The sequence below is a fragment of the Symphalangus syndactylus genome, chromosome 12 (assembly GCF_028878055.3).
Source record: "Symphalangus syndactylus isolate Jambi chromosome 12, NHGRI_mSymSyn1-v2.1_pri, whole genome shotgun sequence".
NCBI lineage: Eukaryota > Metazoa > Chordata > Mammalia > Primates > Hylobatidae > Symphalangus > Symphalangus syndactylus.
In genome coordinates this window covers 85,666,391-85,810,569 of record NC_072441.2, presented here as the reverse complement: position 1 = coordinate 85,810,569, position 144,179 = coordinate 85,666,391, and the positions used below count along the sequence as shown (strand labels likewise).

General features: G+C 42.7%; 1 protein-coding gene and 1 long non-coding RNA gene across 2 annotated transcripts; one reads left to right on the top strand and one right to left on the bottom strand.

The window, feature by feature from the left end:
• Positions 1–32,066: 32,066 nt before the first annotated feature.
• LOC134734872 (uncharacterized) lies at positions 32,067–92,744 on the top strand. The gene is made up of 10 exons (XM_063628230.1): positions 32,067–32,156; positions 32,496–32,506; positions 42,821–42,953; positions 44,523–44,656; positions 68,025–68,367; positions 69,927–69,981; positions 70,326–70,424; positions 88,599–88,991; positions 90,555–90,851; positions 92,462–92,744. Exons 1-10 carry the CDS (start codon positions 32,067–32,069, stop codon positions 92,647–92,649), a joined length of 1,743 nt encoding a protein of 580 aa, XP_063484300.1. The 3' UTR covers positions 92,650–92,744.
• Positions 92,745–96,583: 3,839 nt separating this feature from the next.
• LOC134734741 (uncharacterized) lies at positions 96,584–105,444 on the bottom strand. Its single transcript, XR_010117776.1, has 3 exons — positions 103,996–105,444; positions 99,695–99,831; positions 96,584–97,974 (listed from the first exon to the last, which is right to left on the bottom strand). It is a non-coding gene; the product is annotated as an uncharacterized lncRNA (long non-coding RNA).
• Between the last annotated feature and the right edge of the window lie 38,735 nt (positions 105,445–144,179).

The window sequence follows — 144,179 nt, the reverse complement described above, 5'->3', positions numbered from 1 at the left end:
TTACAGATCGCAACTCATATTCACTCCAAGGCTTTAGGTATTTGAACAAAGTCGATTCTATTGTGGTAGAATTGCTGTACGATTTCAACTGTTATTTTCTCTCTCATTTTTCTTTCCTGAGGGTAAAAAAACTGCATTTGAGAAGTTCAACCTGCACCTGAGGTGCCTTCCCTGGCAAGCAAGATGGCTGACGCTGGAGTATGTCTTGGGGCCCAGCCCTGAGCTGGAGCCCTGGTGGCTCCTAAGGAGGTGGGCACCACACAGCCAGGGTGGGCTGCTGTGTCAGCGATGGAACAACAGCTCACACCTGACTGCTCAGGGCCGCCTGATAACATTTAAGGGAGAGGAGCTCTCCTTCATTTTTCCACAGAACTCATAGCTTGGGCCCCTTGTGGGCTGAGGTGTCTGTCAGAAGGGGAAGTGCTGGGTGAGGCTGTGCTCTCTGTGAAGCCACCTAGCGGCTCAGTGACAGCAGCAGGTGGTGACTGGACAGGAAGGGAAGTCTCCTCCAGTGCCAGGCTCAGGTGTGCTCAGTAAATATGTGCTGCATGACAAGCAGTCCAGGCTGCCGCCTGTAGCTTAGGTGGAAGCTGCTTGTCTTGTTCCTGTGTGTTCCTGACAACCTCAGGATGTTCACAGGCAGGGTTGGAACTGGGGTGGGGCAGCACAACCCCCACTCTCAGGTGCCCATCCTGCACCAGGGTGAACCTCAGTATTGTGGACTGAATTGTTCCCCACAGAATGCAGCTGGGGATGGAAGTCCTAAGCACCAGGACCTTCGGATGTGACTGTATTTGGCATGGGGCCTTTAAAGACATGAGGAAGGTAAACTGAGGTCAGATGGGTGAGCTCTAATCCACTACACCTGGTATCCTTATACGAACAGGAGATTGGGAGTTTAGGCAGGCGCACAGGAAGACCCAGTTAAGACACGGACGGAAGACAGAGGCCTCCAAGAAACCCAATCTGCCGGCACCTTAGCCTTATTCTTCTAGCCTCCAGAACTGTGAGAAAATCAGCATATGTTGTTGAAGCTTCCCGGGCTGTGGTCTTTGCTGTGGCAGCCTGAGCTGAGCTGACTAATATACTGAGAGTGAGGGCCTCCCCACCTCACCTCTTCATGGGGCCTGGTCCTGCATCAGCAGGGGGCAGGCAGAGCCAGGGCACCTGGTTACATCACAGATGATTGACAACTTGCTATGAGTACTGGGGGAGCCCAGAGCCCCTAATTAATCTGGGTCAGGTCAGAGCCAGCTCCCCAGGGCCATGTGAGCTGCATGTGGAGGGGGCAGCAGACATTTGACAGGGGATGGCAGGGAAGGGTCTTACTCAGGGACTGGGTGCAGGTGGGCAGACTGGAAGCTGACGGGGCAGCCTTCTGTGGTTCATAAGGGATGGGGCTGACCCCCATAAATTGGGAGTTGTTTTCCCAATGAACAGTTCCTGCTGGGCTCCCCCTCCTCTCTGTGCCACATTGGGAAGGGTGTAAAGGTCTGTGGGCACATTGTGGGGGCTGCAGGTAGAATCTCCCAAGAACACATGCATCCCTAGGTGGGTGGAGCACCTAAGTCCTGAGTCTCTGGTGGGTTGAAGGTTGTTTTGGATGATGTGGTCTGTCCTCTCCTGCTGTACAAGACAGATGCTGGGAAATGAGGAATCAGGAACTGAGAGTTAACTCTCATGATAAAGGAAGGCTTCTATCTGGTGATAAAGAAAGGAGCCTGTCTGCTGTGGTTGGGTGTGAATGTCACCAACACACTGAGGCAGGGCAGGAGCCCTGGGTGGGAGCTGGGCCCCAGCACAGGCCTGAGCCTTGTCTCCCAGGCTGTGAAAACAGCTGAAGTTGTTCAGGCCAGCACCTGTGCAGGGCTGGGCGGGGCATGAGGCAGTGCAGGCCTGTCTGTGACTCACAGAATGCAAAGGGCGGTGGCTGCAGTGGGTCCAGGGCCGCCTTGGGGCCCAGAGGCTCCGGAGTTGCAGCCCCAGGCCTTGATTCCTCTTCCTGGGGGTGGTGTGAGGGAGGTGAGATGCTGCCTGGGACAGGCCCGGCATACCTCTCCCTTGGTGTGGCTCCTCAAGGTCTGAAGCCATCCTAGTGTGGGAGACTCCCTTCGCTGAGAGGGGACTTGAATTAGGAAAGACCATTGGTTTGGGAGGCCAGGGACCTGGTACTAGACCTGGCTCTGCCAGTTACTAACGTTCTGCACCTTGGGTTTACCAGTTCATCTCTTTGGAACCTGTTTCCTCATCTGTAAAATGAGAAGGTGATCATAATGATACCCATGTGCCCCTCACAGGTGACGTGCCCCAATGTGTCCATGGGTCAGACTCTCCCCATTCTTACCCCGTGGAAGTTAGTTCAGGGCAGTAACCCCTCTCATTGCCGTGGGCACAGGGGCCCCGTTCAGTGACCTGAGCACAGGACCTTCCATCACCCACGTTTGAGATCCTTTCCCCACAAGAATAGTCTCAGGCTGCCCAGCCTCACAAAGTGGAGAAAGTCTCCAATTATCTTATACAAAAAAAACAGTGAGGCTTTCTCTTTTGATATTATATCAAATAAATACAATATACTAGCAGATAATATTACAAATATTTTTTAAACCTTACAAGAAAAAGATATAAAAAGTATAATGAAGGGTGATTCATCCATGGGCTCCTCTGTGAGTCTCCTGAGATCATGCCCATATGGAACATTTTATCTCCGCTCAGTCAGTTTTGTTGAGTTGAGATGAAGGTCACCTGATGGAGTGTTCTCATCACCCCTGCTGTCAGCCTCATCCTGATCCCTTGTGGTGGTTGGTGTATGTAAGGTGCAGCTCTGAGCCCCAGCCACAGAGGACAGTCACCACCTCCTTGAGAATGAGGTCTGTTCCAAGGTCCTGGAGACCTTCTCTGCAGGGGTCAGAGCTGTCCCGGCTCTTCTGGTCAACCTCAGGCTGTGGGCTTGGAAATGTCGTGTTTTAGGATTGGAGATTGGAGACAGAGAGCATGGGGTGGGGGAGGAAAGAGGCTCCCCAAGTGGACTCAGTGTAACCCCATGACTGGAGCCCATGATAGACGCAGGCCCTGGGTGTGCTCCTAACAGCGGACATTCTTCAGTCTTTGTTAATGATGAATAGTTCCTGTCTTTGGGTCACTTCCCCACTAATTTCCACCTCTTCTCACCTCTCATGCTGTGTTACCAACTGTTGGTGGTCTCGAAGGCACCTCACACTCAGCCCCCTTAAATTAAGCCTCCCCTTTCTCCCTAGATTCTCTAAAGGCCCAACACCCTCCCATCTTGATAGAGTCTCTAAAGGCCCAGTACCCTCTCATCTTGATACCTGGATGTCCTTCTTGCCTTTACCCTCGTAACCAATCCTCTGCCAGGTGATTCTGCTGCAGCAACGTCTCTTTCTCTATCCCCTCACCTCTGCCTCCGTCATTGCCCTTACTTAGTTCCTCATCTCTTGCCTGAATTGTTACAGCGTCTTCTTTCTGGCCCTATGGCTCAAGTACCTCCCAAAAAGCCAGGCTGCACTGATCAAGCCACCTAAAGCATCCTCTGATCCTGCCTCACCCCTGTTCAAACAACGTCAGCGATTTCCACTTATCGACAGCCTTGCTACTCAAAGTGTGGTCCTTAGATCAGTGGCATCGGGGTGATCCAGGACCTTGTAATAAATGCAGAATCTCAGCCCCACTCCAGACTGAGGAAATCAGAATGTGCTTTTATAGAAAATTACCAAGTGAATTATATACATGTTCAAGTTTGACAAGTGCTGCCTTACAGTTTGATTTCTTCTTTTTAAATGTATACATATGTAATCAGAGATATTAAATATATTACACATATATTACACATTATATATATCATAGATGATATATGTGTATATATCATTATATATAATACATATATAATATATAATACATTATATATACTATATATACACGTATATACATATATACATATAAATATATACATATATACATATAAATATATATACATATATACATATATTTATATACACATAAATATATGTATATATGTGTATATATACATATAAATACATATATACACATTATATATCATATATGATATATGTATATATCATATATGTATATATATCATATATGATATATGTATATATGATATATATGTACATATATATCAAAGTCATACATGTATGTGGTTTGTAATGTATGTGGTTATAATGTATGTGGTTTATGTGGTTTACAAAAACATACTGAAAATTCCCGGTCCCTTGTTGGTCCCAGTTTCTCTCCCCAGAGGCAACCGCTTCTGTTATTATTTCTGCCTTTAGTTTTTCTATGGGTATTTCTCTGTTTCTAGGTAATACTTTTAAGGCTGTTTCAGGAGTTTTCAATTTGAAATATCATCCAGTGCCCTCCTGCTATTCCAGGAGGCACTGGGCTCAATCTCATTACCCCCACACCCCTTCTACTCAGCTCTGGAAGTGGAATTGTTCCTGACCGCCAGTTTTTCTCACCTGTCTGGTGATCTTTGGTCGTCCTCTTATGTCTAAATAGAGCCAGGTTGTTCTGTCAGGCTCCACTTTAGGGGGTGGGGCAGGGAGCTGGCGATTATGCTGGGGATCCCCTAAATGTCAGAATGAAGAGTTGATTCTAAATCCTAGCTATTGTGAATAGCGCTGCCGTAAACATGGGCATGGCAGATATCTCTCAACATACTGATTTCATTTCGTCTGGATATGTACCCAGAAGTGGGATTGTTGGATCATATGGTAGTTCTGCTTTTCATTTTTCTGAGGAATCTCCACACTGTTCTCCATAGTGGCTGTACTAATTTACATTTCCACCAACAGTGTAGAAGAGATGGATGCCCCAATTACACGAATGTAATGATTACACATTGTATGCCTGTATCAAAACATCCCATGTATCTCATAAATACATACACCTATTATGTACCCATAATAATTAAGAAGAAGAAAATTTAAACAATGAAGGAGGCTTTCCTGAGTCTCCATTACCCACACCAGTTGCCTGAGTTCTCTCCAGACTGTGTCTTCAGGGATTTTTCCTTTTTGTGTTTGAAGAGCCCTCCGTTGTTGGTGTCTGAGGAGGAAACGCCTGGCTTCTGGAAGGTCGGTGTCTGGAGCTGGTGGTGGGTGGGGGTTGACTACATCATACATGGACCTCCCACAAATCTCCCTGTCTCAGCCCCACTTCTCACCCAACCCTGCATCCCACCTGGCCTCTCTGAGCTCAGAATCCCTGCGGGTTCCTCTGGGCAGACAGCTCCAATCCCTGCTGCGCCCCTATTTGTGTATTCTAGGTCAGTGATTCTCAAACTTAGCTGTGCATTGGGCACACTGGGCTCCCCTGGGTCCTTAAAGGGAAACTGTCCCCTGGAAGCCAACCCAGAGATTCTGATGTGGTTGGTCCAGAGTCTGGCACTGTCTTTCCAAGCCACCTCTTCCATGTCTCTCTGAGGTTCCAGGACTCTCTGGTCTGCTCATTAGCTGCCAACCAGTCTCGCCTTCATGTTGTTATTTAAAAACTAAAACAACATAAATGTACTATATTATTTTTAATTAAAAACTAAAACAACATAAATGTACTATATTATTTTTAAGAGGCTTAGGGAAGGATGGGAGGCACATGCATGTACCTGGTTCATGAACATCTTGAACAAGAAGTCCAAAGCCTAATTTCCATTGTGATTTACGTGCCCAACTTCACTTTACATGTCCATTTACATGTCCAAGGTAATCTCCAACTACTCTTTCTCTGCACACTATAATTTAAAAATAACAAACAAACCTGCAAACAAACTCCAAGACCACTCCCTTCTACCCACCTGCACAATTTTTCCTACAATCTTGAAGTTACTCATGCTGCTCCTGTGGTAATGTCTAAGCACAGAGATGAGCTACGGCTGAATTTGGATCAGCGCTCAGGGATTCCAGGGCCCCGGTCAGCCTCTGCCTCCTCTTAACCTCTGCTCTGAGATGGCTCTCACAGGTCTTTTTTTAAATTTTAGTTTAAGTTACTGGATCTATGTGCAGAACGTGCAGGTTTGTTACACAGGTATCGTGTGCCATGGTGGTTTGTTGCACCTATGAACCCATCCTCTAAGTTTTAAGCCCAGCATCCATTAGCTATTTGTCCTGATGCTATCCCGCCCCTCATCCCTGACCCCACGATGGGCCCTGGTATGTGTTGTTCCCCTCCCTGTGTCCATGTGTTTTCATTGTTCATCTCCCCACTCATGAGTGAGAACAGGCATTCTTTGGTTTTCTGTTCCTGGGCTCTCACAGTTCTGAGCACCACATTCTCACTCAGACACATTCAGAAGCAGAAGCCAGTGGGCAGTGTGGGGCCAGATTTTCTCCCTACCCTCATCTATGGTTTGAATTGTCCCACAAATTTCATGTGTTGAAACATAATCCCCAGTGTGGCAGTATTGAAAGGTAGAACCTTTAATAGGTGATTGGCAGAGACCTCATGAATGGATTAATCCATTCTTGGATCAATGGATTAATAAGTGTTAAATTAAGTTTAGCCTAAAGCTGCCTCCTTACTATTTTAGGTTCAGCCTAAAGGTTTCTCCATACATAGTGAAATGTGACCTAGCTGGAAGTGTAAACAAACTATAACCTACTCTCGTACCAATAGCAGAGTTTCACCCAATCACAGACGGTCAATTGCTCAAACTATGTTTAAACAAGCAGGCTGCTTGTTTGAACAGGATAGGTTACAGCTTAAACAATCCAGCTGTTTCTGTACTTCACTTCCATTCCCTGTCTATCACTTTCCTTTTTTGGTCCATAAATCTTATGTGACCATCTGGTAGCCCCAGAGTAGCTCTGAACTTATTCTGGTTCCGGGGGGCTACCTAATTCTCAATGGTTCTTTCCTCAGTTAAATTCTGTTAAATGTAATTTTTAAAAGTTTTCATTTATGATAGGTTAAAGGATTAGTGAATGATCACGGGAGTGGATCTGATGGCTTTATAAGAGGAAGAGAGGCCTCAGCAAGTAGGCTAGCACGCTCCCACTCAGGCCTCTTAGACTAAGGCTCCCCTTCCTTCCTAGGGTATCTAAAGCCCCAGCACCCTCCCAGCTTCATAGCTGAAAGCCCTTGCTGTCTTTACCCTCATAGCAAATCCTTCGCCAAGTGATGCTGCTGCAGCAAGAATCACCATGTGATAGCCTGCGCCACCTAAGGACACGATACACGATCCCCACCAGCAAGAAGGCTCTCACTCGATGTGCCCTTTCAACCTTGGACTTCCAAGCCTCCATAACTGTAAGAAAATAAATTTCTCTATAAATTACCTAGTTTCAGGTATTCTGTTAAGAGCAATATCCTGAAAAGAAGGAGGGTGTCTTAGTCCATTTTCTGTTGCTTTTAACACTATAGACTGATGAGCGAGATCAAATATATAGGTAACTGGTGTCCCCAAGGAAGAGATCAAAGGTATGGAGAGGAGAAAATACAGTAATCAATACCATCAATTTCTTCCCCCAATGCCATTCCCCTTCTTACTGATAGAACCCTTACTGATTCAGGTGTCAAGAAGAGATACCTGGTATCAGGGATGAGGTGGGCATGTGACACTAGTCTGGCTAATGATATGTAAGAAAAGGTTTACTCGGGGCTGCTTTGAGCACTTGCAAATGCCAGCACCACTCTAGTGCTGTCAGTGTATTAACTTATTGTCTTGTTCAACAACTCTATGTGGGAAGGCATTCTAGTTACTCCCATGTTCATAGATAAAGACACTGAGGCACTGGGAGGCTAAGTTCCTGTTCAAGAGCCTGCACGGCCAGGAGGTCGAGTTAGGATTGTAACACAGACAGCTTGGCCCCAAAGCCAAATTTCTTACCATTAAGCTGTAAGGTTCACATCAATTTGCCCAAAGGTCAATTCATCTAAAACCAATTTGTTGAAAAAGACAGTTTACCAGAGAATCCATTTTGTGAAAGAGCAAATCACTGAATGACCAATTTGCTGAATTTGCTAAATTTATACAGTATTTATTTCTATCAATTATTCATAAAGTTTAGAATAATTTAAGTCAGATACATTATAAGACCTTTGAGAAGAAAAGATTCTGGCTTCAGACTTCTTCCCTGGAAGTCATTTGCCCCACCTTCTCACTGTCAGTCTCCCCTCTGCCCCTCAATTCCCCACTTTCAGGAATCAGCAACTCTAGCTTCTTATGAACTGACTTGTCTTTCTTTCTCTTAGCAGGGAGCTGGGTAGAGAATAATCAAACATTGCTTAAGGTGCTCTTAGGAAAAAACAATGAAAACTTGTCAACTAAAATGACACAGAAATCCTTAAAAGCTGTGTAAACCATTCTATATAATATGAGTTAGTTTAAGCTTTATTCATAATTAAATGAAAGAAGTTTCTGATAAATGGATGGCTTTGATCATTTTGATGACTTGATCATTCACTGAATTGGCACCTGGTGAATTGGCTCACTTCTGTCCCACAGTGCATCTAAAACAGGCATGTCAAACCCAAAAGTCCCTGCTCCATAGCTGTCCAAGACATATCTGACTTTCAAGCAGACATAAGGGACTCTATTGTTTTGGTAACAACTTGCAATAGTTCATTATCAGTAACTCAGTAAATACTCACTATAGTAGCAAACACCCAGTGAAAAATTTTTGTTCTATGATTCTAATAATAAGTAGATAGTATGCATTGGGTGGAGATTTCAATAATGCTGAAAGGTTAATTCTTTCCAGGTAAAGAAAACAATATTACAGATCTATCAGTTGTCATCTGGCCACCTTTTGGTTAAGAATAAGGTTAACTATCTTGAACTAGTAAACAAAGACTTCAAATTAGTCAAGTGTTATACAACAAATATATGTGAATTACCATTCTCTGTATTAAAGGTTTTTTTTTAAGGTTATAGAACCTGATATGAAGCCTGTTTTTTCTCTTAATCCCAATATCAATTATTTAGTTTTAGCAAAATGAAAACACCCATCACATTACACTAAGATTGTAGAATTGAATGTTAGTTTAGATAACCATTGCTTCCTCGGTTTACTGTTTTGTTTTTATTTATATTATATGCTTTTTTTTGGTTCATAATATAAAAGCTATAAGCACAGGACATTTATGTATACTTTTATGTTTGTATATCTTTAAGTGACATTGGAATAAAAATAAATCAACACAGTAATAAAAATTCTTTTCTTTAAAAGAATATTTTTAACTATATAATTTTTATTGAATTATCATAAGGATAAAATAAATTCTTATTAAGCATAGCACAAATGCCAAATTGACAAAGTAAAGCATAAAAATTACAGAATTTTATTTAAAAATAATGATGTGAAAATCACAAATAAAATATTATCCAGCAATAGCCCATTATAAGAATAATACATTAACTGAGGCTTATCCCAATAATGCAAGAAAGGTTTGGTAATAGGAAATCTATTAATGTGTTATAAATATATACAAAAGAGAAAAACCATATGATATATTCACAAATGCAGAAAGGGAAATAACATTTGACATTTCATTTTTGATAAAAAGTTTGATAAAATAAGAATAGGTACATACTTTTTTAACATGATAAAATATATATGCCTTAACCCAAAAACAATATCATGGTTTGTGGGGAGGCACTGGAAATATTTATATTAAAGTTAGGAACAAAACAAAGGTATATTTTATCATCATTATTATTTAGCATGGTTTTGGAGATACTAGCCAATGCAATTAGAGAAGAGAAAGAAATGAGGAATAAAAACCAGAAAGAAAGAAGCAAAAGTTATAATTATTTTTTATAATATGGTTATTTACTCAGAAATTCAAGCAGATAAAATGAAAAATGTTTACAAATGGTAGATGTTACTGTGTTTTTTAATATAAATTATTTGTATATTACTTTAATCAATCAGTTAGAAGATATATTGGGAACAAGAACATATGCACAACAGCAATAAATGATACAAAATTATAATTTCAATAGGTCATGCCTTTTGACTTGTGTACTGTATCCATATGTTATGTAATAAAAGTAAGAGCATCTGTGAATTACTTGAATTTTGAGAAATCTTGAGATGGTACATTTCCTGTGCTTAGAATTAAGCCTGGTAGGTGGTGGAGCTTGAGAAAGGTTTTCTTCCCTTTCCACTACTCACCTCCACACTGCAGCTGACCCTTAATCTTGTATCTGCAGGCCTCGTGCTTCCCCACAGTCAAGGGCCACATCTCTCTATTCTTGGGTAGTGTGTTGGGCTGGGCTGTGACATCCTAAAGGTCCTCTACCTACCATGGGTGTTCCCTAACAGGGATTAAGTGGGTCACAGGTCAGACATCAGAAGTCTGGCTGGTCGCTAAAGAGTTCACCTTTCATATGTTAATGTTTGAGTAAGAGTCACTGTTCATACCTGTGAGGGAACCCACGGGAGCAGGTCATGCTGCCTTGCTGTCTCTGTGGGATGAGATAGCAAGAGCTGGGGCTCTGGTCTCAGCTCCACGTTAAGGAAGGATATCTGAGGACCCTGGGGTAAAGGGTGGCATGGGGAAGATCTTACCAAGTTCCCCCATTGTCCCTGTGTCTTCATGGTCTAGGCTTACCCCAGAGCTCTGGACTTTTCCAGATCTTGTCATACACAATGTGGACTGCTGGAGCCAGCATGGGGCTCTGTGCATGGGAGCTTCTCTTCTCCATGTCGTTCTACAATTCAAGTGGGGTTGAGGAGTGGGCTTGGTCAGCTTCTAAGAATTACGTAGAGGAGGTCAGGCTACCTCTCTTCCTGTGCTTTTTGCCCTCAACCAGCTAGTTCTGGCTATCAAGCCTGATATCTCCTCAGAGTATAGCTTCAGCCAAGACCCCTCTCAAGCTCTGTACACTCTGTAGAGTCTTTGCACTTGTTCTGTCCCCTGCCCAGGATGCTATTCTTCTCCTCCCACCACCCAAACCTCACATTATTCATGCCCTCATCTTGTCCAAGCTTTCTTTTCTCAGTGAGGCTTTCTCTGACAGACAGCCTTAGTTAAGTTCACATCCCCCATCGTGTTCCTTATTTCCCTTCTCTGCTTTATTTTTTATTGAGCACTTGTCATCCTCTAACACTTCGTACTGTATTTATTTGTCATTTTCTCCACCCCATCTCCACCTCCACTAGAATGTACATTCTATAGGGAAAGAATTTTTATTGTTTTTACTTGTTTTGGACTTCTGGAACCTAGATGAGAATAATTCTAGGAACACAGTAGGCATTCCATAAATATTTCTTGGACAAATTTGTAAATCACTGTGACTGCTCTCATTGCAAAGGTGCTTTGGAAAACTGCAAAGCAGGAATTATTATTGTAATTCACATTTTAAAAAAGAGAAAACTGAGGCCCAGGGAGGTAAAGGAAACTTTCTAAGGTTGAACAAGAAGTGAGGATCAGAGCTGGGTCACACATGCATCTCTCCTGACACCACATCTTCATGCACTCTCACCTCTGTGCTCCTCTCCCTGTATCCCAGGAAGTACTCATTTTCTCCAGCAGCCTGGGAGCTCCTCCAAGACAGGGACTGAGGTGGCAGGGGGCTTCAGAACAGGCGGCTGAGTATCTGGGTCAGATGTCACTTGATTTTTCTTTCTTTTTTTTTTTTTTGAGAAGGAGTTTCGATCTTGTTGCCTAGGCTGCAGTGCAATGGTGCAATCTCTGCTCACTGAAACCTCTGCCTCCCAGGTTCAAGTGATTCTCCTGCCTCAGCCTCCCAAGAGCTGGGATTACAGGTACGCACCACCACCACATCTGGCTAATTTTGTATTTGTAGTAGAGATGGGGTTTCACTATGTTGACCAGGCTAGTCTTGAACTCCTGACCTCAGATGATCTGTCCACCTTGACCTCCCAAAGTGCTGGGATTACAGGCTTGAGCCACTGTGAATGGTCTTGAACTCCTGACCTCAGGTGATCTGTCCGCCTTGACCTTCCAAAGTGCTGGGATTACAGGCTTGAGCCACTGTGAATGGCCACATATCACTCCCTTGTGTTAAAATCACACCCCCCCCCGCCCCCGCCCACCGCCTGTGATTCCCTAGGCGGGGTAGTTGGGCTTTGGTCCCAAAGAGTTATGTTCTGAGTCCCCTGCGGCCCAAGACAGATGAGGACATAAATCAGAAGGGCCGATTTGGGGAGGCACAATGTGACAGGCACTGAGACAGGTGTGAACAGTGGACAGACAACTGGATTGGGAGTGAGGAGGCCCCGTCCCGCCTCGTGCTTGCCATGGTTCCCTGGGTAAGCCCAAGGGTTCCTTCTGGACCCCACTTTCCCCCACCGTAAATGACTGCAACCAATTAGGGGATTTCTAAGGTTCTGATGCTCTGTACCTCAACGATCTAGTTACACTCTCTTTACAGAAGTCAAAGAATGAAAGAGGAGAGGATCCAGCCACTGGCTTCTCCTGAGAGTCCAGGCTGAACAAGACATCAGGTTTGCCTAAGCTTTGCTTGGCTCCCCTGCTTACTTTTTAGCTTGGAGTTTCTCAAATTATGAGACCAGGAGGGTCAGCATCACTGGGGATTTTGTAGAAATGTGAATTTTCAGGTCTACCCTAAACCCACTGAGTCAAAAACACTGTGAATGGATCCAGCAGTTTTTGTCTTACCAAGCCCTCCAGGTGATTCTGATCATACTTGTCTGGGAGCCACTGCTTCTGGGGAAGCCCTTTCAGTGCCCTCTGCTCCTCCAGCTCTTCCAGGCCTCCCCGTTGGCAGAATCACTCCATGGGGGACCATAGCACCAATTTCCAATGAAGGGTCAGTGGCCATATGAGATGCTCTCCCAGGGGTATTTTATTGGTGGGGACAAAGCCTTTATACATGTGAGGGCATTCATGGTAGGCTCTGGAGTAGGGAAGATGGGAGGGACTGGAAAGGGGAGGGAGAAAGTTGGGCTTTCCTGATGCCCTCGGATTCTTGTGTCTGCCCTGCCTCCAGGCCCTGCCAGGCCCTGCACAGACAGTTCAGTCCTACCAGACACCTGATCATTTACATTCACCTCTCCTGTGGCCTGAGTTTCTTTCTGTGGATGGTGAGCCCCTCCAGTGTTCTTGGCCACATTCCCCCACTGCCAAGTGGTGTGCTCTTGGGCGAGTCTCCCACCTGAGGGAGCCTCAGTACCCCGTCCCCTCCTCTGCTATTGCTCCTCACTGTGTGGGAGAGAGGCGCTGATGAGATTAAAAATGTAATGTACATGCAACTCCACCTATCTTTGCACCATAGCTCTCAGCATGCTGTGGATACCCAGGCATACAGACATATTGTCCATGGCAAAGACTGAACCCAGAGCCCGACTGTGGGATGGAGTATTCTGGACCTCCCAGGACTCCTGGCCTCTGAGTATGTGCCAGTTGCCTTGATTTGATTCTGTTAGGCTCACCCTAGGGAGCTTCAGGAGGCTGATCTCCGCATAGGGTGTTGGCTGTCAATCCCACCAGTCTGCAGGTCAGCAATGTCCTGTGTGGGAAGGGCCTAGGGAGCAGCTGCTGAGCCTGACACCACTGGCAGGAGAGTGGATCCACCTGTACACAGCAGATTCTCAACGAGGGCATGTGGAATTGAAGTGACCCCTTATCAGGTCACTCTGAGGACACCATCGCTCCCTGGGCTATAAGGTCAGGTCCTGGACCCCTGCTCAGTATCTGCCATTTGCCACCCTTTCCTTCTGGTCATTCACACACTCCCACTCTCAGCATTGCTCCCCAGACTTCTACCAGGGGTGATTCACAGGACAGGTCAGTAAGCCTCTATCTATCCACTGTCATCCCCAGTCTGATCACTTTTTCTGGGGTCTCTACCCTCCACTGCTTCTCCCCCAGGACTCCCAGCTGAGCACTCCCTTCAGGGTCTCCCCTAGTACCCACCTCTCTCAGTCTTCAACTTCTTCCTCTTCCAGATCCACGCTCCAGGCCCCAGGCTCATCATCAGAACCAGGGCGAGGATGCCAACGCCTTTCACACTGAGCAGAACCTGGGGTTAAAGGCTGGTGTCAGATCTGCCTTCATCAGCCTAGTGGGCAGGTGAGGGTGGGGCCACCCTGGCTCAGGACATGTCTCCCAAGTGTGCATCCTTTCTGCAGCCCAGTCGGATTTCCTCCTTTCTAGTCTCTCAGCACACTGGCCACCCCCACTTTAATGTTTCTTCTGCCTAGCTTTCAGTCCCAGCTCTGCCCAGGAATCTTGGGGTTCCCACCAGCTGCTGCATCATTGTTCATCCCCTCAGCCTGCTTCTCCTTTCTCCTCTAAGATCCCCAGAAGGGATCCACATTTAGGAGAAAGAGGGAATGGAAGGGTCTGAGGTCACCAGGCCTCAGAGCAAGTGGTGCATTATGTCTGGGACGTCTTTCTTATACTGCCACAAGAAAGTTCCTATTCATCCTTCAAGGTCCAGTTCAGGCGTTCCCTTCTCTGTGATGCCCTTCTCATCTTTTGTAGCAGTTACTCATTTCTTTTTTCTCTTGAACTACATTTAGTATTTGCCTCAGCTTTAGCATTTAACATCTGGTTTTGTATTTAGAAACATACCCTTCTTCTTCTATTTTGGATCTTATCATTATTGATGCATTTTGTGTCATAGCCTGTGCTGATAGCTTTACATCAGTTACCTCTTTTAATTCTCATAATAACCTTATGCAGTAGGTACAATTATTACCCATCTTGTACATAGAAAGGCTCAGAAAATTAAGTAACTTGCCCAAGGTCACACAACCAGTATTTGATGCTGCCACACTGTACTGTAACTTCCTTGAGGACAGGGGCTTGTTTTATTTTTCACTCCCCCACTGCCACCCCCAGCACACGGTAGGCACTCAGTGCAAGTGTGTGGGTTGAGTGCTGAGTGAGGGAGTGACTAAAGAAATGACAGAGAAAAGACTGTTCAGAAGACAGCCCCCAAGTGAGCAGGAGGAGCTTAGGAGAGGATGGGTGGAATATTCGTGTGAGGATTGGTGATTACAACTCCTTTTTCACACCAGGTGTTCCTGCTGTGTAGTCCTGGGAAGAGAAAAGGTTGATATTTTATGAAACCAGGGACTGAGGGTACAGCTCCTTTGTAAGAGCCCCCTCTCCCTAACCCTCCCTGTATAATCCCTTCTATGGCCTAGGTGAGCCCTTAGGCTGACAGAGAAGTATGATAAATGGCAGTAGTGACACAGGTGTTCATCCTTCTCAAAGAAAGCTGACCATGGATTATGTACTCAGAGGTGGTAATCATCCGCAGAAAGGGGATGTCTGGCATGAAGCAAAAGAACAACAACAACAACAGGCATCCATCAGCCTGCATGGGCCATTCATGCCCAGCCCATCCAGGGAGGGAATCTGCATCTGGGGAGATAAGCACTCCAGGACTAGGGGGGTGCCCTGAGGTTTTATCAGGGCTCACTTCTCAAGTCCTCCTCCCCTGCTTGGATTCTGATGAGCAATCCACCCTCCCAGGCTCCTTGATACTGGAAACAGGGTGCCCATGTGCCAGTCCCACATTTAGGTCTCAGACAATGTGGCCATCTCCAAATACTGGCCCGACTTCTGAACTTGCAGGTTTGAAGACTGTAACAAGAATGTGGCTGTTCACTGAAGTGGGGACCTTCTGATTCTACCACATTAACAGCCTTAGTGTTCCTCAGTTCCATCACTTTCCTGAGTCCTCCCAATCTTGCCCCTACCCCATTATTTGCCATCCCACTTCCATCACTCTTCCTAGGAGATCACATCCCTCCAAGGACAAATGCTCTCCAGGTAGAAGGCTGCATTCTTCTGGTCTGCAAGTTGCTGACCATATAGGTGAGGTGTCCATTCAGGTGGCTCAGAGGCAGGCTCAGACTTAGATTCCTGGAGCTGGGGGCTGGCACAAGCATCCCTCTCTGCTCCCGCTCCTGTTCAAGGCCCTTGCTCGGCCAGGTAACAGTCAGGTTCTCTGTGGCCCTTGAGGTCCCACACTCCCTGCTGAAATTGCACCAACTTGATGTATTGGATAAGGAATGAATCAGAATTTGGGGATTAGGTTTGGGTTCTGGGGCAAGAAAGGAATAAGAGAAATCGAGCTTCAGGATTGGAGGCTCACCTGATTATAGCACCCAGTCTCGCCTATATGATGCAGCAGTTGTGAGGCTGCCTGTTCTCTAAATATAGGCCTGGGGAAGGAACCAATCGTCCTGGCCCAGGAGTTCTGACTCCCAGCCCAGGGGCAGATGGTTGAGGCTCTTCCCACTCAGAGAGTGGACCTGAAGCACCTCACCACCCATCTACTCTAACGAGCCAGGTGAGTGTCACTTCCTGAACTTTCTCCAGGCTGCCCTGGCCCCTCACCACTCTCCCATGCCTTCTTGGCTTTTCAAGTTGCCCTGCTTAGAGGTTTCCATGACCTCTGTGGGAGATTTGAACCCAAAATTTATACTCTTCTCACCTAAAAGGGCAAAACACAAGACACTTTAAGACATGTAAATGGTTACGAAGTTAATCACCTCTCTAAAAGAAACTCAAGGATGTGCGGGGAAAAAATTTTTAATGAATTTAAGAACAAGGAAGAAACAAGATATAGCAATGATCAAGTAAATCAGTGAAACTTATGGTTCAATCTAGATAAGTATTATATATGATTATCTATATGTCTACCTATATCTGTATCTATATATGCAATGACCACAACATGGTGTTGAGAACACATCTAAAAACATGTTAAAGTTCTTATTTTGTTCAATGAAAGAAAGAAAATACTCATTATCTTTAAATGCTAAAGTAAATATTTAAGTTTAGTAATAAATACAATAAAAGTAGGAGGTTGTGTGATTTTCAAACTACTAGAGAAGTTTAGATAGAAGAAAACTCTATTAATCCAACCAAAGGCAAGGAAAAAATAAGTATAGTAAGTATAAGCCATTAAATAAGATGTCGGGAGTAGGTCCATACATGAAAGAAATCGAAATACATTTAAATGTGTTATATTCCCCTATTAAAGGGCCATGACTCTCAGATTAGGTAAATCCAGTGTGCACCATATACATTGTCTAATGACAAAGAAAGACTAAAAAGAAAGAGATAGGAAAAGATAGTCTAGAAACATTTCAACAAAGATTGTAAGCGTAGCAATAATTACTACGGACCAAACAAAATCTGGGATTAAAAAAAAATTAAGTGGGCCAAAGATAAATACCTTAGTTTAATATGCACCTAACAACATGGTTTGGAAATATATTTAATATAAATGTTACACAGCAACACAAAACAAAAACAAAAAAACTACTGGAAATTCAATGATAAATGACCAAATCCACTACTACTATGGTTAATTATTTTACTATGCTGGATAGGCCTAAATAGACTATAGGGGAGGCTGTAATACAAGTAAGAATAGACGTTAATGGCCAGGTGGCCCATCTGCTAGGTAGCTCACTCCACACTCATGTCCAGTCCCTGCTCTGTCCTTGCATTTATCTATGGTGGAGTCTGGAAGGTTAAATCCTCAGTTTCTCAGTCTTTGTTGAAGTTGGAGTTCTGATCAATGAAGTAAGGGGAACGGCCATCTTGGGACTCTGAGGCCACAAGCATGAGGATAAGCGTCTGTGTGCCCAGGACAGCAGAGCAGCAAGACGGAGCGAGCTTGCGTCCCTGACCACAGGGCTGAGCAGCTCAGCCAATGCCAGCAGATGCTCTCTCTCGACTTCTTGTGGGAGAAAAATAAACCTCTACTTGCTTAAGCCTTTTAAAATCATGTTTTATGTTACTTGCAGCCAAACATATTCCTCACATATACACATAGGTAATAAAAAAGAGGCATTCAATCAGCAAAATGAAAAGTTGATTTCTTAAAAAAGACTAATAAAAAGAAAAAATATTGATACATCTGACTAAAAAATCAAAGTCATAAGTAAATGACATTAGGAATGAGAACTGGGATATAAGTACAGATGTAGAAAATATATTAAAAATAAGAAAACAGGTGGGGCATAGTGGCTCCTGCCTGTAATCCCAGCACTTTAGGAGGCCAAGGCAGGAGAATTACCTGAGCTCAGGAGTTTGAGACCAGCTTGGGCAACATAGTGAGACCTCCTCTCTAAAAAAAGAGAAAACAAAAAATTAAAAATTAGCCATGTGTGGTGACCCACACCTGTAGTCTTAACTACTGGGGAGGCTAAGGCAGAATCACTTGAGCCCAGGAGTTCGCATCTGCAGTGAGCAGTGATTGCACCACTATACTCCAGCCTGGGTAACAGAACAGGACCCCATCTTATAAAAAGAAAAAAAAAAAAAAAGAAATAAAACACTATGCACAAATACCTATCAAAAAATTTGAAAATATAAATGAAATAATATTTTTCTAGGAAAGTATAAATGATCAAAATTTAATTAAAAAGAGGCAGCAAATGCATACACCCATAACGCTAGAAGAAATTAAAATGGTAGCCAAAGATTTGTCCTTATAAAAGGCATGGAGCACATACGGTTTTAGGAGTGAGGACTCCTAAATGGCCAAGAAAAATAAAATTCTTATGTTATATACAGTGTTCCAGAGCTGAGAAAAAGGAAAGAATAGGGGTTTTTGTTTATTTGTTTAGTGATTGGGTATCACTCTGTCACCCAGGCTGGAGTGCAGTGGCACAATCATAGCTCACTGCAGCCTCAAATCCCTGGGCTCAAGCAATCCTCCCACCTAGGCTTCCCAAGTAGCTAGGACTATTGGTGCATGCCAGCATGCCCGGTTAGTAGGTCATTCTGAAAGGATAGTTTAATACTCACATCAGACAAAGAGAATACCGAAAACAAAACAAAACAAGAGAAAACACTTGCAAAGCCATGGTTAACATCAGTTATAGAGAACTTAGGATCCCTAAATTAAATATTAGCAAATATACTCTCACAATACATCATGATCAAGTTTGGTTTATCATGGGAGTGCAAGGATGGTATAATTAGGAAATGTATTAGTGTCATTTATTCTATTAGCAGATGAAAAGAGAACAATAGCTTGCATTATTTGGCAGGTGCATGCTTCCAGGCACAGCTCTGAGGGCTTTACATTCACTCATTTAATCCTTATCCTAACCCTATGAAGTTACATGGACCAGCTGTGTCAGCAGAATTGTCTAAGAGAGTGGTAGGCAAACTTTTCTGTAAAGGGTCAGATAGTAAATATTTTAAGTTTTTCAGGCTATGAAGTCTTTGTCACAGCTACACAACTTTGTTTTTATAGTGCAAAAGCAGGAAAATAAAATATGTAAACAAATTTAAAAAAATACATTGGGCTGGATTTGACCTGTGGCCATAGTTTGCCAACAACTTATCTAGGGCAGTTATTAAAAATCTAAATCACCAGACCATTCCAAGACTCACTGAACATGTGTCTGGTGAAAAATCATATTTTTAAGTAGCTTCTTTAAAAGACCTGGTCTAATGAATAGATAATAATTTAAATATAAAGCCAAAAAAGAATGTCTATTACTTTGTAACTGAAACACCCATAGGTGTTCAGAAAGCTTATGCTCTTTAGCGTTTAAAGTATTCATACACCAATTGTTTTATATGAAATTTTATTATATGCTCTTTTCAATAGGTGAAGGAATATTAGTCAGGCTTGGATAAGAAAAAGCATAGAAAAAGTAGGTATGTTTCTGTAGGAATCCTTTAAATATTGCTTAAATCTATTTGTTTGAAAGGATACTCCCGAATGCCTGCTGGGAGCTGTATGAGACACTTGGCAGACACCAGAGTAGGATGCCAATTCTGCTGTCAAGTGGAAAGTAGACCACACAGAAATACTCTAGCACAAGACAGAGAGAAACAAGATCCATTAAAAATTAGAAAAAAAAGAATGTGGAGACTTCCAAATGGAAAGACTCATTTGACAGGATCAGAAAAATCTTTTATTTCGGATATGGCAGTTCTGAACGCCAAGAGGGAAGAGAGAAAGAGCTTATACATGAGGAACAATGCATTTTGCTAGAAACAAGGGGAAAAGACAGCGTCACTTACTGGAGGCGCCCAGGGCTGAGAGCAGTGCTTAGTTCTACAGTCAGTGGGGACTGACAAGTGTTGTTGGAAGGTTTCATTTGGGCACTGATGGATTGTTGGGAAATGGAAAGCAAGATGAAGAGAAACCAGTTAGTAGTACTTCTACTTTTTCTAGCAACTCTTCTTCTGCTCCAATCTTGTGGTTTTTTGTTGTTGTTGTTGTTGTTGTTGTTTTTGAGACGGAGTCTTGCTCTGTTGCCCAGGCTGGAGTGCAGTGGCGCGATCTCGGCTCACTGCAAGCTCTGCCTCCCGGGTTCATGCCATTCTCCTGCCTCAGCCTCTCCGAGTAGCTGGGACTACAGGCGCCCACCACCACGCCCAGCTAATTTTTTTGTATTTTTAGTAGAGACGAGGTTTCACCGTGGTCTCGATCTCCTGACCTCGTGATCCGCCCGCCTCGGCCTCCCAAAGTGCTGGGATTACAAGCGTGAGCCACCGCGCCAGGCCTCCAACCTTGTGTTTTTATGTGATCAGCACCCTGACCCTGGTTACAGGAGAGAGCACGAGTCCAGGCCTTGCCAATCAGAGGATGCTGTTCCCTGGCCAGTGACTCATCTAGGGGTGGGCATGTGAGCCACGCCTAGCCAATAAGAGTACTTCTCTGGGATTGTCCGTGTGGAGTGGACCAGGAAAGCCCCTTTGCTCTCTAATTGGATGGGCCCATAGCTGCTGAAGGCCATGTACCCTACGGTGTGGAGAATCTCAAGGGAATAAAGCTGACAGGAGAGAGAGAGACAGATGCGAACATACAGAGTGGGAAGATGACAGCCTATGTGGCCCCTAACGGAGAGAGGAAGTGCCCATCATCTTTCTAGTTCCTGCGAGTATGAAGGCCAGAGGAATTCCTTCACTGATCTTTGTGCCTATGAGGTCTATGTATCTTTAAGATGAAAATCCTCTTTATTGATATAATTTGAACAGTCTTCCATTTCTTGCACCAAAACAGATAGGACAAGGCTGTAGTGTTATGTTGTTACTCCGAAAGCTATGCAATTGATTTATCAGGCAAGGGAGGGGAGAGAGAAGATAGGAACAAGGAGCTGGAGGCCAAGGAGGCAGCTTGTGTATTCCCCACCTTTCACCGACTGGAAACCTCGTTTTGGACACTCAATTCAGTCAACTCTGTCTCTTCTCATAAGCTTTTCCGTCTCCCATGTTGGAGTCCCTCACCCACAACCCACTCCCACTAGGTGAGGAATTGCCAGTTGTGCAGGGGAGGTGTGGGAGATGGGTAGTCCCTAGAGAGACGCCAGGATATGTCAAGGAGGACAGAAAGGACCAGGTGGGTGAGGTGAAGGGTAGCAAATGTGGAGCAAGGCACATGGAAAAAAAAGTATCAGGAAATGAGGCTGGAGAGGCAGCCAGTGATCAGTTCCTGTGGGAGACTGGACTTCTTTTCCTGAGTGTGATTTATTCTGTGGGGATGGGTGTGGGGATCATTGTTTGGTTTTAAGCAGGGTGATAACAGGAAGAGAACTGCATTTGAAAAGCTCAAAACAGCAGCTTTGTGGAAGGTGATTTGAGGGGGGGGAAGACAGCAGAGACAGGGAGGCCAGTTAGGAGGCTGCCATGGCAACCCATGCAGAGATGTCAGAGGACTGGTGGAGGTAGAGAGGACCAACAGGAGAGAGCTCTGGCACGCTGGTTACCCTCAGACTCTGCTCCTTCTCTTCCCACTTCTCCAGCTTTCTCCACTGCACTCTCTGCCCGGGGCTCCTTGTTTCCCGGGGAGAATGTTGGCTTGCTCATTGCCCTGAGAGATCCAGGAGACAGGGTCTGGGTCACCTTCTGCATCTTCAGCTTGGGCCTCAGACAGGCTTTGTCCTGAGAACTCTCCAACTGGCCTTCAGGTCAATTTATCTAAGACCATTTTACCTAAAGACCCGTTCTAACAGCCCATCTCCTTCTAAGTGTTTTAAAGTCCAGTTTTATTGTTTTGTTTTGGCCAACTTTTTTAGGTCATTTAAGAATTTTAAATCAGTTTTTGAACCAACCAATTAAAGACATTTCTGATATAAATTATTAATTTTAATAATCAATTTTACAGTATTTTTTGATTGAAGAATTTTTTATATACTTTTGGTTGGTTTCTCTTTCCTCCCCATTTAATGTGTGTTTTATTCCTTTTAAAAATTTTATTTTTTCCTAAGATATAATCTTTAAATTTTAGTTTTTATTTTTAGAATATCAGAGGAAATAAAAAAATCTCCTTATAATGAGTGTTTTTTTTTTTTTAACCTGATGTTAGCTAACTTACTTTGGATAAGTGGTTATTGGAATGCCTGATTGGGGCATGGCCCCACACCTTACCATATGCGCAGAATCTAAAGCCTTCTTCCTGGGATTCTCTTGAGTAGAACTTGATTGTTGCTGCATGTACCCCACTCATTTCCACGGTGAGATTCCTGATGCTCAAGAAAACCATCTCCAACAGGTGGAACCTGTGCTTGTATTTGTCTTTAAGGTCATACCAATGAGGATTAGGGATATTAGGCTTCCAGGACATCAGAAACTGTTTTATTTCTTTTTTCTCATTCTCAGAATTTCAATTCCACTCAATCTCTCGGATATTAGGATCCAAAGAGGAGTTTAGTTGCAGCTGGACAGATCCCCCCAAAGTACAGTTCAATGTGCAGGAAGAGCCAGGCTCTGTGACAGTTTGAAGACCTGGTAAAGAAAGAGCTGTAAGAGAAGGAAAGGAGTGGAGTGAACATCATGTTTTATCTACTATGTGCTTTCACAACACATTGATTTGATATTTACAAAAAGAGAATCACTGTTTTATGTATTTGCCTTTTAAATTATACAAGAAACAAAAAGAGGCGTTACATCCTCAAAATACAATAATACTAGCTTTTCTATTTGCCAGTACAGTTACCTTTACTAGTGATCTTTATTTCTTCATGTGGCTCAGGTTACCATCTAGTACCCTTTTGTTTCAGCCTGAAAGATGCCCTTTAGCATTTCTTGAAGGGGAGGTCTACTAGAAATAAAAACCCTTTGCTTTACCTAGGAATATCTTAATTTTTTTCTTTATTTTTGAAGGATAGTTTTGCAAAATATAGAATTCTTGGTTGGCTGTCTTTTTTCTTTCAGAATTTTAAATATATCATCCCACTATCTTTTAGCCCCCATCTTTTCTGATGGAGAAAATGTCTGTTAATATTATTGAGGCCCCCTTGCATGGGATAAGTAAATTCTCTTGTTGCTTTCAAAATTCTCTTTTTGTCTCTGGTTTATGATGGTTTGATTCTAGTTTTTGTAATTGTGGATCTCTCTGAGTTTATACTATCTAGGAATCCATTAAGTTTCATGGATGTGTACCTCCATGTCTTCCATCAAATTTGGACAGTTTTTGACCATTATTTCTTCAAATATTCTTTCTTCCCCTTTCTCTCTCTCTTCTCATTCTGGGAGTTCAATGGTGTATATATTGGTATGTTTGATAGTGTTCTATAAGTCCCTTAGGCTCTGATTATTTTTCTTCATTTTTTTTTCTTTCTGCTTCTCATTGCGTAATTTAAATGGCCCTGTCATCAAGTTTGCTAATTATTTCTTTGGCCACCTGAAATCTGCTGTTGAGCCATTCTAGAGAATGTTTTATTTTATCGATTGTACTTTTTAGGTCCAGAATTTCTATTTGTTTCTTTTTTATAATTTATCTTTTTTGATATTCCCTACTTTTTATATATTATTCTCCTGGTTTCCTTTAGTTTTGTTCATGGTTTCCTTCAGCTTTTTCATAATGTTTAAGACAATTAATTTAAAGTTTTCATCTATAAGTGCAGTGTCTGGGCCTCCTCAGAGATGGTTGTCGCCTTCTTTTACTTTTCCCATGAATGAGAAAAGTAAAAGTATGAAAAGTGTCATACTTTCCCATGTCTTTGTATGCATTATAAATTTTTGTTGAAAATTGGAAATGTTAAAGATTGTAATGTGGTAACTCTAGAAAACAGATTCTACCCCTTCTCCAGGGATTGCTGTTATTGCTTGAAGAAGGCTGCAGTTGTCCATTTCTTCAGTGACTTTCCAAATATTTTTACAAAGAATAAATTCCTTGTCATGTATGGTCATCGAAGTCTCTATTCTATTACCTTCATAGTCAGTGACTGGTCAAAGATTTTGTTAATGTTTGAAACCAGTAAGAAAGGAGAGAAAAGGGGGTTGCTTCCTTAAATCCCCTCAATAGATGCCACTGAGAAAAGCTGCTTCAGCTGCTTCAGTAAAGGAGGCAGAGCTTCCTATATTCTGCCATCTTCTGTGATGCCATTCCAAATGCCTGTTTTCTTAATTTAAAAAATTATATCTAGAAATTGATGAGTGCTTTTAATCTTCTCACTGGCTTCTTTCTTTTGGTCATGGAAGTTTGTTTTTGTTACTTCTGTAATACTTCTCCCTCTTTATGCCACGTTATCCTTTCAGAATTTCCTTCATTCGCATTAAAGATATCCTGGTTCTTTCTTCTCTACCTCATATTTTCTCTCAATTTTTTCATCTCTTTGTGTTTTAGGTCTGTGTTTTGAGATATTTTTTTCTCTTGATCTTCTAGGCCAGCCCTAGTGGCCCCATGCTTCAGACTACACTCAGCACAAGGCTAGTCCCTGCAGCCTGAGGCTTCAGTCCTGCCTTAGTGCCAGGCCACCCCCACAGTCCTAAACATCAGACAGCCACCAACAAACTCCATTTTCAGCCCATCATATTGCAGCCTCAGAACCCAGGCCTACTCCTGTTAAGCAAGCCTCTAGGTCCACTTAGTGCCAGGACAGCCCCTGCAGTCTGAGACTCCAGCCTGGGACTCACAGACTCAATTTCCAAACCCACCCCAGAACTAAACTGGCTCCACAGACTCAAGCATCAGGCCCACTCCAGAGCCCCATTGGCCCCAGGCCCTAGGTTGGCGTCCCACAGAGTCAGAGTCCTGGCCTGCCCCACCTCCAGACCAACCACAGTGACTTCAGGTTCCAGACCACCCCCAGAACTAGGTTAGTTCCTGTGGCCCAAGGCTTCAACTGTACCCAAATCCCAGGCCATTTCTGTGGCCCTAAGTACCAGGTCAGTATCCATGGACCTAGCCTCCAGGCATGCCTCAGCTCCAACTCAGGCCCTGCAGCCTCATACTCCAGGCCAGCATCCATACAAACAGCCTCCACACTGGCCCTCACAAACCCAAGACCCAGGTTTTCCCCTGCAGAATCAGGTTCTAGGGCCACCTCAGTGCCAGACGAGCCCCTGTAGACTCAGGTGTCAGGTCCATCTCCATGGGCCCAGGCACCAGGCCCTTCCAACATCAGGCCAGTCCCTGAAAATTCTGGCTCAAGGCCTTCTCCAATGCCAGGTCATCCACTGTGAACCCAGGCTTCAGGCTAGCCCCTACACACATGGGCTTGAGGCCCACCCTCATGAGCCAGCATTTGGGCCCACTCTGGTAGACCCAGTAAACAGATCTTCTCCAGTGGACTCCAGTACCAGGACAGTCCCTGTAAACCCAGAATCCAGGCCTGTCTGAGAAGACTCTAGCCCCAGGCCTATCCTATTTGAACCAGGCCCTAGATGCAACCTCATCAATCCAGGCACCAGGCATACCCAACTGCTGACCCAGGCACCAAGCCAGCAACACACCCATCCAAGGATCATGCCAGATGGCCAGAAAGAACCAAACAGAAATTCTGGAGCTAAAGAACACAACGACTAAAATAAAAAATTTCATAGAGAGGTTCAGCAACAGACTCAATCAAGCAAAAGAAAGAATCACTGAACTTGAATACAGGTCACTTGAAATTACCCAGTCAGGAGAACCAAAAGATAAAAGAAAGAATGAAAATAGAGTGAAGAAAGCCTCCAGGAATTATGGGACAACATCTAGTGAACCAATATACTAATTATGGATGTCCCAGATGAGTAGAGAAAGATGTAAAAAGACTATTTAAAGAAATAATGACAGAGATGTCTCTTTAATGTGCTTGTGTTTTGTCAGGAGGTAAATACATGGGTGTAGAGAGCAAAAGAGAAAAATCCCTAAGGTATGCAATATTGCCATTAAATGCTATAAAATTGGCAAAAATAGAGGGAAATGATGGATAGGAGGCAGGACTAACTTGCAGCTTCCTCTCAGATGGACAGAGCAGAATGCAGAGACCTACGTTGTGAACTTTTGCTCCAAGAACTACCACAGGAACATACCAGGAAAGCCAAGAAAATCCACAGACACTCTGAAGGAGGTGACAGCCAAGGAACTGTGAGTCTGCTTGCTTTCTCAGCTGGGAGGCTTATAGCCTGGGGCAAGTTCTCATCCCTGCTCACTGGTGGTACTGTTGTGGGGGACTTGGTGGGAGTGAGGCTAGCCTTTTGGGCGGTTGTCTGCATGAGAGCTGGGTGAGACCTGTGGCTGCCAACTTTCTTCCACTTCCTTGATGGCCTCTGTGACACAGCAGAGGCAGCCAGAATTACCCTGGAAACATAACTCCATTGGCCTAGGAACCACACTCTCCAGCCCCTGCAGCAGCCACAGCAAGCCCCACCCAAAGAGAGTCTGAGCTCAGACATGCCTAATTCTGCTCCCACCTGATGGTCTTTCTCTACCTGCCCTGGTTCCTGAAGACAAGGGACATAATCTCTTGGGAGCTCTAAGGCCCTTCCCACCACCTGATACTCCCTATACTACCACAGTTGATGTGCTCTTGAAAACACCACCTCCTGGCTGTAGGTCAACCCGACACATAACCAGCACACTTAACAAAAATATAACCAAAAATCCTCCCAGAGTTCACTTCACTACCCTGCTATCTCCACCAGAGCAGGTGCTGATATCATGGAGAGACCTGAAGACAGATCACACCATGGGACTCTTTGCAGACACTCCCCAGTGCCAGCCAGGAGCCCAGTAGCACCACTGGTTGGCTAGATCCAGAAGAGAAATCACAATCACTGCTGTTCAGCTCTCAGGAAGCCCCATCCCTAGAGGAAAGAGGAGAGCACCACATCAAGGGAGCACCCTGTGGGACACAAGAGTGGGAACAGTAGCCCTTGAGTTCCAGATCTTTCCTCTGACAGTCTACCCAAATGAGGGGAAACCAGAAAAACAATTCAACAATGTTCTTTACCTCCCCCAAAAGGTCACAGTAGGTCACCAGCTATGGATCCAAACCCAGACAAGATCTTTGAATTGCCAGAAAAAAAATTCAGAAGGTTGACTACTAAGCCAATCAAGCAGCTTTACTCTAGGGACTGTGCTTGAGGTGTTCTGTTGAGTTTCCTTTTCTTCCAGTTTCTGAAGACCCTTAGCTGCATTTTTTTTTCAATTGCTTACCCATCATTCCATTTGCCCTCAGTAGTCAAGTCAACCTGTGAGGGTCTCTTAAGCATCAGCAAGCCAGCTGTGATAAGAGTTATGGCAGCCTCCACTCCTGGAACACACATGGTACCAACTGCATGCACTGGAAGAATATACTCCCCTGTCACCCCAGCCATGAGCCTCCCAACTTCATGGGTTCAACTCAGCCTGGCCCACTTGTGTAGTCCCCACAGTTCCTCTGAGCCATGAGGACCAGCAGCCTCTCCCAGGTCTACTCTCAAGCTTGAACCCATGAAAATTAATTGGTCTCTGAAAGCCAAGCTCTCTTCATAGTACTGCAGTTCCCCCATGCCCTATCCCCAGCTCCTACCACATGGTCACTGGTCTCCCAGCTCTTATGTCACCCAGACGATAGTCATCTGACTGTTCTCTCTGATAGAGATTCATGAAGAGCTCACCTTGTATCTGCTGTTGTTTTGTTCTAGATAAGTAGTTTAATGAGATATTGGAAGCTTTTGCTAGAGCTGCTGTAGGGGATTATAGAGGCTAAGGGAAAGTTTAAATGTTAAAAAATGTAATAAAGTACATAACCATGAATTTTAACAGGATTAAAATTCAAAAGGTCCATAACAATAGACCATGAAAAGACTCTCCCTTTATTATTTTTTTGCTGCACCCTTTCAGAGTTATTCTATCCATATGCCAAGAAAATGTATACATAATTTCCCTCCATTTTTACACAAATCTTAACATACTATAAACTCTGCCCTGCTTTTTTTGCCTTAATGATGAATCTGAGCAATTATTTTATAGTAGTACGTAAAGAGCTGCCTTAATTTTTGCATGGTTGCATAGGATTCCCCTGTGTTGTTACTGATTCTCTATTGCCTCCAACTAATGAACATTTTAAGTACTTTCTGTCTTACCTTGTTATTATTTGAGTAGCAATATTGTTCTTAATTTGTGATATTTTTTCTGACTATATAGTCATTTTTGCAGTGAAGAAAATTTTTATTTTTTTGTTGTCAAATCTATGAACTTTTTGTAATTTTAAGAGTTTGCTATTGTTTGTGTGTTTGATTTGTCATATGGGCTTTCTCACCCTTGGTTATTAAAAAATTGTTTTTTTAGACAGGCACGGTGGTACATACCTGTAATCCCAGCACTTTGGGAGGTTAAGACAGGTGGATCGGCCGGGCGCGGTGGCTCACGCTTGTAATCCCAGCACTTTGGGAGGCCGAGGCGGGCGGATCACGAGGTCAGGAGATCGAGACCACGGTGAAACCCCGTCTCTACTAAAAAATACAAAAAATTAGCCGGGCGCAGTGGCGGGCGCCTGTAGTCCCAGCTACTCGGAGGCTGAGGCAGGAGAATGGTGTGAACCCGGGAGGCGGAGCTTGCAGTGAGCCAAGATTGTGCCACTGCACTCCAGCCCGGGCGACAGAGCAAGACTCTGTCTCAAAAAAAAAAAAAAAAAAAAAAAAAAAAAAAAAAAAAAAAAAAAAGACAGGTGGATCACTTGAGGCCAGGGGTTCAAGACCAGCCTGGGCAACATGGAGAAATCGTGTCTCTAATAAAAATACAAAAATTAGCCATGCATGGCTGCACATGCTTGTGGTTCCAGCTATTTGAGAGGCTGAGGCATGAGATTTGCTTGAACCTGGAAGGCAGAGGTTGCAATGAGCCACGATGATGCCACTGCACTCCAGCCTCAGTGACAGAGCAAGACTCTGTCTCAAAAAAACAAAAAAAATCATTTTTTCCACTTTTTATTATTTAAAGGTTTTTTGTACATGGTATATTTTTCACTGTGGTAAAATACGCATAAAATAAAATTTACCATTTGTAAGTGTAGAGTTCAGTGGCATTAAGTACATTCACAATGTTTTGCCACCATCATCACTATCCATTTCCAGCAGGAAATTTCTAGATGCATTTAAACCTTTGGTCTTTGTGGAATTTATCTTGGTATGAAGTATGTATTATGAATCCAACTTTTTTTTTCCTGATGGCCGGCCAGTTGTTTCAAAACCATTCATTGTTTTCTTTTCTGGACTTTCTATGTCTATTCATTTATTGATACCATACTGCTTTAATAACTGGAATTTCATGATATGTTTTAATATCTGGTAGCTTGTCCCCTTGATTATGCTTGCTTTTCAGAATTGTTTTGGATGTTCTTGACCCATTCTTCCATAGAAAGGATCTGCTTGTCTGGATTTTTTTTAAAATCCTGTTATTTTTAAATTAGAATCACATTTAATTTACAGATTAATTTCATGAGAATTGACTTCTGTATAATTTAATTTTCCTACTGGGGAATGTGCTATATGTTTTTATTTGTTTAGACATTATTTTTGTATTCTTCAGTAGCATTTTATATTTTTCATCATACATCTTTTGTACATTTCCCATTAGGTTTTAAATAAGCATTTTATTTTGCTGATGCCAAAATATCTTTCTGGTTATTAGTATCATGTAATGAGTCTATTTATTTCTCTACATTAAGCTTGTATCCAACTCTCTTCCTGAGTTCTCTTATCATTTGTAATAATTTTCCTATATTTTGAGGTTTCCAGTAACAAATTAAATCATCTGTAAATAATGATAAATAATAACTTTCAATAACTTTGAAAGTTTTTGTTTTTTTTTTTTGAGACAAAGTATCCCTCTTGTCCCCCAGGCTGGAGTACAATGGTGCGATCTCGGCTCACTGCAACCTCCGCCTCTCAGGTTCAAGCAATTCTCCTGCCTCAGCCTCCTGAGTAGCTGGGATTACAGGTGCCTGCCACCATGCCCGGCTAATTTTTGTATTTTTAGTAGAGATGGGGTTTCACCATGTTGACCAGGCTGGTCTTGAACTCCTGACCTCAGGTGATCCACCCACCTCAGCCTCCCAAAGTGCTGGGATTACAGGCGTGAGCCACCACGCCCAGTCAACTTTGAAAGTTTTATACTTCACTTCTTTCTCTGGTCTAACTATGTGAACTAATATGTCTAATGCTGTTACATTAAAATGGTGAAAGTATAATTACTTATTCTCTAAACATTGGTTAAAATTAATTTGTGAAACTGGGCCAGTTACTTTCTGAGGAATACTCTTTGACAAAATAATCTGTTTATTTTTAATAAAGTAATTTATCTGTTTATATATTTTTTCTCTTCCAGAGTCAATATTATTAAATTATATTTTTCTGGAAAATCATTTATTTTAGCTAGGTTTTCAATATATTCACATAAAGTTAAGAAAAATGACCTTCTAACTTCCTTTGTATATGTGGTTACTTTCTGCTATTTAATTTCTGCATTTGGGTATTTAATCTTTTAAGGAGGATTGTTGAAAGATTATGTAGACACTAGATCATGCTGATGTGCTGGTAGGAATGATTCAGTGTTTTGTTTCTGATGAAACACTTCTGAGAAAGAGACAGTTTTCAACAATAGACTGGATTAAGAAAATGTGGCACATATACACCATGGAATATTATGCAGCCATAAAAAATGATGAGTTCGTGTCCTTTGTAGGGACATGGATGAAACTGGAAAACATCATTCTCAGTAAACTATCGCAAGGACAAAAAACCAAACACCACATATTGTCACTCATAGGTGGGAATTGAACAATGAGAACTCATGGACACAGGAAGGGGAACATCACACTCCGGGGACTGTTGTGGGGTGGGGGGAGGGGGGAGGGACAGCATTAGGAGATACACCTAATGCTAAATGACGAGTTAATGGGTGCAGGAAATCAACATGGCACATGGATACATATGTAACAAACCTGCACATTGTGCACATGCGCCCTAAAACCCTAAAGTATAATAAAAAAAATTAAAAAAAAAAAAACTGATAGAGGCAACAAAGAGAAAACCTAAAAAAAAAAAAAAAGAGACAGTTTTTTCCCACCAAAGCAATGTTCGGTCTTTGAACAGGGAAAAAAATAATTAAAAGAAGGCAAATGGTTAGGGTTCAGGAAAACATAGGAATGAGGGAATTTCCAGAGACCAAAAACAGTATCAGGGAGCTTCAGGAGCTATGCACAGAAGTGAAATTAGGATCTGTGTTTTCTGTATGGTCTGGAATACTTGAGAGCTGCCTGACTCTTCTCTCTCTCTCTCTCTCTCTCTCTGTGTATGTGTATGTCTTCTTATCTGTTCCTCTCCCTCTCTCCCTCTTTTCCTCCCTCCCTTTTAGATGTAAATAAATTTATTAAGCTATTTCTCAGAAAGGATTGTTTACTGTGAACAGGGAGATGGAGTTCCAATTTACAACAAAATTGAGAAAAATCATAAGAGGGAACTTGGTGCCACAATCTCTGTAGAGTCCAGAGTCCTTGGTTTCCAATTCTCTTCTAACTATACTTCTGGAACCCATAACATGTATAGGAAAAGGACCAAGTCCAGTAATTACGGAAAGGCAGTTAAGAGCAGGTAGATACAGATGACTTTTATTCTGTTTCAAGTACAATACATGTGCATGTGCCCCACCTTGAAGACACATGCAAATATGTGTCCATAAAAGTTTTACTTGCAAACTTAAAAAAATCAAGATTAAATATGACGATATGATGCCATGTGCTTTAAATGTTACTTTTTTTGAGATCAAAGACAATAACTCACTAGTTTTGTGTACTTAAATTCTTAATAGAATCATAAACCCAGCACTGCCTGAATCTACTTTAATCCAAGATAGGTAGACAGGAAAAAGATTTTGTTTTGTCAGTGTTTAAGGATGAGAGTACTCTGTGAGTAGGGGCATGGGGAGCCAGCCACCTCCCTTTCCTCCTCCATCATGTGGGATTCCATGCAGCCTGGGTTTGGCTGTTCTGCACCTGCTTAGAATTCAGGTAAGGCTTGGCAAAGTAAGAACAGCTGCACCTCCTTTTCTTGGGGCTTCTGGCCCTCTGTAGTTGTTGGGCAAACAACAGCACACAAACAAAAGGGCTGATGGAGGCAGAGGTGGTTTCCTGGGCACCCTTTGCCCTGCCACCTACATACCTGTCAGAATGGTGACAAACATTATAATGACATGGTGGCAGTGCTCTGGTTGCATAGAGGAGCCAGCCTAGATGTAACTAACAACTCAAGAAAAAAACGAACTGGACACCCTGAACCAATCACTGAGCACACAGGCTTCCTGATGCAAACCAGGAAATGGCAGCATTTTTTTTGTTTGTTTTTAACAGGAAAAGGTAAGGTAAGACTGACAGCAGAAGGTACGAAGGGAGCAGCTCATTCTCTATTGAAAAATGTAACTGAAGTAATTTCCCTGGAGGGTGGAGCAAAAAGGGAAGAACAGAGTCGTGAGAGTAATTTATTTTAAATAGCAGAGGGCCCATTTGGCAAGGTTCTCTTTCCGACTAAATTAAGAAGAGAGTCAGAGCTGTGTGTCTGGGAGTGACGTGGAGAGGATAAGGATGGTGAGGACGAGATTTAGTTTCGAAAGGTCTGGTTTCATTGCCTTCATCTCTGCCTCTTTGCAGTCCCAAGCAGAACATGGAGCTGGAGCAACTAGATTCCCAGTGTGATGCTTATTAGTTCTATGATCTCAGGCAAGTTACTTAATTGTCCCTCTCTGAGCTTTGGTTTCCTTTAAATGCAAAAGGAGGTATTGTCATTTTAAGAAACCTATATATAAGGCCAGATTCCCAACCCATTTCCTAGGACCTGGTGCTGAGTAAGGGCTTCCATTGTCTTGGCCCTTCCTGCCTCACTGTCCTTCCCAGCCTCACAGGTATCATATGATGTATAAGGATGAACTGGGATCATGCATGCCACATACCCAATATAGATCTTGCATACAACAGATGCTCAACACATGTTTATTTTCGTCTTTCCTTCTAACCAAGTCCTTTTCATCTTCTTAGCTCAAGAAAACTTCTCAGTCAGCCAGCAAACATTCTTGCCTAGAGCGGTCATTGTCGCCACCTTATATAGTTGTAATTTTACCAAATGTAATTCAGCCTCTTACTGAGTTCCAATTTTTAATTATTACAACTAGACCAAAGTGAATTTCTTTGTGCATAAGTCCCTTCTGCATAATTGGTTAGTTCCTTGGGATTAAATCCCAGAAATGGAATTACCATGGAAAAGAGTATGAACATTTTAAATGTTTAAATGCTTCTGACACATCAAATGGACTACAAAGATGCATTTCACTCATTAAAACCCTGCCTACAATATGAGAATTCCTGTTGCACTGCTCCATCACCATACCAAGTAGTCTCACTAAAAAAGAGCAACTGTCAATTTGATAGGCAAAATATGATATCGTTTGCTTAATCTGCAATGTTTGACTGACTGTGAAGATGACCATATTTCATCCTAATTTATCTATCTGTTTTTTATGCATCTTCTGTTTATATCTTTTGTTCATTTATCAACCATGGTGGTCATATTTCTTTTATTGACTTATAACAGGTAATTAACTTTTTTAAGTGCCTACAGTGATCACCATTGCACAGGAGGTCAAGGAGGAGTGGAAAGCATAGGAAAGTTCACAATCTTTGTGGACAACCACCACCCCACTTGGTTCCCAGAAGAAAATCTTTTCTGCTTTTAAACTATTGTTTCATGACAAAACTGTCAAACAAAACAAGGAAATGATGCCATTTTTAAATTGTATCTAGTATTTGCAATTATTTCATCAAGATAGAAAAGTATAATGCCACATACATAAGTAATCTATGTCCCTGTGCCAGATATTGACCCGAAGGCACACTATTTCATTTAATCTGCCAAATTCCATCTTAAGTTAGGTATTCATCTACCCATTTTGTAGGTAAGGAAACCGATGGTCAGAAAGGTAAAGCAACTTTCCTCAATAAATATATTATTTGCCCAAGATTTTATGGCCAATAAGGGGCAGAACCAGAGGTGAGACCCGTGGGCCTGACTGTAGAACTTAGCCCCTTTTTGGATTGTAATAGGGTTTTTTGTACAAGGGCCGGGGGCCAGGACACCAAGTCAGGGCCTGGTTCACAGAAGGCAGCATCTGCAGTATTCACCCACCATCACCACCACTGCTGCCACCATGGACTTGGAGCAGCTTGTAACCACACGTAAACGTCACCAGCAGATGAGGAGCGAGGGTCCTGCCTCCCCTGCCTCTGCAGATGGTGCAGAGTTCACCTGCCGCTGAATGACAGGGAAACGGGGAGGCTGTCCTGGCCCCTCATTCACCACACATGCCCTCCTCTGCCAGGGAGTAGAGAAGGGAGGCAGGCTGTGGGGGTTGGTGATGGATAAAGAGAAGAATCTGAGATTGTGGAAGTTGTTTCTGCAAATGCTACAGGAAACTGGAGGCCCAAACGCTGCTCTCAGGGTCACAGCTGGAGCAGCAGAACAGAACAGGGTGAATAATTGTCTTTCAAAGTCAGAGTTTAATGGGAATTTTTCTGTGCTGGGGGCTGGTAACTTAGAGGAATCCTGGAAAGCCCTGGCTCCCTTTTCCTCTCTCTCGATTCTCAAAGACACTTGAAAAATCAGGAGGTTGATACCATGGAAACCTCAGCTGCCAGCCTGCCCTCCTCACACAAGACTCCTCAGCCTCCCATCAGACCCACATGGAGTGGCTTGACTTGTTCTGCTACTCACCAAGAAGGAGGCTGATTTGGAGCATCCAGATCTGAGTGAGGAAGCAGCTGCTGGTTTACAAAATTTGGAAGACAGAACATTTTACAGAAGAATAAAATCACGTGTGATAATGCCTTACAAAACTAACCACCATAAACTTTCCTGTGTGTTTTCTCTGGGTATGTTCTGTGCATTTTCAAGTAAATTTTTTAAAAAGTTATCTATGTAAGGTACTAGTCTCCAAAGTGTGTTATGTGAGATGACTGTGTTATAAGAAGAAAATAGAAAATAAGCCTATTTGTATTTTTATTTAATAAGAAAAAAAGAAGCCCTTCCTAATATGTAAAAGATTTTCCCTGCACCCTGGTTTGGTCTGTTTGTCAGACAGTCACATATGTGAACTACCCCAAGAGAAGAGCGTAAGGCCCCATGGCCGGGGATGAGTGTGTGACACTCACTCCTGGGTCAATCTCAGATGACTGACATCTAGTGAACATGAATATCACTGAAGCCACACAGAGTGGTTGAGTTATTTGAAAAGAATTCCCCTGATATTCACAGGCTGAAGATACATAATGCAAACTAACAAGAAAAAGGCAGAGCCACCCCTGCTCCCACATGTGGTATAAACTCTTCATCAGCATATCATCAGGTAAAACAGATGATACAATTGAATTAGACAAGAAGCCACTGAAATTCAAAATGTTTAAGAAGACCATACAAAATATGGAGTTGCCTCTACTACAGTTAATAGTAATCCCAACTCTAATTGCATATCAAGCCTTGAGGTATTATCTAATGTTATGTGAAGCCATCATGAACTGTAAGATATTAAAATATTGCTTATTTCATGGATACAAATATATTTGTAACAAGTTTATTTTTTGGTATATACTTTAAAATATACAATTCACAAATCAATTGATGTACATATGGTGGAACTGCCTGCTTAAAATCTATTTTTCACAGCCCTGGCATAAAAAGTTTGTAGACCACTGATATAGGCTCTATTTTTTTGCCTTCCTTGCCTTCTAATAATTTTGAAGGTAAACATCCTATTTTCATTTTCCTAGTGGTTTCCTGTAAATTAGCAAAATATATAACTTGAACTCATTTTTTCTCTAATGATTGCTATGAAAATAATGTCATCTATTTACTTTCCCTGTTAGATGAGAACTGAGCAAGTCTCTCTATTGTTTCCTAGTTGTCATTGATATAATTTGAAGTTTTATATACAGTTTATAATTATTGATGCTTGTTTACTCTGTGTTTTTTTAGACATTTAGAAATATTTGCATTACAAATTTGGTTCTCCAGCAGCTTTAGAGGAATGTATGAAAGTGTTACCAATCTCATTTATTTAAGAAAAAGGAAGTTCAGGCTGGGTACAGAGGCTCACTCCTGTAATCTCAACACTTTGGGAAGCTGAGGCAGGCAGCTTGAGACCAGGAGTTCAAGACCAGCCTGGGCAACATGGAGAAACCCTGTCTTCACAATGAAATATTTTTAAAAAATTAGCCAAGCATAGTAGCCTGTGCCTGTATCCCAGCTACTCAGAAGGCTGAGGTGGGAATATTGCTTGAGCCCAAGAGTTTGAGGCTGTAGTGAGCAGAGATTATGCCACTGCTCCCCAGCCTGGGCAACAGAGCTAGACCCTTAAAAAAAAAAAAAAAAGTTAAATGTAAGGATTCTTATGTGCTGAGAGTGAAACTATATCTGGAAAACCTTAGGAAGGATATTTGAATTGATTACATTATTCTTCTATTTTAAAGCAACATTACAACAAACATCTGTGTCCTTTAGAAATACAATTGGTTGCTAGTAAGAACTGTGAGCTTGTGGCAGAAATGGTAACTCTATGAAGCATCAGGGTTCCAGGCATTATATTCTTTTCTCTTCTTTCATGTGTGACTACTGTTCTCAAAGTCACAACATGGCTGCTGGAACTCTTGCCACCATGTACAAGTTTCAGACACTAGGGAGGAAAAAAGACTGAAAGTGGAAGAGAGCTTTTCCCCAAGTTCCATTAAGTGACTTCTGCTTACATTTCCTTGGTCCTCTCTTTCTTCCAAGGGAGTCTGGGAAAAGGAAATCTTTACTTAGGCACATTACTACAACCAGATACATAGTTAGGAAAGAAAGGGATGGATAGTGGGTAGGTGGCCAGCAGTTTCAAACATAATACCCTTCAATATCTTTCTTTGAACATGCATATAGTGTTGCTTCTGTTTAGATGTATCCCTAGAAATAGAATTTCAAGATAAAAGTATATTTACATTGGCATTAATGTACTGTCCAATTGCACTTTGAAATGACTGTGCATGTTTATATTCCCATGGACAGTCTATGAGGGTTCCCATTTTATCACAGCCCTGCCAGTACTGGGTATTGTGACCTCTGGAACAATGGCTGGATATCATCTATATATGCCTATGTCTTAGCAGATTCAAGCCCCCATCATAATCCTAACCTTGTGGCCTCTCATTAGTTTTACAAAAGCAGCTTAGTTTTGGGAAGGGCTATTATCATCCTTGCTTTAAGGTTAAACTATAAACTAAATTCTTCCCAAATTAGCTTGGCGTATGCCAAGGAATGACCAAGGACAGCTTGAAAGTTAGAAGCAAGATGGAGCCAACTATATCAGATTTCTTTTACTGACATAATTTTGAAAACATGATTTTACCTTTCTTTCCTTAAACAGCTTGTTCTTGCCTGAATCAGGCATATGGAAATTTCTGACTCCCAGGATTGAGACAGTGCACTGTTTTTTTGTTTGTTTGTTTGTTTGTTTGTTTTGTTGAGATGGAGTCTCACTCTGTCCCCCAGGCTAGAGTGCAGTGGCGCGATCTCTGCTCACTGCAAGCTCCGCCTCCTGGGTTCATGCCATTCTCCTGCCCCAGCCTCCGGAGTAGCTGGGATTACAGGCGCCCGCCACCACGCCCGGCTAATTTTTTGTATTTTTAGTAGAGACAGGGTTTCATTGTGTTAGCCAGGAGGGTCTCGATCTCCTGACCTTGTGATCCACCCGCCTCGGCCTCCCAAAGTGCTGGGATTGCAGGTGTGAGCCACCGCGCCCAGCTGAGACAGTGCATTGTTTTATCTGAATCCATTCCATATATACTAGGCCTGCTAGGTAATAAAACCTGCGTGGTCATACCTGTAATAACTCCTTGACCCCACTCCACATGCATGAAGATTAGTGGACAATGTGTAGGACAATACCATTTACACATGTGGTCTGGGCTTCTTCTCTGGCTAGAAGTGGGAGGTCTTTATTTCCCCACCTGAAGAACATTGCTTTGCAAAAATCTAACTTTTGGGGCTTAACATATCTACATTGCCTTCAGATCCCTAAATCAGAACTGATGAGTCCCATTCCAACCCAATCACTTGGTCTATTTGAAAAATATTGCACCATTTCTTCATGTTTCTCAAAAAGCTTCACCAAGGCCAATAATTTAGAGGCCCCTGTGGTGAAATCCAGGCCTTTTTATAAGACTTCATTATCAATTCTTCTGCAATGCTGTGGTTTAGGTAACGATCCCCTCATCTCCTCTGGTGTCTCACTGAATAAATCACTCTAATCCCAACACCTGTGTAGAGGCCTTTCCTTCCTTTTGGTTGATGTGTGGTCAGAAACCCAGCACATGAGTCTCTCTGACTATGGACATTACCAAACACCTGTGAGACCCCCCACCGCCAGGCATTGACTTCACAGAAGAGGAGGGATTTGTGGCTGTAAACCCAGATATATTTTCTAACTATGGTCATTGTAGACACTTTTTTAGTTTATGTCACTTCATCATCAGCACTGTGCTTCCTGCAAGTGTCTCCCGTTTGTGGTAACAAGTCTCTTTCAATGTAGTCCCATGACTTTCCTCCTAGTTGTTTCCCTAGCAGAAACAGTCTAGTGTTCAGAAAACTCTGTTCCATCAAGTTAAGCAGGTTGGAGGCCCAAGTTAACCCACTGTTGACCACCGACCTCCGTTCCCTTCCAGGAAAGTTTACAGTTTCTCAGGAATTTGTGGTTCTGCTGGGTAACACCAATTTCCAGCTTGCAGCTTCATGAATACTTTCCTAGAATTTACTCATTCTGCTATGCTCACATGACAGTATTCCAAAGTCAGATACCTGAACATATTTTATTTAACAAGTATTAGCTTGATTTATAATTTTATGTAGACATATGATGGTGATTGCATCTCCATGTGTACCCTTTCCCCGGGTTCCACAAATGTTAGAGATGGTCTTGGCACAGGAGTAGGTGCACTGCTATTGTAAGCCCCCTGCTTATGCAACTCATTTGTGTTTTCAAGTCCTGCTTGAGCCTGTTCTTATATATATGTAACTTCCACTTGATGATGAAATGCTGTTGGACATACCTGATTATAGGAGTGCATGAATTAAAAAATACCCAGTTGAGGGTGGTTCAGGTTGCACAGTCATTTGGTGTGTCTCATGGTCAGTGTATTAGTCCTTGCACTGCTATAAAGATATATCTGAGACCGGGTAATTTATAAGGAAAAGAGGTTTACTTGGCTCAGGATTCTGCAGGCAGTACAGGAAACATAGCGGCTTTTGCTTCTGGGGAGGCCTCAGGAAACTTACAATCATGGCAGGAGGTGAAGGAGAAGCAGGGATATCTTACATGGCAGGAGCGGGACCAAGGGGCAGGGGGAGGTGCTACACACTTTGAAACAACCAGATCTCACAAGCACTCAATCACCATCATGAGAACAGCACCAAGGGGATAGTGTTAAACGATTTATGAGAAACTTCCCCTGTGACTGAATCACCTCCCTCCGGGCCCCACCTCCAACACTGGTAGTTACAATTTGACATGAGATTTGGGCGGGAACACAGATCCAAACCATATTAGTCAGGTATAGCAAACCTAAAGCTATACGAGAAGAGAGTTATTTTCTGAAGATTATGTGGTTCTGCTTAACATTGAATGAACCTCTGTTAGTTTTTTATTGTTATTGTTGCTATTGTTGTTATCTTAGTCTGCCATTCCTCCAACGAGCAATCAGTTGGCTCCAGGTCACATCAAACACATTTGGGTCTGCAGGGCCCTAAGGGCCAATGGCAGAGATGATTACACTGTAGCCTGAATAAGCAGGAAAATCTTCTCTTGCTTGGGGCCCCTTTCAAAGTTGATCATCTTATAGCTAGTGAACGTGCTAACATTGTATACCCAATTGTGTCATATATTATCTCCAAGAAGACCTACGAAGCATGATATCTCTTTCTTAATGACAGTGCATTCAAGGTGAAACAAGATTGCATTTATCTTTGAGGGAATGTGCTGATATTCTCCAAATGACTGGACTCCTAGAAACATTACTAAGGTGTCAGGCCCCCTAAGTTTCATGAGATTTATCTTGGTATTTTAGTGCCTCTAGGATATCTGCTGTTAGCTTCTAACTACATCAGATCATCATTATGTAATTCCTATGGTAGGTCAGCATGATGAAAAAGAAGATGGGATATGATAAAGCTCTCTGTTACATCTCTTGCTCTCTGGTCTAATACCTTCATGATCTATTCCCACTCATATTTTCCAGATCTTTGCTAACATAAATTAACAAAAGCTTGCAAGCCTTTTGGTGTGAAAGCCTACTCCTCTGAAGTTTGACTATCTTACTGACCCAGGGGACATGCAGTGACCTAGTTATAGACCTGGAGGAATAAGGAGTAAGAGGGGTGAGGCATGAAGAAAATTGGTATCTTCTTTCAAGAAAGGAAGACCCTATGTGAGTGAGGTTATTACATACTGGTAAGGCAGAACTAGTTTTCCAGATGAGAGTAGGGGCCATGTTTGTAGGTAAGGGAAGCCCTGATCCTCAGGGTCTTATTCTTTCCTAACCAATGTGCTGCCTTTTAACAGAAGAAAATTCAGAAGCCTGAGGATTCAATTTACTTTGAAATCCAGCAACCCACAGGACCAGAATCTGTATCTAATTTTTGACTAGCCAGGCTTTCAGTTCCTGCAGCATCCCCCTGTGAAGTGTGGTGAGTGGAATTTTTCTACCTCAGTAAGTACAGGAGAGCCAGACATGGAGGGGAACACAAACTGAAAAAAGTGAAAACAAAAAATGTACATTTCAGTAATTTTTTTAAGCTCAAGTAAACCAGTTGAAACTACTCCAAACTTTCCCATAAAATAAAGCACACATTTGTTACCAGATAGTATACATCATAATTGCTTCTGCTTTTATTTTCCATGGGAGAAGAAGAATCTATCTTTTTTTGTGCCACATCCATAGGATGCAAAATGAGAACCTGGCACATTGCTTATATAGTGTGAGGAAAGGGAGTGGGGAACATAAAAGAAGCATTTCTCATGAACTGGGGACAAGCAGAGGGATGAGGATAGGGGAAACTGCTCCAGATGGCACAAAATGGGAGGAAAGCTGAGGCTTAGAGAGCTCTGCTTAAATTTCCTCACCAATAAGTGCTATAGCCAGAATCAGCTATAGTTTCACTCTTTCTTTCTTCCCCCTTAAGATTGTGACACTAAAATAAAATCATTGCATATGAGGTGCTTAGCAATGGATCTGACACATTGCAGGTGTGATAACTGCCCCAGGGGGTTGGTAGAGGAAAGAGCCAAGGAAAAGACCCCGGTTCCTGGATGGGGCCTGTGATGGTTAATACAGAGTGTCAACTTGATTGGATTGAAGGATGCAAAGTATTGATCCTGGGTGTGTCTGTGAGAGTATTGCCAAAGGAGATTAGCATTTGAGTCAGTGGGCTGGGAAAGGGAGACCCACCCTTAATATAGGTGGGCACAATCTATTCAGCTGCCAGCACTGCCAGAATAAAAGCAGGCAGAAGAATGTGAAAAGACTAGACCTTCTTAGCCTCCCAGACTACATCTTTCCTCCATGCTGGGTGCTTCCTGCCCTCAAACATCAGACACCAAGTTCTTCAGCTTTGGGACTTGGACTGGCTTAATTGCTCCTCAGCTTGCAGATGGCCTATTGTGGGATCTTTTGATCCTGTGAGTTAATACACCTTAATAAACTCATATATATCTTCCATTAGTTCTGTCCCTCTAGAGTACCCTAATACATATTTTGGTACCAGGAGTGGTTCTAGAGGAACAGAATATTAAGGATAGGGTCCTTTCATTGGTTTGGGGGTTTCTGGAATTGGTTGCTTACTATAATTAGACTCCAAAATGCTAAGGACTCTATTTTCAACAGTATGAAGAACACTGATAGCTCTTGGCATGAACTGTTTGGAGAGTTATGCAAAATAAATGCATTTGACACTCCTGATTCATGCTTCTGAGAGGCAAGGAGTTTAGTGACTCTATACACGATACCTTTGACTATATGTGGAGAACCAAGGAACAAAATTAAGTTGGATAGTTGCTCCTAAGTTCACTGGACAAAGTGACGAAAGAAAATGATGAACTCAGGGATTCTGACTCCCAGCTTAAAAAGCAGATACTGAGCCTCAAATCTGCTAAGATTGCCCTGTGTGAGAGTCTTATCTCCTGTAGAGAAAGAGCTGAAATTGTAGAAAAACAGACACAAGCTCTTATCATACGAGTGGCTGGCCTGAAATGAAAGGTGCGTGCACAGCCTCACCAGTTGTCTACTGTTAAAATGAAGGCACTGTTTGGAAAAGAATGGGACCCTGCAACTTGGAATGGGGATGTGTGGGAGTTCCCTGATGAAGCTGGGGACACTGAGCTTTTAAACTGTGATGAACCTTTTTTTGCCAGAAGAAACAGCTTCCCATCCCCATTAGTGGCAACATTTCCTCCCAAATCCATGCTGCCATCAGTCTTTCCACCTTTGTCTGAGGAGATAAACCCTGAACTTCCTGAGGCAACAGTGATGGTCTCCCCTGAGGCAGTTTCCAGGCAAGATAATGTTGATTCTCTTCAGAAGCCACCCCCAACACCCCTGTTTGCTTCTAGACCTATAACTACATTAAAGTCCTGGCAGGCCCCTAGAGGTGAGGTTCAGAGTGTGACCCATGAGGAGTTGCGCTACATTCGAAAAGAACTGCTTGAGTTCTCTAATTTATATAAGCGGAAATCTGAAGAACAGGTATGGGAATGGATATTAAGGGTATGGAATAATGCTGGAAGGAATATAGAGTTGGGTCAGGTTGAATTATTGATTTGGGCCCACTAAGTAGGGATTCTGCATTTATGTTGTAGCTCAGGGAGTTAAAAAAGGTTCTAATAGTTTATTTGCTTGGTTTTCTGAAATACGGATTAAAATATGGCCCACTGTGAGGGAGCTGGAAATGTCTGATCTCCCTTGATTTAATGTAGAGGAAGGGATCCAAAGGCTTAGGGAGATTGGGATGCTGAAGTAGATTAGTCACTTTAGACCTACTCATCCCAGCTGGGAGGATCCAGAAGATATACCCTTGACCAGTGCTTTGCAAAATAGATTTTTGAGGGCAGTACCTGCATCTTTGAAGAGTCCTGTAATTGCTCTTCTCTGTATGCCAGATCTAACAGTGGGAACCACAGTCACTAAACTACAAAATTTAAATACAATAGGAATAATTGGACCCTGAGGTGGCAGGGGCCAAGTGGTGGCAATCAAGCATCAAAGACAAAGGGGTGGGAGGCATAGCTACTGTAATGGAGACCAGAGGAAAAACAGCAATAAGAATAGTCTGACTTGCAGAGCTCTGGCATTGGCTAATTCATTATGGTGTTCCTAGAAGTAAAATTGATAGGAAGCCTACTGCATTCCTACCTAATTTATATAAGCAGAAAACTTCAAGGTCAAGTGGACAAAAGACTAATTTGAATTATAAAAACAGAGAATCACAGCACCCTCAATCAATTTTCAGACTTGAGCTACTTTACAGACACAGAACCCCTGGAATAAAGGGGAGGTTGGGTCCCCTTGAGGAAGAGCTCCACTACACTACCGACAATTTATGCTGTTAATCTTTCTCCCATCCTTCCCCAAGAAGACCTCTGGCCTTTTACCAGGGTAACTGTGCATTGGGTAAAGGGAAATAATCAGACATTTGGTGGACTACTGGACATTTGCTCTTAGCTGATGTTGATTCTAGGGAACCCAAAACATCACTGTGGTCCTCCAGTTAAAGTAGGGGCTTGTGGAGGTGAGGTAATTAATAGAGTTTTAGCTCAGGTCTGACTTACAGTGGGTCCCTGAACTCATCCTGTGGTCATTTCCCCAGTGCCAGAATGCATAATTGGCATAGACATACTTAGCAGCAGGCAGAACCCCCACATTGGCTCCTGGATAGGTAGGGTGAGGCCTATTATGGTGGGAAAAGCCAAATGGAAACCATTAGAGCTAGCTCTACCTAGAAAAATAGTAAATCAAAAACAATATTACGTCCCTGCAGGGATTGTGGAGATTAGTGCCACCATCAAGGACTTGAAAGACGCAGAGGTAGTGATTCCCACCACAACCCTGTTCAACTCTCCTATTTGGCCTGTGCAGAAGACAGATGGATATTGAAGAATGACAGTGGATTATTGTAAGCTTAACTAAGTGGTGACTCCAATTGCAGCTACTGTACCACCTGTGGTTTCAGTGCTTGAGCAAATTAACATATCTCCTGGTACCTGGTATGCAGCTATTGACTTGGCAAATGCCTTTTTCTCTATTCCTGTCCATAAGGGCCACCAGACACAGTTTGCCTTCAGCTGGCAAGGCCAGCAATATGCCTTTGCTGTCCTACTTCAGGGGTATATCAACTCTCCAGCTTTGTGTCACAAACTTATTCGGAGAGATCTTGATTGCCTTTCACTTCTGTAAGATATCACATTGGTCCATTACATTCATGACATTATGCTGGTTGGATCCAGTGAGCAAAAAGTAGCAAATACACTGAACTTATTGGTGAGACATTTGCATGCCAGAGGATGGAAAATAAATTCAACTAAACTTCAGGAACTCTCTACCTCAGTAAAATTTCTAGGGGTCCAGTTGTGTGGGGCCTGTCGAGATATTTCTTCTAAGGTGAAGGATAAGTTGCTGCATTCGGCCCCTCCTGCAACCAAGAAAGAGGCACAATGCCTAGTGGGCCTATTTGGATTTTGAAGGCAACACATTCCTCATTTGAGTGTGTTATTCTGGCTCATTTATTGAGTGACCTGAAAGGCTGCCAGTTTTGAGTGGGATCCAGAACAGTAGAAGGCTCTGCAACAGGTCCAGGTTGCTGTGCAAGCTACTCTGCCCCTTGGACCATATGACCCAGCAGATCCAATGGTGCTTGATGTGTCCATGGCAGATAGGGATGCTGTTTGGAGTCTCTGGCAGGATCCCCAAAGGTGAATCACAGCAGAGGCCTCTAGGATTTTGAAGTAAGGCTTTGCCATCTTCGGCAGATGACTACTCTCCTTTTGAGAGACAGCTCTTGGTCTGTTGCTGGGCTTTGATGGAAACTAAACATTTGACTATGGGTCACCAAGTCATCATGCTACTTGAACCACCTATCTTGAATTGGGTGCTTTCTGACACATGTGGCCATAAAGTGGGTCGTGCACAGCAGCATTCCATCATCAAATGGAAGTGGTATATACGTGATTGGGCTGAAGGAGCTCCTGAAGGCACAAGTAAGTTACATGAGGAAGTGGCTCAAATGCCCATGGTCACTCCTGCCACCCTGTCTTCTCTCCTCCAGCCTGCACTAATGGCCTCAAGGGGAGTTCCCTATGATCAATTGACAGAGAAAGAGAAGACTAGGGCCTGATTCACAGATGGTTCTGCACAATATGCAGGCACCACCCAAAAGTGGACAGCTGCAGCACTACAGCCCCCGCTTTCTAGGACATCCCTGAAAGACAATGGTGAAGGGAAATCTTTCCAGTGGGCAAAACTTCAAGCAGTGCACTCTGCATGGAAGGAGAAATGGCCAGATGTGCATGGGCTGTAGCCAATGGTTTGGCCGGATGGTTAGAGACTTGGAAGAAGCATGATTGGAAAATTGGTGACAAAGAAATGTGGGGAAAGGGTATATGGATGGACCTCTCTGGGTGGTCAAAACCTTGAAGATATTTGTATTCCATGTGAGTGCTCACCAAAGGGTGACCTAAGCAGAGGAGGATTGTAATAATCAAGTGGATAGAATGACTTGTTCTATGGACACCACTCAGGGAAAGCCCCAGCCACCTCTGTCATCACTCCATGGGCCCATGAACAAAGTGATAATGGTGGCAGGGATGGAGGTCATACATGGGCTCAGCAACATGGACTTCCATTCACCAAGGCTTACCTGGCTACAGGTACCCAATTTACCAACATCAGAGACCAACATGGAGCCCTCGATATGGCACCATTCCTCAGGATGATCAGCTAGCTACCTGGTGGCAGGTTGATTATATTGGACATCTTCCATCATGGAAAGGGTAAAGGTTTGTTTTCACTGGAATAGGCACTTACTCTGGATATGTGTTTGCCTATCCTGCATGCAATGCTTCTCCCAAGACTGCCATCCATGGACTCATAGAACGCCTTATCCATCATCACGGTATTCCACACAGTATTGCCTCTGTGGCACTTACTTTACAGCTAAAGAAGTGAAGCAGTGGGCTCATGCTCATGGAATTCACTGGTCCTGCCATGTTCCTTATCATCCTGAAGCAGCTGGATTAATAGAATGGTGGAATGGCTTTTTGAAGTCACAATTACAACGCCAACTGTGGGACAATATTTTGCAGGGATGGAGCAAAGTTCTCCAGAAGGTTGTGTATGCTCTGAGTCAGCATCCAATATATGGTATTGTTTCTCCCATAGCCAGGATTCACGGGTCCAGGAATGAAGGGGTGGAAGTGGAAGTGGCACCATTCACCATCACCCCTAGTGACCCACTAGCAAAATTTTTGCTTCCCATTCCCATGACAGTACTTTCTGCTGGCCAAGAAGGAGGAATGCTGTCACCAGGAGACAGAACAATGATTCCATTAAACTGGAAGATTGCCACCTGGACACTTTGGGCTCCTCTTACCTTTAAGTCAACAGGCTAAGAAGGGAGTTATAGTGTTGGCCAGGGTGATTGACCAGACTATCAAGATGAAATCAGTCTACTACTTCACAATGGAGGTAAGAAAGAGTATGCATGGAATACAGGAGATCCCTTGGGGTGTCTCTTAGTATTACCATGCCCTGTGATTAAGGTCAATGGGAAACTACAACACCCCAATCCAGGCAGGACTACAAATGAACTTACAGATAAAACTTCCGTCTTCCTAGGACAGAGCACCTGGAGGAAGGGGTGGCTGTGGGCACAGCTTCAGCAGACTTTAATGCTCCTGCCTGCCAGCTCTGAAGAGAGCAGTGGATCTCCCAGCAGAGCATTTGAGCTCTGCTAAGGGACACACTGCCTCCTCAAGTTGGTCCCTGACCCCCATGCCTCCTGATGGGAAGACACCTCCCAGCAGGGGTCAACAGACACCTCATACAGGAGAGCTCCAGCTGGCATCTTGTGGGTGCCCCTCTGGGGTGAAGTTTCCAGAGGAAGGAACAGGCAGCAAGCTTTGCTGTTCTGCACCTCCGCTGGTGATACCCAGGAAAATAGCATCTGGAGTGGACCTCCAGCAAACTCCAGCAGACCTGCAGCAGAGGGTCCTGAGTGTTGGAAGGAAAACTAACAAACAGAAAGGAATAGCATCAACATCAACAAAAAGGACGTCCACATAGAAACCACTTCCGAAGGTCACCAACATCAAAGCCCAAGGCAGATAAATCTATGAAGATGAGGAAAAACCAGCACAAAAAGGCTGAAAATTCCAAAACCCAAACACCTCTTCTTCAAAGGATCACAACTCCTCACCAGCAAGGGAACAAAACTGGACCCAGAATGAGTTTGACAAATTGACAGAAGTAGGCTTCAGAACAGGAGTAATGACAAACTCCTCCAAGCTAAAGGAGCACATGCTAACCGAAAGCAAGGAAGCTAAGAACCCTGAAAAAAGGTTGGAGGAATTGCTAACTAGAGTAACTAGTTTATAGAAGAACATAAATGACCTGATGGAGCTGAAAAACACAGCACGAGAACTTAGTGAAGCATACACAAGTATCAGTAGCTGAATTGATGAAGCAGAAGAAAGGATATCAGAGATTGAAGATCAACTTAATGAAATAAAGCTTGAAGACAAGCTTAGAGAAAAAAGAATGAAAAGGAATGAACAAAGCCTTCACATGATATGGAACTACGTGAAAAGACCAAACCTATGTTTGATTGATATACCTGAAAGTGATGGAGAGAATGGAACCACGTTGTAAAACACTCTTCAGTATATTATCCAGGAGAATTTTGCCAACCTAGAAAGACAGGCCAACATTCAAATTCAGGAAATACAGAGAACAACACAAAGATACTCCTTGAGAAGAGCAACCCCAAGACACAATAGTCAGATTCACCAAGGTTAAAATGAAGGAAAAAATGTTAAGGGCAGCCAGAGAGAAAGGTTGAGTTACCCCCAAAGGGAAGCCATCAGACTAACAGTGGATCTCTCTGCAGAAAGACTACAAGCCAGAAGAGACTGGGGGCCAATATTCAACATTCTTAAGGAAAAGAATTTTCAACACAGAATTTCATATCCAGCCAAACAAACTTCATAAGCAAAGGAGAAAGAAAATCCTTTACAGACAAGCAAATGCTGAGAGGTTTTTGTCACCACCAGGCCTGCCTTACAAGAGCTCCTGAAGGAAGCACTAAATATGGGAAGGAAAAATAAGCACCAGCCACTGCAAAAACATACCAAATGGTAAAGGCCATCGACTCTATGAAGAAACTAATTGGATAAAGAGTCAAGACCCATCAGTGTGGTGTATTCAGGAGACCCATCTCACGTGCAAAGATACACATAGGCTCAAAATAAAGGAATGGAGGAATGTTTACCAAGCAAAAGGAAGGCAATGAAAAGCAGGGGTTGCAATCCTAGTCTCTGATAAAACAGACTTTAAACCAACAAAGATCAAAAAAGACAAAGAAGGCCATTACATAATGGTAAATGGATCAATTCAACAAGAAGCACTAACTCTGCTAAATATATATGCACCCAATACAGGAGCACCCAGATTCATAAGCCAAGTTCTTAGAGACCTATAAAGAGACTTAGACTCCCACACAATAATAGTGGGAGACTTTAACACTCCACTGTCAATATTAGACAGATCAACGAGACAGAAAATTAACAAGGATATTCAGGACTTGAACTCAGCTCTGGAACAGGCAGACCTAATAGACATCTACAGAACTCTCTACCTCAAGTCAACAGAATATACATTATTCTCAGCAACCAATAGCACTTATTCTAAAATCGACCACATAATTGGAAGTAAAATGCTCCTCAGCAAATGCAAAAGAATGGAAATCATAACAGTCTCTCAGACCACAATGCAATCAAATTAGAACTCAAGATTAAGAAACTCACTCAAAACCACTCAACTACATGGAAGATGAACAATGTGCTCCTGAATGACTACTGGGAAAATAATGAAATTAAGGCAAAAAAAATAAGTTCTTCAAAACCAATGAGAACAAAGACACAATGTACCAAAATCTCTGGGACACATTCAAAGCAGTGTGTAGAGGGAAATTTATAGCACTAAATGCCCACAGGAGAAAGTAGGAAAGATCTAAAATCGACACCCTAACATCACAATTAAAAGAACTAGAGAAGCAAGAGCAAACAAATTCAAAAGCTAGCAGAAGGCAAGAAAGACACTGTCTCAGTTATAATTTTGCAATGGTGGTTTCATAACTTTAAATCATGACAATTACAGTTTTTATAAATAATCTAGGTAAACATTTAAAATAAAATAATTAGGTAAATGTAATGGGATAAATACTTGTAAACAAACTTGTCATAATTTATAATCTAAGGTTATATTAAATTAAATAATAGGTATTCATAGTTTTGCAACCCCTATGCCAAATTTTGACACCTTATAGTACTTGGCAGGGATAAGTATGAAATTGCTTGATTACTAAATGCAAAACAAAAATGTATGCTGGCAATTCTTAAGACATTTCTAATATTACTTTGTCAATAATTTAAATGTTAGTTTACTGATTAAATATTTTACTTAAGTTGCATAAACTGGAAAATGCATTTGACTACTCTTTTTTCCTGATAAAGTATTTGATTTAAGTGCTTTTGTTTTCCTTTAAGCCAATTAATTAGATCTCCTTTATATATTTTTAGTAGTGAAACAATGTGTACACAACACAAATAAATAGATGTATTAGGCATGCTGATGGAAGTACATTTTATAGATTTATAAAGACCCCCTTTTTTTCTTAGACTTTCAGATTCTTGATAACCTATTTTACAACCCTAGGCAGTTGTCAGCTAAATAGCTTAAATTTGCATATTAAAGGAAACAACTCAGGTGAAAATCAAATAGCAAAATTTACATCATAAGATACAGAAAGAAAAAGTATGGTGGTGCTAGAGAGAGACACTTTTATTTTTCTTTGAGCCAAATCATACATAAAATTATAGAAACTTATCAAAGAACTGTATAAGTAGACAAACTACATTCTTTCTTAAAAACCTGAGTAGCCTCTGTTGCAATAACTATTTCAGTTAAAAAATCAGATGAAAAGAGAATTCAGTCAATTGAGAAAAAGATGTTTTGCTCAAAATAAAAAAGACAAGGTCTTAGGAAAGAAAAACAAAAACAAAAACATGAAGACCTTTTAAATACAAACATGAACACATACATACATACACACACATCTTGGATGTTGGCATTTTAATTAAGGTGACTTTTAGCCATTGAGCTCCTTTAAAAGAAATCTTTTAAAATCTCATTACCATATTTCAGCTATAACAAAATGCTGCTATTTCAGCAGTACAGCCATTGCTCTTTCAATTTGTTCTGGCTGGCAAAAAGGTGGCCTTGTTATGTAACTAAAGCCCCTTTCGTAATCAAAGTCAAAAATCTTTTCTCTTTTTTTTTTTTTTCCTTTTGCTGGCCATTTTCCTCCCCACACATAATTACCTTTTGTGTGTATGTGTGGATCGGGGAGTAATTAACCATTTCAGAGACCTTGTTTCTCATAATTTAGAATTTGCCTTTGCATTTGACCAAGTCAGGATGTGTGTCAGACCCCAAATGTGCTGCTTGTAGACCTAGCTTTTCAGGACTGTTACCCCCTGAAACGGTTCAGTCTACCCACGTTGTGGCTACCTGGTACAGTGTGTCAGGGGCTCAAGGTGCAGGAGGAGTCAGCTCCTTATATGCACCTGCCAGCTGAGATAAGACCCTAAATATTTTCTTCTGAGGGGAAAACCTATTTAGACCCACTGCACAGCTTTCGGAGCATTCCCCCCAGACACACTCGCGTGATTCTCAGTTGCCTTGAGAATTCCTTGAAAGGCTGAGGGGAGCAAGATGCTCTTATTTCTTCAGAGTGGAAGGTTCCACACTCATGAGCTAGAGGGTTTGGAACTGGTCAAATCTGATAAGGGAAAGGACCAAAACGCACACACACACAAGCCCCAACAAGACAGAAACAAACAATAAAACATTTAAGCAAAACTAACTGATTACACAAATTGTTTGATTGCTAAGTGCTTTAACTGTAAGCATAAATTAACACCAGCTGGTTGTTAATGCTAACTTTAGTCATTTAAAAGGAATTTACAAGACAGAATCAAAAAACAATTTCTTACCAGGTGATGGGTCTCAGGCTGTAGACTGCTCTCTACCATTCTAGAAGCGGGAAACAAACAAAAAAAAAATTTAAAAACCCCTTCATCTTCCCTATTAGAAGTGAGCTCAAACTCCATAAAAAGGTTACCTGACTTCCATGGTAATGGAAGCAGGAAAAACTCGCCTTCCTTGTGTTGAAAGCACTTGTCTTGAAAGTAAAACTCAAAAAAAAAAAAAAAAAAAAAAAAAAAAAAGAATTGTACAGCAAAATCAACTTTAGATCTCGACCAAATTTTGGGAGTTCAGGGATTCTCTGGAGGGGGTGCTCTCAGACCTCAGCAAATTGTCCTATTTTTTTAAGCCATAAATAAATCTCCTATCAGTTACTACCAAGCACCGATAGGAGATTTGTCAAAGGTCAGGGGCATCTCCACTCAGAATCCCTCTGTGGTTACCAAAAGGTGAACCCCAAAAGTTTTAGACAGGTCTCAGTTAATTTATAAAGTTTCTTTTGCCAAGGTTAAGGATGCATGCCCATGACACAGCCTCAGAAAGTCCTGAGGACATGTGCCCAATGTGGTCAGGGCACAGCTTGGTTTTATACATTTCAGGGAGACATGAGATATAAATCAATATATGTAAGAAGTACACTGATTTCATCCAGAAATACAGGGACAACTCAAAGCAAACCCCCTCCCCCCGAGGGCTTCCAGGTCACAGGCAGCTGAGGGACAAATGGTTGCATTCTTCTGAGTTTCTGATAAGCCTTTCTAAAGGAGGCAATCAGGATATGTATCTATCTTGGTGAACAGAGGGATGACTCAATAGAATGGGAGGCAGGTTTGCCCTGAGCAGTTTTCAGCTTAAATTGCCCTTTTAGCTTAGTGATGTTGGGAACCCAAGATATTTTCCTTTCACAGTACAATCTAGATGTTTATAAATTAACATGTCAATTGAATCCCCAGTACAGCCTCATAGAAAATAACAGGAAAACATAATAAAAGAAGACCAAGAAATGAAAATGATAGCATGGAAAATAATTGTTGAACACAAAGAAAGTAGCAAGGGAGGAATTTAAAAAATACATAAGATATACAGACAAGAAAATGGTGAATGTAAATCTGATCAATAGTTACAAAAGGTAAGTGAATTAAACATTTCAATAAAGGCAGATAGATTGTTAGAATAAATAAAATAGAGATCCATTTATATGATACCTACTGAGATACAAATAGATGGAAATAAGAGGATAGAAAAAATATGCCATTAAGCAGTATCCAAGATAGCTGGAGTGGCTTTACTACTATTATGCAAAAAAGACTGTGATAAAAATGGTTACTAGAGACAAAGAAGTATATCGTATAATGACAATAGGGTCAATCCATCAAGAAGACATAATAATTATAGACATATATGCACCTAACAACAGAGCACTGCAGTATGAGGCAAAAACTGACAGAATTGAAAGTACAAATAAACAATTCAACATAACAGTTGGAGATTTCAGTGTTCCAATTTCAATAATAAACAGAAAATCTAGACAGATGTTCATTAAGGAAACAGAAGACAATTGAACACTATAAACTAATTAGACCTAAACACATCTATTGAACTTCTTCTAACTATTGAGCAGATTATACATTCTTCTCAAATGTACATGAAATATACTTTGGAAAAGACAATATATTCAGTCATAAAACAAGCTTCAATTAATTTAAAAAGCATAAAATTATACAAAGTATGTTTTCCAAAGCCAATAGAATGAAATTGGAAATCAACAGCAGCAGGAAATTCAGAAAAATCACAAATCTGGGAAATATAAAAATGCACTCTTCAGCAAACAAAGAGTCAAATAATAAATTACAATGGAATCAGAAAATACTTTAAAGTGAAAAATCCTAAAAACACAACATACCAAAAGTTATGAGATGTGTTGAAAGCATTACCTAGAAGAAAATTTATAGCCAAAATGTGTATATTAAAAGGAAAGATCTCAAATCAGTAATCTAACCTTGATCCTAGATAAACTAGAAAAAGAACAACAAATAAAACACGAAGTAAATTGATGGAAGAAAATAAGAAAAATCAAATATTCAGTTGTATGGTTATACCATGTTTTCTTTATCTGTATATTAGTTGATGAACAATTTCAATTATTTTTCTCTTCTTGGCTATTATAAATAATGCCATGTTTTGTGTAAACACATTTACAATTTTTTTAGATGCTTTACCTAGGAGTGGAAATTCTGGGTCATATGGCAGCTCTATTACTATCATTTTGAGAAACATTCAAACTGTTTTCCAATGTGGCTGAACCATTTTACATTTCCTCCAGCAATAAATGATGGTTTTATTTTATACCCTTGTTGTTACCCCATGTATTTTACTATAATAATCCTAGTGGGAATGAAGTAGTAGCTCATTTTGGATTTGATTTGTATTTCTCCAATGACTAATGATCTGGTGTATCTTTCTATTACTTTGCTGGCCATTTTTGTAAGTCCTTTGATGTCTACTCAACTCCTTTGTCATTAAACACATTGAATTATTTGTCTTTCTACTGGAGGTATAAGTGTTCTTGATGGTTTCTAGATACTAGATTCTTACCAGGTATATGGTAAAATGGACAAATATTCATCCCATTCTCTGGCTCATCATTTGCTTTCTTGATAGCATTCTTTTATGCACAAAAGTTTTTAATTTTGTTGAAGTTTAACTTATCTGTTTTTTCTTTGGGTGTTTGAGGTGTCATATTTCAGAGACCATTGGCTAAGAAATGAATACATTCACCTACCTTAAAGAGATAGTTCTCAGTTTTAGCTTGAATAACTCAGTGTTTAATGCATTTTGAGTTAATTTTTATTTATGGTTCTGGGATAAAGGCTCAGCTTCATTCTTTCACATGTATGGATCCAGTTTTCCCAGCACCATTCATTGAAAACACTATTCAACACTATTTTTCCCCATTTAATTGTCTGGGCATCCTTGTTGAAAACAAATTTATAGTGGATGTGTGGGTTCATTACCAAACTTTCAATTATATTCCAGTGATTTTTCATCATGTCAGTACTACACTGTCTTGATTCAGCGTTGTAGTAAGATTTGAAACTGTGAAGTGTGAGTCTTCCATTTTTATTCCTCTTTTTCAAAATTTTTGGCTATTCATATGGCATTTCTGTAGTAATTTCTGGACTACTTTGTCAATTCCTACAAAAAAATTCACCTGGACTTTGATAGGGATTGCATTGAGTTGGTAGATGAATTGGGGAACTATTATCATCTTAACAATATTAAATCTCCTCGTTCATGAGCATGTCATGATTTTTCATTTATCTCAGTCCTCTTTTATTTCAACAATATTTTGCATTTATCAGTGCACTTGTCTTGGACTTCTCTTGTTAATTTATTCCTAAGCACTTTTTCTTTTTGATCTTATTGTAATGGTATTGTTTTTTAAATCATCTTTTGATTGCTCATTGCTAGTACAGAATACTATAACTAATTTTTGTGTATTTGTCTTGAATTTTACAACCATACTGAATTTTTTAGTAGCTCAAGTTTCTTGTGAATTTCTTTGAATTTTCTATGTATAAGACCATGTCATTTTAAATATAGTTTTAAATGTTCTTTTTTAATCTAAGCACCTTCTAATTGTTTTCTTTTTTATTATTATTATACTTTAAGTTTTAGGGTACATGTGCACAACGTGCAGGTTTGCTACATAGGTATACATGTGCCATGCTGGTTTGTCGCACCCATCAACTCATCATTTACATTAGGTATTTCCCCTAATGCTATCCCTTGCCTAGCCCCCAACCCCCAACAAGCCCCGGTGTCTGATGTTCCCCTCTCTGTATCCATGTGTTCTCCTGATTCAACTCCCACTTGTAACTGAGAATATGTGGAGTTTGGCTTTCTGTCCTTGTGATAGTTTGCTGAGTATGATGGTTTCCAGCTGCATCCATGTCCCTGCAAAGGACATGAAGTCATCCTTTTTATGGCTGCAGAGTATTCCATGGTGTATATGTGCCACGTTTTCCTTATCCAGTCTATTACTGATGGACATTTGAGTTGGTTCCAAGCATTTGTTATTGTGAATAGTGCCACAATAAACATACCTGTGCATGTGTCTTTATACTAGCATGATTTATAATCCTTTGGGTATATACCAGTAATGGGATCACTGGGTTAAATGGTATTTCTAGGTCTAGATCCTTGAGGAATCACCACACTGTCTTCCACAATGGTTGAACTAATTTACACTCCCACCAACAGTGTAAAAGCATTCCCATTTCTCCACATCCTCTCCAGCATCTGTTTTTTCCAGACTTTATAATGATCACCATTCTACCTGGTATGAGATGGTATCTCATTGTGGTTTTAATTTGCATTTCTCTGATGACCAGTGATGATGAGCATTTTTTCATTTGTCTGTGTGCTGCATAATGTCTTCTATTGAGAAGTGTCTGTTCATATCCTTTGCCCACTTTTTGATGTGATTGTTCGTTTTTTTCTTGTGAATTTTTTCAAGTTCCTTGTAGATTCTGAATATTAGGCCTTTGTCAGATGCATAGATTGCAAAAATTTTCTCCCATTCTGTAGGTTACATGTTCACTCTGATGATAGTTTCTTTTGCTGTGCAGAAGCTCCTTAGTTTAATTAGATCCTGTTTGTCAATTCTGGCTTTCATTGCCATTGCTTTTGGTGTTTTAGTCATAAAGTCTTTGCCCATGCCTATGTCCTGAATGGTATTGCCTAAGTTTTCTTCTAGGGTTTTTATGGTTTTAGGTCTTACATTTAAGTCTTTAATCCATCTTGAGTTAATTTTTGTAAAAGGTGTAAGGAAGGGATCCAGTTTCAGCTTTCTACATACAGCTAGCTGGCTTTCCCAGCACCATTTATTAAATAGAGAATTCTTTCCCCATTTTCCGTTTTTGTCAGCTTTGTCAAAGATCAGATGGTTATAAATGTGTGGTGTTATTTCTGAGGCCTCTGTTCTTTTACATTGGTCTATATATCTGTTTTAGTACCACTACCATGCTGTTTTGGTTACTGTAGCCTTGTAGTATAGTTTGAAGTCAGATAGTGTGATGCCTCCAGCTTTGTTCTTTTTGTTTAGCATTGTCATGGCTATGTGGGCTCTTTTTTTGGTTCCGTATGAAATTTAAAGTAGTTGTCTCCAATTCTGTGAAGAAAGTCATTGGTAGCTTGATGGGGATAGCATTGAATCTATAAATTACTTTGGGCAGTATGGCCATTTTCATGATATTGATTCTTCCTCTCCATGAGCATGGAATGTTTTTCCATTTGTTTGTGTCCTCTCTTATTTCCTTGAGCAGTGATTTTCAGTTCTCCTTGAAGAGGTCCTTCACATCCCTTGTAAGTTGGATTGCTAGGTATTTTATTCTCTTTGTAGCAATTGTGAATGGGAGTTCACTCATGATCTGGCTCTCTGTTTGTCTGTTATTGGTGTATAGCAATGCTTGTGATTTTTGCACATTGATTTTGTATCCTGAGACTCTGCTGAAGTTGTTTATCAGCTTAAGGAGATTTGGGGCTGAAATGATAGGGTTCTCTAAATATACAATCATGTCATCTGCAAACAGGGACAATTTGACTTCCTCTTTTCCTAATTGAATACACTTTATTTCTTTCTCTTGCCTGATTGCCCTGGACAGAACTTACAATACTATGTTGAATAGGAGGGGTGAAAGAGGGCATCCTTGTCTTGTGCTGATTTTCAAAGGGAATGCTTACAGTTTTTGCCCATTCAGTATGATATTGGCTGTGGGTTTGCCATAAATAGTTCTTATTGTTTTAATATATTGTTGTGGGAAGTCAGGGACCCCTGAACAGAGGGACCTGCTGAAGCCATGACGGAAGAACATAAATTGTGAAGATTTCATGGACATTTATTAGTTCCCCAAATTAATATTTTTGTAATTTCTTATGCCTGTCTTTACTGCAATCTCCGAACATAAATTGTGAAGATTTCATGGACATGTATTGCTTCCCTAATCAATACTCTTGTGATTTCATATGCCTATCTTTACTTTAATCTCTTAATCCCATCATCTTTGTAAACTGAGGATGTATGTCGCCTCAGGACCCTGTGATGATTGCACTAACTGCACAAATTGTTCGTAAAGCATGTGTGTTTAAACAATATGAAATCTAGGCACCTTGTAAAAAGAACAGGATAACAGCGATGTTCAGGGAACAAGGGAGATAGCCATTAGGTCTGACTGCCTGGGAGCCAGGCAGAACAGAGCCATATTTCTCTTCTTACAAAAGCAAATAGTAGAAATATCACTGAATTCTTTTTCTCAGCAAGGAACAGCCCTGAGAAAGAGAATGTGTTCCTAGGGGGAGGTCTCTAAAATGGCCACTCTAGGAATGTCTGTCTTATGTGATTGCAGATAAGGAATGAAATAAGCCCTGGTCTCCTGTAGTGCTCCCAGGCCTATTAGTATGAGGAAATTCCTGTCAAGTAAATTTTAGTCAGACTGGTTGTCTGCTCTCAAACCTTGTCTCCTGATAAGATGTTATCAATGACAGTGCATGCCCAGTGGGACATGAAACTTCATTAGCAATTTTAATTTCGCCCCAGTCCTGTGATCTCGCTCTGCTCCCATTTGCCTTCTGATATTCTATTGCCTTGTGAAGCATGTGATCTCTGTGACCCACACCCTATTCGTACACTCCCTCCCTCTGAAAATCACTAATAAAAACTTGCTGGTTTGTGGCTGAGGGGGCATCACAGAACCTGCCAATATGTGATGTCTCCCCCAGACATCCAGCTTTAAAATTTCTCTCTTTTGTACTCTTTCCCTTTATTTCTCAGACCGACTGACAGGGAAAATAGAAAATCTATGTTGCAATATCAGGGGCTGGTTTCCCCAATAATGTGTGTTCTATCAATACCTAGTTTATTGAGAGTTTTTGGCATAAAGTGCTGTTGAATTTTATCGAAGGCCTTTTCTGCATCTATTGAGATAATCATGGTTTTTGTCCTTGGTTCTGTTTCTGTAATGGATTACATTTATTAATTTGCATAAGTTGAACCAGCCTTTCATCCCAGGGATGAAGCTGACTTGATCATGGTGGATACGCTTTTTGATGTGCTGCTGGATTCATTATGCCACTATTTTATCGAGGATTTTCACATCGATGTTCATCAGGGATATTTGCCTAAAATTTTGGTTTTTTGTTATGTCTCTGCTAGGCTTTGATATCAGGATGATCCTGGCCTCATAAAATGAGTTAGAGAAGATTTCCTCTTTTTCTATTTATTGGACTAGTTACAGAAGAAGTGGTACCAGCTCCCCTTTGTACTGCTGGTAGAATTCAGCTATGAATCCATCTGGTCCTGGACTTTTTTTGGTTGGTAGGCTATTAATTTTTGCCTCAATTTCAGAACCTGTTACTGATCTATTCTGAGATTCAACTTCTTCTTGGTTTAGTCTTGGGAGGGTGTGTGTGTCGAGGAATTTATCCATTTCTTCTAGATTTTCTAGTTTATTTGCATAGAGGTGTTTGTAGTATTCTCTGATGGTAGTTTGTATTTCTGTGGGATTGATGGTGATATCCCCTTTATCATTTTTTATTGCATCTATTTGATTCTTCTCTCTTTTCTTCTTTATTAGTCTTGCTAGTGGTCTATCAGTTTTGTTGATCTTTTCAAAAAACCAACTCCTGGATTCATTAATTTTTTGAAGGGTTTTTTGTGTCTCTATTTCCTTCAGTTCTGCTCTGATTTTAGTTATTTCTTGCCTTCTGCTAGCTTTTGAATGTGTTTGCTCTTGCTTTTCTAGTTCTTTTAATTGTGATGTTAGGGTGTCAATTTTGGATCTTTCCTACTTTCTCTTGTGGGCATTTAGTGCTATAAATTTCCCTCTACACATTGCTTTAAATGTGTCCCAGAGATTCCGATATATTGTGTCTTTGTTCTCGTTAGTTTCAAAGAACATCTTTATTTCTGCCTTCATTTCGTTGTGTACCCAGTAGTCATTCAGGAGCAGGTTGTTCAGTTTCCATATAGTTGAGTGGTTTTGAGTGAGTTTCTTAATCCTGAATTCTAGTTTGATTGCACTGTGGTCTGAGAGACAGTTTGTTATAATTTCTGTTCTTTTACATTTGCTGAGGAGAGCTTTATTTCCAATGATGTGGTCAATTTTGGAATAGGTGTGGTGTGGTGCTGAAAAAAAATGTATATTCTGTTAATTTGGGGTGGAGAGTCCTGTAGATGTCTATTAGGTCTGCTTGGTGCAGAGCTGAGTTCAATTCCTGGATATCCTTGTTAACTTTCTGTCTCATTGATCTGTCTAATGTTGAGAGTGGGGTGTTAAAATCTCCCATTATTATTGTGTGGGAGTCTAAGTCTCTTTGTGGGTCACTCAGGACTTGCTTTATGAATCTGGGTGCTCCTGTATTGGGTGCATATATATTTAGGATAGTTAGCTCTTCTTGTTGAATTGATCCCTTTACCATTATGTAATGGTCTTCTTTGTCTCTTTTGATCTTTGTTGGTTTAAAGTCTATTTTATCAGAGACTAGGATTGCAACCCCTGCCTTTTTTTGTTTTTCATTTTCTTGGTGGGTCTTCCTCCATCCCTTTATTTTGAGCCTATATGTGTCTCTGCATGTGAAATGGGTTTCCTGAACACAGCACACTGATGGGTCTTGACTCTTTATCCAATTTGCCAGTCTGTGTCTTTCAATTGGAGCACTTAGCCCATTTACATTTAAAGTTAATATTGTTATGTGTGAATTTGATCCTGTCATTATGATGTTAGCTGGTTATTTTGCTCATTAGTTGATGCAGTTTCTTCCTAGCCTTGATGGTCTTTACAATTTGGCATGTTTTTGCAGTGGCTGGTGCCAGTTGTTCCTTTCCATGTTTAGTGCTTCCTTCAGGAGCTCTTTTAGGGCAGGCCTGGTGGTGACAAAATCTCTCAGCATTTGCTTGTCTGTAAAGTATTTTATTTCTCCTTCACTTATGAAGCTTAGTTTGGCTGGATATGAAATCCTGGGTTGAAAATTCTTTTCTTTAAGAATGTTGAATATCGGCCCCCACTCTCTTCTGGCTTGTAGAGTTTCTGCTGAGAGATCAGCTGTTAGTCTGATGGGCTTCCCTTTGTGGGTAACCCGACCTTTCTCTCTGGCTGCCCTTAACATTTTTTCCTTCATTTCAACTTTGGTGAATCTGACAATTATATGTCTTGGAGTTGCTCTTCTCATGGAGTATCTTTGTGGTGTTCTCTGTATTTCCTGAATCTGAATGTTGGCCTGCCTTGCTGGATTGGGGGAATTCTCCTGGATAATATCTTGCAGAGTGTTTTCCAACTTGGTTCCATTCTCCCCGTCATTTTCAGGTACACCAATCAGACGTAGGTTTGGTCTTTTCACATAGTCCCATATTTCTTGGAGGCTTTGTTCGTTTCTTTTTATTCTTTTTTCTCTAAACTTCCCTTCTCGCTTCATTTCATTCATTTCATCTTCCATCACTGATACCCTTTCTTCCAGTTGATCGCATCAGCTACTGAGGCTTCTGCATTCTTCACGTAGTTCTCGAAACTTGGCTTTCAGCTCCATCAGCTCCTTTAAGCACTTCTCTGCATTTTAGTTATACATTCATCTAATTTTTTTTCAAAGTTTTTAACTTCTTTGCCATTGGTTTGAATTTCCTCTTGTAGCTTGGAGTAGTTTGATCGTCTGAAGCCTTCTTCCCTCAACTCATCAAAGTCATTCTCTGTCCAGCTTTGTTCCGTTGCTGGTGAGGAACTGTGTTCCTTTGGAGGAGGACAGGCGCTCTGCTTTTTAGAGTTTCCCGTTTTTCTGCTCTGTTTTCTCTCCATCTTTGTAGTTTTTTCTACTTTTGGTCTTCGATGATGGTGATGTACATTTTGGTATGGGTGTCCTTTCTGTTTTTTAGTTTTCCTTCTAACAGAGAGGACCCTCAGCTGCAGGTCTGTTGGAGTTTGCTAGAGGTCCACTCCAGACCCTGTTTGGCTGGGTGTCAGCAGCGGTGGCTGCAGAACAGCAGATTTTCATGAACTGCAAATTCAGCTATCTGATCGTTCCTCTGGAAGTTTTGTCTCAGATGAGTACCCAGCCGAATGAGGTGTCAGTCTGTCCCTACTGGGGGGTGCCTCCCAGTTAGGCTGCTCAGGGATCAGGGACCCACTTTAGGAAGCAGTCTGCCCATTTGCAGATCTCCAGCTGCGTGCTGGGAGAACCACTACTCTCTTCAAAGCTGTCAGACAGGGACATTTAAGTCTGTAGAGGTTAGTGCTGACTTTTTGTTTGTCTGTACCCTGCCCCCAGAGGTGGAGCCTACAGAGGCAGGCAGGCCTCCTTGAGCTGTGGTGGGCTCCACCCAGTTCAAGCTTCCTGGCTGCTTTGTTTACCTAAGCAAGCCTGGGCAATGGCAGGCGCCCCTCCCCCAGCCTTACTGCCACCTTGCAGTTTGATCTCAGACTGCTATGCTAGCAATCAGTGAGACTCCGTGGGCATAGGACCCTCCCAGCCTGGTGCAGGACACAATCTCCTGATGTGCTGTTTTCCAAGCCCGTTGGAAAAGTGCAGTATTAGGGTGGAAGTGACCCGATTTTCCAGGTGCTGTCTGTCACCCCTTTCTTTGACTAGGAAAGGGAACTCCCTGACCCCTTGTGCTTTCCAAGTGAGGCAGTGCCTCACCCTGCTTCGGCTCACGCACGGTGCCCTGCACCGACTGTCCTGCACCCACTGTTTGGCACTCCCTAGTGAGATGGACCTGGTACCTCAGATGGAAATGCAGAAATCACCTGTCTTCTGCATTGCTCGTGCTGGGAGCTGTAGACTGGAGCTGTTCCTATTCGGCCATCTTGGCTCCACCCCTTTTGGGTCTCTTTTCTTCTTTATTAATCTTGCTAGCGGTGTATCCATTTTGTTGATCTTTTCAAAAAACTGGCTCCTGGATTACTTGATTTTCTTTCAAGGGTTTTTCATGTCTCTCCTTCACTTCTGCTCTGATCTTAGTTATTTCTTGTCTTCTGCAAGCTTTTGAATGTGTTTCCTCTTGCTTCTCTAGTTCTTTTAATTGTGATGTTAGGGTGATGATTTTAGATCTTTCCTGCTTTCTCCTGTGGGCATTTGGTGCTATAAATTTCCCTCTACACACTGCTTTAAATGTTTCCCAGATATTCTGGTACATTGTGTCTTTGTTCTCATTGGTTTCAAAGAACATCTTTATTTCGGCCATCAGTTTGTTTTTTACCCAATAGTCATTCAGGAGCAGGTTGTTCAGTTTTCATGTAGCTGTGCAGTTTTGAGTAAATTTCTTAATCCTGAGTTCTAATTTGATTGCCCTGTGGCCTGAGACACAGTTTGTTGTGATTTCTGTTCTTTTACATTTGCTGCGGAGTGTTATACTTCCAATTATGTGATCAATTTTAGAATAAGTGCGATGTGGTGCTGAGAAGAATGTACATTCTGTAGATTTGGTGTGGAGAGTTCTGTATTTTCTATTAAGTCCACTTGGTGCAGAGCTGAGTTCAAGTCCTGCATATCCTTGTTAATTTTCTGTCTCATTGATCTGTCTAATATTGACAGTGGGGTGTTAAAGTCTCCCACTATTATTGTGTAGGAGTCTAAGTCTCTTTGTATGTAGCTAAGAACTTGGTTTATGAATCTGGGTGTTCCTGTATTGGGTGCATATATATTTAGGATAGTTAGCTCTTCTTGTTGAATTGATCATTTTACCATTATGTAATGCCTTTCTTTGTCTCTTTTGATCTTCGTTGGTTTAAAGACTGTTTTATCAGAGACTAGGATTGCAACCCCTGCTTTTTTGTTTTGTTTTGTTTTGTTTTTTTTTTTTTTTTTTTTTGCTGCTTTCCATTTGCTTGGTAGATCTTCCCCCATCCCTTTATTTTGAATTTATATGTGTCTCTGCATGAGAGATGGGTCTCCCGAATACAGCACAACAATGGGTCTTGACTCTTTATCCAGTTTGCCAGTCTACATCTTTTAATTGGGGTATTTAGCCCGTTTACATTTAAGGTTAATATTACATTTAAGGTTAATAGCCCATATTACATTTAAGGTTATGTGTGAAATTGATCATGTCATTATGATTCTACCTGGTTATTTCATCTGTTAATTGATGCAGGTTCTTCATAGTGTCGACAGTCTTTACAATTTGGCATGTTTTTGCAGTGGCTGGTACCAGTTATTCCTTTCCACGTTTACTGCTTCCTCCAGGAGCTCTTGTAAGGCAGGCCTGGTGGTGACAAAATCTCTCAGCATTTGATTGTCTATAAAGGATTTTATTTCTCCTTCACTTATGACGCTTAGTTTGGCTGGATGTACAATTCTTGGTTGAAAATTCTCCTCTTTAAGAATGTTGAATATTGGCCCCCACTGTCTTCTGACTTTTAGGGTTCCTGCTGAGAGATCTGCTGTTAGTCTGATGTGCTCCCTTCGTGGGTAACCCGACCTTTCTCTCTGGCCGCCCTTAACATTTTTTCCTTCATTTCAACCTTGACGAATCTGACAATTATGTGCCTTGGGGCTGCTGTTCTCAAGGAGGGTCTTTGTGGTGTTCTTTGTATTTCCTGAATTTGAATGTTTGCCTGCCTTGCTAGGTTGGGGAAGCTTTCCTGGATCATATCCTGAAGAGTGTTTTCTAACCTGATTCCATCCTCCCCATCACTTTCAGGTACACCAATCAAATGTAGATTTGATCTTTTCACACAGTCTCATATTTCTTGGAGGCTTTCTTTGTTTCTTTTCACTCTTTTTTCTCTAATCTCGTCTTTATGCTTTATTTCATTAATTTGATCTTCAATCACTGATATCATTTCTTCTGTTTGATCAAATCAGCTATTGAAGCTTGTGTATGCTTCAAGAAGTTCTCGTACTGTGCTTTTCAGCTCCATCAGGTCATTTAAGTTCTTCTCTACACTGATTATTCTATTTAGCCATTCATCTAACCTTTTTTTAAGGTTTTTAGCTTCCTTGCGATGGGTTGGAATGTGCTCCTTTAGCTCGGAGAAGTTTGTTATTACCGACCTCCTGAAGCCTATTTCTGTCAGCTCATCAAACTCATTCTGCTTCCAGTTTTGTTCCCTTGCTGGTGAGGAGTTGTGATCCTTTGGATGAGAAGTGGCATTCTGGTTTTTGGAATTTTCAGCCTTTCTGCTCTGGTTTTTCCCCATCTTTGTGGTTTTATCTACCTTTTGGTCTTTGATGTTGGTGGCCTACAGATGGGGTTTTCGTGTGGATGTCCTTTTTGTTGATGTTGATGCTATTCCTTTCTGTTTGTTAGTTTTCCTTCTAACAGTCAGGCTCGTCAGCTGCAGGTCTGTTGGAGTTTGCTGGAGGTCCCCTCCAGACCCTGTTTGCAGAGGCTGCAAAACAGCAAATATTGCTGCCTGATCCTTCTTCTTTAAACTTCATCCCAGAGGGGCACCTGCCTACATGAGGTGTCTGTCAGCCCCTACTGGGAGGTGCCTCCCAGTCAGGCTACATGGGGATCAGGGACCCACTTGAGGAGGCAGCCTGTTATTGGAGCTTGAACGTCGTGCTGGGAGAACCACTGCTCTCTTCAGAGCTGAGCTGTCAGGCAGGGACTTTTAAGTCTGCAGAAGCTTTCTGCTGCCTTTTGTTCAGATACGCCCTGCCCACAGAGGTGGAATCTAGAGAGGCAGTAGGCCTTGTTGAGTTGTAGTGGGCACCACCCAGTTCGAGTTTCCCTGTGGCTTTGTTTACACAGTGAGCATAAAGCCACCTGCTCAAGCCTCAGCAATGGCAGACACCCTTCCCCCCACCAAGCTCCAGCATCTCAGGTCAATCTCAGACTACTGCACTAGCAGCGAGCAAGGGTCCGTGGATGTGGGACCCACCGAGCCAGGTATAGGGGGAATCTCCTGGTCTGCCAGTTGTGAAGACTGTGGGAAAAGCACAATATTTGGGAAGGAGTATATAGTTCCTCTAGGTACCATCTCTCATGGCTTCCCTTGGCTAGGAAAGGAAAATCCTCCAACCTCTTGCACTTCCCTGGTGAGGCAATGCCCTGCCCTGCTTCAGCTCACCCTCCATGGGATGCACCCACTGTCCAACTAGTCCCAACGAGATGTACCAGGTACCTCAGTTGGAAATGCAGAAATCACCTATCTTCTGTGTCAATCTCTCTGGGAGCTGCAGATTGGAGCTGTTCCTATATGGCCATCTTGGAAGTTACCCCTAATTGTCTTCTTACTTAGTTGTTATGGCTAGAACCCACAATACAATGTTGAATGTAAATGTCACATGTCTTTGAATTTAGGGGGAAAACTTTTCATTTTTCACTGTTATGTATGATGTAAGTTGCATGTTTTTCATAAATATCCTTTATTAGGTTGAGGGAATCCTCCTCAATTCCTACTTATTCCATGGTTTTTCTTCATGAAAAGGTGCTGACACCTGTTCATGAAAATATTTGTCAAATATTTTTTTGCCTCTGCTGAAGGGATCATCTATTTCCCAATTTTTATCTACTCATATCTTCTATTAAATTGATTAATTTTTGTATGTTGAACCATTCTGTATGCTTGAGATAAATCCCACTTGGTTGTTGTATAATCCTTTTTATATATTGGTGGATTTAGTTTGCTAGTATTTTGTTGAGAATTTTGCATGTAAGAGATATTGGCTTTTGTTTACTTTTGATATTTGTGTGGTTGTGGTATCAGTGTAATTCTAGCTTGATAGAGTGTATTACAAATATCACTTTCTTTTCTATTTTCTGCAAGAATTTGTGAAGGATTGGTCGTTTTTAATTATATATTTGGTGTAGTATCACAGTAAAGCCATTCTGTTTTTACTTTGTGGGAGTATTTTGATGACTAAGTCATTATCTTAATTGTTACAGGTTTATCTAAATTTTCTATTTCTTCTTGAGTCAATTTTCATAGTTCACGTCTTTCTAGAAATTTTTCTACTAACAAGTTTATCTAATTTTTGTCATACAATTGTTGTTAGTATCCCTTCATAATTTTTTTTTATTTCTGGGAAATATAATTACTACCTTTATTTATAGATTCCTTATTGGTTTAATATTCATTTAATGTCAATGGTATACAAAAACTTTGATTCTACATTGCTGTGTTCTCCTATCCTCATACTGTTATTCTCATCCAAATTACATCTTTTACCTCGTGTACCCTTTAGCACACTTATATTTTTATGTTAGCTAAGTTTATTTTAGGTGAGTTAAGAGAAAAAGCTACTATAAATAAAAACACTCATATTGCTGTTTACATTTATCTATTTAATTACCCTTGCTAGTGCTCATTATTTGTTGACATAGCTTTTATTGACTTTCTATTGTCTTTCAGTTCAGATTGAATGACTCCCTTTGCATTTGTTATATTGCAGGTCTGCTAGTGACAAGTCTCCATTTTTGTTTCTGTGGGCATGTCTTAACTTCTCCTTGATTTGTGAAGCATAGTTTTGAAGGACAGCAAATTCTTAGTTGTAAGATTTTTTTCTGAACACTTTGCATATGTCATCACAGTGCCCGTTGGCATTCTTGGAATTAGCTGTCAATGTTATTGGGGATCCCTTCAATATGCAGCATCACTTTTCTATTTCAGCTTTGAGGATTCGCTGTTTGACTTTGGCTTTTGATCATCTCATTTTGATATGCCTAGGTTTGGATTTTTTTGAATTAATCTTACTTGGGGTTCATAGAACTTTTTGATTGGGTAGTTTAGTGTCTCTCTGTAAAATAAAATTTGAGAGCAAGAATATAGAGTAGGGGATGTTCCACTCATATCCTCCCACAGCAACAAGAATTTGAGAGCCTTCCACAGACAAAAGTACAGTTGTTAGTGTATTGGACTCCAGGTCAAAGGCAGCAAAACCTTAGGAGAGCCCAAGACTGAAGAGAACTGTTTTGAGAGGGTGTTTTCACAACCAGGTAGCAGGCTCACTGTACATGTTCCTGGATACAGACCTGGAAACAACACTTTGCCGCAGTAAATCTGGATATAGCTCTCTTTGGCTTTGGTCCTGCCACCAGAACAATCTGCCAAGGGACCTGAGAGGAGTCATAACCACCCCTGCCTTGGGTGACAGACCTGTTGACTTTGATCTTGACAGTGAACCCTGAAGCAAGGCACTTGGCACCAGCCCCTTCTGTCCTCATTTCCACTGTAACTATTGATTTCATTCTGAAACACAACTTATTCTCACCCAGTTGTGGTCAGAGGGTATTCCTAGCCACCCAGGGGCCCACTGGGAGATATGTCTGTCTGTGCTCATGTTGGTACATCTTCTAACTTTGGACTGATCGCAGATTCTGAAGCAGCCCTGCTTTAGCCCTGCTCAGTCATGGTCCAGGGGCAGTCTTTCCCTGCCATGAACATGGTAGGAGGCATGCCCATCTAATCCTCCAGAGGCCTGCTTGCAAATTGTGAACCCTCAAGCAGCCCTGTGACTAGTTCCACCACTCTCAGTAAAAGTACAAGGACAGTCTTGTCAATCCAGGGACCCATCCAGTGATCCAGTAGGAGAACTCCAGGGACTCAGAAAGAGCTACTGTCACCACACTCATGAAAACAGAACCACCATCTGCAGACCCAACTGTGGAACCTTGACACAGTGTAGCCCTAATGAACAAGATTTTAGACAAAGTCCAATGCACTCAAGGACCAAACAGAATCTACAGCCACTTGAGCTACTGATAACAGTTCCACCAATGATGGACCATATTTGGACCCAGCTGAAGCCACATAACATGTCTCCAACCCCATTGAACTTAGAACCCAGAAGCAATGCTACAAGCCTGGAGACCAAAGAGGAGAAGGTCTTTGTCTTCCAAAACCAGTCTGTAAAAACTGGAAGATGTGTTTGCTTCTTCCAATCCAAGAACACAAATGCAAGGCATATGGACAATAACATATCAGACTATCCAGAAGTCTCCACTTATCTCCTATCTGGCACTTGGTGACTCACACATTCTGCTGCTGCCTTCCTTTAACTCACCAAAACATTACCAGCATTAGGCAGTTGTGCGTAATTAACTTACCAAAATTCCCATGGTTGGGGTTTATGCCCATGTACATGTTTATGCCTTCGCACAGGATGGCTGGGATGTCAAAAATGAGGTTAGAGGTCTGGATTTTTAAAACATCCCTGGTGTTTTGCCAGCGTGGAATGTTCATTTGCTGACTCTCTCCAGAGTTCCTGGCTTCTAGCCACAGGGCTGATTTCCTCTCTGAAGGCTCATCTTTTGCATTCTCCTTCCTTACAAATAGTGTTCATAGCCAAGCACTTCTCAAAGAAGTTCATTCTGGAGAGCTGTGGGCATAGGGGTGGGGTGCGTATGAGGTTTAATCCCCATTGCCCTGAGGCTGACCAGTGGATAAGCTGCCCAGATTTTGATTCCACACAAGGAGTTTCCAACTCTAGAACTCATGGACCGCCTTTTGCAACTTCCTCATTACCACATGGGGTAGTCAAAATCAAGCCAATCTTGAATATCCTCTCTCCTGGAAATCTGCAGAGCAGTTCTGGGTGAGAACAGAGGGTGCACTCAAGGTGATGTGCTTAGGGCCACACAGTGGGATGGGAGAGCGGCTGTGATATCAGTGATGAGTCCTGAGCTTGTGGTCAGGAGTCCAGACCCTGTTGCTTGATTAGCCGTGTGACCTTTCACAGGTCGCATAACACCTCTGGGATTTGGGTTTCACATTGATTAAATGGGTTTAATACTCAGGAACCTGACTACCTTGAGGTGGTCTTGGGGTCAGGCCTGCAGCTCCAGCCTTGGGGGTGTTCTGCCTGGGCAGCCATCAGGGGAGACTACTTGAGGAGAAGGAGGTGGTGCCTTGGGGTTAAGATGGTGCTCCTCCCTCAGGCTAATGGGAGGGGGAGTTCTTAAATGTCCTGGAGTATCCAGGTCTGGAGAGAAGAGGACATGACCTGAGCCTCAGCAGGTGGTGGAGTTTCAGGCTGCTGAGGCTATGGCAAAGGGAGTGTGAACTTCTCTGCCCCACCCTTTGAAATACCAGAAGCAGAGCTGACACACGCTGAAAGGAAAATTTAGTTGTGATGCAGCCAACAGCCTGTCAGCTTCTGTAGGGGAGGGTTCTTCTTACCCTGAGTGTATAGAGAGTTGATGACCCCTAGTGGGAGCTGAGAAACCATATAGCCACCTGCAACAAGTAAATATTGATATTTGCATTGGAGATGTGGGGAGTTAACACTCTCCACAGGAGATTTGTTCTTTTAGTTACAGCTTCTTACTTAGGCAACTGAGAATTGAAGTTTTTGAAAAATCAAAAAAGAAATTTAACTTATTATGTGAGGTAGGGACAAAGTCACCAAATTCAGAAAGGGCGTAGCCCAGCCTTGCTGTAAGAGGGTGACTTCTGTGCCTGACCATAGGCTGACACTGGTGACCAGGGCCACCTGGGGCAGAGCTGTGAACCCAGGGAAGCAGGTAAGTGTCAGGGGAGGTTGTGGGAGGGAACACCAACCTGGCTGTGCCCAAGAGAAGGGGGCCTGTCTAATACACTGCCAGGAACATCACAGAATGAGGTTATGCCTTTATTTCTTCTGCAATTACTGATTGACTATGTGTGGTACTGTAGGGACTGGGAGGGAAGGAAAGAGCTGAATGGTTTTCTCTAGACTGGTGGGCTGTCTCCCCAGTAGTAACTTGCTGGCCCGTCTCCCCAGTAGTAACTTGCTGGCCTTTCCCTTGAAGGGGGGAAACTGTGAAGGGCTCCTTGATCAAGCTTGTCCTCTTTTCTTACCTCTTCCTCTCTTCTGTTTCCACTGCAGCTGAACAGGCCAGCAGGCAACCTGCCATGGGGTCCTGCTCCAAGAACCCGTCCTTCTTCTGGATGACCGGGCTCCTGGTATTCATCAGCCTCCTCCTCAGTGAGTGGCAGGGTCCCTGGGAAGGGAGGGCAATTGGAGAGGGCTGGGCCAGCTGGGCCCTGACCAACAGGTGGGCTCTTCAACTTCTGATGTCTTTGGGCAACAACAGAGAAAAACACTCTGTTATGATTTACAAAAGCAACATATTTGGTCGAAGTCCCAAGATGGAAAGAATGAAACGTTTTTTGGTGGTGAGAAGGCTGGGAACCCCAAGCCAGGGCTACCTTGGCTGCACTGAGAGAATCGTCACCTACTGCCTGGGCCTAGGGCTGATCTCCAAGCAAATCATCACAAAAGAGAGGGCCCTTGAACATCACAATCTTAAAGTCATGTTTGTAATTTGCATTACTGTTCATTTTAAAAGTTAAAAAGAACTAACCTTTGGGTAAAATGTGTATATAGTGGGCACCCTTCACATCCATGTGAGTTGCCTTTTCCTCCACTGGGAAATGCTGCTCAGACCCTCAGATGAAACCATGTTTATTACAGTATGGTTCTAGGAAAAACCCTGGAAAGAAAGGGTAGGGGCCCATCAATTCAGGAACATGTGAACAAGTCAAAGAGTATTGGTACCGTTGCATATTATGGAGGTTACAAAAACAAATGTTCTAGTTATCTGGAAGGAATGTTCAACTTCCATGAATTAAGATGCATAGATTCCCATCAGCAAGACTCAGGAAACTGAATACAATACAATCTCGCTTCATAAAAGGAAACACAGTCACCAAAATTTAAGTGTTTATACATCTAAATGTTTCTAAGACTATGCTAAAAATGTGGAAGGAATCAGTAGATTGCCAACATGGGCTACAAGAGGGCATAAAATTGAGGAAGAAAACACACAGAGAGGGAGAAAGTAGAGAATACAGAAAGTTAAGCAAAAAGTGAACCGATAAAAAGACTGTCCTAATATAGGCTGTATATCACAATCATTATTTTATGAACTATTATATGGTTGTATGTATAATAAAATTAAATTTTAAAAAGAGAAGATAATAAGATCTAGTGCATTTTGATGAAAGCTGTTCTTGTTATAATTTTTTGCTTTTATATCCCAGCCACTAATCGGACTTACAGGGAATTATATGAAATCTAATGGATTACAGAGCACTTGTAACACAGGAGGTCTTGAAGGAACAATGAGCTTTGCAATAGAAAGGGGTTAGATCTCCTTTCTATCAATAGCAAAACACAGGCTTTCTCCACTTATACAATGCTCTTTACCTGGAAATATGTCTAACTGGGTAGAGTTTTCTCCACTAGGCACTAGAGTTGGAGGATTACTAAAGAAAGAAAGACAGAAAGAGAAAGAAAGAAAGAAAGAAAGAAAGAAAGAAAGAAAGAAAGAAAGAAAGAAAGAAAGAAAGAGAGGGAGGGAGGGAAGGAAGGAAGAAGGAAGGAGAAAGGAAGGAAGAAGGAAGGAGAAAGGAAGGAAGGAGAAAGAAAGAAAGAAAGAAAGAAAGAAAGAAAGAAAGAAAGAAAGAAAGAAAGAAGAAAGAAAGAAAGAAAGAAGAAAGAAAGAAAGAGAAAGAAAGAGAGGAAGGGAAAGAAAGAGAAGGAAGGGAGGAAGGAAGGAAGGAAGAAAGAAAGAGAGAGAAAGAGAAAGAAAAAGAAAGAAAGAAAGAAAGAAAAAAAGAAAGAAAGAAAGAAAGAAAAGGAAGGAAGGAAGGGAGAGAGAAGGAAAGAAAGAGCAAGAAAGGAAAGAAGGAAAGAAAGAAAGAAAGAAAGAAAGAAAGAAAGAAAGAAAGAAAGAAAGAAAGGGAAAGAAAGAGAAGGAAGGAAGGAAAGAAGGAAGGAAGAAAGAAAGAAAGAGAAAGAAAGAGAAAAGAAAGAAAGAAAGAAAAGGAAGGAAGGAAGGGAGAGAGAAGGAAAGAAAGAGAAAGAGAAAGAAAGAGAAAAGAAAGAAAGAAAAGGAAGGAAGGAAGGGAGAGAGAAGGAAAGAAAGAGAAAGAGAAAGAAAGAAAGAGAGAAAGAAAGAGAAAAAAGAAAAGGGAGAGAGGGAAGAGGGAGGGAGGGAATGGGGAAGGAAGGAAGCAAGTAAGGAAGGAAGAAGAGTTAGAAGAAAGAGAAAGAAAGAAAGATGAAAGAAAGAAAAGAAAGAAAGAAAGAAAAAGAAAGGAAAAGGAAAAGAAAACAAAAGAAAAAGGAAGGAAGGAAGGAAGGAAGGAAGGAAGGAAGGAAGGAAGGAAGGAAGGAAGGAAGGAAGGGTGGAAGGGAGGGAAGGAAGGAAGGAAGGAAGGAAGGAAGGAAGGAAGGAAGGAAGGAAGGAAGGAAGGAAGGAAGGGACAGACTTAGAATTTCTCATTTTTGGGGTAACAGATCTGTGTTCACAAAAAGAAAGTGATTATCTCAGGGAACCACTGTGAAGGAATGAAATTGAAATTGGCCTGACCTCTGTGGTATGAATGAGACAAGCCCCCAGGCAGTGGAGTTTGGTCAGAGGCTGTCCGCGGAAGGAATATTACCATGAAATTGCTCTGGATCCTCTGAGGAATCCTGAAGCTCCACAGTTGGATGCGTTTTTTTTTTTTCTGTGGTTTCTGCATTGTCCCTATTCCAGCTCACCCTTGACCCGGGGCTAGAGATGGGTGGTGAAATCGTGATGGTGAAGGTGGAAATGAGGAATTTGCTCTCATCATTCTTAAACTCTTACACCCTGGGGGAGGAAAGTGGGCTCCAGGTGTGGCTCTGCCCTGTGTGACCCAGGACAAGTCTACCCCCTAGAGAGCCCCCTCCTCTGTTAAAGCAAGGACTTGGGCAGAATCGCCCCTGAGTCCCCTCCCAGCAGTGAGGTTCTAGGATTCTGTGGCTTCATCAAGGCCTCTACTTTGTCTCTCCCATCGTCTCTTGTCCTATCCTGTTGCTTTATAGGCACTGAGAGCTGGTGAACCTGTTTTGGGCTCCTTCAGAGAGAAAACTCTGGGTGTCCCTGTGGCCTCTTCCTCAGCCCTTGAGGGAGGAAGGGACTTTTCCTCTCTCAGCCTCCTCTACCTGACCCTCTGCTTCTCTGCCTCTGCTCCTGAGAGGGGTCTCAGGGGCCAATGCCCTTAGGCCACCTGCTGAAGGACATTAGTCTGTTCTCTCACTGCTATAAAGAACTACCTGATACTGGGTAATTTATAAAGAAAAAAGGTTGAATTGACTTTCAGTTTTGCAGGTTGTATAGTAGGTATGGCTGTTACAATCATGCCAGAAGGTGAAGGGGAAGGAGGCACGTCCTACATGGCAGGAGAAGGAGGAGAGAGCAGGGGCAGTGCTACACACTCTTAAAAACCCATATCTTGTGAGAATTCACTCACTATCATGGGAATAGCATTGAGGAATCCATCCCCATGATCCAATCACCTCACACCAGACCCCTCCTCCAACTTTGGAGATTATATTTTGACATGAGATTTGGGTGGGAACACATCTTTACCACTTTCCTTGCTATAAAGATGTTCTCAGCTTTTCAGTAACATGGTAATTGATGATGATGATAATGTGTGGACATAGAGCAATGAACTTCCTTTTAATCTCAGGGCTCTGGTAACCAAGTAGGCCCTGGCTAGACCTTGACACCCTGCAGCCACTTATGGCATTGAACTCAGAGATGTTTAAATCCCTAGAACCCATCCCTGTACCCAGGAGGGGACCCCTGAGAGGGGTGGCTGCTGGGAAGGAAAGGATAGCAGCCTAGAAGCTGGGAACATCTGGTTCTGATTCCAGGTGAGCTTGGGCAACTAATACTCATCATGATAATGGGAACAGCTAATATTAATAGGACAACTACTGAATACTGTGCTGAAAAATTTTTTCTATGTAAACCCAAAGAAGAGTCCAATAAGGTAAGCATTTTCATTTTTTTTTCATATCACATATGAGACTGCTGAAGCCAGAGAGGTTAAATAACTGTTCAAGTTTACACAGCCAGAAAATGAAGGATCAGGACTTAAGTCTCATGGACTCTAAAGTTCAATCTTTTCACCATTTTGTGACACCAGTAAGCTGTATCACCTGACTCCAAAATAAGTTTTGGGTGGATCTAAGAGTAAATATAAAATTTAAGACCATAAGTGCATTTAAAACAAAAGAGAATTTAAAACTCTGTCTTTGAATTGGGGGTATCTTTTACTTAAAGGTTTTAATTAAAACCTCTTTGTTTGAATTGGGGGTTACCTTTTGAAGGAAGATACAAAAAGAATAAGCCATAAAAATGGATACATTTGACTTTATGAAAATAACATTTTGGCATTGCAAACAGTCTGTAAGTAAAGTTGAAAAACAAACTTAAAAATTGTAGTATGTTAGAATAAAGGCGAATGTTCTTAAAATATGTCTAACTCCTATAAACTAATAGAAAAGAAACAAGTATAGATGGACAAAAGACATTAGCAGACAGTTCACAGTTTACAGAAAAGGCAGCAAGAATGACATAGTAATCTAAAATGATGATGATGAATCCTGTTTATAGAAGAAATGCCCATTAAAACTATAATGAGATATTTTCCACTATCAACTTGACAGAGGTCAAAAAGTTTGATCATTAGGTATTGGTGAGAGACCTAAATATTTGGTAGGCATGTAGACAGGAACATTCTTTGGAGATAATAATATCAATCAAAAGTATAAGTACATGTGCCTTTGGCTCATTAGATCCACCCTAATGATTTTCACTGTTATATACACATCCATGTGTGTAAAGGCACAAATATAAGGATATTCATTGCAACATTGTGGTGTTAAGCAACAACTTAAATATCAGAAGTGGAGGAGGATTAGAGCCACACAAGGAACAGTATGCAGACAGGAGATGGGACACACCCATGTGTAAGGATGCAGAGTGGGCTCCAACAAATGTTGCTTTGAGAAAAGACAAAGAGCAGGACAGTCGCATAGAGTGTGTTGTGTATGTGGAGATGCACGTGTGTGTGTTTGAGCGCACAGACTATCTGCATAGTAACACAAGACACTGATAATAGTGCCTGCCTCTGGGAGCCAGAACCAGGCAATGGGAGTCAGAGACAGGAGTGACACTTCCTTTTTCAATCTCCTTAATTTCTCCCTCCTTTTCAAAAACCATATGAATATATAATCTGATTAAAATCAAAAAAATTAAAAAGCCTGTTAGTGTTACTGAAATGCAACTTCCTCAGCCTTTGTATGGGGATAATAACCTGTAACCTCCCACCTTGAAGGGTTGTCCTGAGAATCATCAGATATTCAGTATCTGAAGAAACCGATGAGAGGTAGAAACTGGGAATCAAGTTCATGGGGTATGGCCAACCTCTTTCCCAGACAGGGAAACCTTGGGAGAAATCCAGCTACAGTACTGTGGCAATTCCATGGCAGGTGGGCCCTAATACTGGTAACAATTACAACAACTCAACTGTACAGTTGAGTGCTTTTTAAAAATGTATTATATTTTTAATGCTTGTAGGAGCCCATGAGTACTTGCAATTATTATCTCTATTGTTCATATGTGGGAACTCAAGACTTAGATTAGCAACTTGGTAAAGATCACTCAGCCAGTAAATATGGTGGATCTCGGATTGAACCCAAGTTGTCCCACTCCAGAGCTTGTGCCTCATGTGACTTGCTGGCCAAGGGCCCAGCCCTGACTCTCCAGGAACCCCTGAAAGAGTTAACATGTAATCCTTTGGTGCCACCTGTCTTTGTCCATCTATGTGGCTATAAAGGAATACCTGAGGCTGGGTAATTTATGAAGAGAAGAGGTTTATTTGACTCATGCTTCTTCAGGCTGTACAAAAAGCATGGCATCAGCATCTGCTTCTGTTGAGGGCCTTAGGAAGCTTTCACTAATGGCAGAAGGTGAAACGGAGCAGACATCACATGGCAAGAGAGGGAGCAAGAGAGAAGGGAGGGAGCTGCCAGGTTGTTTTTCACATTCAGTTTTTACAGGAAATAATAGAGCAAGAACTCACTCACTACCACAAGGATGGCACCAAGACACAAGGAAGGTCACCAGGGCCCACCTCCAACACTGGGGATCTAATTTCATCATGCGATTTAGAGGGGACAAAGAGTTAAACTATATCACCACCTTTCCTGAGTTCCTGCATTAGATTCCTAGGACTGTGAGATAACAAGAACTGAGTGGCTGAAACAATGGAAATTTATTGTCACACAGTTCTGGAGACTAGAAACCCAAAATCAAGGTGTTGACAGGGCCACACTACCTTTGAAATCTGCAGGGGTATATTGGTCAGCTATGGATACCATAACGAAATACCATAAACTGGGTGGCTTAAACAACAGAAAGTTATTTTCTCCCAGTTCTAGAGGCTGGAAATTCATAATCAAGGCTGTGGCCAATTAAATTTCTGGTGAGGCCTCTCTTCTGGTTTTGCAGAAGGCTGTCTTCTATGTCCTCACATGACCTTTCTCAGAATACATGCATGGAGAAAACTCTCGTGCTTTTTGAAGTCTCTTTTTATAAGAACACTAACACTATTGGGTCATGGCCCCACCCTTATGAACTCATTAAACCTTACTTCATTAGAGGCCTCATCTCCAAATACAGTCACATGGGCTGTCAAGGCTTCAACATATGAATTTGGGGGTAACATAAATATTCATTTCATAACAAGAGAAACCTGTCCTTGCCTCTTCTTAGCTTCTGGTGTTTGCTAGCAATTAGTGGTGTTCCTTGTCTTGTAGCTGCATCAGTCCAGTCCTCCCTCTTCATGCACCTTCTCCCTATGTCTCTTTTCATTGTCTTCCCTCTGTGCATGTCAGTATCTGTGTCTAAATTCCCTCTTTTTATAAGAACACCTGTCATATTGGATTAGAGACCACTCTCATGACCTTATCATAATTGGACTGTATCTGCAAAGATCAGATTTCCAAATAAGGTGCTGGGTTTAGGAATTCAACATATCCTTTATGGGAGACACAATGCAACCCATGCCCCACCTCTCCCTCAAAAACAAGCCCTCCTGACCGGGGGACACTAGGGTCTAATAAATATGTCTGCAGCATCACCTTCCGTGTATCCTGGGGTCCCCTCCTGGAGACTAAATTTGTATTTCTTCTTTGTTTATAAATATTGAAAGTTGTGTCTGCACCTTGAAAGAGGTATTTCAAAAAATTTCAAGTGTTCTCCCTTGGTTATGAAAGTATAGTATGAGCAGGTCACATTTGGGAGGAAGGAATAAGGAACTAGACCTTTAGGATTTTAAGACACTTAAAAGTGGCTTCCTGTGGGGAGTATGGGGGCGGGTATCACTGTATAGATGTTGGGTACAGTGTGGGAGCTCATTGTCAGGGAGGGCAGGTGGCCTGAGATTCTGGGTCTGTGAGGTGGCTGCGCTGGGAAGAGGCCATGTGTGTGAGTTGAAAGTGGCTCTCTCCCACGGTTCCTGCATCTTTGGCCCCTTTGGGCTGCTGCTCACTATCTGGGGAAGACCTTGGGACATAGGTGGCCAGATGGCCTTTTCCAGAAAGCTTCAGTACCATGACCAACACCCCCCTTCAGCAATATTTGATCCTTGGATGGTCATCTTCCTACCCAAGGGAGATTTAATGAAGGTTCTGAGGGAGTTCAGCTCACCTGCCTGTCCTGTGGCACTCTGCCTGCACGTGCATCTACATCTATAATTGGGGTTCAGGGTCCAGTGGTGTTGCAGTCTCACCGATGCACCTTAATGTAGAAGTTTCCCATTTGTCCTACCTCCAAGAAAATTAAGAAACATAGGCACCTCCTCTTCTATCTTTTTTTTTTCTTTTTGTTAACTTTTATTTTAGCTGCAGGGATACACGTGCAAATTTGTTGTATAGTTAAACTCATATCACGGAGGGTTGTTGTACAGATTATTTCTTCACTCAGGTACTAAGCCTACTACCCAATAGTTATTTTTTTTCTGATCCCTTCCCTCCTCCCACCCTTTGCACTCAAGTAGGCCCCAGTGTCTGTTGTTTCCTACTTTGTGTCCATGTGTTCTCATCATTTAGCTCCCACTTATATGTGAGCAAAAGTTTAATACGTGAAAGAAAAAATGTTCTCCGCAGCAGAGAGGGGAGTCTGGGTGGATTGCTGGGTTATATCGCTGAATTCAAAAGCTTTTTACAAGAAACTCCTCTTATCTCTGCAGCAGTTTAAGTAACTTCTTCATCAGTAAGGCTATCTGCACAACTCCCCCTTTTCTATGTAGTTGTGGGTATGTCTCTGGGCAATCCCAAAGTACCACTTCTCTTGTTGTATAATTGTGGATTTGTTTTAGGTAAGCCCCGCTTCTCCCTGTGCAAGTTCCCACCATGACTATGCCTCAAAAGGGGAAGAAACTTTTTTCTAGGAGCTTGCTAATAGACAAAGAACAAAAAGCTTCTGTGCTGGGCTCTGTTTGCTTATCTGTCCAGGTGCAGCCTGAGTTTTTTTCCCTACCCCCTCCCAGGTTGTTTTATTTTTGCCTGTTGCTGTGACTTTTCAGGCAGGCTGCTTCTGCAGTGTGAATTTTTTCTCCAATCATTTTTCCTTTCCTTCTCCCTCAGTGGCGATGGCCGCCCCAAACCTTGGCAGTCTCACCCCAGTCTCTCTCTCATACCCCCTCTCCTTGGGACAGTCTTGAGCCCTGTGAATGGCTTTAACTTGGATGGGCTAGGCCACTTTGGTTTACAGTCACCCTCACTTAGTGTGGATTTGTGAACAGGGAGCCTGGTTCAGAGGAGGTGCAACTGCCAATCACAGGAGAGTCCTAGCACTCACTGCAATTGGAAAAGCGAAATGTATCTGGCTTCTGTCCAAGTGGCAGGATCCACCAGGACCAGCCTATATTCAGAGGGTATCACCGGTATCCATCCCCCAGCCAGCACATTACTCCGGGACAGGCTAGATTGGACTCCTCTCCATTGAGACTGTAGGAACCCTGAAATACTCAGGATCCTGTGGGTGCATAAAGGCAGGGGGTGGAGCTTGGAGGACAGAATGCACTTCTACCCTTTCTGCTACTGACAAATAGGCACCATGTCTCAGGACCTGCTGGGCACTGGCCTTTGTGCCCTGGCTTGTTTAGAAGGCTCTGGCAGCACAGCCTCATCTGTCTCTCCTCAGCAATATTCTGTGGGCCAGGTCAGGTGTCTGTGCTGCACCCCAGGATGTTCTGTGGGAGCGCATAGGCCCCCTCTTGAACTGGGTGTCAGAGGAGTGTGAGATGTGGGAGGAGGAATCGTGGAGGAATTGGAAGTGATAGGAGGAGGCTGGTAGCTGCCCACTTGCTGCCTCTCCTGTATGACCCTAGGCATAACTGAACAGGGCACTGGCCCACTGATATGATTTGGATGTTTGTCCCCTCCAAATCTCATATGGAAATGTGATTCCCACTGGGTATGAAGGGAGAATCTGGTGGGAGGTGATTGGATCATGGGGGCAGGTCCCTCATTAATGGTTTAGCACCATTCCCTTGGTGCTAGGTGGGTACTTGCTCAGTTAGTTCCCATGAGATCTGGTTCTTTAAAAGTGTGTGGCACCTCCTCTTCTATCTTTTTTTTTTCTTTTTGTTAACTTTTATTTTAGCTGCAGGGATACACGTGCAAATTTGTTGTATAGTTAAACTCATATCACGGAGGGTTGTTGTACAGATTATTTCTTCACTCAGGTACTAAGCCTACTACCCAATAGTTATTTTTTTTCTGATCCCTTCCCTCCTCCCACCCTTTGCACTCAAGTAGGCCCCAGTGTCTGTTGTTTCCTACTTTGTGTCCATGTGTTCTCATCATTTAGCTCCCACTTATATGTGAGAACGTATGCTATTTAGCTTTCTGTCCTGCATTAGTTTGCTAAGGATGATGGCTTCCAACTCCACCCCCTTTCCCGCAAAAGACATGATCTCATTCTTTTTCTTTTTAATTTTATTATTATTATACTTTTAGGGTACATGTGCACAATATGCAGGTTTGTTACATATGTATACATGTGCCATGTTGGCTTGCTGCACCCATTAACTCGTCATTTAGCATTAGGTATATCTCCTAATGCTGTCCCTCCCCTGTCCCCCCATCCCACGACAGGCCCCGGAGTGTGATGTTCCCCTTCCTATGTCCATGTGTTCTCATTGTTCAATTCCCACCTATGAGTGAGAACATGCGGTGTTTGGCTTTTTGTCCTTGCGATAGTTTGCTGAGAATGATGGTTTCCAGTTTCATCTATGTCCCTACAAAGGACATGAACTCATCATTTTTTATGGATACATAGTATTCCATGGTGTATATGTGCCATATTTTCTTAATCCAGTCTATCGTTGTTGGACATTTGGGTTGGTTCCAACTCTTTGCTATTGTGAATAGTGCCGCAGTAAACATACGTGTGCGTGTGTCTTTATAGCAGCATGATTTATAATCCTTTGGGTATATACCCAGTAATGGGATGGCTGAGTCAAATGGTATTTCTAGTTCTAGATCCCTGAGGAGTCACCACAGTGACTTCCACAATGGTTGAACTAGTTTACAGTCCCACCAACAGTGTAAAAGTGTTCCTATTTCTCCTCATCCTCTCCAGCACCTGTTGTTTCCTGACTTGTTAATGATCGCCATTCTAACTGGTGTGAGATGGTATCTCATTGTGGTTTTGATTTGCATTTCTCTGATGGCCACTGATGATGAGCAATTTTTCCTGTGTTTTTTGGCTGCATAAATGTCTTCTTTAGAAAAGTGTCTGTTCCTATCCTTTGCCCACTTTTTGATGGAATTGTTTGTTTTTTTCTTGTAAAGTTGTTTGAGTTCATTGTAGATTCTGGATACTAGCCCTTTGTCAGATGAGTAGGTTGCGAAAATTTTCTCCCATTTTGTAGGTTGCCTGTTCACGCTCATGGTAGTTTCTTTTGCTGTGCAGAAGCGCTTTAGTTTAATTAGATCCCATTTGTCAATTTTGGCTTTTGTTGCCATTGCTTTTGGTGTTTTAGACATGAAGTCCTTGCACATGCCTAAGTCCTGAATGGTATTGCCTAGGTTTTCTTCTAGGGTTTTTATGGTTTTAGGTCTAACGTGTAAGTCTTTAATCCATCTTGAATTAATTTTTGTATAAGGTGTAAGGAAGGGATCCAGTTTCAGCTTTCTACATATGGCTAGCCAGTTTTCCCAGCACCATTTATTAAATAGGGAATCCTTTCCCCATTTCTTGTTTTTGTCAGGTTTGTCAAACATCAGATGGTTGTAGATATGCGGCATTATTTCTGAGGGCTCTATTCTGTTCCATTGATCTATGTCTCTGTTTTGGTACCAGTACCATGCTGTTTTGGTTACTGTAGTCTTGCAGTATAGTTTGAAGTCAGGTAGCGTGATGCCTCCGGCTTTGTCCTTTATGAACTTTAAAGTAGTTTTTTCCAATTCTGTGAAGAAAGTCATTGGTAGCTTGATGGGGATGGCATTGAATCTATAAAATTACCTTGGGCAGTATGGCCATTTTCACGATATTGATTCTTCCAACCCATGAGCATGGAATGTTCTTCCATTTGTTTGTATCCTCTTTTATTTCATTGAGCAGTGGTTCGTAGTTCTCCTTGAAGAGGTCCTTCACATCCCTTGTAAGTGGGATTCCTAGGTATTTTATTCTCTTTGAAGCAATTGTGAATGGGAGTTCACTCACGATTTAGCTCTTTGTTTGTCTGTTATTGGTGTATAAGAATGCTTGTGATTTTTGTACATTGATTTTGTATCCTGAGACTTTGCTGAAGTTGCTAATCAGCTTAAGGAGATTTTGGGCTGAGACGATGGGGTTTTCTAGATATACAATCATGTCATCTGCAAACAGGGACAATTTGACTTCCTCTTTTCCTAATTGAATACCATTTATTTCCTTCTCCTGCCTGATTGCCCTGGCCAGAACTTCCAACACTATGTGGAATAGGAGTGGTGAGAGAGGGCATCCCTGTCTTCTGCCAGTTTTCAAAGGGAATGCTTCCAGTTTTTGCCCATTCAGTATGATATTGGCTGTGGGTTTGTCATAGATAGCTCTTATTATTTTGAGATACATCCCATCAATACCTAATTTATTGAGAGTTTTTAGCATGAAGGTTGTTGAATTTTGTCAAAGGTCTTTTCTGCATCTATTGAGATAATCATGTGGTTTTTGTCTTTGGTTCTGTTTATATGCTGGATTACATTTATTGATTTTTGTATGTTGAACCAGCCTTGCATCCCAGGGATGAAGCCCACTTGATCATGGTGGATAAGCTTTTTGATGTGCTGCTGGATTCGGTTTGCCAGTATTTTATTGAGGATTTTTGCATCAATGTTCATCAAGGATATTGGTCTAAAATTCTCTTTTTTGGTTGTGTCTCTGCCAGGCTTTGCTATCAGGATGATGCTAGCCTCATAAAATGAGTTAGGGAGGATTCCCTCTTTTTCTATCGATTGGAATAGTTTCAGAAGGAATGGTACCAGCTCCTCCTTGTACCTCTGGTAGAATTCGGCTGTGAATCCATCTGGTCCTGGACTTTCTTTGGTTGGTAAGCTATTGATTATTGCCACAATTTCAGAGCCTGTTATTGGTCTATTCAGAGATTCAAATTCTTCCTGGTTTAGTCTTGGGAGGGTGTATGTGTCGAGGAATTTATCCATTTCTTCTAGATTTTCTAGTTTATTTGCGTAGAGGTGTTTGTAGTATTCTCTGATGGTAGTTTGTATTTCTGTGGGATCGGTGGTGATATCCCCTTTATCATTTTTTATTGCATCTATTTGATTCTTCTCTCTTTTCTTCTTTATTAGTCTTGCTAGCGGTCTATCGATTTTGTTGATCTTTTCGAAAAACCAGCTCCTGGATTCATTAATTTTTTGAAGGGTTTTTTGTGTCTCTATTTCCTTCAGTTTTGCTCTGATTTTAGTTATTTCTTGCCTTCTGCTAGCTTTTGAATGTGTTTGCTCTTGCTTTTCTAGTTCTTTTAATTGTGATGTTAGGGTGTCAATTTTGGATCTTTTCTTTCTCTTGTAGGCATTTAGTGCTATAAATTTCCCTCTACACATTGCTTTGAATGTGTCCCAGAGATTCTGGTATGTTGTGTCTTTGTTCTCGTTGGCTTCAAAGAACATCTTTATTTCTGCCTTCATTTTGTTATGTACCCAGTAGTCATTCAGGAGCAGGTTGTTCAGTTTCCATGTAGTTGAGCAGTTTTGAGTGAGTTTCTTAATCTTGAGTTCTAGTTTGATTGCACTGTGGTCTGAGAGACTGTTTTGAATTCCATTCTTTTGCATTTGCTGAAGAGTTTTTTACTTCCAATTATGTGGTCGATTTTAGAATAAGTGCTATATGGTGCTGAGAAAAATGTATATTCTGTTGACTTGGGGTGGCGAGTTTTGTAGATGTCTATTATGTCTGCCTGGTCCAGAGCTGAATTCAAATCCTGAAAATCCTTGTTAATTTTCTGTCTCGTTTATCTGTCTAATACTGACAACGGGGTGATAAAGTCTTCCACTATTATTGCATGGGAGTCTAAGTCTCTTTGTAGGTCTCTAAGAACTTCCTTTATGAATCTGGGTGCTCTTGTATTGGGTGCGTATATATTTAGGATAGTTAGCTCTTCTTGTTGAATTGATCCATTTACCATTATGTAATGGCCTTCTTTGTCTCTTTTGATCTTTGTTGGTTTAAAGTCTGTTTTATCAGAGACTAGGATTGCAACCCCTGCTTTATTTTTTATTTCCATTTGCTTGGTAAATATTCCTCCATCCCTTTATTCTGAGCCTATGTGTGTCTTTGCACATGAGATGGGTCTCCTGAATACAGAACACTGATAGGTCTTGACTCTTTATCCAATTGGCCGGTCTGTGTCTTTTAATTGGGACATTTAGCCTGTTTACATTTAAGGTTAATATTGTTATGTGTTAATTTTATTCTGTCATTAGGATTCTAGTGGTTATTTTGCCCATTAGTTGATGCAGTTTCTTCATAGTGTCAATGGTCTTTACCATTTGGTATGTTTTTGCAGTAGCTGGCACCAGTTGTTCCTTTCCATATTTAGTGCTTCCTTCAGGAGCTCTTGTAAGGCAGGCCTGGTGGTGACAAAATCTCTCAGCATTTGCTTGTCTCTAAAGGATTTTTTTCTCCATCGCTTACAAGGCTGAATTTGGTTGGATATGCAATTCTGGATTGAAAATTCTTCTCTTTAAGAATGTTGAATATTAGCCCCCACTCTCTTCTGGCTTGTAGGGTTTCTGCAGAGAGATCTGCTGTTAGTCTGATGGGCTTCCCTTTGTGGGTAACCTGACCTTTCTCTCTGGCTGCCCTTAACATTTTTTCCTTCATTTCAACCTTGGTGATCTGACGATTATGTGTCTTGGAGTTGTTCTTCTCAAGGAGTATCTTTGTGTTGTTCTCTGAATTTGAATGTTGGCCTGTGCTGCTAGATGGGGAAGTTCTCCTGGATAATATCCTGAAGAGTGTTTTCCAACTTGTTTCCATTCTCCCCATCACCTTCATGTACACCAGTCAAACATAGGTTTGGTCTTTTCATATAGTCCCATATTACTTAAAGGCTTTGTTTGTACCTTTTCATTCTTTTTTCTCTAATCTTGTCCTCATGCTTTATTTCATTAAGTTGATCTTAAAACTCTGATGTCTTTTTTCCTCTTGATCAATTCACCTATTGATACTTGCGTATGCTTCACGATGTTCTTGTGCTGTTTTTCAGCTCTATCAAGTCATTTATGTTCTTCTATAAATGGTTTTTCTAGTTAGCAATTCCTCTAACCTTTTCTCCATGTTCTCAGCTTCCTTGCATTGGGGTAGTACATGCTCCTTTAGCTTGGAGGAGTTTATTATTACCCACCTTCTGAAGCCTACTTCTGTCAATTTGTCAAATTCATTCTCCATCCAGTTGTGTTCCCTTGCTGGCAAGGAGTTGTGATCCTTTGGAGGAGAAGATGCATTCTGGTTTTTGGAATTTTCAGCCTTTTTGCTCTGGTTTTTTCTCATCTTCATGGATTTATCTATCTTGGGGCTTTGATGTTAGTGACCTTCAGATGGGGATTCTGTGTGGACATCCATTTTGTTGATGTTGATGCTATTCCTTTCTGTTTGTTAGTTTTCCTTCTAACAGTCAGGACCCTCTGCTGCAGGTTTGCTGGAGTTTGCTGGAGGTCCACTCCAGACCCTGTTCTCCTGGGTATCACCAGTGGAGGCTGCAGAACAGCAAAGATTGCTGCCTGTTCCTTCCTCTGGAAGCTTTCTCCCGGGGGCACCCACCAGATGCCAGCTGGAGCTCTCCTGTATGTGGTGTCTGTCGAACCCTGCTGGGAGGTGTCCCCCCAGTCAAGAAGAATGGGGGTCAGGGACCCACCTGGGGAGGCAGTCTGTCCCTCAGCAGAGTTCAAGAACTGTACTGGTAGATCCACAGGTTCCTGCTGGCAGGAACCTTTAAGTCTGCTGAAGCTGGGCCCACAGCTGCCCCTTCCTTCAGGTGCTCTGTCCCAGGGAGATGAGAGTTTTATCTACAATCCCCTGACTGGGGCTGCTGCCTTTCTTTCAGAGATGCCCTGCCCAGAGAGAAGGAATCTAGAGAGGTAGTCTGGCTACTGCGGCTTTGCCGAGCTGTAGTGGGATCTGCCCAGTTCAAACTTCCCAACAGCTTTGTTTGCACTGTGACAGGAAAACCACCTACTCAAACCTCAGTAATGGCAGATGCCCCTCCCCCTACCAAGCTTGAGCATCCCAGGTCAACTTCAGACTGTTGTGCTGGCAGCAAGAATTTCAAGTCAGTGGATCTTAGCTTGCTGGACTCCGTGGGGGTGGGATCCACTGAGCTAGACCACTTGGCTCCCTGGCTTCAGCCCCCTTTTCAGGGGAGTGAACCATTCTGTCTCGCCTGTGCCACTGGGGTATAAAAAAAAAAAACTCCTGCAGCTAGCTCAGTGTCTACCCAAATGGCTGCCCAGTTTTGTGCTTGAAATCCAGGGCCCTGGTGGCATAGGCACCCGAGGGAATCTCCTGGTGTGCAGGTTGTGATGACTCTGGGAAAAGCATGGTATTTGGGCCAGATAGCACAGTTCTTCCTGGCAGGGTCCTTCACGGCTTTCCTTGGTTAGAGGAGGGAGTTCCCCAACCCCCTGTGCTTCCAGCTCACCATCCATGGGCAGCACCCACTGTCTAACTACTCGCAGTGAGATGAGCCAGGTACCTCAGTTGGAAATGCAGAAATCACCCACCTTCTGCATTGATCTCACTGAGAGCTGCAGAACAGAGCTCTTCTATTCGGCCATCTTCCTCCCCATCTCTCTTGCCCTTGCTCTGACCATGTGATATGCTGGCTACCCTTTGCCTTCCACCATGACTGTGATCTTTCTGAGGCCCCCACCAGGAGCAGATGCTGGCTCTACACTTCCTGTACAGCATGCAGAACTGTGAGCCAATTAGACATATTTTCTTTATAAACTATCTAGTCTTAGATGTTTCTTTATAGCAATGCAAAAATGGACTGACAAAACCACTAACTCACTGATGTGGATCCTGAAGGCCTGTGGTCTTGGCGCTAAGGGGTGCTGAGCCTGGGGTGGGGCCTAGTCCCTTGAGGGAGCTGAAAGGAGGGAGTGAGGCCTGGCCCATAGGAGGGGTTTGGTGAACTGAGTTAGTGTATAACTGGAAACATAAATATTTGAAATGCTTCCACATCTAAGGATTGGCATGAGCTATTTGCTTTCAGTGAGAACCAGGAATGGGTGTAGGACAGCAGAATAGTGCAGGCTGAAAATGGGGAGGAATTTAGTCATTAGAGAGAGTACTGGGTGCCCTGCCACACAGCCACAAACCCAGATGAACCTGGTCCAGATTGGTCCCACCCTGGTCCCCAGGAAGGACAGAGGTCTCTGGGTTCATTGTGGATGTGCCTGATTGACAAGGAAGGGCTCAGAAAGAGGTGGAGCTGAGGCAGCTGTGTCCACTGGTCAGGGCTCTTTGGGAGACAGTGACTGAGGGAGACTGACCAGGGTCCTCATGGGCACTGCATAGGGAAGTGCTCTCTTGGTGGCAGGGACACAGTGCTACCAAACAGTCCATCTGCTCCCCCACACTTTCAGCCCCTGGAAGTTAGCAGGGTCTCCTGACTAGTTCTGTCCAGAAAATACGGGTAGAGATTATATCACTTCTGGACGGTGCAGTGAATGCCCCAAGGGGGCCTCTCTTATCTCCTCCCTTCTCTACTGTGGGGATGGAGGAGGATGTGAGGAGGCTGTGGGTTCCATATGGAGCTGCTACAAGGTGTGGAGCCCCCACCCACGAGTGACATGACCCTTCCCTCACTATCCCTTGTGGGACATGTAGTGTGAGTAATATACAAACTCCCCTTGTTCTAAGTCCCTGACTTTTGTAACTGCTGCCACAGGACAACCTGTCTAATTCATGCCCTGTCTTATCCTGCCCTATCCTATCTGGACTAATTCCCTTCCTAGAAGGAAAGGCAAAGGAAAGCAACCTTCATCTTTGCCTTAGTTGTGTATTGTGTGACCTGTAACCCTAGAACTTAGGGCCTTAACACAATATGGGGCATGGTCTCACCATTTATGGAGGTCACAACCCAGGACCTGCGTCCTGTGGCTCATTGTCTCACAGTTTATGGAGGTCAGGATCCAGGTGTGGTTCAGCTGGGTCCTGTGGCTCAAGGTCGCAGAGACTGGAATGAAGGTATTGGTCGAGGCTGCCCTCAGCTCCCTGCCATGTGGGCCTCTCCACAGAGCAGCTCACAATGTGGTAGCGGGCTTCATCAGCCTGAACAGGAGAGAGTAATGGAGACAGAGGGTGAGAGCCAGACAGAAGGGACACTCCATCACTTTTGCTGCATTTGCAAGTAATCAGTGCAGCCCATACTCCAGGGGAGGGCATTACACAGAGGTGTGCACACAGTGGGGAGGCATCCTTGGGAGCCACGTTAGAAGCTGCCTCCTGCAGTTATGCACTTAGCATATGCCAGAAAATGTGCTAGATGCTTTTGATCTAGGGTCTCATTTGATCCTTACTCTCATTATGGGGCAGGTAAGAAAACTGAAGATCGAGAGGTTCAGGAACCTGCTCTAGATCACACTCCACTAGAACCAGGACTTGATTCCAGACTTGATTCAAGTCCATTATGCTAGGCAGCCCTCCCAGAATCAAGGGAGGATTTTTGATGGATTTCTGTGACTCTGAACCAAAGTTCTGTGGTTGTCTCATTTGTTCTTGATGAGGAAATACTCATGTTTCCTGTTTCTATGCCCTAGGTGTCTGCAGCACTGCAGCCAACACTTCTGGAGCACATGGCTCCGCAAGGAAGGATTCTGGAGTCCCCATTCATCTGAAGGGCATCCGAGGAGGTTCTGTCTTGTTTAATGCGATCGAGAAGCTCAGAGTAGATGTAGGCGCCGAGCTGGAGGAAGTTCTATGGGCTTTGGGCACTACGACAAATCACACACAGTTGCTGCGAGTCCACAGGGGGGCCGACTCTCCAACCTGGTTGAAACTCCAGGACAAGTTCAAGCAGAGGGTCCATGTACCCAGCATGTCATCCCTGAGGATTGAGAACCTGGCCCCTGAGGACAGTGGGCAGTACTTTGCCAACATCACCTCTACTAAGGGAGAGGGGATTTTCCAGGTTTTCTACCTCACTGTTTACGGTGAGTGACACCCCTTTCTCCCCCATCCTCTGGCTTACCTGCTTTTTTTGTCCCTAGAATGTCACATAGGCCCCATGCAGGGTTCCATTCAGACACCGACCTTCAGACTTTATTTTCTCCACTAAAAATAAGGCTTGTGAGGTCCCCAGAGATAGAGAGCAGAGCTGAGATTCACACCAGGGAATGAAGCTCTTTCAGTGTTTTGGGAGAGGAAATGAAAATTCTGAAAAATAGCCATTTTTTCAATAACATTAATCGTCCTATATATGACTAATGTCACTTAATTTGTATAGTAATTTTTTATTGCTGATGTAACAAATTGTCAAAAATTATTGGCTGAAAGCAAGATAAATTTATTATCTCACTGTGCTGTAGGCCAGAGGCCTGACGCAAGTGTCCATGAGCTAAATTGAAGGTGGTGGCGAGCTCTGTTCTTTATGGGGACTCCAGGGGAGAACTTGTTTTTTCTCCTTTTTCACCTGCCAGTGGCTGCTGGCGTCCCATGGCTCATGGCCATCTTCCTGTATCTCCTAATAGAACACTGATGTTAGTGTTTGGGAATTCAGAATAATCTCCCTATTTTAAAGTCAACTGATTAGCAACCTTAATTCCATCTTAATGCCATCAACCTTAATTCCTCTTCTCTAGCAGCCTAACCTATTCCCAGGTTACCAGGATGGGTCCTGGACATTTTGGAGGCCACTGTTCTACCTGCCACAGTTGGGAATCCCTGTGAATGGAGTCCTCCCAGTCCCCTCTCCTCTCACTCAGCCCCAGCCCAAAGCCAGCCTCAGTCACACAAGCCGCCACAAATCTAACTCTCAAAGCCTCCATCTGTGTAAGAGAAAGTTTACACCACAACACTTCTTAGGGAACCCATTTACCAACTCTTTCTTTCCCTAAAGTTCCTCTCTGCATAGGGAAATATCCTGCCATGGAGAGAGTGGCGTTTGCAGCTTTAGGTCCCACGTGATTTCTCAGGCTGGCCTGTGAATCTGATTCTTCTCTTCTGTCTGCACCACAGGTTCAGTGGCACTTTCTAAGCACACTCAGAGTCATTGTTCCCAGTCACTATCACCGCATCTCCCACAGACGTGTCTACTTTAGGGATCATGGGCCTTTCTCTGGCCTCCCATAGCTGACCTGATGTCCTGCCCCACCAAGGCTATGCAGTCTCAGGCATGGCCTCAGCTGGAGACACAGGGGAGGGACCCTGGTCCAGCACAAGCTTTTCTTCCCCAGACTTCTTCCCCTTCTTTGAAAGACCCTGATATTCTGAAAACACTGCACCCTGGGAAGGTGGAGTCCAGATTTTATTTTCTTTGGGACAGTTTTAAGACATGTTGAATCTAGAGAACCCACATGGAGCTAAACTCAGTGGCTTCCCTTCTTATTTCATTTGCTCCGTATTTAGCTTTGGGCAAATTGTGTTTCATCTGTAGAATACACCCACTTTCCTTACAGGGTGCATGCCACGGCTGCAATGAGAAAATTATTAAAAGTGAGACATGCAATGTTCTCCACACATGTGAGATTACCCTCTTTTGTCCCCTTCTGCCCCAGAGCCTGTGCCTCACCCTGAGATCCTGGCAAAGTCACTGTCTATCACACCAGACCTGTGTAACATCACCCTGGAGTGTAGGGCTCCAGGGGCCACAGAGGACCTGAATGTGACTTGGGAGAGCAAGGACCTCCTCAGAGAGCTGGAGCACAGAGAAACACCAGGACCAGCCCCCAACCCCTGGACACTGGCTGTGAACCTGCCCCTGTGCCAGTGCAGCACCCACCTCACCTGTGTGGTCAGCAACCAGGTGGATCAGAAAGCTGCAATCTTAGACCTTGGGAAAGTCTGTGTCCAAGGTGAGTGGTGAGTGTAGCCTGCAGGATAAGAGGGGCTGCCCAAGCTCAGGCAGCACTGGGGTCTGAGGGTTCTGGGCTCTCTTCTCTGCCATGTGCATTAGCACCACCTTCCACGTGCTCACCACACACAGCAGTGTGGGAGTCACATCCACCTTCGTTCTGCCTTTAACCATCTTTCTCATCCATACCCTCCTCGCCACATCCCCACCATGTCCCTGCCGATTCGGACAGCAGCCTTCCAGGAGCTCTCCCACCCCATCCATCCTCCACTGAACATCCAGAGTGGGCTTTGGGAAAAGTGGGTCAAATCGGGTTGTTGTCTGTGTCTTCTGTGTGATCTGGCCTCCAGTTACTCCCCCATGGAATTCGGGCTCAGATGCTCCTTTGCCCATGTTTCCGGCTTCACCTGTGCACTTCACACCAAACTCCTTTCTTTTATTTCCCAAAATATGTCCTGCTTTCTGTAAGCTTCTGAGCTTCTGAACATGCTGTTTCTTACCCCATCAGCCCTCCCACACCCAGTGGCTGACACTTCCTCTTTTATTCCTTTCCAAGCATTCCTCTAAGCTATGACATGCTTTATGAGCACAAGACAGATGCAGTCACACAGGGTCCCACACTTCACAGGATTCCACAATTGGTTAAAATTCTGCTATTTCTTCCTTGAAGTTTTTAATCCTTTTTAATCAAGGGAATTTAAATTTGCATTGCACAGGGTCCTGAAAATGATGTACCTGGTCCTGCCCTCAGGCCCCACCTCCTTAGGGAGCCATCCATGGCACCTCACACTGAGTAGTAATGACCTGTTTATGTCACTGTCTGCCTTGTAGACTGCAATGTCTTGATGTTTTCCTTTGAATCCCTGTGCCAAGCATAGCTCCTGACAACGTTTGCTCACAAGCAGTATTCACTGAATGAATGATACCCTGTGTGCAGCCTCGTCCTCTCCAACCCTCCCTCCAGGAGCTGCTGGGGGATCTGATGTGTCAGCATCACTTTAAACCACCTGCCACCTCCTCCCTCACCCCCATCCTGGAGTGTTCAGCACTTAGCGTGACCACAAGGCCCTCGGGGCACAGAGTCTTGTCTCTGTCTGACTCCCCTTGCCACAGCTCCTCCCTGCTCTGTCTCTCTCCTGCTACAGTGGGGTGCCGGCAACTCCCAGGGCTGGTGTTTTGACACAAACATTCCCCGAACTTGGTACTCCTATTTCCTTGAATTCCCCCACCCTGAATATCTGAGAATCTCACACTCGCCTTCAAGCCTCAGTTTAGCCAGCACCTCCTCTGGGAGACCCTCCCTGAAGACCTTGTACAAGGTGGAAGCCACTATTGCAGCTGCGATCCCTCTGTCTGGAAGTTGGTATTTTCTGTCTTCTTTCCTGTGTGCTGGGCTGCTGTGGACATTGTCTTTTGCATCTCAGCATCCCTGGTACCAAGCAGCAGCTCCTAACCAGTTGAATGAATGGACCTGCCATGCTCCTCCCACTTCAGCTTTGGCACCAGGCTCCTTACCACTGCTCCACCTGCTTTCTTCCTCTGACTCCTCTTGGCAATGAGTATCTCAAGTTACCTCCTGCCTTAACATTTTCCACTCTCCCCATGTGACAGAAACAGGTTCACACAACACGGTTAGACTGCTCCCAGGCATCCTAGGGGCTGTTGTGGGTATGCTGTTGGTCCTGGGAACTGGGCTGTATCTTTTGAAGACATGTGGGAAGAAGAAGAGGATGATGAATATAGTAAGAGGCAAGTTGAATTTCTCCTTCCATACCCAGACACCTCCACTCCCTCACTAGAACCTCAGCTTCCTTTCTCCTGAATTTTTCCTCCAGGGAGTGGACTCTGTAGAAGGATGGTGGGTGTGGCTTTGGCCTTGGGGTTCATGGCAGTGGGGAGGGATATAGGTTTCTATGGCACAGATTCAAGCTTTGATTTTCTCAGGTAGAGAATTGCAGGAGAACCATGGGGTCGATGATGGTGTCAACCAATATGAAGATCTCAGGCAGCAAGTGTTTCCGAAGGGCAAGGACAAGGTAAGGGCTGGGGCACTGACCACCCTGGCAACTTCCAGGTCTCTCTGTCCAGCCTTGGGCTTCTAATTCCAGGACCTGCCATTTCTGACCACACGGCCTGTTTATCTGTATCTGGACAATCAACAGCATTTACTAAGAAAATTTGCACCTGGGTGTGATGTAGTGCTGGGCACTTTAGAGGAATTCATGAACAGTGCATGGCAGTGGGTATTGGCCTTGTGGGTCCCTCCACATCGTTTCTATCCCTCAGCTGATCCAACAACCCTCTGTCTTGTATTCCAGGGCATCAGTGAGCAATATCTGGAAAAAAGGGAGTCTCTCACTCCTATCTACAGTGAGGTTCATTATCATCGTCCAGGCCAGGCCATTAAGATCATTCGATTGGAGGAAGAAACAGGATCTGGCACTCCCAGGACACTTGCACTCTGAGCCTGAAGCCTGCAGACCCCCGCCTTTCCCAGTGCTGGTTCAGTTCCCGCTACCCCTAGTCTGTGTTACGCTGATCTCATAGCCACAGTTCTACAGTGTACCCATGGCCTGTTCGCATTCTGTGACACCTCCCAAAGATGCACTTACACTTGGGCAAAGATTCTTCCCTTGTCATTGACATTGCTCCTGATCCCTCTCTTTCAGAAGCCTTCCCAGGGGGACCCTGTCTGATTGCACAGGTGGCAAATCCTCACCACCTCTGCCATGTCACTGGTGTGTGTAATTCTGAGGACACAAGCCCAGACATGGGAACTGTGCAGAGGTGTTGACTGTGCTGCAGAGGAGGGACATAGGACCTGGCTTCTGGATGCTGAGTTGGAGGATATCGTGGGTGGGTAGGAGCCCACAAAGGAACAGGCGGAGGCTTCCTTTGCAGATTTTGTGTAGGGCTCCCTTGGGGGTATCAGGCAGTGTGTGTGTGTGCATGCATGTTGGTGGTGGAGGGGGGGTGTCTAGTGCACATTATACAACTGAACCAAAGCCACCTTTCTTTTCTTCTGTGCTAATCTGAATTTAATCTTCAGCCTCAGCCTGTGGATCCAAACTCAACTTCCTGTAGAGTAGAAAGAGAAATTTTTATCATCTCAAAACCTTCCTAGCCTCTGTGTCTCAGAGAATGACCCTAAGAGGCCACAGTTGGAGGCTGTCTTAGGAAAACAGCCTCAGCTCTTTCCTTGGCCTAGTATAAGGCACTTGGCTGTAAGAACAGAAGTGTGATATCCTTCCACACCCACTTGATGAGGGCTACTTGGGCTCTGATGGGTGAAGCTGTTGAGAAGGTCTGACTCAGCCTTCTCCAACCTCTTCTTATTCTGACCCTTAATACCCCAGTAGCCATGCTGGCCCCAAACCCTAGGTCATTCACTTCTTTGCTCACTTGCATCCCTCTGCCTGAAATGAAAGTTCCTTCTCCCTGTTCCTCACCCTCACTCCCGACTGTTGAAATACTACTGTGCTGCTCAAAGCTCTTCCCAAGATGCTTGTTCCATGGAGCTCTCTGGATCTTAAAGGTTTAAACATGATCTCTCCCACATCTGACTTTTCTGAACACCTTGGACACTATGTACAGTCTCTGCCACAGTTTGTCCTGGGATGGTCATGAGTCTTCCTGCAGGACTAACCTGGGCTCTCTCAGGAGGATGTGGGGCTGTGGGGGAATAGGGCTGAGGAGACAAGTACTTCTTGGTGCAAAGGGTCTGGGCCACCTTGTTCCCATCCCATGGGGTCAGCAGAGGGAGATGCAGCACAGGGGCTACTGACAAACTCTCTGGTGTGGCTCTACCTGGAAACAGGGGTGGACACAATGACCTCCCTTGACTATGCGTGGCCCGAGGTCCTAATTGGAGACTTCCTTACTCCCTTATCCACCTCTTATTGTGAACCTGGCCATTCTTCCACCATGGTGTGTGGGTGTTTCTTTCCTCCTGAGGGGTCCTCAGCTTCTTGCAGCCTCTGCCTCTTATTTGAGTCCCAGCTTTTATGCAGAGATGGGCTAACTCTAGTACCATGAGCTGCTGTGGCATGTCTGGTGACCTAGATCCTTGGGCCTCTTAGTTTCCCTCATGGCTCAGGTGAGCTCATTTCCTCATTGCCACCCACAGAAAACAAAGATCTGAACAGAGTCCCTGCTAAGAGGTGGAGCACTGGGAAATAGTGCTAGGTGCCTGCTGGATGGTGGGTGCGTGAGGCAGGAGCGAGAGGATCCATAGCAGGGCTTCGTTTCTGCCATCTTCCCCTTTAGGCTGAGCAGAAGGCCGAGGGTGTGCCAGTCTTTTCACTGGCTTCCCAGGTGACTGCACATTACTGGGTATCAGTGCACATCAGCCCTGGGGCAGCATAAGATGTGTTCACCCAACTGACCTTCCCACTGCACCAAAGGCAACAAAAAACCAAACCAAAAAACAAAAAAGAGGAAAAAGGCTTTTGAGGCTGTTTTGAACCAGTTTTTGTCCCAGGCACTTTGCACGCATTATTCAATTCTTCTTTAAATACATTTTTAATTTTAAAATACTAAATGTTTTGGTCTTCTTGTTTATGATTTCTTCCAATGATATCAAACTTAAAAGTCCTCTGCTTTCAAAGAACCCAATAAATTTTTATTTATATTTTCTTCTCTTTAAAACATTACATTATAAATACACATTTTACTCTGATATTCCTTTTAATTGTTATAAGAACCTACTATAGTTGGTATAGGTCAACAGTATTCAAAACTAGTTGGTGGCAGAGCAAAGCCTTAGATCCAACACTGGATGATTCCAAAGCTCCCATCTTTTCCCCTCATGACAATGGTCACTGAAGACCCTTGCTATGGTTTGGATGTTTCATGTTGGAACTTAATCCCCAATGCAAAAGCATGAAGAAGAGGGGGCTTTTTGGACGTGATTAGGTCCCAAGAATGGGATTGGTACTCATAAAATGGCTTGAGGACAGTGTCGCCCCTTTTGCCCTTCTGTCACTTCAACCATATGAGGGCACAGTGTTCTTCCTTCCACCATGTGAGGACAGTGTTCCTGCCTTGGATCATGTGAAGACATTGTGTTTCCCCCTTCCACCATATAAGGACATGATGTTCCTGCCTTTCACCATGTGAGGACACAGTGTTGCTCCCTTCCACCGTGTGAGGACATAGTCTTACCCCCTTTCTCCATATGAGGACACGGTGTTCCCCACTTCCAACATATGAGGACATGGTGTTTCTCCTTCCATTATGTAAGGACATAGTGTTCCCTGCTTCCACTATGTAATGACACAGTATTGCCCCTTCCACCATGTAAGGACAAAGTATTGCCCCTTCCACCATGTAAGGACACAGTGTTCCTGCTTTCCATCATGTGAGGACACAGTATTGCCCCTTCCACCATGTGAGGACAAAGTATTACCTCTTCCACCATGTGAGGACACGGTGTTCCCACTTTCCATCATGTGAGGACACAGTATTGCCTGCTTCCATAATGTGAGGACATGGTGTTCCCACCTTCCATCATGTGAGGACATACTGTTCTCCCCTTTCCCCACTGAGTGCAGTGTTTCCCCCTCTGCTATGTGATGATGTCACAATAAGATGTCATCTATGGAGCTGAAGGTGAGATGAAGAGACCCTGAATCTGCCTTACCAGATCCTGAATCTACTGGTGCCTTGATATTAGACTTCTCAGCCTCCAGACTGTGAGAAATAAATTTCTATTATATACAAATTTCCCAGTGATTTATACATCTAAGGTATTTTATTATAGTAGCCAAATAGACTAAGATACTGTTGGAATCCTGGAGTATTCTGATAGAAGTATCCTCCTGTTGTCAATCTCCCAAGGATCCTGGCCTCCTGATTCAGATGCCTCAACTCAAGCTAAGCTTCTTGGTGCTGGAACAACTAATGATTGAAAGAGAAATTACCACTTAAGTGGCAGTAGGGCCCTGATTGGGTGGAAGACATGGAATAAAGGACATCGCACTCAAATGCAGACAAGACATTCAGAGAACAGATATTTTCTTCCTTGGTCTTTGTGCAAGTTCCCTCTTGCCCATGTCAGGGATAACAGCATCACATCCTCAAATCACCTTCCGCTGATGATATTATTATTCATAATGTCATTCAGTAGGCTTTTCATAAGTCTCTCATTTACAGTTTCTACAACTCTGTGAGGCATAAACCCCCCATTGTACACATGAAAAAGCCAAAATCCAGAGAAATTAACTACTTCATACAAGTTCTCCTGAGTGTAAATAATGGAGATATGATTTGCATCCACAGAGAGGCATAATTTTGCTCATTTTTCACTCCTTCTTACTCATTTCAGATGCCCAATCAGTCAGTTTGTTCCTTTGGGTTATCTGTCAGCTTCTCATATTCCATCTCCCTCTCAATACTTCATTTCCATTTTTCCACCTTCACCTTCACCATTTTTACATTCCACCAGCAATGTGGGAGAATATCTCCATATCCTTCCCAACTCTTGCTATTGTCCATTTCTTTGATTATTGCCCTCTGAGTGTGTGTGAACTGATAACTCATTGTGCTTTTGATTTTCATTTCCCAAATGACTAATATTGGTGAACATCTTTCCATGTTGCACATTAACCATTCGTATACCTTTTTTTTTTTTTTTTTGGAAAAGCCCCCTTTGTCTTGAATTCTCTTCTGTCATGCTTTGCCCCCACCACTCCATTAAAACTGCTCAGGTCCAGGTCAGCAGGAAACTCCATGTTGCTAATCCAATGGTCAATGCTCAGTCCTCATCTTCCTTGATGTGTCAGCGGCAATTAACATACCCTCCCTTGAAACTGTCTTCACCTCCAATCACCACTCACCATTCTTTTCCTTCTACTTAGAGGCTGCTCCTTAGTTTCCTTACTAGTTTCTTTCTTATCTCTCTAACCTCTATATTCTGGAATATCCCCAGGTTTACACCCAGATGATCTGTCTTCATTATCCACTCTCATTTTCTTTCTGAGACTGTGGCTCTGCACTAATTCCTGGATCCTATGCCAATATAACCTTACAGCAAAAGGGACTTTGCAGACGTCATCAAGTTTAAGGGTCTTGAGATGTGAATTATCCTGGGTTATCTGGGTCAGTTCAGTATAATCACATGAGTCCTAAAAATTGGAAGAAGAAGAAAAGTAAGTCAGGGACATACAAGGTGAAAACTTGTTCCACTGTTTTTGGCCTTGAAGATGGAGTAAGGGGACCTCAGTCAAGGAAATGCAGTAGGCTCTAGAAGCTAAGAAAGGATCTCAGTTTATATCCAGCAAGAAAACGAGGATCTCAATCTTAAAACCACAAAGAACTACACTCTGGCAATAGCCAGAATGAGCAAAAAGGAACATACCTTAACAACACAAGGACTTTTTTCCAATTAGGCTTGTACCAGAATTCTGACCTCCAGTATTGTAAAATAATAAATAGGTTTTGTTCTAAGTGCCTACATTAGTGCCGATTTATTGTGACAAAAAACAGAAAACTAACAAAGCTGTCATACTGTCTCATGGTTTTAAAAACATTGGCTACTCTGTCATTTTCAGCCAGATCCCTCCTATGGATGCCACATTGTGAATATCTAACTTCTTACTTCACAGCTCCACTAGGATGTATAACAGGAATCTCCAGCTTGGTTTTCAAACTCCCCAAACGCGCTTCCCATACAGTCTTCCCATCCCAATAAATGTCATCTCTATTACTCCATTTGTTGCAGCCACAAAATATTGGTGCCATCCTTGACTTTGTTCTTTTTCTCACACCCCACTCTCTATTAGCAAACAATATTTTTTTATTCAATGTATATATTTATGGTATAACTACTTACCATATGACCTTCGTCTCTTACCTGGATAGCCCCACAGTATCCCTGTGCCTGTTTTTAGCCTGCTAATGTTTAGTCTCAAAATAGTGGCAAGTGATCTTTTCTAAACATCAGTTCCATCATATTATTCCTTAGCTCAGAACTCTCCCGGGGCTCCCACTTTACCTGCAAGGCCCTGCACCATCTGACCTCATATCCCATGCTTTCCTCTTTCCTCAATCTACTCTAAGACACTGGGGTTTTTTCTATTTCCTTCAGCAGACCAGGCATGCTCCTGCTTCAAGGCCTTTGATTCTGCCTAGAATTCTCTTCTTCCAGGTGTTTACCTGTCTCATTTCCTGTCCTCTTTCAGGTCTTTTAGGAATGCTCCCTTCTCAGTGGGATCTACCCTGGTCCTTTCCTCCCCATTCCATTTAAAGCTACATCCTCCTCCTGTTTTCCTGCTCCTGCTCCCTTCTCCCTGCTCTACCTTCCTCAACACGACTTATCGCAGGGAAGTGAGGCAGGGTGCATTTTATCCTGGCTGTCCTTTAATGACAAATATGCAAAGAAGACCTCAACAAGTGAGCTACACATTCTAGCCTGCCAAAATCATTATTATGGCCAGGAAACTCCAACACTGATAAGTTAACAATCTTCTCCAAATTCTCATAGTTATTAAGTGGCAGAGCTGGGATTCAAGCATTGGAGTTGGGTCCTATAGCTCTTGCTCTTGACCACCATAACACACTGGCTAAATCAGTTATAGTTTATCCACATACTGGTGTACTATTTAGGTGATTAAAAGGATAAATTACAGTCATAAGCCACTTAGCAACGTTTCAATCAATGATGGACCACATATACAATGGTGGTCCCATAAGACTATAATGAAGCTGGCTGCACACGGCGGCTCATGCCTGTAATCCTAGACTTTGGGAGGCTGAGGTTGGAAGATCACTTCAGCCCAAGAGTTCAAGACCAGCCTGGGCAACATAGGGAGACCACATCTCTACAAAAATAGTCCAAAAGATTACCTGGGCATGGTAGTAGGTGCCTGTGGTCCCAGCTACTTGGGAGGCTGAGGGGAGAGGATCTCCAGAGCCTGAGAGTTTGAGGCTGTAGTGATCCATGATCATGCTACTGCACTGCAGCCTGGTTCTCAGAGTAAGACCTTGTCTCAAAAAAAAAAAAAAATGGCAATGGAGCTGAAATAATTCCTATTGTCTAGTGATGCTGTAGTCATTGCAATGTCTTAGCAAAATGCATTAGTCATGTGTTTGTGGCGACGCTGTTGTAAGCAAACCTATTGCACTGCCAGTCATATAAAAGTATAGCACACACAATTGTGTACAGTGCAGAATACTTGATGATTATACTAAAGTGCTATGTGACTGGTTTATGTATTTACTATATTTTTACTGTTGTATTAGAGTATACTCCTACTTATTAAAAATTAACTGTAAAGCAGCCTCAGGCAGGTCCTCCAGAGGTATTCCAGAAGAAGGCATTATGATCCTAGAAGATGACAGCTCCATGCATGCTATTGCCTCTGAAGAACTCTCAGTGGGTCAAGATGTGCAGGTGGATGACAGTGTCATTGATGATCCTGACTCTGTGTTATGAGTATGTTTGTGTCTTAGTTTTTAACAAAAATATTAAAAAGTAAAAAATGTTAACATAGAAAATAGCATATAGAATAAGGATGTACAAAGGAGAAAATATTTTATATAGCTGTATGTTTTTGCATTTTAAGCTGTGTTGTTATCAAAGAATTATAAAGTTAAAGAATTAAAAGTAAAAAAGTTGCAGTAAGCTACAGTTAATTTATTACTGAGAAAAAAATACTTTAAAGTAAATTGAGTGTAGCCTAAGTATGCACTGTTTATAAAGCCTGCAATAGTGTACAGTAATGTCTAGGTCTTCACATTCACTCACGACTCACCCACTTCTCAGAGCAACTTCCAGTCCTACAAGCTGCATTCATGGTAAGTGCCTTATACAGGTGTTAGGGACAAACTGCCCCCAAAAAGCTTCTTGAAATGTCTCCGTGCTGCCCTCCCCTCCCCACTCTGCAACTCCTTTCCCTGCCGCCCCACTCTTTCCCCCAAGCCTGTTTACACTTCTAAGCCCTTATCTAGGTGCCAGCAAACTTTGCGGTGAAGCCAGCAAACTTCACTTATCAGACCCTGCTGCTGTAAGCAAACCCCAATTACAAACTATCCGGACCACACAGGGGGAGGCCGTGGGAAGCATAAACGAACTTTACCCTCCTGTAAGTTCCTGCTATCATAAATGTCACCAGATGATATTTGGCAAAATTAACCAGCAAACAACCCCAGGATGCAGCCATACCAAAAAACTCCCTCAAACTCCCTCCCCAGTATAAACCCCTCATTCTGTAAGCTTGGCGCTGCCTCCTCTGAGTGTGGTGGAGCAGCCCGGCAGGTTCAGTAAACTTACCCGCCTGACTTTGGGTCTGTTCTTCCTTTCTCTCAGCTGCCCTTACACCCTGGTGCCTGAAGCCCGGAAGGGGATAGACTCTGGCCGGGACTCTCTCTCTCTCCCTCCCCATCACCGCTCTCCTGGCCATTCTCACCTTTCCCGAACCTGCCGAAGACCCAGAGAATCTCCTAGATTCTCCCTTTGCTGGCGACCTCATCCACCATCAAAACCTCCGCCAGGGTGGGTAAAAAGAGACTGTTGCCCTTCCCCGGAACCCGTCCCTCTCTCCAACCCCAGCTCTGGGCCAAGTGCTTCCTCCGGCCTCCGGGCCTCTGGTCCCTCCATTTCAGGAATGCCCGACACAGCGGTTACCTCCTCTATTCCGGGCAAGCCCTCCCGTCGTCCTTGTCACCACCAGCAGTCTCTTATTCCTCTACCACCGCCCCCCACCACCACGCTCCATTCGCTATGAGAGCGTCTCAGTCTACTCCTCCTAAAACTACCCAGCTTAGCTGTCTCCTCCGCAATCTCAAGGCTGTCGGACTCCATTCAGAAATCCGCCCTAAGAGGCTTATCTTTTACTTCAATACCGCATGGCCTCAATACAAATTAGACCCTGGCTCCCAGTGGCCCAAAAATGGCACTTTCAACTCCCACGTGCTCAGAGACTTAGACAACTTTTGCTACCGCAATGGGAAGTGGTCTGAGATTCCTTATGTTCAGGCTTTCTTTACTCTCCTTAGTCATCCTTCCCTCTGCCAATCCTGCTCTACTTTTCAAATTCTCCTCATGCGCTCCAAACCTGACTCGCCCACTGCTCCCCTCAACCCAATAGCCCCGGCCAACAACCCCTCTTCCTTTGACTTGCCGATTTTCCTCCTTCCCAACAGCATCATAATCCTCCACTGGAACAGCATGACCCCCCACTGTATGTCTCTGCTCAGGCTCTCTCTCTCCCCTTCTCTCCAACCATCCTGCCTCCTACTCTGAGTCCTCTGCATCTCTCTGCCTCTCACCTGCTCTTGGGCCCAACATGCTCAGCAACCAGCTCCCTTGCTTCCCCTTCAGGAAGTAGCAAGAGCTAAAGGTATTGTTAAAGTTCCCTTCTCCCTCACTAATCTCTCTCTAATTAACAAAAGACTCAGTTCATTCCCAAAAACCCCAACCTCTTATATTAAAAAGTTTCAGTATCTTACCCAGTCTTATAAACTAACTTAGCATAGCCTCTATGTTATCCTCTTTTCCACCCTCACCCCAAAAAACCAGAACCGTTTCTAAACCCTAGCTCAGGCACATACCAATACAATTCGTCACCAAGCTCCTACCCAGCCTACTAGCACAGAGGCAGTCCCCAACCAGGAACCCCAGTGGAATGATCAAACAAGGCCTCTGGGCACTGCCATCAAGACCACACAATTATATATCTGCTTGCAGGGCTCAAAAAGAGTGCCCACAAAGCAGTAAACTACAAAAAAAAACTTTCAGAAATCACCCAAAGTCCTGACAAAAACCCAGCCCTTTTTCTGTCTCGTTTAACTAAAGCCATAAGCCTATATATCAAGCTAGACCCAGCTAGCCCAAAAGGAACCACTATCTTAAACCTTCAGTTCATCTCCCAATCCACCCCCCAATATTTGGCACAAGCTTCAGAAGCTTGACAATGGCCCTCAAACCCCACAACAAAACCTTCTTAATTTAGCCTTCAATGCCTTTTAACAATCATAATGAGGAAAGTAAAAGACAAAAACAGGCAGAGTTTCAAATGCTTGCCTCCACCATCAGAGGCCCTGCAGGCCCACTGGGCCGTGGCTCTACACCGAAGCCTCCTAATAATCCACCTCCACCTGACTCCTGTTTCAAATGCGGCAATAAAGGCCCCTGGCCCAGACAATGCCTACACCCAGGTAAGCCCACCAGGTCGTGCCCCCTTTGCGGGGAACACCACTGGAAGTTGGACTGTGAGCTGCCCCAACAAGGACCACCCCCATCCCTTCCTGAGCCGGCCAAAACCTCCTACTAGGAACTCACTGGCCTTGCCGCTGAAGACTAACGGTGCCCTAGAATGGACACCCTGGCAACTACCATCTCTTCATCCAAGCCAAGGGTAACCCTGATGGTGGCAAGTAGGCCAGTATATTTTTTAATGAATACCAGGGCAACCTATTCTGCTTTACCTAATTTTTCAGGACCCACCCAGTCCTCCCAAGTCTCTGTTGTGGGAAGTGATGGACAAATCTCCAAACCCCAAGCCACCCCTCCACTTTTCTGCTCCCTACACAACTTTTCCTTCACTCACTCTTTCACAGTCTGGCCTTCATATCCAACTCCACTCCTAGGCAGAAACGTCCTTTCAAAACTCCACACTACTCTCCACTTCCACATTCCCCATAGTACCCAACACCCAACACATCCATCCAGACCCCTCTAATATTTCCAACTTTCTTCTACTCCTCCAACCTCCCACCTTAAAACATGCAACCTTCCCTTATTCCCCATCTGTAGTTAACCCCATCCAGTTCCTATCGCCAAAGCAGTACTGCATCCCCTAAGCAGCTGTCATAGGCCTAAAGCCTATCATTTCTTGCCTCCTCACCAGTCACCTACTCCACCCAACAGACTGCCCTTTTAATACACCAATTCTACCTGTTAAAAAGCCAGATAAAACTTATCGCTTAGTCCAGGACCTCAGGTTCATTAACCAAGCTGTACTCCCAGTATGTCCAGTAATTCCTAATCCATACACTTTACTTTCCACAATTCCCTCCAATACCACCCATTTTTCTATTCTAAGCCTAAAAGATGCTTTTTTCACAATTCCTTTATACCCTAATTCCCAAAACCTCTTTGCCTTTACATTAAAAAACCCCAACACCCACCTTTCACGTCAGCTTACCTGGTGGGTACTACCTCAAGGTTTCAGAGACAGCCCCCACCTTTTTAGGCAGGCCCTTGCTCACAACCTCTGTACCTTGTCCCTAAAAGCATCCACTCTCCTTCAATGTGTTAATAATCTGCTCCTGTGTAGCCCCTCTCAAAAAAACTGCAATGCCCAGACTATCTCTCTCTTTTAAACTTCTTAGCAGAACAGAGGTATTAGGTCTCCCCTAAAAAAACACAAATATACACCCCCTCAGTCACCTACCTAGGCCTAGCCCTTACCCTGCAAACCTGAAGGCTCACAACCCACTGCATATCCCTCCTCCAGTCCCTCCCGCCTCCACAAACTAAACAAGAAATTCTCTCTTTTCTAGGACTAGCAGAATATTTTAGGCTCTAGTTTCCCTCCTTTGCTCTACTTGCCAATCCATTATACCAAGCTACTAAAGGCCCTCTCCATGAGTCTTTAAACTCTGCATAGCCTATTACCCAACCTTTCTGTCTACTCCAAAAATCTCTCACCTCAGCCCCATCCTCACTCTCCCAGACCTCACCAAACCTTTCTCCCTCTATACCAACGAATGGCATAAAGTTCCACTAGGTGTTCTAACCCAGTCTAAAGGACCCATCCTCCAGGTTGTTGCCTACCTCTCTAAACAGCTTAAAGCCACAGTTCTCAAACAGCCTGCCTGTCTCCAAGCATTGGCAGCAGCTGCTGTCCTCACCTTAAAAACCTAAAATGATCTCTCCATGCCAACCTAACAGTTTATTTAACCCATAACATCAAAAACATGCTAACTCACCACAGTGTACTAAGTTTCATCTCTGCCTCACAGCTTCTCCAACTGTATGCTCTACTCATAAAAACTCTCCAAATCACCATGCTAAACGGCTCTCATCTAAACCCAGCCATGCTCTTACCTGAAATTTCTACCTCTCAAGACCCTGCACACTTCTGTGTAAACACTGTTCAAACCTTTCTTATACCCTTTCAAAACGTAACAGACCAACCCCTTCTAAATACTTCCTTTACTTAGTTTGTGGACAGCAGCTCCTTAACATTCAGCCAAAATACCACCGTCCACAGTCCTCATAATCTACGAAATCTCCTTTCCTCCCAAGCATTAAGCTCTCTTCTTCCTTCCCGGATTTAATTATTCCATACCCTCTTTATCAAAAATCCTGAATTCAGTCTTGCCAAAAGTGCTCCTCTCAACCCAGCATCCTTACTCCCCATATCCTCTTCCCCTCTTACTCATTCTTGCCCTGACACCCTAGATCACCTACAGCCACACTTTCCAAACATTTCCTCCGAGCCTCTCACCAACCCCAATGACCAGCTATTTATAAATGGCTCCTCTTCCAGGCCCACTGGCTCCCCCAAAATTGCTGGGTATGTGATTGTTTCCCTTGACTGAGTAACTAAAGCTAAACCCCTACCTCCAGGAACCTCCTTTCAAAAAACAGAACTCATAGCTCTCACCAGAGCCCTAACCCTTTCCAAAGACAAATGAGTGAGTCAACATTTACACAGACTCCAAATATGCATACGACATTTTTCATCCCCATGCTGCCATCTGGCAAGAGAGTGGATTCCTCACTGCCAAAAGGCCCCATATCACCAACAGCCCCCTTTTTACCAACTCCTTCAGGCCACACACCTCCTGACTGAAGCGGGAGTTATACACTGTCAAGGACATCAAACAGGGTCAGATAAAATCTCAAGAGGGAACAAAAAGGCTGATAAGGCAACAAAATAAGCCTTCCTTTCTTCGGCTCCTGCCTCCCTCCTCCTCATTATCCCTACAATCCAACCTCAATACTCCCCCACTAAAAACGGCTTTTTACTACAACAATGAGCCTTCCTCCAGGGGGACTGGATAATTAAGGACCAGAAGCTAGTCCTTCCCCAGGGCCAAACGAACAGAATCCTAACATCTCTCCACCAATCTTTCCATATTGGTGCACGTCCCCTGTATCTCCTCCTCCACCCATATTTCTTATCCCCTCGCCTATTCACCTCATTAAAAAACATAACTTCAAACTGTCATATATGCTCTGTCACCTCCTCTCAAGGAGCCCTCCACTCCGCATCTATTCCTACACACCAGCTAAGAGGAACACTCCCAAGAAAGAACTGGCAAATAGATTTCACCCATATGCCTGTGAATACATAAAAATAACAAAATAATACATCTTTTTAGCATACACAACCAGTTCTGTCTACCAAGCCAAGGCATACTTTTCCTATGCAGTACCTTAACTTATATTTACCTCCCCTCACAGCCAAAAAAGGAGAAATCTGCCCTTTTCTAAATAAACAATGTTACTTTTATCTTAACCCATATAGCTTAATACAAAATGCTGTAAAAAAAAAAAAAAAAAAAAAGGACCAAGCACACACACACACAAAGTCCCCTGATGGCCAGTGTGGCCCTCCTGGTCCTTTAGTGCCTGGTTTCCATGGCTCATGCCCCTCCTAGACCTGGCCATAACCATTCTTCTTTTTCTAGCATTCAGCCCTTGTCTCTTACGCCTTCTAACCCAGTTTTTACAGGACCGTATCAGAGCCCTCACCCATGGGACAATACAAAATACGATGCTGTTCCAGGAATACCGATGGCTCCAAGAACAGCAGTCCCTACCATCCAGCCTTCCCCCATAACCGTCGCCCTTTCCCAGCAGGAAGTGGCCAGACAATGGCATCCCTCTTCTATTACCTATTAAAAGGCTGGAATGTTAGGGACAAACTGCCCCAAAAATGCTTCTTGAAACCTCTCCGTGCTGCCCGCCCATTCCCACTCTGCAACTCCTTTCCGTGCCACCACACTCCTCCCCCCAAGCTCCTTACATTTCTAAGCCCTTATCTAGGCGCCCCAGTGAAGCTAGCAAATTCACTTAAGAGGCCCTGCTACTATAAGCAAACCTCAATTACAAACCATATGGAACACACGGGGGGAGGTCGTGGGAAGCATAAACAAACTTTACCCTCCTGTAAGTTTCTGCTATCATAAATGTCACCAGGTGATATGTAGCAAAATTAACCAGCCATACCAAAAAACTCCCTCAAACCCCTCCCCAATATAAACCCCTCATTCTGTAAGCTTGGCGCTGCCTCCTCTGAGTGTGGTGGAGCAGCCTGGCAGGTTCAGTAAACTTACTCACTTGACTTTGAGTTTATTCTTCCTTTCTCTCAGCTGCCCTTACAACAGGTGTACCATATTTCATCTTTTATACCATGTTTTTACTGTACCTTTTCCACAGTTAGATATTTTTAGATACAAAATTCTTGCCATTATGTTACAATTGCATATAGCATTCAGTACAGTAACGTGCTGTACAAGTTTGTAGCCCAGGTGCAATAGGCTATACCATACAGCCTGGGTGGATAGTAGGCTGTACCATCTAGGTTTGGGTAAAAACACTCTATGATGCTCGCACGACAATGAAATTACTTAATGACACATTTCTCAGAACATATTCATGTTACTGAGTGACACATGACTATATTTGTATATATTTAAATGGGAAGACATCAGTGAAATATTAATTGTGGTATGGAACAGCATGTGTCCATGTTTATGTGGGCATGGTCAGGGTTGAGCACTGAAATCTGATCTATATGGAGGCTTCATAAAATTTAAGCTGGAACACACATGGTAAGCAGAGGCTGAGAGTTTGCCTTTTAAGATAATAATCCTCAGAACACAGCCCAGTAAATGTTGGTTGAGTGAAGGAATGAATGATGAGACCCCTCAGGTTATCATTACTTTGGTGTGTTTACCAAGGTTCAGAGTCCAACCCTCAGACTCTAAAACTGAGCCCAGAAACTTTATCTCATCCATTGCCCAGCTCTGGCTTTCCTTGGGGATGCAAAATTTTGCGAACAAATGCCATGAGACATGGATAGACAAAACTAGAATGCTTGTTTATTAATTTACAGTAAGAAGTATGCTCTTCAACTGGACTGGATATTCCTGTTAGCCTGACCAGTGCATCCTGTTCCCAAAGAAAGGCCACACGGGAAGCTGTCTTAGTCCATTTGTGCTGCTATAACAAAATATCTGAGACTGAGTAATTTATAAATAGCAGACATTCATTTGTCATAGTTCTGGAGGCTGGGAAGTCCAAGATCACAAGGCACTGGCAAGATTGGGGTCTGGTGAGGCTACTCTCTGCTTCCAAGATGGGCCCTTATGGCTGCATCCTACAGAGAAAGGGATGCTGTGTCTTCATGTGGGAGTAGGGATAGAAGGGCAAGAGAGTACTCCCTTCAACCTGGAGTCCTTTTATAAGGGTACTAATCCCATGCATCAAGGCAGATTCCACATAACTTAATCACCTCCCAAAGACCACGCCTCTCAATACTGTTGCCCTGGGGATGAAGTTTCAACACAAATTTTGGAGGAGGCACCATCAGAAGCCAAGACATCAGTGTGCTGCTTGGAGATCCAGGAGTCAGGGAAGGTAAGTAGATGCTGCTGGTATGGAATTCACTGGCCTTCTGGAGTCTGAGCCCTCTATTTTCATTGTAGGGTTTACCTGATCAGGGCACTGTTTCTCCTGCCAACCTAACAGACCACTTCATTTATCTCTGTCACTCACCTTTCTATGTTCTATTACTTGTTAACCCTTTATTGGATGACATATTTTTTCTTTGATCATGTTCATCATGAGATTAAGTCAGCTCACCCAGCTGAGTGAACTAGAATCTCTATGCCTGTCCTACGTTTCAGGTATGTGGCGTTTTATTTGATTCACAAACAGCACCACCAATAACAACACCAGAAACCACAATCCACTATTATCTTCCTCATTTCCAAGTTCTAGCAGAGGGTGTGAAGGAAGTGGACATCTCTTAATGTACCACATAGCACCAGCTGAACCACCAAACTGCACTGGTAAACAGACTCAATAAGAAAAACTGGACTGGTGAATGGAATTCTATAGCTCTCAAGATTGAAATCTTCACCTAATTGATCATTGAGCCTTTCAGCAAGATCCTCTCATATTTAGGAAAGCAAAACAACAATAACAAGTCTCTAAGAGGATGTAATATATAGTTAATGTCTATTCAAGTTTAAAACAATCATGAAATGACAATTTCTGGAAAATCATACATTACAAAATTGATTTGCATGTGTGTATAAACCTCAAAAAACATCCAGACCATCTCATGAAACTGATATATTTTCCCCTTCAACAGCTTAAGGGCCAAGTTTTATTGCCAGTGGATTCCTTCAAACTATAAATGAATAGAGAGTTTTTGTGGCAATAAATATGTTTTAAAACTTGGCAGAAGACAGAAAGCTTTCATTTGTGATTTAGGAAACTTGATAGAGCATAAAAAATAGGAAGTAAAGTCTCATTCACTGGTCAAGGCTGCATGGGCAGCTCTCACTTCCCTTCTTCCACTGGAAACTTTTTCCAGGTGAGCTCAACTCCCAGCTTCCCTAGGATCCCAAGGAGCAGAAGGCCTTTGGCCTGCATCATTCACAGTAGTGGGAGTAAGAGTGGAGTTCCAGTCCCTGTTGGGTCAGAGAGCAGAGAGAGAGAGGCTGCTGGGTGCCTGGGTCCTGGGGCTGCCACATTCCCTGCAGTGGGTTGGCTCAGTGCCAGGCACTCTGCTCACCTGAGGGTTTGGGGCTGGGAATAAGCCTATGTGATTTTGCCAAAGAGAGTTTTCTAGACTCTGCGAATGTGTTGTTGGAAGGAAATTATCCATGGAGTCTTGCTGACTCCTGCACTTATAACACCTGCACCAAGTGACCATCTCTGTGTCCCAAAATTTCCATTTCATGTTTGTAGGACTCTAGAAAGCTGTCCTCTAATGTCATGAGTAAAGTGCTCAGCCCTCTACCTTCCTCTGCTGATACTGGCTTCCCTTTTGAGGTTACTCATTACAAATAGGATTCTATGTCCACTCAAAGGCACTTCAAGAGGGATTCACCAGTCCTGGCATATCTATCCTTTTCCTGTCTTAAATGCCCTGATTTCTCCCTCCCAATCCCCCTCCATAGTTTCCTAGGGCACATGCCAACTTTTGCTATCTCTGTGTCTTCCCAGCTGGCATAGTCCCAGGAGCTAGGAAGGTTGGATATTATATTTCCTGAACATGGTGAGCAACACCTCACCCTACCCTCAATCTTCTGGGAAAGGGGTGTCTCCATAACTAGAACCTGCCCTTGCTGGACAATTTTTTGAGTTAAACACATTTCCCCCAAGGTCTGAGGTGGCAGTTTTCTGTTCTTCGTGGTTGCTGATCACACAGGTCAGGCTGGCATTGCACTGGCTCAGTGGCAGGCTCACAGCCAGGGTCCCGGGGTTGTAGGCTGGTCCTGGCATCCCTGTCTGGTCCAGCTCTCTGGGGAGGCCCTTGCTCTCTCTCAGGTCACATTTAGGTCCTCTGTGGCTCTTGGAGCCCTGCCCTCTTGGGTATATTTTCAGCAGTCTCGTGTGATGGATGGTGACCTGGCTGGGACCTGGAAAAGGGGCACAGGCTCTGGGGTAGAATGGGACAGAAGAATTAATGCATTTGTAGAGCACGCTCTTCATCCCATTATCTCAATACTTTCAGAGCACCTACTGGGCAGGCAGGGCACTTTGCACCCAGAAAAACAGGCTTGGGGAAGTGAAACAGTTTGCCCAAAGTGATACACTGAGAAAGTGCCACAGAACCCCAGATTGAGAGAAGAGACGGCAGCCAAAGTCTCTCAGCTTCCTCCACCACCCATACTCCCTTCTCTTGTCCTGCACACACATCGTCTGATCCTTCACAACTCTCATAGCACTTGGAAGGTAAATTCAACCCTCTAGGGAAAATACCTGCCACATACAGAATTTACAAAGGAGTTTCTGAAAACTGGTTTTAAGACCCATAAGCTGTCACCTATACCAATGACATAAATAGGTTAGAATTTGGAGATATGGTGGAAGTGGAGGGAGTTATGCTGCAAGTCCCCTTCCCACCTCATGGGTACCCACCCCTCCCTTCGATCCTAGTGAGCGAAGTTCAGTGATACCATTCAGACAGCTTAATATTTCCCATGCAGATCGGGGATGCACTGAACGGTGTCCGATCCATACCTGAGACAGCCAAAGGGGGAGATGCTGCCTAAATAAGCCTATGGTACCAGAGTATTGGCTGCCACTAGGGAAGAAATTGCATTGCCATTGATGAACATATTTTTCATCATCCAGATGGAAGTACTTAACAGAACTTTGTTGAGAGCCAAAAGGAGGAGTAATAGAACCCCAGTAGAGAGATTGTGTAGAAACGGACCAGCTATGGGCTGGGCACGGTGGCTCACGTCTGTAATCCCAGCACTTTGGGAGGCCGAGGTCAGAAGGCGGAGACCATCCTGGCTAACACGGTGAAACCCCGTCTCTACTAAAAATACAAAAAATTAGCCAGGTGTGGTGGTGGGCGCCTGTAGTTCCAGCTACTCTGGAGGCTGAGGCAGGAAAATGGCATGAACCCCAGAGGCGGAGCTTGCAGTGAGCCGTAATCGCGCCACTGCACCCCAGCCTGTGCGGCAGAGCAAGACTCCATCTCAAAAAATAAATAAATAAATAAATAAATAAATAAATAATAAAAAAAGAAAGAAATGGACCAGCTATGTACCGGGGTGAAAAAGACAGAAATGCTCAACCCTTGAATATATTACATGCAAAGGAATAGATGGCAGATTCCCAGCATGAGAGAGGAGAAGTATCTAAAGAACCTATGAAAATACCCCATGGGAGAAAGAATCACGCTAATCACTATCGAATCCAGAGGACCAACTGCTTGATGATGACAACAGGATGAGCCAGGGAAGGCTCTTCCTGACTCCTCAACTCCATCCTCTTTTCTGCTCCTCTCTCCTTCCCCATCCCCATGGACTGGGGGAGGGAGTTCCCCCACATTGATATTATCTATAATTAATAAAATACTGCTCTTGCTCATTTTGAAAGTCAAAGATGAACACTGAGTTCTGCATTCTCTATGATCTCCACCTGAAGCAGTGGCTGCCTGGCCCAAAAGTGTTGGAGGTTTGTGGGCAACAGAAAATTTAAGAATAATGACATTTTGGAAACTCCCAGACAAGAAGGCACTTCAGCTGACTCAGGAAGCCCCTCCTAATGATCTGATGATATAATATGCTCAATAAAAATATAGTAAAAATGTTTTGTATAATTTAGTTTCAACAAAACTCCAGTTATGGAGAGCTCCAAGAGAGAATTTTGTGCTAAAGAGATGAACTGAATTTGAAGTTCTGGTGGCTCCAGGAGATATCAGAAGCATGCGTTAGAGGCCCATGTTAAATGACCCTACACGGAGTGATGCCTGGGCTCAGGGTTCCAGCATGTGATAAAAATGCACACCCACACCCATGCACGGTACAGTGCAGGTGTCTGCCCCCTTAGCTGATTTCCCAGGCCAGAAGACAGAAACCTTCCCATCAGAGTCTCATCCCAGTTCCTCATCTGCCTTTTCTGCAGCTTCTCTACAAGCACAAGCACAGCCTAGGCACAGTGGAATCAGGCACCTCCAGGAACCACAGAGGTAGGAGGTGCTGCAGCCCCAGTGGTGGAAGCAGGAGGCTTCATTAGCCCCAGACACCTACTCTAGACATGGGCTGCCTGGTTTCCCTAAGGGTCTTTAATCTTTACTTATACACATTGTTTTCTTGGAAGCATCAACTGTGTTCTTTATCTCCTCTTAATATATTCATTGGTCTTTCTCAGATCCTCATTCGACGCTGGCTTTGGGGCGGTTCTCCATCTAAGCTAAATGTATTACAGCTTAGGCACACACCATAGACAAAGATAAAATTGTGTAATAGCTAGAGGTAGAAAAGACAGACCATCTGCAAAGCAATGAAGAGAAAATGATAGCCCAGCAGTAATGTATATTGCATGATATCTTCAGTGGTTTGTAGAAAATAATTGCCAACTTTAAATTGTATACCTGAGTAAACTATCTTCAAAAATGAGGGCAAAACAAAGGCATTTCCAGTCAAATTAAAACTGAGAACATTTATCACCAACAGACAATCACTGAAGGACTATTTTGTGAAGAAGAAAAATGGTCTGGAAGAAAAGGTTGAAAACAAAAGGAATGCTGAGAATAGAAAGTGGTAAACAGAAAGGATACTTGACCACTGGTTGCATGAATTAATAAAAGTTTATAATTGTTGCAGTGAAAAATAGGGAGATATTGGGTAACGATAATATTTAGGACAAGAAGAAAATGAGAAGAGTGAAAGCGCTCTTAGTTCCTTTTCAATTTCTGGAAGTGGGTGGAGATACTGATTTAGAATTTGAATTAGGTATATGTATTAATATATTAAGTCAAATCCTAAATGAAGAGAAGTGCAGTGTATAACTTCTACAAAAGCAGAGGAGTAAATAAAGTAAAATTTTAAACTTAACTACATAAAGGAAAGTAGAAAAGACACATAGAGAAAACAGAAAAATAGAAAGATATGATAAGATGAGAGAAATAATGCCATCTGTGTCAGCAATCACAACACCTCAAATGGAAAAACATCTCACTAATTAGACAACTGAGATGAACAGATTAGAGAGAAAACTCAGTCCAGCCATCCACAATCCAGCTATTTAAATATGGAAATCCAGAGTTTACAGAGACATTATTAGGAAGAAAGGGAATCATACAACAATTCTAAATATACCAGCAATGTGTAAAAATGCTTTCAATAACACACTCTCATAATATATAATGCAAAACCCACAGAATTGCAAGAAGAAAACGACAAATCTATTTTCACAGTAGGCAATCTTAACACAAGTCTGTTAGTAATTGAAAAAGCATACAGACAAAAATTAGGAAGAAGAGAGAAGATTTGAACAACACAATTGACTGATTTGATTTAATAGATAAATACCAAACTTAATACCCAATAATGAGATAATGCATATTATTTTCAAGTTTACATGGAATATTCGTAAAATTTGACAATATACTGAGGCAAAATCAACTTTCAATAAATATTAAAGAGTTAGTATTATTCTTTTCCAGTTTCAATGCCAGCTGTACAGAAATCAATAGAAAATTATGATGTAAGTCATCATTTTTGGATGTTACAAAATAATTTTCTAAATAATAATAATAGTAAATGTATAAATTTATGGGATATAGTTGAAATGGTATTTAGAAAATTTTTTTTAAACTTAGAAAACAAAAAAGGGCTACAAACTAATGAGCAAATCGTCCACTTCATAAGATTAGAAAGAAAAAAAACTGAGAGAATATGAAAGAAATTGAATATAAGAATAAAAGGGAAAATGAATGCAACTGAAATAAAGATACAGCAGACCTGGTCAACAAAGCCAAATGCTGGCTTCTTAAGAAGACAAAACAATAGACAAAAACCTATCAAGAATGACTACAGAAAAGAAAGAGAAGGCCTACAAACAATACAATTTAGAAATAAAAAACGGAACACGGCAATAAAGGCAGCAGAGGTTACAAAAACAATACTAATACTATAAATAACTTAGGCCAATATTTAAAGACTTTAGTGGATCATTTTCTAGAAAAGTATAACCTATTAAAACAGTCCCAAAAAGAAATAAAAACCACAAAGTGCCATTATTTAAAAATGTACAAGTTACAAGTCTACACCAGGAAGAACAAAATCAAAGCAGACCCAAACAGTTTTAGAAGTAAATTAATTCAATTATTCAGTAGTTTTTACTTAAACATCTATGAGGATAGAGGTAACGTCCATCAAATGATTTCCTTTATATTTTCCTGGCCACACAGGAAGATTACAGTTTCCCTAGACTCTCCCAAATTTGGTGAACTATGTGATTGAGTTTTGATGAATGAAATGTGATTGCTTAACGTCCAGGCTGAGACAAAGAAGAGACGCCTGACTTTCCTTGTCCCAGTGGCCTGAAGCAAAGGACTGCCGTGGGGTATTGCCAGGTAATGGAAGGAGCCTGTGGGCCAAGTCATGGCTTGATGGTAAGCTGCCAAGGAGAGCTGCTCAATGTGGCAGAAATGATGAGTTGCCACCCCTGAGGACTTGCAGCACAACTGTGTAGTCGGACTAAGGTCCAACGCCACACAAAACCTCCACCAGCTTGGCTCCTAGAGCTACTCCTGGCTTTTTGATCACATGCAACAAGAAAGAACCTCTTTGGATTCCCTTTAGAAGAACGTGGGCTTCAGAATCCTTCACTCCAGAATGATGTGACTCAGAAATGTTGGCTGTGCAGCTGCAGACACCTAGGGCATTTGAAATAGGACAAGGGAGTGTTTTCTTAGTAAGAACAAATGAGAGAACCACAGAACTTTCCTTTTTAAATGAAATCCACCCCTTCTATCCCATTGATTCTAGAAAGGTAGCCGAGTGTAGTAAACTGTGTTCAAATTTCAAATTTAAGCCACAGCTTGCTCTTCTGCAAACTGGGGCTGGTAAGGCTTCCCTCACTATGTTGCTGCTCTGGTGAAATATGATAAAGTCCCAAGCATCTAGTGCCATGTCTGGCACCTAGGAAGTGCTGGATCTATGGTTTCTCTTTCTTGGGATCAATGCCCTAAACAGTCCCAGCCAGGGTGCCATCCAGGCTCCCTCACTTCCTTCAGCTGCAGAGTTGTGACCATGAACTGCATCAGGGCCTCGTCTGAGCCCTGACCTGCCCCACAGCCACTACCCTAGGCCTCTGATCAGCCCCAGGGAGCTTGATGAGGTCTCCATCCTCATTCTGTTCATCTCTCAGATCAGTGCTGGACCAGGGGAAGACACCACGGAAGCTACCTCCTCTCTCCTTTCGAAGATGCAGAGTTTGTTTGGTTTGCCATTGCCTGTTGGTGTAACCAGTTTACTGAGTCTGTAAGTTCTTCCTTGTATCTGACCTGCCTCACTCCTGTTTAACTTAAATTTAACAATTCCTTGTCTTCACCGGGGTCAGAGAATTACTTATGCCATGGCTTCAAGGGCAGCACCCTGTCAGATAGGTTCTTCTTACTTATTAATTAATGCAGTCAACCAAGCCTCTACTAGGAGCAAGGCCCTGGGGACATGTCCAGGGGTCAGATGTGATCCATACCATGGGGAATCACATTCATATTGGTCAGTAAAGACTCAATATGAAGCATCCTCATCACAAGGTTTAATCTCACAAAAGCTGTATATAGAACAAATGATACAAAGCAGTTCAAAGGAGAGAGAGGCCACTCTCACTAGTGGAATCAGGAAAGGCTTCATTGTGGAGGTGTCATGTGGGCTCCTCCTCCATGCTGAAGCATCCAGTCCCTTCAGCTCCCCTCAAGGTGAACTGAAGGTGTTGCTTTCAGGACCTACATCACTGGGGTCAGTGCAGTGCCTGTTTCTACCTTTGGCCATGAAAGTCAGTGTTCTCCCAAACTCAAGGCCCATCTGCATCTCTTCCTGCCCTTATCCCATTCCTTCTTTTTGTCCAGTCCAGGAGGTAGTTTTTGTTTGGGAATGGTTTGGTTTGGAAAACTATATAAGTGACAGGTTTGGGGGAGGAAGAACCTGGAGAGAGAGAATTAGCTGTGTGGCTGGAGACCAGTGACACTGGAGAGTCAGCCAATAGACATTCAATACGGGCAAAATGACAGGGCTTTTAATCTAATCTCAGTGTTCATTTATCCTGTCCAAAGACATACACATGCACACACACCACCCCCAGAGCCTTTGGTAAGAGTTTATATATTCAGCAGCCTGGTGCCAGTAGTATTTTAGGGAGATAAAGGAAGGCAGACCTTGATCTGATCTGAAGCAGCTGTGTGTGTGTGTGTGTGTGTGTGTGTCTGCATGTGTGCGTGTGTGTGTGTGTGCACATGTATGTAGCATATAAGCGAGCAATGTAGAGTTCAGTGTCATGGAGAGTCAAGAACAAACAGAGATTGAGAGGTGACCATGGGAATATAAGCTCCTAGGAATTCACAAATGTGTAGATAAGGCTCTGGACCTCTATAAGACATGGGATGGGTGATCACATATATTTTATTTGAATCCCAAATGACAGGACACTCAAGCTGGGAGTTGGGTTACAAGAGGAATATATTTATTGGATATTTTCTATATCAGTGGGTTTACATGTATTATTTTAATGAATCTACATTATATATTAAATTGAATTCTCAAAATAACCCTATTGACTAACCATTATATATTAAATTGAATTCTCAAAATAACCCTATTGACTAACCATTACATTAACCTTCTAGATAATATATGCTATGGTTTGTATATGTCCCTCAAAGTTCATGTGTTAGAAACTTAATTCCCACTGTAACAGTGTTGAGAGGTGGGGTCTAATGGGAGGTGTTAGGGCATGAGTGCTCCACCATGAATAAATTAGTTACTAATTATAAAAGAGCTTGAGGTTGAGAGTTCAATCTCTTGCTCTCTCTTGCATGTGCTCACTTGTCCTTCTGCCTTCTGACATTGATGATGCAACAAGAAACTTCTCACCAGATGGAGCCTCTTGATCTTGAACTTCCCAGCCTCCACAACTGTGAGCCAAATACATTCCTATTCCTTATAAATTACCCAGTCTCAGGTATCCTATTGTTGCAGCACCAAACAGACTAAGACAATATAGGATCCTGGCTGTCCAGAGAGATCCCAGTTGTCCAAGTTCATGCCTAGGGTAAGTGGCAAAGGCTTTATAACATCAGCCCAGCCACAGACAGATGCCAGGAGAGAAAGAAAACTTTAGATTCTGAGAAACTCAAGACATGATTGTGAGACTCTGGGTTGAGACAGAATGGCTGTTTTCTGATGTGGGAGGAAATTGCAGCCCTAGGCAGAAGTCTAGGTGTCCAGGTAGAGGAAAGGTTGGAGTAGAAGCTCTGAGTTATGGCCTTTTCCTGACCTCCTTATCTGGATTAAAGAGAAGAGTCACCAGTCTAGCCTGTGAGGTTTGCAGCATGGTAGTCCCACAGCTGGGTTGGGGGAGAGAAGCAGACAGCAGTAGATGTAGACCGACACTTGACCTTTGATATCCATCCTTTCTTTCTTCTCTCCTCCTCTGTAACCCAACTATGTGTTGGTAGAATTTTTTGAATTAAAAAATAATTAAAACATTAGAAAACAATAACAGAATGGTGGATCTTTCAATGGATCCTTAGAGAATAGTACAAAATTACAGAACAACAGTAGCCATAAATAGAAAAAAACCAAAATTAAACATATATGTTAAAATATGAAGTGTAGAAAATGGTAGTTTAAGGAAATTTGAAGAAATTTGAAAATTATCTTTTTCATAAAAAGAGCAAGAGAGCAAGAGTACCTACTGATTTTATAGAGAACATTTTCAAAACTCTGACAATTAACCAATGACTTGCAGCAACCTGAGAAATGGACATTATGTAGTGTTCTAACTTTCCCTAGTCACAGCATCACTCTGCAACTCCACTGTAGCCTTCAGAAGTAACAGCTCGCTTTCATGATGAAGCCAGAAGTCTAGCATCCACCTGAGGGAGCAGAATGGAGCTGGAGCTCTCTCAAAGGCTCATTCCCAATGAATTGTTATTATTTCACCTGTCTTGTGGTACCTTGGAAGACCCCACTTCCAAGTATATGTGTGTTTCACCTGACTGAGAGCTCTCCTACTTCTAATAGCCCTTTACCTGTGGGGCACTTGATGAAAGCAATTACAGGCAATTGTTAAACTTTTTGGCTGCCTGAAGCTGAGAATAACTGTTGATGCAAACAATACACTAACCAAATATCTTAGCAGGAAAAGCTAAGGAATGAGATGTCCGTAGACGGTCATACCCAATTGTGGGGTTGTGTGCATTTTTAGGTCTCTACACCTGCCTAGGAAAAATCTGAGAAGACCCTAACCTCTCATCATCTCTGACCTTGAAGCTCTGCACAAGCAGGAAGTGACACTAAGACAAAGTAGTCAACTTCCTGGCTGAGTGATAAAGTTATGCCCTGTTCACCAAGCCCCTCAGCAATCCCTGGGAGACTTGGTGGTTCCAGGTGTGTGTTTTAAAGGATTTTTACCTTTCCCAAAGAGAGGTCTGACTTCTTCTCTTGGCTTCTGGTAAGCAATCTTTTACTCCTTGGATCGTCACACCTGATAGGAGCATCTGTTTGCCAGGAGCTTTGAGTCACTGGTAGCATGAGTTAAGTATGGTTGATCATACCAGAAAGACCAAAAAACATGATTTAAGGTAAGAGTTTGAATTATGCAATATCGGTTGACCTCTGGAGTAGCTGGAAACTGATACCTGTCACCCGGACAATCAATTATTATGCCTACATGATGGAACGCCAACAAAAAGTCTCAGCATTGAGGCCTGAGTGAGCTTCCCTAGTTGGAAATACTCTGAGAGTATCATCACACATCAATGTTTGGAAAGGAATAGTGTCCTGACTCCATGAGAAGAGAACAACTGGAAACTCTGCATTTGGTACTTTTTGTGGTCTGCCTTATGAATTTCTTGCTATGTCTGATTTTAATCTGTACCTTTCCCCATAATCAACCATAACCTTGAGTGCAGTAGCTTCAGTAAGTACTTAGCAACCTTTTAGCAAATTATTGAACCTCAGGGTGATTTGAGAACTGCCTGAACTTGCAGTTGAAGTAAGAGAGGTCTTGGATAGACCTCAACATAAAACCTAACTACACAAAGTTTGTAGCAGGTCCAACTCTCATAGTTTGCATCGGAAGTGAATTGACTAGAATGACCCTGACAGAAAAACGTGTGGTCTGGGAGGAGGAAGAATGAGAGGGTAAGGGATAATGAACCTTTGGTTCCTGCATGGCAACAGGGTTATCTATGGTATGGAGCTGCACCTATGTTATAATTATTTACTAGATGTGAAAGTTGGTAGTAGAATTTAGAAATGATGGATTCAGCTTATAAATTGGAGGCTCACTGGATGCATAAGGAAATGCAAAGTACCAAGAAAAAGGCTAAAAATATAATCTCTTGGTTATTTTCATCTGTAAGAGCTCAAATGAAAGTAAAGGAGAATGTTAGAGTGGACTCTGATATTGAGTGAAGCTGAGATTCTAAGTGCGCCAAGCTATAGTCTGTAGCCTCAGGGCCACTCCCGGTAGGAAAATTCACAATAAAAGTAAAGTAAAGCATCTGGAGTGGATCTAGTGCTGAGCCAGGCTTAAAGGTCTGAGCTACAGCTGCTAGCCCCAGGGCCACTACCAAATAGAAGAGTTATGCCTGAACAACAGATAATGAGGAGACTTAGAGTAATTTCAGTGAGAATGGGAAAAAGCAATGAGAGAGTTGAGCAGGGTGGAGGGACTCTATCTAGGAGGGTAAAAATTTTAAATGTTTATTAAGATGTGGGAAAAATAGAGAGAACTTTAATGGAGCTAAAATAAGGGTCTTAATGCAGCACGTTTGGACATTGGGTAGAGCAATGTGAGTCACTGCTAGTTCTCCAATATTGAAGGGCCCTAAACTAATCTGTTTATTCACCCAGCTGTACTGAAATTTTAAAAGCCAGAGGGCAAAGATGACAGTAAGAAACCAGCCCTCCAAATGCTGAGGGTGATTGATGTTTTCTCAATTTTCTCACAATAGGGCCCAGGTATCTGGGCTCAACACTGAGTGGGGACTCAAGATTATAGGCACATGGCTGTGCAAAATGGCTAGTGGGTGGAGAAGAAAATGTCTGAAACTCCTTAATGTGGATGAAAATCAGAATGTTTAAACAGACTTCATGTGAAGTTGTTGCAACTCTTGGAAGAGGCAACAGGAAAGCCTTTCCTTGACTATTCCTATTTTGGTCAACAAGTAGTTGGTGCTCTAGGCTTGACAATGTTTAGGTTTACCCTTTCTGTCATGTAGCATTTTTATAGGTTTCTTGGCTATCCCTCCTTCCCTATGTTGAGGATCTGTCACCTACCTTCTCACATGTAATGCCCTCTCAGAGTGGCCATTTGTTCTTTCTCTTTTGTCCCTGGTTCTTTGATGCAGCTTGGAGATGCACTGCACAGGTGCCTGACACACACCTGAGAAACAAAGAGGGAGATGTTGCTGAAACAGCCAATGGCTGCAGAGTCAGGATGGCCAGTGGGGAAACTGCATCCCCATTGAGGAGTCAAATGCACATGCATCAAACTCTCTGAATGGTCTCATTGAGGCCCCTCTCACCAGGCTTGAGGTGAGGGGAGGCAACCATGGGTGGAATGGGATTCATGGCATAGCTTTCTCCAAATTAATTCTCTTCCTCTTATCTTCACATCTTAACCTTTTATGCTGTCAATATGAATGAAAGCTTAAGAGTCTTACAATAGTTTCCGGAAACTGCTTTTCAGATTTTGCATGTGGAAGTTATTTCTCAAAAGGTTTCATTGTACCCTCTAAGTGCTTTAGAGTTTGTAAAGGGTCTGAATATAAGTGTGGAGAACAAACAGATATGAATTCAACTGTGTGGTGCGGGCAAGGTGTACAGATGATGGAAAGAGCTGAGAGGCTCAGCTATGTTTCCTTCCCTAAATCTGGAATGTTTTCAGTATATGACTTCGAGCAAACTATTTCACTGCTCCAGGTCTCAGTTTCTTTGGCTGCAAAATGCCCTGTCTGCCTAGCAGGGAGCTCTAAAACTATTGAGATAATAGACGAAGAATGTGCTCTTCAAATGCAAAAATAATTATTTTGTTCCCTTCCTTCCCAGATCCTGGCTGAGTCATCATCCATCACAGCAGGCTGGTGCAACATCACAGTGGAGGGCAATGCTCTAGGGACCACAGAGGATCTGAATGTGACCTGGGAGAGCAAAGGCCTCCCCAAGAAGCTGGAACAGAGTGGGGCACCAGGATCAGCCCCCAACCCCTGGACCTTGGTTGTGAGCCTGCCTGAGCCTGAGCCAGTGCAATGCCGGCCTTCTATATGTGGTCAGAAACTTCAGGGACCAGAAAACTGTCACCTTAGATCTTGGAGGAGTCTGTTGAGCTTAACAAATTGCCAGCAAGGTGAGTGTGCCCAACTCTGGAGACACTTCTTTCCCAGGAGACTGGGGATGCCGTGTGTTGGTGCTCACCATCTCCAGGAAACATTCAACCTTCTCAGCATGTATTAGTCCATTCTCACATTGCTGTGAAGAAATACCTAAGTCTGGGTAATTTATAAAGAAAAAAAGTTTAATTGACTCACAGTTCCACGTGTCTGGAAAGCCTCAGGAAACTTACAATCATGGTAGAAGACTAAAGAAAAGAAAGACACCTTCTTCACAGGGTGGCATGAAGAAGAAGTGCCAAGCAAAGGGGGGACATCCCCTTATAAACCATCAGATTCCATGAGAACTCACTCACTATCATGAGAACAGCATGGGGGTAACTGCCCCTATGATTAAATTACCTCGCACCAGGTCCCTCCCATGACATATGGGGATTATGAGAACTACAATTCAAGATGAGATTTGGGTGGGGACACAGCCAAACCGTAGCACAGCCCCTAGGACCATACAAGGTTGGGAGATCCAGAGAAACCACAGTTGGCACAAGTGTCAGGAAACTATGTGGAAGGAGAGAAATCAGGGTTTTCAAACAAGAAAAGAACGGTGATACCAGGCACTTACCCCTGCTCTGCTCTGAATAGCACTTGAAGAGCCATTCAAGTGAATGAGGAGTCCTATTTGTAAGGAGTAACCTCCAGTTGGAAACTAGTATCAGAAGAAGATAGAGGGAGGAAGGCTTTGACTCATATTAAAGACAGTTTTCTGTAGTCCGAGTCTCCAAAAAATCAAACAAATAAAAGCTTTGGGACACAGTGAGGTTCCTGTCCCTGGTGTAGTGTACTCACAGGCACAACCACTTGGTAGGGGTGCTAGAAGTGCAGGAGGAAGTAGGACTCCTAGGGAATTTTCTTCCAATGAAACAGAACCAATAGTACACACACACACATACACACACACACACACACACATATTCTATGTATTAGCTCATGTGATTATGGATGCTTGGTGAGTTCAAAATATGTTGTGGGAGGCTGTGAGGCTGGAGAGTCAGGAAATACTTGAAGTTTGAGTCTAAAGGCAGAGTGTGCTAGAAAGCCAGGGAGAGGTGGTGTTGCAGATGAAGTCAGAAGGCAAACTCCTGGAGAAGTTTTCTTGCTCAGGGTTGTCAGCCTTTTGTTCTACCAAGGGCTTCATTTGACTGAATGAGACCTCCCAACATGACGGAGGGCAATCTGTTCTATTCAAAGTCCACTGATTTAAATGTTAACCTCATCCCCAAACATCCACACAGAAACATCTAGAATAATATTTGATCATAAATCTGGGCGCAATGACCCAGAAAATTTGATGGGACTTTATTTCATTTTTTTGTGATTTCTCAGGTTTTCCAAGACACAAAGAAACCTATCTTCTGATAGGCTTTAAAACATATTTGTTAGAACGGAAACTACCAATTCTTTAAAGGTTTGAAGCAATGCACCAGTGATAGGATACTTACATAAGTTGTATACTTTCTGTGTTGTTTTTGTGAGGTAAATCAATTTTAGTGATATATATTTTTCTAGAAATTTGTCATTTCATGATTATTCTTAACTTGAATAGACATTATATATTACATTTTTCTAGAGTTTTGTTGTTTTTGTTTTGCTGTCTTAAATATGAAAAGATCTTGCTGAAAGGCTAAGTGATGAATTAGGTGAAGATTCCAACATTGTGAGCTACAGAATCCCATCCACCAGTCCAGTTTTTCTCATTGAGTCTGTTTACCAGTGCAGTTTGGTGGTTCAGCTGGTGGGATGCAGTGTGTTGATGAATGTCCCCTCCCTCTACAACCTCTGCTAGAACTTGGAAGTGAGGGAGATAAAGTGAGTGGGTTTTTTTGTTTCTGGAAAGTAAATATAAAGCCACCTACTTAGATCACAAAATAGGTATGGAGATTCCAGCTCACCACACCAGGGCACAACTCAGTCTCACAGATGAACATGACCAAAGAAACAACATATCGATCTCAGGGTCAGGGTAGGAGGTTAGTAAGAAATGGAGCATGAAGAAAGGTGAATGGAAGAGATAGCTGAAGGAGAATTCCAGGCCCCAGGCAGGTAAATCCTACTATGAAATGGAGAGCTCAGACTCTAGAAAGCTGGTGGAGTCAACACCAGCTGCATCTGCTCACCTGCCCTGACTCACAACTCCCCAAGTAGCCTGTCAATGTCTTGGTTTCCCATATGGCCTGCCTTTGGGAACAGGACATTCTGGTCAGGCTAATGAGAATTTCTTTCTACCCAGTTGACAAGTATACTTCTTACTGTAAATTAATAAATAAGCAATGTGGTTTTGTCAATCAGTGTCTTATGGCATTTGTTAGCAAGATTTTGTTTCTCCAAGTTACGTCAGTTCTAGAAAATAGATGAGATACAGCTTCTGGGGATCAGGCTCACAGTCTGAGGCTCAGACTCTCAATCATGGTGAATACATCACAGAAATGTCAATCTGTGGGCTCTCATCATTCATTCTGTCCTTCATTCAACCAACATTTACTGTTCTATGCAGAGGACACACCAAGGACCACCTTGGAAGACAAACTTCTCCTTGCCAAGAAAGTGACCATTTGAATTTCACAAATACTCCAATAGGCCAGTGTTTTCACTTCTCAATCTTGATTATGTGTCAGAATTACCTTTTGACATTTAAAAAATTACAGGTGATACCTAGTTTGGGGATAGGGCCCAGGCATTTGTTTTTAAGAGCTCTGCAGGTGGTCTGATGAACAGCCAGGCTTGTGAGACATTCATGGGGATTTCCCATTTGGATCAGTTAGACCACATTTTCCACTTTGCTGGTACTGTTTAGACAGATCCAGAAATGTTTTGGAGTGATTTCAGTAAAGACTGTGAATGGGTCATTTCAACATAATAGAAAGTGAAAGTTAGAATAAACACTTTCACTGGTTTCCAAGATGATCATCTTCCTGTTGTCGTGCATTGACTTAATCTTTCTGAAGCACAACTATGATCCTGTCACTGCCTTTCCCAAAAATTTTAATAGAGGATCTTTTTTTCTAAGTGTTACAGACAGTCTAATGATACAGAAAAAGAGGCAGATCCCAGAAAATAGCCACTGTGGACTGTTTTACAACTTTTAGACTTGCTTTATGCCCAAGAAAACCGATGCGAATATATATTTATAATAACAGGATAATACTATACATGATGTTCCATAGCATACAATATTTCATGGACACATTCCCATTTATATAATTACATATTAAAATGTAATTTATCCTTTTTATTACCTAAACAGTACACTATCATGTGGAAAGACTATAATTGATTTAACCAGTATAATGTAGTGGTAAGGAGCCAGAATTTTAGTCTGAATCCCAGCTCTGTCACTGAATTGAGTCTTGGATGAGTTCATTGACTGATCACTATTCCAGTTTCCTGAGAATAACAATGGTATCTACATACTAGGATGTATAGCTTACTCTTTGAGTCCTCATTGGCCCATTTGTTTTGGGGGTTTTTTGTTTGTTTGTTTGTTTTCCATAAGTTATTGGGATACAGGTGACATTTGGTTACATGAGTAAGTTCTTTAGTGGTGATTTGTGAGATTTTGGTGCACCCATCACCCAATCAGTCTACACTCACCATATCTGTAGTCTTTTATCCCTCACCCTCCTTCCACTCTTCCAAGTCCCCAAAGTCTATTGTATCATCCTTATGTCTTTGTGTCCTCATAGCTTAGCTCCCACATATCAGTGAGAACATACGATGTTTGGTTTTCCATTCCTGAGTTACTTCACTTAGAATAATAGTCTCCAATCTCATCCAGGTCATTGCAAATGCTGTTAATTCATTCCTTTTTATGGCTGTGTACTATTCCATCATATATATATACCACAGTTTCTTTATCCACTCATTAGTTGATGGGCATTTGGGTTGGTTCCATGATTTTGCAATTGTGAATTGTGCTGCTATAAACATGAGTGTGCAAGTATCTTTTTCAAATAATGACTTATTTTCCTCTGGGTAGAAACCCAGTAGTGGGATTGCTGGATCAAGTGGTAATTCTACTTTTAGATCTTTAAGGAATCTCCACACTGTTTTCTATAGTGGCTCTACTAGTTTACATTACCATCAGCAGTGCAGAAGTATTCCCTGTTCACCACATCCATGTCAACATCTACTGTTTTTTGATTTTTCGATTGTCGCCATTCTTGCAGGAGTAAGGTGGGATTGCACTGTGGTTTTGATTTGCATTTCCCTGATCGTTAGTGATGTTGAGCATTTTTTCATATGTTTGTTGGCAATTTGTATATCTTCTTTTGAGAATTGTTCATTCATTTCCTTAGCCCACTTTTTGATGGGTTTGTTTGGTTTTTTTCTTACTGATTTGTTTGAGTTCGTTGTAGATTCTGGATAGTAGTCCTTTGTCAGATGTATAGATTGTGAAGATTTTTCTTCCAGTCTATGGGTTGTCTATTTATTCTGCTGACTGTTCCTTTTGTCATGCAAAAGCTCTTTAGTTTAATTAGGTCCCAGCTATTTATCTTTGTTTTTATTGCATTTGCTTTTGGGTTCTTGATTATAAAATCCTTGCCTAAGCCAATGTCTAGAAGGGTTTTTTCAATGTTATCTTCTAGCATTTTTATACTTTCAGGTCTTAGGTGAACAACCCAGACTAAGTATGCCCTGCTTCACATTTCTGTAATAAGTGCTGTGAATGAACGTTCAAGGAGGAGGGAGAAGGGCACCAGGAGGAGGCTGCAGTTTTTAAATAGGGTGGTCAGGGTAGACTCCGCTAAGATAACATTTGTGCAAAAACCTGCAGAAAGTCAGGAAACAAGACAAGCAAATACCTGGAGAAAGAGAATTCCAGATAGAAGCAAAGGCTCTGAGGCAGAAACATGCCTTGTCTGCTGAAAGAATAGCAGGGTGGAATAAGGGCAGAGAAGGTGGGAGATCTGGTTGGATGGTGCAGGGCCTTGCAGGTAAAGTGGAAGCCATGGAAGGAATCATGTAGGTTATAGCCATGGGCTAAGGAGTAAGTAATATGGTATAACCTACAGTTTTCTAAGAATTACTCTAGATGCTATTTTGAGAATAAACTTAAGAGGCTAAAAACAAAAGCAAGAAGACCGTGAGGCTACTGCAATACTGCAAGAGAGTGATGATGACTATATGACCCAGCAATTCTATTCCTAGGTATATAACTAAGAGAAATGAAAACAAATAAAACATACATCTATACAAAATGTACACGTACATGAATGTTCATATCAGAGTTATTTATAATAGCCTAAAAGCCTAAAATCAGATACAATCCAGATTCCACCAATTGATCAATGAATAAACAGTTGTAGGCTGGTTGTGTTGGCTCATGCCTGGAATCACAGCATTTTGGGAGGCCAAGGTGAGAAGTTCGCTTGAGCCCAGGAGTTCGAGACCAACCTGGGCAACTTAGTGAGACCTTGACTTTATTCAAAACAATAATAAAAAAATTTTGAAAACAAGTTGTGGTATATCCATACAATAAAATATTATTCATCCACAAAAAGCAATGAAGTACTGATACATGCTACAACATGAATAAATCTTAAGAATATTAGGATAAGTGAGAGAAGCCAGACACAAAAGGTCACACATTGTATGATTCTGTTTATATGAAGTGTCCATCAAAGGCAAATCCATAGACACGAAAAGTAGATTAATGGTTGCCAGGTGGTGTAGGAGAGGGAAAAGGAAAGTGACCACTAATGGGTATGGGGTTCTTTCGGGGGTGATGAAAGTGTTCTGAAATAAAATAGTGCTCATGATTGTACAACCTTGCAAATATACTGCAAAGGACTGCATCTTACCCTTTATATTCATGAATTTATGGTATGTGAATTAGATCTATCTCTATTTATAAAAGAGACAAAGGCAGGAAAGGAGTGGGTTGGAACTGGGAAATGTAGATAATTATTTCAAGAAAAATTGCTACAAAATGGTGAAGAAAAATGGGACAGTACTGGAGGGAGTGTGAATTTGTAGTATTATTTTATGTTTTTATGCTAATGAAAATAATTCAATAAAGATTGGGAAAAAAATAAGAATACTGGAAAGAAGAACTTGTAGGGAGATGTCACTGAAGTAGCCAAGTGGAGAGAAAATCTTGTCCAAGAGGAGCACCGGACCTAACGGGAACAAGAACTGTTCATAGTCACAAGGTAAAGGCAGAAGGTGCAGGATCAGATACAGGGTGGTGGGTAGGCTTGGTCCTCTCCTGGGAAGGAGAAGCAGGCACCTTGAGCGGCTGAGCAGAGCAGGGACTTCTGGTTGCCTGAGGGTTGAATAGTCAGCCCCGGCAGACCCCACTTCCTGGAAGAAGAAACAAGGCTCAGCCCTCAGGCTGCCAGGGAGGATCTGCCCCAGAAACTGGATGGTGAGCACAGCCAGGAGGAAGACGAAGAAAGACTCAGAGAGAGAGAGAGAGAGAGAGAGAAGGAAGGGAGCAAGAGCTGTCTGACCTACAGAGATGCTAATCCCGAAGAAGAAGAAAAAACAAGCCAGGCAGGATCTGGTTGTAATCGAGGTGGAGTTAAAAATTCATTTAAATAATATAAAATGTAGCTCTCACACATAACAAGGTTTTGTCCACTTTTCTGACACTTCCTTTCTATCATTACAATGGAAAACCAACAGTAGTTTCCTCTCAACTCATGTATGACACCAAAACTCTTCTCCCTGGTGCTGTCTCCACTGTCCCCATGTCTCTGTCCGGAGCCCATAATGGCAGGGAATTTCTTCTCCAGCTCCCTGTGGCAGATGCAGGGACACTCCAGGCTCTCTTACCATCCCTGCTAATGAAGCAGATGTGGCCTCACCTCCCTAGTAAATGTGCCCTTCATGCAGCCAAGACTGCCCTGGCTCAGGGTTCCCAGCCTCCTCAGCACCAAAGGGCCATTTCCAACCAAATAGGCCGCATTTGTAAATCATAACAGAGCGCTCTTTTCTTTTTGTTCCCCAAAGACATCAGAATTTGAACAGCCCACCCAGTGATCAGGACCCAGCTAGCCCAGCATCACCCAATTGCCCTCCCTTCCCAGGTACCCCACCACTCACTGAAGAGGAGGGAGATGAATCCCAGGAGCTGGGAGGCCCAGCAAGGGGCTGGTCCTCAGAGCAGTAGCCCATGGTAGGCCAGCTGCCGCCTGTTCAGCTGCAGAGGAAAAAACAGGAAGGGACAAGGTAAGAAAAGAAGAAAAGCTTGAGCCTAGGAGGCCTTACACAATCTTCCAGGATGGAACTAGCAATATTTGACCAAAAAAAAAAAAAAAAAGTCAAACTTTGTAAAATATTTGAAGAGGCTTATTCTGAGCCAAATATGAGGACCATGACCCATGACACAGCTCCAGGAGGTCCTGAAAACAATGCCCAAAGTGGTTGGATTACAGATGGATTTCATACATTTTAGGGGAACAGAAGTTACAGGCAGACATCAATCAATACGTGTGAGGTACACATTGGTTCGATCCAGAAAGGTGAGACAACTCGAAACAAGGGCTTACAGGTCATGGATGGATTCAAAGATTTTCTGATTGACAATTGGTTGAAAGAGTTAAATTATTATCTGAAGACCTGGAATCAATAGAAAGGAGTATCTGGGTTAAGAAAAGGGGTTGTTGTGACCAAGGTTCTTATTATGTTGAGGAAGTCTCATAGGTGGCCACACTTAGAGGCAATAGATGGCAAATGTTTCCTATTCAGACATTCAAAAGGTGCTAGACTCTCAGCTAAGGTCTTCAGAATCAGCAAAACACCTGGAAAGGGAAGGGGGTTCTCTACAGAATGTAAATTTCCTCACAAAGAACAGCATTGCAGGGCCATTTCAAACTACGTCAAAGAAATATATTTCGGAGTAAGCTATTTTTCTTTCAGGGCCTGCTGTCTGTCATTTTGTGATGTTTCTTATTGCTACAAAGAGTCAGTTTTGTCACTCTTAAGATCTGTTTTAATGTTAATGCTGGCTAGTTGTGCCTGAATTCTCAATGGAGAGGAGTACAATGAGGCATATCTGACCCCCCACTTCCTATCATGGCCTAAGCTAGTTTTTCAGGTTTTTTTGGAATCCCCTTGGCTGGGGGGTGGGGGTCTATTTAGTCATTTGGTGGCTTAGAATTTTATTTTTGGCTTACACAAGTTAATTCTTGTTTGACCTCTGGCTAGTAAGTTAGTTCTGTGGTGACAGCCCACCATTTTAAAGAAAGCTCTTTCAGGTTATTCCAGTGCCTGCAGTATATACTCAGTAGGTAACTGTAGAATAAATGTGGAAACAACCTCACTCTATGGTGTTCCTGGCACTGCACTGAACAGCCCCTCTCCGCACGCAGCCCGGTGGTGTTCTCACACACACCTCCCCTGGCTTGCCAGCTTCCCTGTGTTCACAGCTCTGCCAGGTAGCCCTGGTCACCACTGTCAGCCTATGGTCAGGCACAAAAGTCATGCTCTTATAGCAAGGCTCAGCTAGGCCCCTCCTGTTTTCAGTGGTTTTCCTTTGTCCCTACCCCAATTAATGATTTAATTTCCCTTCTCGTTTTCCACAAACTTCAATTGTCAGTTGCCTAAGTAACAAGCTGTGGGCAAAAGAACAAAGGCTTTTGTGGAAAGTGTTCACTCCCCCCATACCCAATGCAAATATTGGCATTTATCTTTTGCTGGGAACCAGTATCCAAAGTCCTATAGTCTATCATCCTGGAGGCTTAGCTCCACTCCCACACACTCAGGGCACTACTTACAAACTCATTTTAGGGATATGAGGCTTGAGATACAGAGGGGTTATGCAATGTGTAAAAGGTCACACAGGTAGTCAAGGGGCAGGATCTGGCTTCTCAAGACAAGCTCGAGGCTCACCCCGCAGTCTCACAGCTGCTAGTTCATCTCACTGTGTGACTTCATGTAGGTCACCTGGAGTCCAGTCTGTGCTGTCCCCCAAACTGCTCTGCAACTTCTTAGAAGAAATAGCGTTTAATATTGGCTTAATTTCCATCCTATCCTGCCTACTAATAGGTAAATATCTTCCACAGGCCATTTGTGCATCCTGGCCACAAACTTTTTCTATTGGAGCAAACTCTGAGCAGCTTACCCAGTGGTCACCTTCAAGTGTTATGGGGCCACTCCCACACATGTCACTGCCCGTCTCCTGAGAGGTCTCTTTTTTGGGGAACTGTTTGAAATGGAAACCATTTGTGAGAGTAGGAAGGAATAGCATGGAGAGAAGGAACTGGCAATGTAGCATAGTCTGGAAACAGGAAGAGATAGTCAGCTCCAATATACACTCCACACTGGCAAAAGACCAGGAACTGACAAAAAAAAAAAAAAGAAATCCAGAAGACTAATCTGTTTTTCAGCATCCCTTCCATTCTGTGCTGAAGCATGTCAACCTAAAAAGAGGAGGCAGAGGCACAACATATTATTGAAAGCCTTTACTTGAGCCAAAGTGAGGACAGGTGCCTGGAAGACTCAGACCCAAGTAACCTTGGACATGTGCTCTGTTCAGCCTTTGTTACAAGCAGCTTTTTAAAGGCAAAAGCGGGGGGACAGGGATGACCTGATACAAAGTTGCTTTTCAGGAATTCTCCTTGGTTTACAGAAGTAACATTGATCAGTGATTGGTTATACACTGTTTAGCTATAAGGTATGAGTTATAGTGTCTGGTGTGGCATAGTTAGGTTAATTTATAGCTACTTGTCCCAATAACAAGCAGTTTCAAGAGATGAATACATAGCTCAAGGGGGAGAGAAGGGCATGAATGCTGTCTTAGTTTAATGTTTCTCTGTGCCTGATAATTTAAAAGGACTGGCATTCCTCAGATAAAAGTTTTTTGTTTTTTGTTTTTTTTTTCCTTTCTCAGGCATATCATATGCACTTTCACACACACCAACCACAAGTCCTTCGGTAAGAGTTTACTTCCGTAACTTCCTGGTGCTGTTACAGGTAGTTAGAGAGGCATGAGCAGGCAGGAGAGGGCTCTTCTCTGACCAGCTAGGAATGTCAGGTGATGATTCCACAATTATCACACTGTCTCTCTAAAAATGATAATTTGGTAGCCAGGGAGAGACAATCTCCTGATGGTCCACACCTGTTAACATTCGAAGTGTTCATTGAATGCAGGCCCCAGGGAGAAGCAACTTCCTGGGCATGCTTGTTAAGAGAAAAAATGAGGGCAGGATGATATTCCAGGTACGCTCTACCAAAAAAAGGAAGAAAGCCTCAGACGTGCATGCATTTAACTCCCTAAACACACTACGTGTGCTCAGTTGCAAAGCGTAAGGAGAGCACTGCCCATGCAGAAAGCATACCCTAAGGGGAGGGTCAGGGGAAAGAGGTGAGCCTATAAAGTCCCAGGATCGAGGTTAAAGGCCCCTTTTTGCTCCCATTTTCTCTCTTGGACCTTCGGGCACCCACTTGGGTCTCTTCCAAGTGAATTTTCCTTTCTTTCCTGTTCTAAAGCCTTTTTCAATAAACTTCCACTCCTACTCTGATACTTGCTTCAGTCTCTTTTTCTGCTTTATACCACTCAGTCAAATTCTTTCTTCTGAGGAGGCAAGGACTAAAGTTGCTACCCCACTGCTAACTCCAGGTAACTGGGATCTCTGCCATCACTAACAGTGCTTGCTGGTAATGCTTCGGGGAATTACAGGAAGACAGATCTGGCTCTGCAGCAGCGGACTGTGTGTGTGGCAGGGGGGAAGTGCCACACAGGAGAGAAATGTTGATCAAATGTGATAGAGTCTAGGAAGAATAAGAGGTCTGCAGGACTTAGTGACCCTGAGAACCTAAATCCCTGGAATTCAGAGAAATTCTAGGAAAGGCTCTGGATGTCTCTGTAATATGGGATGGGTGGTCACATTTATTTTATTTGAAACCCGAACCATAAGAAGTGCCAGATGAATACTAGGGTACATGAAGAATGTAATTACTGAATATTTGTTATATCCTGTGGCTTTATATGCATTATTTTAATTAATCCACAACATACATCAAATCATTCTCAAAATAACCCTGTTGTCTAAGCATTACACTCACCATCTAGGTGGTACAGCATCCTAGATGTCCAGAGAGATTAAATAACTCACTCCAGTACACACCTATGGTAAGGGACAAGGTGCACAACTGTCAATGAAACCATCCTCACAGCGTTCATAAGAATGACGTGTGGGGTTCTGGGCAGAAATATAGTCACAGTGAAGCATTAATCAGGTGCACTTTGACCTATTTCCTTGTAACTGAAAGTCACGTAGCCCTAGATCCTGACCATTTTCATCCTCATTGTTCCTATAGATAGAACCGCTGGTGTTAGAATCATAAGGCTTTCATTAATAATTAATTAAGGCTTTTTCAGATCCTGATTTCCAGCTGACACCAACTAGTTTTAAGATTCCCAAAGAAGCTGGGTACCATGGCCCACGCCTGTAATCCCAGCACTTCAGAAGGCCAAGGCGGGCAGATCTCTTGAGCTCAGGAGTTTAAGACCAGCCTGGCCATCATGGCAAAACCCCATTTCTACTAAAAATACAAAAATTAGCCGGGTGTAGTGGAGGGCTCCTGTAATCCCAGCTACCTGGGAGGCTGAGGCAGGAGAATCACTTGAACCCAGTGGGCAGAAGTTGCAGTGAGTTGAGATCGTGCCTCTGCAGTCCAGCCTGGGCAAAGAGTGAGATTCTGTTTCAAAAAAATGTGGAGACACTAAATCAGCATGAGAATGCAGTTTCTTCATCTCCGCATCCCATGACTTCACTCTGCACTGAGAGCAATCAATGATCCCCATGCCTTGGCCCATTCCAAAGCCCTTAACTTTTCGGGGAGGTATATTTGAGGTTTGCTCCTGTCTCCTCATTCAGCAGGCTTACAATTAACACTCTTTCTCAGAATGGTCCCTAAATATCTGTTCTTCCTTCTCTCCTCCTCTAGACCCAACTGCTTATTTGCTGATAAAAGATACTAATACTAATACTGATATTTAAGTTAAAATATGTTAGAGCAAAAATTTCAGAAAATAAATAATGGGTGATTGCAATGGATTATTAAAGGAGGGGTATACAAATACTGAATAACTTTAGCTTTAATATTAAAAGCTTTATAATTCAACATATATATAGAAATGATGGAGTAAAGAGCCCCAAAAAGTCTATCTTCTGAGTGCTTTTCCCTACCTAAGATCTGAGTTAGTCAAAACAAAGACTAATCCTTCAGGCAGCCTCTATCCACTTAGAACCTTGTAAATAAGGTGTGCTGTGCTCCCTCTTAGTTGAAGGAAAGAGTTGGCAACCGGGACACTAATTTAGAAGTTCTAGGGTATCTCCACCTCTAATCTATTGCTCCAGAAATCTGCAGGTAAGTTTCCCTTCTCCCTACCTGAGATTCCTCCACTAGGCAGCACCTGGACAGATTAGAACAGTATGAATAAGGTGTACTCTGCTTTCTCTCAAGTTACCTCTCTCGAGTTCTCTCTCTCGAGTTCAATTTGAGACAGAGAATTGAGAATTGGGATGCCTCCTTCCCAAGACCAAGAGCATACCTATCAAGGGTTGGGTTGAGTTCATAAAAAATTACAATGGAATTCCCTACTAACTTGAATGTGGCTTTTTCTTGTTAGGGTCGTCGTTTGGTTGCTGGAGACCTTTGATTGTTTTTCAATAAAGTTGGCTCCTATTTAAAAAAAAAAAAAAGAAACCCTCCCTTCCATAAAGCAATGAGAAAACTTGCTAACTTTGTAGAGAACATTTTCAGAATTCTGAAAATTATCCAACAACTTGCAGCAATTCAAGAAAAGTTCTAATCTCAATAAGAACCAAGAGCTTTGTGTTTTATAACTTTCTCCAGTCCCACATCCCACACTCCAACTCCAGTGTAGCCTTGAAATATATCAATGTGTATTCATGGTGAAAAACAGCAGTCTAGTAGCTACTCAAAGGAGCAGAAAAGAGTTGAAACTCTTTTAAAGGTTTATTCCCAAAGAAATGTCATTCTTTGATCTCTTAGTGGTTCCCAGGAAGACCCTACTTGCAATGATGTCAGTATTCGATGTATCTTGAAGCTCTCCCACTGCAAAAAGCCCTTTGATTAGAAGACATTTGTTGAAAGCAACTATTAGTAATTGTTTAACTTTGTGGCTGTGTACTGCAATGGATAACAGTAAATGCAAGCAATAGAATAGCCAAAAAGCTTAAAAGGAAAAGCTTTGAATGAGTTGTCCACTTGGGCTTTGAAAAGCTCTCACATATTTCTCAGAATCTAGAAGACCACACACATCCCTTTACTGTGTGCATTGCAGGTACTGTGTTGATGCTTAGTAAAGGCCTCAAAAAGCCCTACACTCTCACCCTGGCTGACTCTGAGGCTCTGTGCAGGCAGGAGGTGCAGACTAAGGAAGATTTGTCAACTACTCAGCTGAGTATTGAAAATATACCCCAACATGTACTTGGTGCCTCTCAGCAATGACTGGTGTCAACGAAAAGAATCAAACTCAGTAAAATATTTGAGGAGATTTATTCTGAGCCAAATATGAGTGACACAGCCCTTGGGAAACCCTGAGAACATGTGCCCAAAGTGGCCAGGGCGCAGCTTCATTTTATACATCTTGGGGAGACATGAGACATCAATCAAATACATTTAAGATATACATCGATTTGATTTTAAAAGGCCGGACAACTCAAAGCAGGGACTTCCAGGTTGTAGGTAGATTAAACAATTTTCTGATTGGCAATTGGTTGAAAGAGTTATTATCAATAGAAAGGAATGTCTGGGTTAGGATAAGAGGTTGTGGAGACCAAAGTTTTATCACGCAGATGAAATTTCCAGGTAGCAGGCTTTAGAGAGAAGAGATTGTAAATGTTTCTTATCAGGCTTAAAGTCTACGTGAATGTTAAATGCTGATAGGCTTTTTCTGAATTCCAAAACAAAGCCAGGCATAATGAGGCCTGTCCGACCCCCACTTCCTGTCATGGCCTGAACCAGTCTTTGAGGTCAAATTTGGAGTGCCCTGGCCTAGAGAAGGAAGTCCATTCAGATGGTTTGTGTTGGTGTAACCACCCAGTGGGTTCACCTTGCCTGCTGCCTACACAGAGCCAATTGATCAAGACAGGAGAATTGCATTGGCAAAAGAGTAATTCACACAGAGCCAGCTGTGTGAGGGGCCAGAATTTTATTATTACTCAAATCAGTCTCCCCAAGCATTTGGGGATCAAAGTTTTTAAGGATAATTTGGCTGGTATGGGCTCAGAAAGTGGGGAGTGCTGATTGGTTGGGTTGAAGATAAAATCATAGGAGGTCAAAGTGAGTTCTTGCTGACTTATGTTCCTGGGTGGGATTGCAGAACTGGTTGAGCCAGATGATCAGTCTGGGTGGTGTCATCTGCTGCATCAGAATGCAGGGTCTGCAAAATATCTCAAGCACTGATCTTAGGTTTTACAACAGCAATGTTATTCCCAGGAGCAATCTGGGGAGCTTCAGACTCTTGCAGCCAGAGGCTGCATGGCCTCTAAACAAGATTAGATAGCTAATCTTGTAGCTAATTTGTTAGTCCTACAAAGGCAGACTGGTCCCCAGTCCCCAGGCAAAAAGGGGATTTTCGGGAAAGGGCTATTATCCATTTTGTTTCAATTTAAACTATAAACTGAATTCCTTCCTAAGGCTGATTAGGCCTATACCCAGGAATGAACAAAGACAGTTTAGAGGTTAGAAGGAAGATGGGGTTGGTTAGGTCTGATCTCTTTCACTGACATAATTTCCTCAATTATAATTTTTACAAAGGCGATTTCAGTGGAAGGCTTTGTATTTTATTTTTGGTTTACACTGGGAGAAAAATTGGTTCCAGGTGTGTATAAAAAAAAATTTAACCTTGCCCAAAGTGAAGTCTGGTTTTGCCCTTGGCTGGGGGGTAATCTTTAATTCCTTGGAATGTCATGCCTGATAGGAGTCACATTGATTCACTGGAGGCCTTGGATCACTGGATCACCTAATATTATGATTTAGGGTGAGTGCTAGCCACACCAGATAGTCTGGCCATGCCAAAAGACCACCAATGTGATTTAGGATGGAAACTTTGGTTCACCTGCTATCAGATGGCTTCCAGAATGGCTGAGGTTAACTATGTGGGCAATTAATCATGCCTACATGATGGAGCCCAAATAATAACTTTGGTCATGGAGACTCAGGTTGCTGTTGTGAAAAAAAGCCAAACTCTGTAAAATATTTACAGGGAAACAGAAGTTACAGGCAAAGACATAAATCAACACGTGTAAGGTGTATATTGGTTTGGCCTGAATAGATGGAACATCTCAAAGTGGGGAAGCTTATAGGTCATAGGTGGATTTCTGACTGGCAATTGATTGCAAAAGTTAAGCCTTGACTCAAGAGTTGAAGTCAGCAAAAAGAAATGCTTGAGTTAAGGTAAGGAGGGATTGTGGAAGCCAAGATTCTTGGTATGTAGATGAAACCTCTAAGTAGTAGGCTTCAGAGAGAGTAGATGGTAAATGCCACTTTTTGGACCTTAAAAGATGTCGTGCTCTTCATTAAACCTCGCCTGTATTGGGAAAAGACCTACAAAGGAAAGGAGATTCTCTACAGAATGCAAATTTCCCTCACAAGAGAAAACTTTGCAGGGCCATTTTAAAGTATGTACTGGGACAAAAGACTGATTTTCTTCAGGCCCGGCTATCTGTCATGTGAGGCTATACCAGGTTCAGGTTGGAATTTGGTATATTATTGCTACAAAAAGTCTGTTTTGTCAGTTTTATGATCTCTATTTTAATGTCAATGCTGGTCAGTTGTGTCAAAACACTAGAAGCAGGGTGTATAATGCGATGTATCCAACCACCCTTCCCCTCAGGGCCTGACCTAGTTTTGCAGGTTTCTTTGGAATCCCCTTGGTCAAGTAGGGGTGGGAAGGATCCATTCAGTCAGTTGAGGAGCTTAGAATACCGTTTTTGAATTACAGTGGCAAACTACACATAGTGTTCTACATTCATGCCACCCAACATGGCACACACTACAGATACCACTGAGCTGATTTGTTTTTACCTTCTTCAACAAAAGTAGCACCCTCCCAAACAGGACGCACCTTCTCATCTTGAAACCATTAAGCAAGCCATTCATTAACCAAGCAGATCTTTTTTTTTTCTTTTTCTATTTTTTGAGACAGAATCTCACTCTGTCACCCAGGCTGGAGTATAGTGGTTCGATCTCTGCTCACTGCAACCTCTGCCTCTTGGGCTCAAACAGTCCTTCCATCTCAGCCTCCTGAGTAGCTGGGACCACAGGTGTACACCACCACACTTGGCTAATTTTTGTATTATTATGTAAAGATGGGATTTTGCCATATTGCCCAGGCTGGTCTGAAACTCCTGGGCTCAAGTCAGTTGCTCTCCTTGGCCTCCCAAAGTGCTGGCATTAAAGGCATGAGGCATTGCACTCAGCCTCCAAACAGATTTTTATTGAACCATAGAGTAGTTCATAGGGCATTTCCAAAGGGGTCCAAGTGGTCATAGGTTCCAAAAGCTCCTCAAGGGTTTCCAAATTTGGCCCCTGCGGAAAAGAACCTATCTGCTCATGAGTACTCATAATGTTACAGTAGGTAGTCAGGCAGACAGAAGCAGGGCAGGAGAGGACTCGCCTAACTAGGAATGTCAGGTGACCATCAGTGATGATCAGGTGGTTGTTACATTGTGTCTCTAAAATAATAATTGGTCACAGCCAGCACCAAAAAAAGACAGTCTCCCAATAGATAGGAAAAACTTTAAAATGCTGATAAGCAGCTTCCCAATAAGATCACAGGAGTTGGGCAAATGGGCTTAAGCATGTGCATTAAGAGGCAAAATGGTGGAGTTTAACAGGTATATGACCTTCTAGGAACATTCGAACTGGTAAAGAAAGAATGCCTCAAGTGAGCACGTGTACAACTCCAGTAAACACACTGTGCATGCAGCCCCTCCCAAATTCTGGCAGGCTACTGGGCATGTGGAAAACCCACCCCAAGAGAAGAATCACGGGAGAAGGAATGCAAGAACCCAGGAGCGTGCCAACATATAAGACCCTGAGTCAACAATCAAACTGGGCACTTGGATCTCTTAAGTCACCTGCTTGGCCCTTTTCCAAGTGTACTTTACTTCCTTTCATTCCTGCTCTAAAGTTTTTAATAAACTTTCCCTCCTACTCTAAAATTTGCCATGGTCTTTCACTCCGCCTTATGCCCTGTGGTCAAATTCTTTCTTCTGAGGAGGCAAGAACTGAGGTTGCTGCAGACCCATACAAATTTGCCACTGCTAACAAGGAGAGCTCCATCTCTGGTCTCTCTCTCCTCCCCAGAGGTTGGGATAAGGGTGGAGTTGAAATTGCCAACCCTCTAATCACATGCATGGTTCCTCAAGCAACCAGTCACTATCCTGAAGCTCTGCAGGGACCTGCCAAGAGTCAACACATTAGTATACACTCAGATATGGTCAAAAGGGGCTCGTGTGAATAATAAAGACATCCCTATTCCTCAGAAAATTCTAAGGGTTTGGAAGCACCTGGCAAATTATAAATCTGGGGTTGATCCAAGTGTCCATCTCTGCACAACACTCATGCTGCCTGACACAATCATCAGCCTCTCAGGTGACACCGTTATAAATTCATGCAGCCTAGTCTCAAGCAAACTTTAACACCACTCAGCAATTTTATGCACATGACAGATACTGAAAGATAATATAAATTAATAATAGTGCTTATTGAATGCTTGCTATGTGCCATGACTCTTCTAAGCATTCTGCAGGTTTTAACTCATTTAATCCTCATAAACACTCTATGAAATAGGTATCATTATCCCCAGTTAGAAAATAGAAAAAGGAGACATAAGAACACCAAGCCATTTGTTCAAGTTCACACAGCTGGGAAATATCAGACCCAGGATTTACATGCAAGTAGTTTGAATACAGAGCCCACATTTTCATCATTCTACTGATTCCCTCTCACATTCTCCCAAACCTCTCCATATTCTCAGCAAAACATGAACCCACCTTTGCAAAAATTAAATCACTGAGAAAATCGTAACAGTAAGGTGAACTAACTCTCCTCTCTATTCCCCTGCAAAACTTGCCTTTCCCTTAACTATTCCTACACTATTGGGCTGAGCTAACTTTTGAAGACATTTTTGGCTACAGTCAGGGATTTCCAATCTTCTGGCTTCCCTGGGCCACTTTGGAAGAATTATCTTGGGCCACACATAAAATATACTAACACTAATGACAGGTCAGGAGCAAAAAAAAAAAAAAAAAAAAAATGTTTTAAGGAAGTTTACGAAAATATGTTGGTCTGCATTCAATGGGGCTTGCAGGGAAGCTAGGAATGATAATACGCCTTGCCCAAAACTCAACTGCTTTTGTAAAGCTAATGCAAGACCATGAGGCTGAGGGGAGGAGAGGACTCTGAGTCCTGCTAAGGTGCAGGCATAAATGATTCCAGAGGTTATAAGATACGCAGCTTTCCCAATTACTTCTGCAAATAACACCAGTATTGTAGATTGACCTTTTGAGATATCTTTCCAGGTTTTTTGCATGTCTGACAGCCATGGCTCCATCTGGACTGCCAACCCTGCTCCTGTGGCCCCACCCATAAGCAATTCACCTCTCAGGAGGACAGCTTCCACACTCTATGATTTTATCTTTGTCCCAACCAATCAGGAACAAGCAGGTGTTACCTGGCCACCACCAACCCTTCACCCAAACTGCCTTTGAAAAACCTCTAACCTATGAGCTTTGAATTAGATGATTTGAGTACAAACTCCATTTCTCATGTGGCATGTCTGGCCTTATGTCTATTAAACTCTTTACTACAATACTGTGGTCTATCTGTATGCAGCAGGCAGGAAGAAACCCTCCGGAGGTTGTAGCGTCTCCATAACCTCACATCTTAACTATCATCCTGTTTCTTGATCTTCCACCTCACAGCAATGCCTCTACACTTACTCCAAGACAGTCACTCCTTGGCCTCCCTCTACAGCACGCCTCAGAACACCACCAGTAGACCAGCAACCACCCAGGATTTGGCATTGTTTACCCTTTTCTTTTTCTTCTTCTTGAGAACTCTTCCTTGGTTTCCCTGACATCACTGTCTCCTGGATCCCCTTCCTCCTGCTGTTCTCCTCAGGCTCTTCTGCTGCCTCCTCTTTCTCCCCCTTCTCCCTTCCCCTGAATGGTGCTTCTAAGGGCCTATCATAATCCCATTTCTCTCTCTCTCTCTCTCTCTCTCTCTGTCCCTCAGACAGAGGGTCTTGCTCTGGCACTCAGGCTGAAGTTCAGTGGTATGATCATAGCTCACTACAGCCTCAAACACCCAGGCTCCAGTGATCCTCCTGCCTCAGCCTCCCAAGCAATGGGAACTATAGATAGGTATGTGCCACCAAGCTCGGATAGTTTTTTAATTTTTAATTTTGTAGAGACAGGGTCTTGCTATGTTGCCCAGATTGGCCTCTACCTCCTGGGCTAAAATTATCCTCCCACCTCAGTGTCCCACAGTGCTATGATTGCAACTGTGACCCACTGTGCCCAGCCTTTTTTAATCTTCTCACTGGGACATCCACTTTTCTGCCTTCAGTGATCATCCCCATGCTGCTAATGCCCAAGTCTGTATCTCCAACCCCCATCCTCTGCCTAGCATCAGATTCTGCATTCAGCTCTCTACTAGACATCTCCACTGGCGCCTCAAACTCGGTGTATCAAATGCTGCGTTTATCTTCATCTTCTAGCCTATTTCTGTGTTCCCATTCTCAGGCAGTGGCCCCAACCAGGAACCTGGACCTTGTCCTTGGCTTCTTCCTCTCCCAACCTCCTTGGGCAGATGATAATCCCTGCAACGTGTAAGATCCATTTTAAGCACCTTACATGCGACGGTTTTATTTTATTGTCACAATCTTAAGGGGGAAGAAAAAAGAGTGGTTCTAGCACTTATTGGTGAGGAAATTTAAGCAGAGGTCTCTAAGCCTCAGCTTCCCTCCCATTTTGTGCCATCTGAAGCAGCTTCCCCTATTCTCATCCCTCTCCCTGTCCCCAGTCCATGGGAGATGCTTCTTTTATGTTCTCCACTCCTTCTCATCACACTATATTGCAATGTGCCAGGTACCCTTTTTGTATCCTATGGATATGACACAGAAGATGATGGATTATTCTTCTCCCACAGGAAATGAAAGCAGAAGCAATTATTATGTATACTTATCTGGTAATAAATGTGTGCTTTATTTCATGGAAAAGTTTCAACTGGTTTATGTGGGCTTAAGAAAAATTACTGAAATGCACATTTTTTGTTTTCACTTATTCAGTTTTTATTCCCCTCCATCTCTGACTCTCCTGTGCTCAGTGAGGTAGAAAAGTTTCACTCACCAGAATTCCTAGGGGGAGGCTGCAGGGGCTGGAAGCCTGGACAGTCAAAAATTAGTACAGATTCTCGTCCTGTGGCTTGTTGGATTTCAAAGTAGGTTGAATCCTCAGCCTTCTGAATTTTCTTCTGTTAAAGGCAGCACATTGATTAGGAAAGAATAGGACCCTGAGGATCAAGGCTTCCCTTACCTACAGACATGGCCCCTACTCTCATCTGGAAAACTAGTTCTGCCTTACCAGTCTGTAATAACCTCACTCACCTAGGATCCTCCTTTCTTGAAAGAAGATACCAGTTTTCCTCATGCCTCAACCCTCTTACTCCTTATTCCTCCGGGCCTATAACTAGGTCACTGCATGTCTCCTGGGTCAGTAAGATAGTCAAACTTCGGAGGAGTAGGTTTTCACACCAAAAGACTTGCCAGTTTTTGTAAACTTATATTAGCAAAGATCTGGAAAATACTAATGGTAATGGATTATGAAGGTATTATACCCGGAAAGGAGAAATATAACAGAGCTTCATTGTATCCCATTCCCTTTGCCATCATGCTGATCTACCATAGGGATTACATTATGAGGATCTGATGATGTAGTGAGAAGCCAATAGCAGATACCTTAGGGGCACAAAAGTACCAAGGTAAATCTCATGTTAGGGGGCTTAACACCTTAGTAATGTTTCTAGGAGTCCAGTCATTTGGAGAATATCAGCACATTCCCTCAAAGATAAATGCAACCTTGCTTCACCTTGAATGCACTGTCATTAAGAAAGAGACATCATACTTCGTAGGTCTTCTTGTACTTGGAGACAATATACATCGCAACTGAGTGTATTATGTCAGCACGTTCACTAGCTATAAGACAATCAACTTTGAATGGGCCCAAAGCAAGAGAAGATTCTCCTGCCCATTCAGGCTACAATGTAAGCATCTCTGCCATTGGCCCTTATGGCCCTGCAGACCCAAATGTGTTTGAGGTGATCTGGAGCCATCTGATTGCTCCTTGAAAGTATGGCAGACTAAGATAACAACAACAACAATAAAAAACAAACAGAGGTTCATTGAACGTTAAGCAGAACCACATAATCTTCAGAAAATAACTCTCTTCTCGTATAGCTTTAGGTTTGCTATACCTGACTGATATGGTTTGGATCTGTGTCCCCGTCCAAATCTCATGTCAAATTGTAATTACCAGTGTTAGAGGTGGGGCCTGGAGAGAGATGATTGAATCATGTGGGAAGTTTCTCATAAATGGTTTAGCACTATCTTCTCAGTGCTGGTCTCATGATGGTGACTGAGTGCTTGTGAGATCTGGTTGTTTCAAAATGTGTAGCACCTCCCCCTGCCCCTTGGCCCTGCTCCTGCCGTGTAAAATGTCCCTGCTTCTCCTTCACCCCCCACCATGATTGTAAGTTTCCTGAGGCCTCCTCAGAACCAAAAACCACTGTTTCCTGTACTGCCTGCAGAATCCTGAGCCAAGTAAACCTCTTTTCCTTATAAATTACCCAGTCTTAGATATTTCTTTATAGCAGTGCAAGGACTAATACACTGACCATGAGACACACCAAATGACTGTGCAACCTGAACCACCCTCAACTGGGTATTTTCTAATTCATGCACCCCTATAATCAGGTATGTCCAACAGCATTTCATCATCAAGTGGAAGTTACATATATATAAGAACAGGCTCAAGCAGGACTTGAAAACACAAATGAGTTGCATAAGCAGGGAGCTTACAATAGCAGTGCACCTACTCCTGCTGCCAAGACCATCTCTAACATTTGTGGAACCCGGGGAAAGGGTACACATGGAGATGCAATCACCATCATATGCCTACATACAAAAAAATTATAAATCAAGCTAATACATGTTGAATAAATTATGTTCAGTT

Coding starts and splice junctions, on each gene's coding strand:
- LOC134734872 (XM_063628230.1), top strand. CDS start 32,067: ATGGGGAGCCAGCCACCTCCCTTTCCTCCTCCATCATGTGGGATTCCA. Junction 68,368..69,926: donor TTGTCTTCCAAAACCAGTCT/GTAAAAACTGGA, acceptor GCCTGACCATAG/GCTGACACTGGTGACCAGGG. Junction 88,992..90,554: donor TTTCTACCTCACTGTTTACG/GTGAGTGACACC, acceptor CTTCTGCCCCAG/AGCCTGTGCCTCACCCTGAG.